At 30.3% G+C, this 141,638-nt stretch overlaps 7 protein-coding genes across 43 annotated transcripts in view; 3 read left to right on the top strand and 4 right to left on the bottom strand.

Moving 5' to 3' along the window:
- Positions 1–6,162, bottom strand: part of LOC100161410 (mucin-2) — a 43,865-nt gene extending 37,703 nt beyond the window's left edge. For 29 of the 32 annotated variants that reach the window (XR_003839855.1, XR_003839854.1, XR_003839850.1 and 26 more), the window contains exons 1-2: positions 5,975–6,161; positions 379–447 (exon numbers count right to left, since the gene is read on the bottom strand). Coding sequence is in view for 23 of the 32 variants with exons in the window: in XM_029491663.1 (XP_029347523.1) it covers positions 379–426 (48 nt within the window). In the remaining 9 variants the exon portion in view is untranslated. Of the gene's footprint in view, positions 1–378; positions 448–5,974 lie in introns of all 32 variants that reach the window. The other 3 variants (XR_003839857.1, XR_003839851.1, XM_029491680.1) reach the window with 1 other exon arrangement.
- Positions 6,163–44,092: 37,930 nt separating this feature from the next.
- On the bottom strand, positions 44,093–53,349 carry LOC100574449. The gene is made up of 8 exons (XM_029491341.1): positions 52,132–53,349; positions 50,824–51,044; positions 50,096–50,332; positions 49,683–49,813; positions 49,434–49,586; positions 49,175–49,334; positions 45,026–45,241; positions 44,093–44,719 (listed from the first exon to the last, which is right to left on the bottom strand). Exons 1-8 carry the CDS (start codon positions 52,904–52,906, stop codon positions 44,606–44,608), a joined length of 2,007 nt encoding a protein of 668 aa, XP_029347201.1. The 5' UTR covers positions 52,907–53,349; the 3' UTR covers positions 44,093–44,605.
- A 21,557-nt stretch (positions 53,350–74,906) lies between these two features.
- LOC100164531 (dual specificity mitogen-activated protein kinase kinase 6) lies at positions 74,907–77,869 on the bottom strand. Its single transcript, XM_001952135.5, has 7 exons — positions 77,446–77,869; positions 77,306–77,366; positions 77,009–77,174; positions 76,688–76,924; positions 75,918–76,097; positions 75,630–75,847; positions 74,907–75,545 (listed from the first exon to the last, which is right to left on the bottom strand). Exons 1-7 carry the CDS (start codon positions 77,450–77,452, stop codon positions 75,398–75,400), a joined length of 1,017 nt encoding a protein of 338 aa, XP_001952170.1. The 5' UTR covers positions 77,453–77,869; the 3' UTR covers positions 74,907–75,397.
- A 364-nt stretch (positions 77,870–78,233) lies between these two features.
- Positions 78,234–89,147, bottom strand: LOC100167151 (cleavage and polyadenylation specificity factor subunit CG7185). 4 transcript variants are annotated; one of them, XM_016803007.2, is made up of 12 exons: positions 88,995–89,147; positions 86,748–86,966; positions 86,424–86,651; positions 86,009–86,345; positions 85,868–85,935; positions 85,623–85,812; positions 85,104–85,514; positions 84,917–85,043; positions 84,579–84,674; positions 84,392–84,487; positions 84,050–84,243; positions 78,234–79,356 (listed from the first exon to the last, which is right to left on the bottom strand). In XM_016803007.2, exons 1-11 carry the CDS (start codon positions 89,061–89,063, stop codon positions 84,060–84,062), a joined length of 2,025 nt encoding a protein of 674 aa, XP_016658496.1. In that variant the 5' UTR covers positions 89,064–89,147; the 3' UTR covers positions 78,234–79,356; positions 84,050–84,059. The 4 variants fall into 4 exon arrangements, with proteins under 4 accessions (XP_016658496.1, XP_001951351.2, XP_008181288.1 ...); XM_001951316.5 differs by having other exon boundaries at positions 84,392–84,472; positions 88,995–89,109; XM_008183066.3 differs by lacking the exon at positions 84,392–84,487 and having other exon boundaries at positions 88,995–89,109.
- Positions 89,148–92,918: 3,771 nt separating this feature from the next.
- LOC100165119 lies at positions 92,919–97,813 on the top strand. 3 transcript variants are annotated; one of them, XM_008183069.3, is made up of 6 exons: positions 93,850–94,085; positions 94,527–94,618; positions 95,449–95,538; positions 95,784–95,924; positions 96,357–96,638; positions 96,783–97,813. In XM_008183069.3, the coding sequence occupies exons 4-6, from the start codon at positions 95,829–95,831 to the stop codon at positions 97,494–97,496; spliced, it is 1,092 nt and encodes a 363-aa protein (XP_008181291.1). In that variant the 5' UTR covers positions 93,850–94,085; positions 94,527–94,618; positions 95,449–95,538; positions 95,784–95,828; the 3' UTR covers positions 97,497–97,813. The 3 variants fall into 3 exon arrangements, with proteins under 3 accessions (XP_001951362.2, XP_008181291.1, XP_016658515.1); XM_001951327.5 differs by lacking the exons at positions 93,850–94,085; positions 95,449–95,538 and adding an exon at positions 92,919–93,486; XM_016803026.2 differs by lacking the exon at positions 95,449–95,538 and having other exon boundaries at positions 93,852–94,085.
- Positions 97,814–105,344: 7,531 nt separating this feature from the next.
- Positions 105,345–108,379, top strand: LOC100160919 (uncharacterized protein). The gene is given in 3 exon segments (NM_001161995.1): positions 105,345–105,550; positions 106,358–106,832; positions 107,890–108,379. Coding segments are annotated over 3 exon segments (600 nt in total). The 5' UTR covers positions 105,345–105,441; the 3' UTR covers positions 107,906–108,379.
- Positions 108,380–111,737: 3,358 nt separating this feature from the next.
- LOC100165729 (translocon-associated protein subunit alpha) lies at positions 111,738–114,452 on the top strand. The gene is given in 5 exon segments (NM_001293415.1): positions 111,738–111,887; positions 111,966–112,139; positions 112,807–113,066; positions 113,126–113,402; positions 113,961–114,452. Coding segments are annotated over 5 exon segments (816 nt in total). The 5' UTR covers positions 111,738–111,835; the 3' UTR covers positions 114,014–114,452.
- The last annotated feature ends 27,186 nt before the right edge of the window (positions 114,453–141,638 follow it).

A 141,638-nucleotide genomic window follows, 5' to 3' on the forward strand; every position in this document is an offset into this window, starting at 1 on the left:
AGTTGTCTGCTTAATATTACAATTATGATTGTCAGTTATCCATAGGTAAGCGTAATTCAAATGTGTCTATGATTTATTAATAATTTATGAAAATCAAAATAATTATATTATAGCTGTAATAAAACATTTTCAATTTGTGATTAAGAGCACGTATTAAACTTAAATACGGATGTTTTTAAACTGTTATACATCCTTGAAAAATCAAATTGATTAAATAATATTATTATAAACCACTTTTCACGATATAAATCGACTTCACCCCGATCCTCCTGAACAATATACCGAAAATGATCTTGATCTCCGACCCCGAAATTTACATAGACAAGCGGTCACCCTGTTTTCACAGAATGGCTTATTTTCGGTCCACAAACTACTCACCTTAATTAGGGCTGCCAGAAAGCACACGGCCAAAAACTTCCACAGCATTTTGGGCGTCTCTGGAATTCACTGCAAGACAAAAATTAAAAAAAATAATCGTTAAAAATCTTCGAAAATATTGTCTTAACCAATCATTACAGAAGCCAGAATCGATCGGTGGCATCTAATATATTATTACAACCGATTTTTCAGCTGCATCATTATAATATATATTATACACATGATAGCAATAACAATAAATTATGCTATCTATAATAGGCACCGCTTAATATACATAATATCACATAGGTCCATGACTTGCTCGCTCGCGACCTCGAAAAGACGTCCGTTTAATGACGGACATATTAGTAACTATATGAGCCATATGTCAGCCACAGTGTTGTAAAACATATTTGATTAAGTATTTGATGAATTAAAAATAAAAAACTTAACATCCTATTCACATACCCACTTTTTACTGAGATATTAGTTAACACTATCTTTACACACTTCAACTACTGTAAATCATTAAACAAGTAATTTTTTTCTATACATTGTCATGTCAAATTCATCTATTTCGGGGTAATTTATGTATAGATATTTAAAGGCTACGCAAAGCGTTGTAAAATAACTTATTAGTTGGTTTTTATATAATCAGGTGTCCTATACAATTTTTAAAAATTAGTTTAATTTATCCTGACACAACGTGAAACTCACAATCATAGATTGCAGTACTAGACAAAGAAAATATTTGGGAAGTGATCTCATACTGTTTTTTTTTAATATTGAAAAGGCATTTTTTAGTTTTTACCCGCCACATAAACATCAAAGAGAAATTTAAATTTTAAGTATTATACCAACTTACGAGCGGGTGATTTAGAAACTACATAAAATTGGTATTATAGTAATATCAATATTGATATTGCATAAGTGATTCGACATGAGGTCTTTCGCTATAATACAATAAAACCCATTGGATTAGTTCAAAGTAAAATTTATATTATTTTATATGATGTAGCTTGATTATTTAAATTATAAGTATATAATACAAACGCAATATTATAATATGCAATTATCTTTGACATGAATTCACCCGCTTTTCGATAACGCTATAAAATATTATATCGTATCTTATTCAAACTTCCAGGAAAACCTTAAAACATAATATCATAACGACGGCCACGTGTGAGTCAGATAATAAATTACTTTTAAAAAGCATGATAAAGTTGGATTTTTCAAAATTATTTAAATACTGCGTGAACTTAGTATACGTATAAACTATTATGTACGGCACGTGCAAACTATAAAAACTATTAATAAAAATACCTAACTAATATTTTAAACAATGTGCGTACTTAAATTATAAATTATATACATTATACATATATAATAACATATAAGTATATATAACACACACACACACACACACACACACCACCGACTACACATATATAGTCATATCGTACCTAACGCATCCGAACGGGTAGCGCTGCGTTTCGTATACGTTTCGGCTCGTAAATTTCACGACCGCGACCGTGTAATGAGTTTGGGCGTTTTATTGCACAAAACAATATACGAGATGCGTGGATTTGGTAGAGGTTACACACAAGATGCACAGAATTTTCAGCCAACCCACTTAATGTTTTCTGTGACCAATTTGCAATGGACACCTAGCCCAAAATAATATCTATAATTTAAAGGGCTTGCAAAAGACATTACCTGATTTTGAGTGTGCTTCCAAAACAATTTAAAATATGATACAGGCAATAAGAGTATGTGGAGAATGGTTCTAATATTTTTTTTTTGTATATAAATATGATATACAATCTACGAAATTATTTGTTAATTTGTCATTGGAATTTTCAACTTTTGTACAATATCGTGGGGCTAATATTTTGCTGTGACATGCGAAGTTATGGAACAAAATTGCTGATGAGAATAGCGTCACATGTCGACTTAACCTAACCTAACCTAACCTAACCACCAGTGAACACGAAAAATTTGTAATTTTACCGTCATCGGAATGGTTAGTCTTACATAATATTGTACAACGCATATTATGGTGCAGCATCGAAGAAGACGATATTTTGTCGTCTTCAACACCGTTGTTGAGCGTGAATCGTATTCATGGGCAGACGTTACAAAACTGTACACAAGTAATTATTATAATAATATATACCTAATGGTATCTTAGGTATTATGATAACGACATAATAATATCGCAATCGCGTCGCGTTTCTGCGTGGCAACCAGTCCTTTAAAGCAATTACAACAACCAACATAACAATTTACAAGTAGACGCCTGCTGCCTATATGTATACGAGTCGTATATTATGCACTCTGGTACAAAACGATGACGATAATGTACAAATAATGTAATTATACACACACAATGTGTCGTTATAATGATATAATATATTATTTTTTATGCACACGAATACCTTACGGAGGTGATGTTGGTGTGTTGGAGGCGGTGGCGTCAACAATTAATGTCGGTCATCCGACTTCGACTGCTGCGGGATGTTGTTGTTCACACGATAGCGACGTTTTTATTATTGTTATCATTTTTTTTTTATTATTATTATTATTATTATTATTATTATTGTTCGTCCGTCGATTATTAATTTTTATTATTATTATTATTATTATTCTGTTGTCGAAAATCACCCGTGTGAATTTAAAAACAAAACGAGCGAGTTTACGCGGTCCGAGTCCGTCCAACGTATCGTGCGTATCGACTTCGAAATCCCCCCCCCCCCCCCATCCCATTGATCATTGCCCATTGTCAATTAACTGATATATTATTATAGTCAGTGGTCTGGATAAAAACAATAAAACAACAGCTATCGAGTCACACTTCCGCTCCCGACAACACACGATCCGCTTGTATTTTTTTCAAATATCACGAAAAACCGCAGGTGGTCGTTAAAGTCAAATATTTCGAAAAATAAATGAAATAAATAATATTATTCTGTGTTGTCTACCTTTGAAAAAAAATAACGATTTCGGTGCCACATTTTTTTATTCAAATGTGGTCGTAGAAAAGATCTTTACTGACATAACTGTAGTACTATAATATGCATAAAAAAAAATTGTTTATTATGCGTGCGTTTACACTACACGTCTTCTCATACAAGCGTTTTACGATATTTGCCAATAAATTATTGTTTTCGATAGTTGTTGCATATTTAACGCAAAAATAACTACTTACTAACGAGTGAAATTATTTCTGATGGTTACGAAACCCGTAGCTACATAGACGTCCATTCGCGTTTTAATTCGATAATTTTCAGTTTCAGCGATAGTATAAAAGATAAAAATAAATGCTAATTTAGTTGTAAAAGCTTATTGCGTACCTATAAAGTACCTAAAGTTGACATTCCTAACCTAACCTAACCTGCAGTGATGAGATGAGATAATTTTTCGACATCACGTCAACGGAATCTCGAAAGAAATAACCAATACGCACATATTATTCAGTGTTTTTACTTTTAATAGCCATTGGTTTTGGCGTCGATAATATTGGAATGTTTGAAATAAATAATTAACGGACCGGCGAGATGGGGTGTATAATATTAATTGTGTGGATGAGCAAAAAAAAATAACTGTACGATTTAGCCCGGAAGTATGGCGGTTTTTTTTACGTACCAGCTGCCCGACTTTTTTTTTAGGGCAATAATGATATGTTTTGTAAACAGTCGCAGTGCAGTGTGTATAATGCATAGACTGTATAGTGTATTTCTCTTTTACGCACGTTTGACTAGAATATGATTTGTCCTATGTATGCAATGCGTTTTATTTTCCACGTCTGCAGTCTGCGATAAACTATAGGGAATAATCGTGATGTTATTATTGTATTACGATGAGGAGTTTGAAGTGTTCGGATTACGCGAGGTGCTCGTTTGTTTAGTGTGTTGGTGGGAAACACCCGCAGAGTCAACCGACCGACGACTAATTAGATGGTTAACCGATTTTGAATGCGAGATTACTAATTAATCATTTTCTGGACGTTATACGCGTTCCATGAGAGAACCACACGTAACGCCGTTCAATTAAACGCGATTCGTGACCTGTGTGAAATTCTAAAACCACGCAAAAATACACAAACTGGGAAGTTAAATAATAATAATAATGAAATACCTATGTACAGTCTTCGTTTGCATAAGTTTACTGAACACTTTTTTGTATAATATCATTATTTTCTTCTTTTATTAAAAAAAAAAAATCATAAAATCTACTATCTACCTATGTTATTTACACAATAGATAATTTCGTTGAATTATATTATAAAAAGGACAATAATATTAGGAGGGAATGACCCGGTTTGTTTTTTCTAAAATAAATGACACGATTCATGTTAATATCACAGAAATGGTTAAGTGTATGAGAGTGAAACAAGTCTCTGGACCAATTCCTTATCAAGCAATCATTTTTTTCATATTAACCGACTGCAGTGGAGGATTTTTGTGACCATTTATACTCCACAAAAAAACGATTTGATTTTCAGGTATTGATAGAACGAATATATTACGTATTTTGTATCAAAAGGCTTGGGTGGCTTTGAAGTAAGTTTTGTAATATTTTGTACTGCGCTCAATCGAAGTCATTAAAAGTAGGTAAGCAAAGATTTTTATTTGGATATTATAATATTATGTTTGTTATGTACATATTACAGCAACAGTATTTTTTTTCTTACTGAAAAAATTTCAGAAGCATTACGATGGTGGTTAGAGATGTGTTTTTTCCAATATTTCAAGTATTGGCAGTATTTTTACGCTATTATTTCCGCTGCAATATATAATACAACAGAAAAATAAATCTGAAATTATTATTATGGACTAACCTTAGTAGGTACTTGAAGTTTAATAACATAGAAAATACTCGTTCAAATTTCGATTAATAAACATTTTCAAAAAAAATCATCTCCTTAACAATTTGCAATAAAAAGCGTGATTAACATTCACTCACATGACACTCCTAAAGTGCATAAAAAAAATCCAAATATTTGAAAATATAGTCCATAAAAAATTCCAAAGATATGAATTTAAGTAAAATATGCATTATTAAAAATAATATATTATGGGGGTGAGCATATGCTTGGCGAATAGCCATGTAAATCATATTTAATATTATGTGAAATAAATCGATCGTCTTCATCGTGTCTAACCGTAACGGTAACCGTCGTCTGCTCCGAATCGGAAGGAAAATTTATTACATTTCTACATAGACGTTTTATAATATTTTATTATAACATATTTGTTTGTGTGTGTGTGAGTTTGCGTCTTACAAGTATTTTCGTTCAATATTTAATAGAAAAACGACGACGGGGACACTCGTTATTATTAGTTTTCTGTTTGCCCACATCGGTTTTGTGTGAACGCGTATAAATGTACCTATAATATACTGTATATTATGTATATTTATTTTATCCCTAAACAGTCACCTTTTAGATAATTATATTATATGACTATATGAATGATCAATTTAATAAAACATAAAAAAAAATGCTTTTGTAAATGTACATATTATTATTTATCGAGAAAATGGCCGTTTAATGATAAATTATCATCTGTACCTCTTGTTCGTAATAAAATATACCATCGTAATTTAAACTAACCTTGTGTTATTATGTATCCGGACACTCGAAATGCAAAAATTCGATTCTTGGCTGTTGTTTTTTGAATTTTAAACTGTAAAACGTTAAAAAAAAAAAAAACACCGCAATCACATCACCGGAACAGAATCGCGATACTACGCGCGCAATGCATTTCTCGGACGATCGCGAGAATAAAGGAGACGATCCCAGTCGTGGAGAAAGTTTATATATATACCTCCTGGTCCCCGGCGCTGGCAGGTATTATAAACATACCTACACGATACGCCGCTTTTTTATTATTATTATTTTTTTTTTCTGGGAGATGGTGGCCGTGAAACTATCGCCGACGACCGATTCGTATACCTCGACAGTGTTATCATATTATCATACCAGTTTACGATAAACTATCGTTCCCCCGCCGCCTCCGCCAATATCGCATGGGGCGAGGGTTTTGTTTCCTAATCGTCTTATTCGTAGGTATTCGATTCGCTGATCTATGAAGATCGCAGACGAAAGGGGGTTCTGCGCCTCGCAGTCAGTCGAAGCTAGTAATATTATTATTATTGTTAGGTATGTCGAATTTGGACGAAAAACCAATCCAAAACGTAGGTTTTTTTCAAAAACCGTAAAACATGATATAGGTAGGCACCATGGTAATAAATTATACATTGATTAAATTGCAAAACATCAATTATGAGCACAATCGATTTTAATGTGCACTATAGCCTAATATGGGTTGAATCGTTTGTGCGACCCGTCCACAGCAGACGTTAACCATTTTCGTAATTTTAATGTGGGAAATTATCCGTTTTTTTCATAATCAAATTTTGAGTTATTATTTATAAATAGACATATCAGTAAAAAATGTTTATTTATAATATTATTAGAGACCGTGATTTTTTATTTTGATATTGTAACAATGATCATTGTTTTTCTCATGTTTGGCCGTAATGCAATATTTTGTTAAATACATTAATCAACGAACGTACAAACAATTTATAGCATAATTACAATTCTTGTCAAAAAATAAGATTTTTCATAATGTATAGCTTAAATGTTTTTTTTTTTTTTACTTGCTATTACATAACATTATTATTTAATTATTTTTAAGTAATTATCAAATAAAATATTATATTATAAGGTAACCCGAGAAACAACTTACGAACACCTTACGTTCAGTTATACAATTATAAACGTATTTATGTATAAGTACTCAAACGCCAAATACAATCAATTGTTTAATCAATCTATGGTCCGATGGTCGATTTAATCATGCATTTAATCGTCATATTTTAACTATAGCTTTCGTGCCAATCGATTACTATTATTAATACACCACACGTACGCTCGTGAGCTGTAGTACACACACATACATAGTAATAATATGTAATAGATAGGATATTATGAACATAAATCGTTTTGTCGATATAATAATATCTATTGTGCTGCGAACTGTATGTCGAACTTTATGCGTATAATTTCACCGTTTCAAAATTATTTTCAATTAAAAACCAATGTAATAAAATTAATGGTTTGGTATTTGGGATTACAATAAGAACTACACAACTCACACACGCACAAATAAACAAACGCACAATTTATGTTTACACTATACAAAACATACAATATGGTGTAGATTTGTATCATTAGGGTTTGACATTTAATCAATTGATTTTTTTTATTTTTGATCCTCATAAGTATTTAATTTTAATTACCAACTCAAATTGTCAAGGTTTTTTGTAATAAAACTGTATACTTTTTTTTAAACTTTTTCCTTGTTATTTGACTGGCATTTGACATTTTAAATGAATTTTACAACTCCTGTCGGTTCGATGTGGACTTTATAGGACGAAATGTTAACGACTATGCATACACTCAAATCATATACGCCTAACTTTGTGTTTAATTTACTATACATTTAGTAATATTTCCTCATAACATTACTATCGTTTGATATTTGTAATAAATTAATTGTACATAATATATTAAACATGCTGTGTAGGTCGAAGATAATAAAATACCTTTTTAATATTTCCAGTGGTTTTATACATCCCTAAAAACACCATGTATAATTTCACAACCAACATACGATAAAAATTGTAATATTTCAATAAACTAATGGCTTTTTAAAAATTCCTGAAAGAATTTTGAATATAAAATACAATAATTAATAAGCAAGGACGTGTTTACAGTTAATACTAAATAATTTAATATATCTACCCGAACTGCTGGATTTATAATCTATACGTTTAAAACAAACCCCAACTTTGAAAGTTGAAAACAAGTTTTTGACGAATTATTTTATACCTACGTAAAATTCAATTTTTGTCTTAGATAAAACTTCAACTCAATATAAATGTAGATTTTCCATAAGAAGTTTTTTTATTTGTTTATATACCCAGAAGAGGCAGCACTTACGATGAAAATGAATAGTAACCTATTGAAAAAGTTTTTGTTTGTCACAACACATAAAAATATTTAAAGTTGTTGCCTTTTATTTTTTATAAGCCAATTTCATTTTACGGATGTAAGAAAACAATCGATCATATTTGTCTATCCTCTCTATAAAATTACATCGTAATACAAAAATAAGTAGATTTTCGTAGTCTACAATATTCAAATGAATATCGATATATTTTATGTGTTTAATATTGCTATATCGTTATTATTAATTTTATTTAAATTTTAAAATGTATTGTATAATCGATTTGTTCGTTACTCTTGTGTGCATCTATAGATACAACGTGGAACAAATTGCACATTATATTATTCGTAATTATAGGTAATATTATTTACCAATAATAATAGCAATGCATAAAATAAATTGTGTACATTCTAATAATTACAGACGTTTTCAAAAGAACGTTTCTTTTTCCATTTTTTCCATATAATCATATATAAACGTACTACTCGTACTTATCTGATTTAACTAAGTAAAAACATCAGGTTACTTGGTATATACTCGGTAATGGGAATTGACATCAGCGCAAAATATTAGTTATATAATTTTAAACTATAGTAATATGTAATGCTTAAATCTTTGTTAAAGAAATACAATAATAAATATGTATATCTGACATTATCTACATTTAATTTAGTACCCACCTATAATTTTTAGAAAGTGTTTAAAATTACATTTGTCGTCGTTGTCATTAACAATATTATTTAAATTGTCATTATTTAATCACCCATATGCTTATTATCAATCGGTATAGTAATAAAATAAATAATCACAATAGATCTTTAATCATACGGATGAAAATGGGTTGTAGAAAAAAAACGAATTGAAATATCAATCTGTTGTAGATAGTAGTGATTGTATTATTGCAGATGTAATATAAATCAATTATACGGAATAACTAATAAAACCGAAATCACAGAATGCGTTTGATACGATGGAACACTAAACATAATTCTTTCGTCTATGTATGCCTATATATATTATGTCCTCTTTCTATTTTTTGTTACTTTATCCCGCAGGGCTCTGACACGACACCCACGGGAAATAGGTAGCGAAGTTCAAACTCGTTTCCCGAAACTCGTCCGTTCAACAGGAATGGATAATACATATAAAAATGATCATTGTGAGGAGAAAAAATAAATGCATTAAAAAGCGCTTTGTCTGTCGTGCTTCCTATTCGTTGTATAGATATAATACGCTCGTGCGTTCGTTCGAAAGAAAGTTATTTATGACAACGGCAATTAAACATCAGACACTTGACTTCTTCCCCCTCGTATATGATATAATAGAAGACAACTATCGTGGCCGAGAAGAGCACAACCGTTGTACACTCGGGTATGTCATTATATTATATTATGTACTTAATATATATTGATGTACCCACGACTAATAAAGCGATTTGCAATTCTTAAACGCCACGCATAAAATATGCGTTTCATATAACTCAATTCAACACATCTTTATTTATATTGCTTTCGTTTAAACGCTAATCGTCATGCACGAGAACAAAAATGGAGGCATAAATAATTATAAAATTATGTCACCGCCGGTTACCTATGATGATTGATACATTGATCGCGTATTCATCTCGAATACTATACATTTATCGAAAGTAAACGTGTCGAATTTCAAATTTGGTTTTACGACCGCTCCAAATACAAAACAATATGTGTAACGCAACTCCTATGTGCGGGAATCATGAATTAATATGCAAAATTAAAATGCTCGATAATTACCATTGTCTTACATACGACCATAATGGATGATCTAATGGCTGAGGCGTTTCCATTCAATGTAAATCCATTAATTTATTATTAATGTTCAGAAAGTTATACGAATATAGTGTCAGACGAATAGTTGTTAGTACATAAACAGATAAACTATTAAACTGTAGGTATATTTATTAGTCGTGTGATGACCTTGAATCGAGTAAAAGGATGTTTAAAGATTGTGTATATTTTGAAGACCGGAATTTCCAGACTTCAAGTTCAGAAATGATGATAAACATAGACGAATAAGATATACCACAGGAATAATAGATAAAACCAAATTAATTCAAAACAACATATATAGGCGGTTTATTATACAATGAACGATGTCGACCAAAATAATGATATACAACTTCAAAATAGCTATTAACTACGACTCTCAAACCGTTATGCAATGCTCGTTTCGAAATCCTGGACTTTCGGTTGTAACTAAGAATTTAATATTAAAGACATTGTTTTTTTATTTATAATCTTATCTTTTAGTAATTGATTGCCTACTTATTGTTTTATGTTATATTTCAGACTCCATATATATTCCAGTTGTTCTATATATATAACAGTAGTTTGAAAGATTCAAAGAACTGTAAATGTGCAGATAAAAAGTTGATCTTTAAAAACTTTTAAATTTTATCAATTCGTTTTAAATATATTTAAACTATAAAAGTAGGTACCTATATATAATATTAAAACGATCTCATCAAAATTCGTCATCAGACGACTACGTGTTGTTTAAAAGAATTTCACAGATTTAAATATATGAAAATAAATTAAAAGATTCAAACTAAACAAAAACTATTAAGGAGTAACAGTAAATACTAGTATTTAAATATAACTATAATTTATAAATCTATTAGAATATTTAGCAATCAAAATTGTTGACAGTTGACGGTTGTCAGGAAAATTAGAGTCACTAAACTATACTCGAAAATATTATATTTTTCTCTATACCTACATTATAATATATAAACGCATACCTACTGAATACCTAAAATGTTATTGTGTATTGTTGAAAATTAAAATAATTGCAAAACGAAATGAACACTGCAGAGTCTAAAATGTCAAAGGTGAATATGCAATTGTATAAATAAAAATTCTAAAAATATGCAAAAATGTGTACATTTCTAAAATGCAAACATTAATTTTTAATATCCGAAAAGTAAAAAAAGATTTTCATCTCACTCGTTATGACTCCAGAAAAATATTATGCAAAATATTTCAACATCTTCTTTCACGAGCGTAATTTAATATAAATATTATATGATAACGGATGCTCTAATCACTAGTCTAGACGATTGTATATATACACTCATCAAACAACACTATATGGAGTTAATCAGAATAAAAAATGTCTTACATTACAAATTTGGGTCGAAAATCTCAACCTATACTAGACCTCGTGTTATATTATTATAATAGGTGCATAATATTAAGTTTATTATAGTTTGTTGCCATCTTATTTCAATAACTAACCGAAACAATAACCATTATAATTTGTCAATTATTATCATCACTGAAAAATACCCTGAAAAATTATATCGTAATATACGTCACTCCAACCCGTCCACAACTAACTCCATCAACCACCACCACCACCTTCACTCTTCTTATTCTGACGCCATCCCCACACCTGCACTTAATAACTGCGAAACGAGTGATTTTGCACACACGCGCTACGTGCATCCAATAAGTCTCGTGGGTACCAGAGCCGTCACTCTCACGAAACGCGTACATATTATTATCAAGTCTCGCATTTATGGCGAAGTCATCTGAGGTAATTGACACGTTACGTACTAGCATAATAATATTATATAGCTGGGTCAGAAACCGAGGAAAATATAATAATAGTAACATAATATAATAACGCTGACATTACGAGATGGCATATTATTATTATGTCGAACGGGCAACGTGAAGAAAACAACAAATACCTACTCAATGTATACGGACACACAAACAAGACGCTTTTTTTAGCAATGGCCACACCGCGGTGGCTGATTTATGACCAACCGAGGCACGTCCAAACACCAAAATTTAGAAGGTATACTACGCGACTTGAACATCGTCCAAAGCAAAATTTTACAAATCTTTTTGAATTCTGAGTTGGGTCTTGGGTGATCGATACGTTGATCTCGACATAACGTGTGTTTTAGTTTTTATATATCTGACGTCACGTTTAATAGGAGTCAAAAGAAGGCTATATTATTTTGTTGGGAAATAATTGATTAAAACGTAAGACTTTGGCAGATATTTATTTTAATTGTGTGGTTTTGGTAATATGTTTCGTCACAAAAATATTATTGGTTGGAAACTTATTTCGTTAGGTCAAAAGTAAAAAAATTGAGAATTTTTTTAATTTACAAAAAAATAATAATAATACTTACGTAGAAAAAGTTCTACAAATTTGCTTTTTTGTGCATGGAATTAAAAATGATAGCTGTAAAAACTTGAAATTTCCAACAAATATTGAGATTAGTATCTTCTAGCAATTTTAAAAATATCTTTACTCTTTAAACTTTTTTAGTTTTACAATACTTTATTATATTTATGCTTATATTATTTTTTTTAAAGTTAAAATTCATAAAATTTAATACGAGTTTTTCTTACACCATTAAAAAAAACAAATATACCTACTCAAAGTTATTTTATTTGAGCGTTGGAAGATCTAAACTTTGACAAAATGAATCAACTCCACGAAAATTGGCTAATCATTCTGTAGTTAAAAATCCATATTAATTTCTGTTTTTTTAACTAACGCTTGTCATTTTTATACAATATTCTTCCTAAGTTATTTTCCCAGTAATTTAATAAAACCGTAAACACATTTTCACATTTATTTTTCTATAGACGTTTGAAGTTCAAATTTTGACAAAAATTAGATATTTAAACAACATTTTTATTTTGACGATTTTAGTTATATTAATGTAACAAAGATCCATAGAGCCAATTTTACAATTTTTAGCAATTATGAATAGTATTATTTTCTCTATGAAATGAAATTTTCCATAATATATCAAATCTAATTTTAAGGTATTCATACAATAGTTATACCACAAACTTATTTTACCAATTCTTCGGTACATAAATACTTATACCTATGTCAAAAGACGAACCTCCTAGCTGCAAAGCCTGTGGTCATCGTCAAACATATCCTGACAGAATGTCATATTTACGATCAGGAGCTAATGAACCTCAATTCGACCAAAACGCTCAACGCAACCCTCGGTCCAAACCCTGAGTAGTACAGAAAAATTCTCACATTTCTAAAACTAACTAATTTAATCGATAAAATGTAATTGTATTGTTAATTTAAGAACATGATGTATACAATTAAATAGTAATTAAGACATGTGAACTAATAGCCTATGCTGCCGAGTTGTATTGAAGATCAATAAAAAAAAAAAAAAATACTTATAATATGTTGAATCGACCCGTATACAAATATGATATATTATAATTTATTAATATTAATAATATTATAATATATAAATGTTGTTTTTAGCGAAAATTTGTTCGACCTTCCGTATTACCTACTATTAATATTAAGCTAGTGGAAAAATAAATTACTAATATTAATATAAACATATTATAAAATATATCTTTAGATTCAGAGGCTGACACACTTTTCCATCCAGAATCGTTTTACATAATATTATTATCGTACATGAAATATTGAATTCAAATTTAACACATCCATTACAGTGTCTCACTCAATGACGATGTGCATTCGATATACTACTTCACAACAAATTGAGTTTCTCGGTTATTTTTATTTTTTATTTTTGTGTCTGGGACACTGTCAGTTTACCCAGTTCACTGAGTACGTTTATTCCCAACGTCATATTACTATATTATAATAATTGTGTTCCGAAATTGAATTATTATTTTCTGAATATTTTTACGTACATGATAACAGTATAATAAAATGTTACGTAAACATCGAATAAGTAGCGGTAAACCAATACACATTTGTATACGAGTGAATAAGTAAAGTAGCTAGCAGATTGTCTCACTAAAGACTAAAGTATGTTACTCATCGCTACTATATACTAGTATATGTTCTTGCAATGATAATATAGATACTAAATTATTTTAAACTTAAGAAAGAAACGATACTTGTTTGTATTTCATCAAAACGGTTGAACGGTTATCGGTAGGTTTTATTCACATTAAGATAAACTACATGTAAAATTTAAAATTGTCATCCAGACTCAATTTCCTAATACTCGAGAGCAATAAGATATTTTTTTAAAACTCCTATTTGATAAAAGTAAGATACCCAAAAATGTACAATGAAAAAAAAAAAAATTTAACAGAAATTTAAGGAATAAAGTTTTAAAAATAAACTCTAAATTAACAGAAAAATAATAATAATAACAAGTATATCTTACGTATACGTTAAAAAATAAATTAACTTGCTGTACCATGTACATCATTCGTAATATTAAAGTTTTTCCTTTGTTTTTTTGTCTAATCCGGACAATTCGAAATTGTTCACCACCGTCAATATTTGTCATTCGTTAACGTCGCTCGTAAAGTAATAACGTATAATAATAAAAATAGTCTTGAGATTTCGAGAAGTATTATTTTTTTTTAAATTTCTCCATCGTAACGTTAACATCGTGTACTTGTTAGGTTCAAAAAATTCTTACTGCAATATGATATATATATATATAAAATCAATAATTATATTTTAACAATTATTGTGTTTCGCTGACAATTCTCAATTCAATGACTAATTAAAATATTCTTTTTTATTAATTGCACCTCCGGTTAAACTCATTCTAATAAATTTCAGAATTTTTACTGTAAATTTCTGATTATGTTTTTCGAAAATGTTGATATCATGATAATTTTAACGAGTAATTCCTGAGATATTTAAATGTATAATTAATATCTTAATATAGTTTTACAAAAATAGGTAATAGCTGTAATATTGGATTCAGTTTATAATACTTTATAGTTTATACTATAAATATTATAATTTTTACCCATTGTAAAATATTGATGGATTTATAATTATTAAATACTATCATTTTCAAATTACTATTATAGTCCCCATATTATCTAACAAGCCTATTATCTTGGACCCATTTATTATCCTTAGTATTATCTTTAGTTATGATATTAAAAAACTAATCTGTTGAGTTTTATACATTATAAACAATTAACAAATTACTATTTTATATTTAATTTTATTATTATGTTTTAATAATGATTATTACAAGATATCATAAGACATTATAATATAACAGAAAATCTACTCAATTAAATTTCATAAATTTTACATCAAAGTTTTCAAAATATCAACTAATTAACAATTTACAAGAAAAAAGATGATTCTTTTTGAAAATGATAGTTAGTACAGCCACTGGACATTTCAAATTTTATAAAATTCGAATTATTTAAAAATTCCAGACAGCATGCCAGTGAGCATGCTTGGTGAATCATTCTGAATATTATAATTTGGTTTAGGATTACAATAATATTGTATTATTACGTTACTCTTGTATAAACACACACACACATCCACACAGTGCCGCAAAAACCGGGTGTGCAGAGCGTGCCGCGCACACGGGCCCCAAGGCTTACATACATTTGGGGGGGCCCAACATGGAGCAGACACTAAAATTGTCAAAAAACGCAAAACTTAATAGTTACTCAAAATCATTTTTTTTTTTTAAGTTAGAACATTAGTGTAGTTGTAGGTATACTAATATAACTTATTAGATTAAGTATGTTAAAAATTAAAATAGAATGGTAAGTTTTAGTACCTATATTATAAAATCAAATGGTAATAGATAGAATCACGTATGTGGTGTGTACTATGTTAGAAAAAGGTGGGTACCTGTCAAGATGTATTCAAGTGTCAACGTTTCATACTTTCTTAGTAGGTACTATTAATTTTTCCATGAGATCTATTTTTATCGCGTCTATGGGTTATTGTTTGTCGAATTTTCAGGAGAACAACTGACTGATACTCGAAAACGACGAGGGTTGTCGAGTGACGACGTGCCATAAAATTAATGTTATTACTTATTAGTGTTTATTTATAAGCTATTAAAATTTGGTGTTATACCAAGAATAATATCGAAACAATATTATATAATACATAGAATAAAAATTAATTTAGGAACGGGCCCAAAAAGAATATCGCACACGGGCCACTTATTATGTAGTTGCAGCACTGCATACACACCGTGTGCATAACAACCATCGTTAGAATCTGCTGAGTCGTCGTAGATAATTTTTACCGCCCAATTTTGGCGTTTCTAAGCTTTGATTTTTAAACACTCGAGTGCATGTGGGACGTTAACTCTTTACATTACGACAACAATGGTACGATTGTTGCCCACCCGGGCGTGGTGGTTTTGGCGATGGTAACGTGAATAATATTTTATTTAATTCGACATTTAAAAATTTTGACGAAAAACAGAAAAGTAGTTTTTCATTTGAACTGCTAACTATTTTCACAATACAAGTGTGCATTTTTCAAATATCTTTCATCAATTCTTTAGGATTTTTGAAACATAGTTTTATTTATTTAGTAATAAACGGGTTGAACCCATAAACATTTTAAATTAAAAAAACAAATTTGCTCGATATATTAGAACGATAAATTATTTTTGATCTCGAGAACACTACGCCCTATCATTATTGTGTTCTAGACACTAGTCTGTAAGATTGTACGACGAAGAATGTACGTTTTATTTTCATTTTGATTTGGGAATTGCACCAAACTATATCTGAAGCTCGAGTATGCAGTAAACTTGACTATGGCCGTGGAAAACTAATGAAACAAAATATATAAATCACAGACTTCTTTCTCCGATCCAAACACACACACACACACACACACACACACACACAATATGGTGACCAAATTTGGTCCATTAATAATTATTACGAAAAAATGTCAATATTGATGGCGGGCCATTGACACTCGGGGACGTGTACAATAGGAGGGTTATTGTGTGAAAATGCACAGTATCTCTTTCTGCCCCTTTCAAGCTTATCTCTCATCCTATTCATCTTTCTATCTATCACTCTGACATACTATCTCTATATATTTATATATATTTGTCAGTTTCACTTAGGCCGATTGTAATCGAAAGCCCCTAGATGCGATTCCTATTGTGGATGTGCATTTGCATTTATGTATGGGTATGCAAATTATTGTCTCGTACCATAGTACCGCACCGTATATTTAATGCATATGCTGTCACGCTGCACACAATGACTAATTTCTTCTGCTAACCCTCCAGGCTGCAGCTGTCATGTCTTTATAACATGTACCTAGGTATAAACCACCCCAAACGATTCTGTCATAGTTTCCCCGCTGCTAGCGCTTTTGTTAGGATAGGTACTCGCGACACTTAGCGACAGGGGAAACACACCGCCTTCGGGAATAAATCTAAGCCAAAACCTTCTAGTGGCTATACGATGTCATTGTAAACATGTGCAACCTGTGCATAATTTATTTTTGCAATATATTTAAAACTGCGTATTGTCTTAGGTTTCCAAGCCAAAGCTTAGAACACCTTACATCTTCGCTGTGTCTGTCCATCCGCCGTGTTAATTACCAGTACATAGTTATGATTGTTGATCTTGTAATATTTATTTATTATCAGTATTGTAATTTATACAAATAACATGGAATTATAGTTTATTGCGTTTTATAAATACGTTTAGAAACTGGGACTTTAGTATAGTCACAGAGTGACCTTTTCTAACATATTTTTTTCTTATTAACTATTGAAACTTGTTGCTATACATTTTGTGGGTATTTTATAAAATATATTTTTATTGAAACATTTTTAATGTAAAATACCATAACAATGGTGTACCAATGGTTATTTATTCTGAATAATTCACTCTGCTTACCCTAATAATTATGTACCTTCAAGCAAAATCAATTAGGTGCCCTAATATCGTATACAATAACCTTTTATATTCAAATTAAGTAAACATGAAAAACAAACAAAAAAATTAAATTAAAAAAAGGTGGATAAGTGGGTACCGCTCTACTGTGCAGTAGTTTTCAAGCATGACGTTGTAATGGATGTGTTATATTTGAATTAAATGATAAATCTTTGCATACGGAAAACAATTCTGAGCCCGGAGTTTTTGTGTCACCCTAACATATACTTGTATAAATAATTAAATTTAATAGTTAAAAAAATAATCGAAAATATCTCATGACTATAAATAGCGAAACTTTCCGGTAAACTTTTTTTTTTATAAATGTAGAAAAACTTGTTGGGAATCTTCTATTAAAATGTCTAATTTTAGATATGAGAAAAACTATTATACATTTCTAACTAAAAAATAATGTACAAAATTTGAAAAAATGATCATGGCTATAAATATCTTAAAAATAATTAAAATAGTTTATACATTTTACCATGTTTGGAAAATTCTAATATAGATATTTTGTAAACATTTCAAGAGTCTACGGTTATTAATTTTTGAGTTAAGTACACCAAAAAAATAAAACGATTTTTCCTTAAATTGGTTTTGTGTGAAAATACCACTTATTTTTGTTTTTCCTGACGCTTTTACTACTGTGAATTTTTAAACGTTGACCTCTCAAAAGTACCAACTAGATTTATAACAGAAAAGTTGCTAATGTTGAAAATCGGAGCATCTTTACTAACCCCAAATGTTGGTGACTGACAGAAAAAAACACATATCATTGTAAATATGATATATTCATTCGCTCGGCTTAGAATATTACAATACGTACCTAAATAGTAAAAACACGTCGTTTGTAAGTATGCAATATACTTCGAATCAGTAGGTTTCTTAATTTCCCTTCTGCATCACTGTGACAAAAAACATAATTTTTCAAAACAGTACTTATATTTATTAATTACTCCTATATCAATAATTTATTATATCATTAGATTTGATTTGAGATTTATAAAAATTAATTCTGTCTTTTACTAAAAAAAACCAATTTTATGGAACATTTTCAAAATGTGTGATATCGTTCAAGCCTCATTAGACGTAGACCTCCAGAAATTATTCACATAAATCACATGTATCTATTAAAATAAATTGTTCAGGCGTTTAGTCTTACAAATTAGCTTGTCATATGGTACAAGTTGGAAAATTGGCATTGTTTTACGACCGTATATATTATGAAACAACGTGGGTTAGCGTAATAGAACTTAAAGGCAATTTTCTATACCCACTAAAATAAACTAACGTACTTAGTTCTTATGTACATTTCAAATGATACCGATTATTTTAATCCTTCTGTCTCGTTACATTTGTTTTCCATCTTTTTTTATATACAATCTTACGATGTAGAACTAAATCAAATATATAATTTACTGCAAACACATAGAACACTGATTTTATTTATTTACATTTAATCATAATCATATCCACTACTTATAAACTATTCCAAACATTTTTGAAAAGCTATACAATTTAAAAATTAAATATTTACAAAGAACCTTTTTAAAACTGTACGATATGCTTGAGTGAGTACCTAAATAATAATATTTTATACAAAAGAAATTTTTAAAAAATGAAATAAAGCCGTTGTAAAATATATATAATACCAACAAAATAGTTATTTTCGAGGATTATTTTACATTTTTTTAGATTCTGAATAAAACGATTCTATAATAGTTTATAATGATATTCTTCATAACACTTTTTCGGGTAAAAGGAGTGTTTGAAAAGTTTCATGTATAGTATCTCTATTCTTTAAAAATCAGAAATTGAATTTAGCGGTACATTGAGAATATCAACTTTCCATTTGTTTAATAGTTTCCCTATAAACAATCGTTGAAAAATGCCATCTCAAAACAAATAACCATTTATACTTAAAATTTTTATTTTTTAAATCTAAAATAGACAATTTAGGAGTAAATTAAAGTTACTTTTTAACTTATAATAAAGATGTTATAAATAATAATGTACTATGTTGAATTTAATTAAATAACACAGGTAATCGTATATAATGGTTTCAATCCGTAATTAACGGGAATGTCATGACACCCTATTATGTTTACGTATTTTATATTTTTCCCTTGTACGATCAATTTTATAATATGGATCAATAGTTTAGAGCTCATATCAAGACTAATTAAGCCGAAACGACTCCATAATCGATGTTTAAAGTTGAACTACTATTGAAAGACAGTTTAATATTAAAACTTTGGAATTCAAAGGGTAATTAAATGATTTACACTGGCTATATAATTTGCTAAATTTACTGTCCTGAAATATTATCCATAATCACTTTAAATGTACAAAGTTTTGCGTTAGGATCTAACATACAAATTAAATTATTGTAGTTTCGCGCCAGTAGACCGAATGTTAATCTTATAAAAAAAACTTCAGTATAAACATTTTGTTTGATTCTCTTTCCGAAAAAAAACATTATTTAAAAAATAGTTACAATTTATGTCTTGATTTGCGAATACTTATATCTTGCGTAATTATGTTCTTCAACTGTACTTTAATCATACTGTATTTTATTAATTACGATGTATATTTAATAAACATCATTCTGTACTATGTGCTTCCTGGAGTATTCATTATCCATAAATATTTACCTATAACCTACATAACAATTTTATTTTGTACCTATTAATAATATATTGATGTTTAATTATTATAATAGGAACGTAATTTTTAACTATAGCCAATGACTAAGCAATTAAAAGATATTCATAAAATTTAATACACAATACCATTGTATTAAATAGGAATTCATAAAGAGCAGGCTTAAAATAAACTACCAGTCTTAGCAATTAGAATCGTATATTAAATGAAATAGGTTCTGTTTTCTAACTTTTAAACATTGTTTTGCAACTTATAATTTACAATGCACTTTGCGCCAAAAGTGGCTGTAGATATAAAGAAAATCGAATTAGATGCACAACTGTTTTGTAATGGTTTTAGGAATCGTAAAATAAACAATTATTATAGTAATTTTTGGTTGTTTGTTTTGTTTTAAAACCATAATTCAACGCATTACTAGTTTGATACACGCAATACTTGTTTGGAATTGATAAAAAGTTTTACTATAACGATTACGGAAACTTAGCTGCTAGAAAAACCAACAAAACACCGAACGTGTAAAACGGCTGAAAATGGTAAAAATACGAATAAATCGGGTGGTAGTGGTGTCTTGTAATAGAAATGAATGAACGAGCCGATCGTAGAAAATTACTATTAAATAAAACGAAAACGATTCGCATTTACTAATATTAAAAAAACATAATATAATATATAATATACGTTAAACGTATTACGTTTATTATACTCCGTATTCACTACACAGAGTAATTCGTTTAACAGTGCACACTCGTTATTTCGAAAAGTATTAAATTTTATCGACATTTTCTATTTGGAAAACTGTATCAATACACTCGTCGTTGTATTTCCCTTATTTCTTCGTATTAAGTCCCTTAAGTATGTTGGTGATTCTATTCACGGGATGCAAACGGAACAGGGCCTGAGTAGGACTCGTCCGGAGACCGACGAACGTGCATCGTCAAGTCGTGATTTTTACAAACATTTCCTCCGGCGAGTGTACATAGTGTATATTATAACCTACGTGGTTAAAATACATATAGGTAGGATAGTTTGTCGATAAAATCCTAAGAGCATCCATCCGACGCGATCTCCAGCCCCCAAGTCCTTCGCATTCGGACTGGCATTGGATCGGGTAATTCGTGCCGCACGGACGCGTGCAGCGGTTCGACCAAAGTAACATGCCCACAGATAGGTACATAATATCGGATTATAATAAAACATCTGTATATAATACATCGCATAAATTGATAACGATTATACGAAAAACCATACTGTGGGCGTGTGCCATCCCGTCAATCATTTTTAACCATTTTAATTAACAAAAATTTTTGAAAATAATTTCCGTACGGACTGTTTATCATAATTGCTGCAAGTATTCGTTTGATTAATCTCGAATTCAAAATGTTCCTAACGATTTTCGTTTTCGAGATACTATATCAAACCTAACATATAGCCAATGTATATTTGTATTTTAAAAGTTGAACCATCAGATTCCGTTAAATATTCGAATAATTAATGAGTTAGTTGCCAAGTTTCAGAGTTTAGACAGGGGGCTGAAAGAGGAGTGTTTATATTGAGCAAGCGGTTATGTTCCGAATAGGATAAACACTGAGAGATACTCTGCACACAAGCGCATAATTTTACTTATTTTATTATAGGGAAGGTACCTATTAAGATAGGGCTGTATCATACTACTAACTTCCAATTATCTACAGTAACACCTTTACTAATTAAAAAAAAAAAATAATGTATTTGATTGCATGCATTATTTTAATATTAATTTATTGTATTTAAAATATTGTTAGCTACATTATTATAATAAAATATGCATAAAAAAATATTCTCATTAACATGGTAAAAATACGGTTTTGCCCCGCTTGAGATGCAAAATTGTATTAGCCAAAACTGAATAGTTATAACTTTTTAAAATATTAGATAGGTATACAACTTGCAAGGCATAAAATAAAAATGTTATTAATTATTTAATTAAACCATGTATTATATTGTTTATACAATTATTTTGTAACTTTAAGTTAGAATGAAAATTAATAAAAACAAAGCAATTATAAACATGTGATTTTTTTTCTATTTTAGTAACATAATATGTAACATAATGTTTGTAAAAGGAACCTTTTTAATTATTTTTAATTATATAAAAATAATATATGATAACATAATATAAATACTTCTAAAATAAATTTTGTAACTTATTATAGAGTGTATGTTATATATTATATTATTACTTATGTATTTATGCATATGAAATACGATTTCGCCTTAACGCGTTTTTTTTCAAAAAAGTTTTAACAATATTTCTTCAAATAATATAATTAAATAATCAAAATTTTATGTTTGGCAAATTTCCATTCATAATATCAAACGGATTTATATACGTTTAATATTTATATTTAACTTCAAAATAACAACAACAATTTGTGATTGTATTTATTAGTGGGTAATTTATATAGAGGGAATTTATTACAAACAGTGTTAATTTTTATCGATAATAAGTCGGTGAGACTTTCTCCTATAGATTTAAAAGTATTGCTATATTTTTCAAATTAATTACCAAATATTTTTTTCAAATCGATCGGTCAAAGTCGATGAGCTGTCAAAAAACTTGTGAAATCCGCCCCCAAAAAAATATAGGCTTTCAAATTCTAAAAACCAATTTACAATTGTTTGCAATTAAATTGCAAAACATTGGTTTATTTTTAGAATCAACCAGATAAAGTCGGGGGTCAACTTCATGGACATGAATAATCCATTATAATGGGTAATTATTACCTATTAAATGCGGCTACTATGCCACACTTGTAAGCTCTCGAATAATTGTATACTAGATTATCAAATTATATACCTGGTACTCCTTCCAAAAACATAAAAACATTGTATTAAAGCGCTATAATCACGTAAATAATAATAATAATTTATAACATAATATATTATTAAATTATATTATTGTAATATAATATACTGACGCATCGACATTTTTTTTCTTGTAAATTTAGCCGACAATCGGTTGATCTCCAATCGCGTTATTTCTACAGTGGACTGCTATTAGTTTGTGCTGTTTGGCGTTTTTCGCATCACCTTGGCCCTCTAATATTATGATAATATTACACCGTCGTCGTGAGGACGAGCACTGGCCCAATCGCGTGCAGATGATCATCGCAAAAGGTCGAACCTAATAGCCTGCCGGAAATATTGTGTACACGTCCGGTTAAGGGTGTGCACGGCGGCCAACCGATCAATCGCACACGTAGGTACCTACCTATATATCATAATATTATTATATTATGTTTATTATTGTGTTCTCGGGCTGCGTGTAACGTTTGTCATAACATTATTAATGATACGGCAGTAGTCGTGTTAATATATTATTATCGAAAAGCGTCAAACGGGTTGGATTTACGTCGTTCGTAGATATATAGGAAATAATATTATCACCGGTCAACAATACAATATTATACTGCAGCCACCACCGATCGGATCGGGTCTGCCGCAAGTCAACTACGTCGCATACGATCTGATTTTCGTTTTGAAGTTCGAAACAAAAGGGAAACGGACTTTGCCCATCGTGCACGCTTGGACGAATCAATCTATTGCAAGTCGCGAACGGTTCGTATCGCATCGTACCGTCTACCATAGTATAATAATTTGGGTCATACACACCAGGCCGGGTATAGGTATAAACATCAAAACTTTTGGCGCCCGAGAGCTCTGGTTTAAAATGCTGTGACTGAGGATATAAGGGTCACGGACAGGGAAATTAATTCCATTTATGGTCTACCACGCACTCCAACAATTTATCGTACTTGTTGAAGTCGTGAAGTTCTAATGGGCGCCAAACCTTTGGCCACTATAAAATTTGCTTGCGTAAAGCGTGAACAGATTCGATAGGCGTGGACAAACCAGCAGGTCTGTGGCGTATTATACATTATCTATTTATCTCCATTATAACGTTGAATAGTGAGTACAATATATTATAAAATAAATTCCTGTGCTGTTGTAAGTACCAAAGGGTAAAAGACATTTTTTTTACTGGAAGGAAACCAAAATATATAATCGATATCATATCCTAAGTTTAAAGTTATATTATGTATACAGTGTCCCGCGAGGATTTACCCATAAAGATTTCTCCTGAGATAATACATTTATCATAAATATGTTTTTTTATTAGGCTCACAGAGACAAGAACTACATATATTTTATTTTTTAATTTAGTTAATTTTTTTTTAAGTCAAAAATTTATTATTTTTATTTTTGAGACAATTGCAGAAGACAGTCATTTTATAGACCATTCAACATTTTATTTTCATTAATTTAATGATTTTCAATCATTTTTTCAGCTTACAGGTAGGTAACAGCAAAAAACCGGTTTTTGTCCGGGCAATGAGTATTTCTCTACAGCTAATGGATATATCCTCATAAGACACCCTGTATATGTATATAATCGTGCATACTCAAGTAATCACCGCCTTTCTGCAGAATAAAAATGTTATCAAATTGTCCCGTAAGTCGTGACTAGATCCACGCCTCCACGGATACGTCACAAAATTCGTTAAAAACTTAAAAAAAATTTATATCTTTCACTTCGGCGGTCAAGTACTATAATAGTTTTACAATAGGTTTATTTTATAGTAGGTATTGACGTCTTTTTGACTATTTTGTCTTTTGTATATAGTAACAGAAGTCGTAGGTGCAGAACATTTTTTTCCTCACTCTCATTTTATTTTAAAAATTTAGCGTGCATTGTCATCACATCGAAGCAGTCCATTTAATCCACAATAAATATTATATTAGGTATTATACTACTATAATGGAATTAGTTGCCTGTATAAAGATACCACGGCGCGATGTGAAGTTTTACAACAGAGATATTATGGTACATATACGCTTGCGTAAAAAAAACTACGTTGCCTAATGGCGTGTAAAGTAGACCCAAACTATTAAACTGCAAACCTTTGTTATAATAATAGTATCAGGTACATTAATTCTACCTACAGACATTTCGACTGAAATTGGAGACGGTACACATTTAGTAATAATAATTAATGTAATCGTAGGTAGGGTTTTTATGAAACAACGGGCTTTAAATATTGTTTGACGGTGACTTGTTAACAGTAACCCATGTATAGGTAACTAAAATATTTAATTTTTTTTTCGTTATAAAAGTATTTTCATTTGCCGTAGGTTAAGTTATACGTTGTCGTTGAACTTTTAATAACATAATTTATAAATAATAACTATTAAAATGATTTATTAAAACCGAACAACTTAAAGTTATAGAAACTCATTAAATCTATATACAATTATAAAGTATATAAATGACTGATTAATAAGTTATATAATATATACTTTTTTTTTAATTACCTAATACCTACACATAGTACGGATAGCTGTATAGGAAATAACTTGTCCAACGCGTAGGATATTCGAACAAGACTTTACCAAACAAAGTTTAGAGCTATAACTTCGGAGGTAGCTTATTCCTGCTTATAGTTAAATTACCCATTGTTCATCTTTCCTTTAAATCCTTTATAAAGCTACCCTATGCTTTCTTGGCCCGTGGTTTGTCAAATCACTATTTAACTATACCTATATGTTCATAGACGATAACTTTGAACCATCGCAACTCAATTTTATCATATTTCTAAATAAAATCAATACATTGTCTATTTTCTATTCTGGTAGCACCACAAAAAACGTGGTAATTTTTTTTTTTTCTTTAAAATTTATTATCTGTTTTATTTTTGTAATGGCCGTTGACTTATGATAGATTACTGAAAATGTTTAACGCAAATTATCCTATTAATCTTAAGATCAATATAAACCCTTGAAATATTCCCGTCAAAACATCCAAATAAGATACGGAAACCGGTTGATGGACTCTCCACACTCGTCTAGCTCAACAGAATAGTGACATTACGTGTATTATCATTCCATATTTTAAAATAAATAAAATAACTAATTTCGAAAGACATTTTTTAACGGTGCTGCTTAAACTGAGCTTTTAATAATTTTTTCAACACTTTTTTAGCTAGTAAGTTGTCTGTAAATTGTCTTCGTGCTAAGAAATAATTATCGTCGGAATTCATAATATAAATACCCATACAACCCTTTAAAAAAAATTAAGCAATATTCTTTATTTGAAAAAGAATGAAAGATGATAAATGAACACTTTGAAGTACATAATAAATGATAATACACCATATATATTATTACCACTCAGTCTCGTGTTTATAGTTACTTTATACAATACATAAGTATCGAAACAAAATTGTAAAACAAAGTAAATATGTACATAGGAATCGTACAAAATTATCTTAGATTTAATATTTAGTTTACTATTTAGTAAAAGAAATAATATAAAAACATAAAAATAATTTATTGTATAAACTTTTACACATTCATATTGTTCTTAATTACTATACACAGTACACACCTCATAAATTAAAAATTGTTATTTATAACCGCTATTATCTTAAACAGTTAAAAACTGTAATTCAAGTAATTTGAAGAACAGTAATGAATTGGTTTTAATCCGTATTAAAAGGGTTCATTTTAAGCAATATGCCAATATATATTATTGTGATCGTACGCACTATAACGATATTTTTCATCATATTAATTTTGTTGAAATGCAATAATTGATCATTGTATATTTTTATAGATAAATACATAAAACAAATATACGTTAAATAATACCACATTACCTAAACTAATAAAAATTTAATAGCAAAATCTATTATAAATGTCTTATTACATTAGACAAATTTATCGCTATAATAATAAATAAAATATAATATTATTTCTTATTTGATAAAATTTTTTTAATATGCCTTTTGCATTTCGCAATATAAAAATATAAAGATGTTATTGCCAAACGATTTTTATTTGATCGGAGCTCAACCGACGCACCCAAGTAAATAGTAATTCAATAATTATCACTCAATGAGCATAATATTATACAACTGTTTATAATACATTCTGCAGGCCTTTTAGAAGACGCATACATTTTTCATACATATAACAAAATCATAATATTTTAAACGTGGGCATTAATTATGTTTATGCTGAGTATAGACGGTACAAAAACAGTTATATAAATTAAAACCTTGAAGATCTACTTCTGTAGAATTTTAAATACTCGAAATAGGTAAATATTATTACTTACCGTCATCGTAGAGTAACTATAGAAAACGTGCACACTATATACCTATCTAATATCAATATATCATGTATTGTTAAAATAGGTATAGGTCCGCGCGCATTTGCGCAACTGCAAATTAAGAACACGTCCGCATTGTTGTTATACAGGATCTTGTGCAGTCGTAGGTAACAATAACGATATACCTATATTTCCTAGCAAATCCATGTGGTATGTACCATCCGCGTTTCGATTTCTTTTCCTTTATGCTCGTAGACGCGTTAATGTAATTCAAATCAACCTCTGACCCTTCTCTTCATTGTCGACGCGTGATTTATTACCCGCTATTTGCACATAATAAACGTACGTCTACGGATCAATTTCCAAATATTATTTCCATTCTGTAGATCATACTGTTAGATATTATAGTCAGTCTGTCACACGTGTAGGTACTATACAGGTCCAGCGGCGGCACAGCGTCGTTACGAAACAGACTTCACGTCCTAGAGTGTAGTGACCTCTCTCCCTTGAGCGTCTGTAAAAAAAAAAACCCGATGGTTTTCCTATTATTCGATATTTCGGTGACTATTAATCACATTTAAGGTATAGTACGTTGTACGTATATATAATATTGTCATCTTGTCAGCTTGCAAACACAACAATATGCAATAATCAAATCGAATGTAATATAATTATTGCAAATTGTTAAAACTTAAAAACCCGAATAATGAAGCAATTTTCTCTGAATGAAATTATAATACCAGTATAAAAGGTAGTTTTGTAATTTTGCTGTCGTACCTACGTACTAATAAAAATGTATTCTTCTAATTATTGAACAAAACTCCAAGTTACATATTTTATAGTATGAATAATATTCACACGTTCCATTTAACATTATATAATATTTGCTGTAACGTCAATACGATAGTAGTCAAGGACATTTTTATTTTTTTGATTCTTAGAATACCACATTTTTCTTGGATCAACTATAAATTTAAATGATCTTAACCACCAAAAACAAATAGTATTGCCCATTACTACATTGATTATCGAAAAATAGTTATTCAAAAGTTTTAATTAATTTTTTTTAAATTTCTGTTTTGAAGTGCCGTTATGGCTATGCGTTTATATTGAGGATAATAATATGATGAAAATATTATTTCCGTTCAAATATAAAGACAAGCGAATAGAAATACATTGGTTTTAAATAAAAATAAATTGGAACGATTCTTTAGGATGGGGAGAGAAACATTGACGTTTTAATCCAGTAGCTAGTTAGTTTTTTCGTTTTCGTTTTTAATTTGACAGGAAAAAAATCAGCCCTCCGTAAAACAAACAACAAAATGAGTTATGGGATTTATTGATTCTAATTGAAAAAAATAAAAAATAAAACCAATAAAATGTATTGGTAATTGCCAATATAGTAAAACTCGGTGTGAATTTTACAACTAAGTATTGTTATATTATAAATGTAACCAACCACGTTTTTAAATAATTAACAATATTCAGACACCAAATCAAAAAAAAATTACTACCATCACATCGGTGCTCATTAGGTAGCTTGGATAGGAATAACTCGAAAAAAAAATATAAAAGTTACTTATTTGGGTGTTACAACACAAAATATACAATTTCTCATGTCAGTGATTTAGGAGCGAAGTTTCACTGAACACATATTATTACATCATGACATCATTTTTAGTTAAGCTATACTCGGAACTTATGATTTTTGAAGAGAAATTGTAATAGATAGCTACTAATATTTAATTTATAGCTTAATAGTCTACAACTCAATTAATATTTATTTAGGTACCAATCTCACATTGTAGTATTGTACCTACATATTTGAATACCTACCTGAATATATATTATTATATTTTATTTATATAATTTCTGAAATATTGTTAATTTTACCTTGTAGGCGCATGCTGTAAGTCTATTGTCCTCTATTACTACTATCTGTACCACATTACCCTTTTAGGAGAGTGTTATCTTATTAATTATAATTAATTAATTTATATTGTAATCCCACCAACAAACAACACGCGAACGGAATCCATGTTCTCGATACAGCACACTAACAAATCTAATCAAATCAGTAGCTCCAGTTTTGCTCACAGTCAGCCGCAGTGGTATAAATGTTACATATGCATGTTAAATAATATATATCACATACAATATTGTGATTATGTAAGCCACGGTAGTCGTAGTTATCAGTATACAGTGTGTGGGCGTGTGGCTCACCGTGTTTGACCTCACACAACATAACCGGCCGTTTCCCAAAGGTGGGCAAGTTAATGAAAATAATTAACTCAAGTTAAGTTAAGCTAAGAGGACACAAGATCGATAAGTTAAAAGTTAACAGTTAACAAATTATAAATTTAACTCTATAAGTTAAAAGTTAATAGTGAACAAATTATAAATTTAACTCTATAAGTTAAAAGTTAATAGTGAACAAATTATAAATTTAACTCTATAAGTTAAAAGTTAATATAGAAAAAAATATTAACTTAACTCAGTTTAAAAAAAGTTAATCTATTTTTTTTTTAATTAGTATGTAAATCACATAAAGAGTGGATGACGTGTCTTTCTAGTTCCTAATTTATAAATTATAAGAAACAATTTTATTGAACTTTTATCATAATGTACAATGTTACCATTTTACATTTACTTTACTATTATTTACTAATTTAAACTATACTCATCTCAAATTACTAATTTTACAAATATATTTTTTTTATATCTTATAGAAATTGAATGTCATAGTACGTGAAGATGAGTACATGATAATTCAAATTACTTGAATGACATATATATTCTAAGTTATATAACATTAAAACATAACAATTGTCAATTTTTAATTTAAAATTATTAATTTTATTAAAAACATTTATAATTGCAACTTGCATAATATATAACTTACAACTTAATAAAATATATTAATAGGTAGGTATACACAAAATTATGTTATCAAGAAAATTTTTGTGTTTTTTTATTGGATTATTTTTATTTTATACTAATTATACTCAATATAGTAATATTTACGTATAAACGAACAATTTTAAAATGTTTTCAACTTGATGGATTTTTTTAAAATCAACTTAGAAAAGCTAAGTTATTTTAACTGTAAATTAAACTAGTTAAGTTCATAAGTTGATTAGAACATAAACTAACTATAGTTAAGTTAAAAAGTTAAAAAAAAATTAACTTTTTAACTTAACTTTAACTTTTTAACTAGTTAATGCCCACCTTTGCCGTTTCCTATGCCTAAACTTTGAAACGTACCTACCTAACTATATTTAAATACTCAAAGGATATTGAAAGTTAAACATTTAAAGTATTTACATAAATCAACTCTGTAATTTCACTGGTGTCAATAACATAGTTCATTTTATTAACATTAACATCGATATTTAAGTTATTATTTTTATTCTGAGCGAAAAACAAAAATATAAAAACCGTTGCATGGTAGATCGGCTGCTGAGCTCACGAAATTATAGGCTACTATATTGAATTGGGAGTGGTATATTATTTATTTGTATAGAATCATTAAAAAATAACCACGAGTTTAGATTTTAACATTTAAAAAAAAATGTCCGAGAAATCGTGGACGACACTTCTCATTTGGAGCGAGCACGACGTACTACTATATTTATGACTATCACGAGCATGGCCCATGTAAATCGTGTATAGATAATAGGATAGCAGTCAGGTTCAGTTTGGACTTTAACGATCTTACGTCCATATTTCCGTCAGTATAAATACATATTAACTCTATAATAAAGACAGCTAATATACAGAGAGGAGTAAGACTAGGATACCTACTGTCACCCTCTTTATCCAATTGAAATATTTGGATAGATTGACAGAAGATCAGAAAAGGAAATACAAAATAGAGTAAGACAAGCAAAAGAGGCATTCCTAGTTAATTATAAATTACTAAAATCACAAAATATAGATCTAAGAGTAAGAAAATGTTTAATTAAAACGTATGAAAGGAAGAAAAGATGGAAAAGGAACGATAGAAAGGAAGCGTGGAAGAGGCAGGCCAAGAACGTGTTATATAAGTTAGAGAATCATGGAGAGAACATTTATCTAAGAATTGATAAAAAAATATTCATATTATGTATATCTATATAATTTATAAATTATGTAAAAATATACGTACCTTATGGTACCATAAATGTCTGTGAGAATGAACAATAAACATTGATCAATAACTAAAAACCATAAATAATTTGTTTATTACTTTATTCTAATGAACGGATCATATTATCTGTAGTAAAATTACCTATTCAAAATAATCCGGAACAGTGTTAATCAAAAATGATTAGAATATAAGAATTCTAAATTTTATAATTTTTTCAAAATAAAAATATTGTAATATCAAAAATTCAAAAATAAGGTACCTTTAAGTCCAGATGTATTTGTCTGAATCGAAGTGAGTATACATTTTCCTTCAAATACTGAAGTCGGTTAAGCTCATTTCTATCTTTCAAAAAAAATTAAAAGACGCACAAAATATTATTATACTCATTTTCCAATCGATAGCGGCTCTCCCGGAAAGGTTATATCAAACATATCCGTCAATGTATTATAAAAAAAAAAAAACAAACGTGGATAAAGATAAGTCTCTGAGTAAATGAAAAAAAATAGTGGGCTTTTGTAAGTACATTAAATAATTTTACTGAATCTTTTATTCGATTTCTTATTTAATCTAGATATGGTCAGTTTAAATTACCTTTTATCTGTAATTGTGCCAACAAATATCAAAACATCTAAATCCCGAGCATGCAATTCAATTGAGATTACAGATTGGTCAAGCAATTACAGCTGATCTCAGGCCATTTTAACTTAAAAATTGGTTTACCCTAGAATTCGGCTATTTTCTATATCTAATTATTTCCCTAATCTCCCTTATATTTCACATATCTGTTAACATTTATTCACTATAAAAAAATTTGTAAGTACCTACTATTCTATTCGATAACTTAACTTGCACACCTTCATCCAGTGAATATTTCTGATTAAATTACCGAGTTCGTCCGATACTGAACTCAAAAATTTCACATGAACTAATCAATAAATTTTTTTTTATACCTGAAATGTATTGGGTGCAATTTACTATATGTAAATTTATACCTGAAATTTATTGGGCGTAATTTACAATTTTTTCCTTTGTCTTGCGCAATTTAAGTTTAATTATACTTATCGTACATATCGATTATATGAAGGCGAGTCGGTTATAATTGCCCAGAATGTATCTAATATTTACTGTACATATATACGTAATTAAAGTTAAACCTGCTCACACTATTTTTCAATGTTATCTTAATTGTTATTTTTCAATGCATTTAGTCAAAGATCGATTCATAGACAGCATATTACATACCGACTTACAATATTATAAAAATCCGATTTCGACCACACATGTGTTTTTAGACGAGTTTTTCGTTTGTACCATCGTACACAAACAGTATATACGCTCGCACACCTCAGTGTTGGAAACATTTTCTTCCACAATATTAATTATTATTTGCGATTACGCCAAAAACAGCTTTGCGCCATTTTATTTTGTCGGTTGATGGCCAACAGAATATTATTATATAGGTGGCTACACTAAAAAAAACGCCCGGGTTCGCACAGCTGTGTTTGCCCATAATCCGCTACGCTTAACCGGTTCAAAGGTCGTCTTCGTTTTTAACTTTTATCTCAGAACGATTTCCGTGTTTCGGACGAACGTGACGTCATTTCACCAAGGCGAAAAAAAAACTCGATTCCGCAACGTTTCGCATATATATGTCTTGTGTGCGGCATTATCGTAAAGAAAAAGAAAATTCAAAGTTCAAACGGCGTGACAGCTAAAAAAACGGTTCACACATACAGCAGCAGTCACACTTTTTCACCTTTTCCGAAACACCACCGGGGCGCGTCTTTTTTCTTCGCTTTGTTCCCTTGTGTGCTTGTGTCAGAAGTTATATATATTTCAGGAATTCGTCTTTTATCTACACGCAGTTAAGTGTATATGTATTATATGTATATAAATTATATATAGGTATGTAACATGCCCACGACGGTCGACGATTCTTTTCAAAAGATTTGCGCACGTCCCATTTGCTCGTCCCATTATCATGTATTTTTATGTTATATTACCTATACACTACGATTGTATATAAAACTTTTTTTCGCGATATCGTCTTTCATTCTTGTTTTTTTCATCCCTTCATAATTATATGAGTAAAAATAAATACATAAACAAATCAAACACGACCGAACGAATGAAGTATAAATCAATTCTTGGTACAGCGATTTTTTGACTGCTGCAGACCATTTGCAGAATTTATCGCATTGCAATAAATAATAATTCGTTAAACGTCCAATCTTAAGTGTAAACACCGCAGCGGTGGTTTGTTGACAAAGATTTGCTTTAACAATATTATTTCATTAATAAAACCACTACTGAGAGAAAATAATTGACACATTTTTAGCGGCGGATGCGGAGACCAAAGCTCGCCCTATTAATAATTCCATATTTCCCATTCATTCCAATTTACAACGGAAAAAAATCCTAATCTCATAATAAATAAAAGTTATTAAATGCTCTTATAGTTTATACTCGTCCTAAGTCAGCCAAACAGGAACTAAATCTTCCGGCATTTCAAGTATGTATTTAATAATAAAACGCCGTGTTCCAAAGCGTGGTTAATACAATGGAGGCTAGCTTTTATTTGAACGATTCAATTAGCCTGTAACAGAAAGAATAAATAAAAAAAAAAATACACAAGATAAAATTTCCACGAACACTGCAAACAAAACGGCATTTGTTCATAATATTTTGGTCCTCATTGCTTAGACACCTATACGTTTTTATTTCCATTCTAATACGTTAATACTTTATAATAATATATCGTTTATCTTCCGCGCACTTTCGATATTATAATGTCCCGCGATGATGATTAAAATAACTACTCGAGTACAATCCTCCCCCCCCCCCCCATCTAATTAATGCGTGAATAGACGGTAATTAAAATAAATAAAGGACTGGACGTCGAGTCCATTGAACTACGTGCCTATACGTTTTTTAAATATGTTTTTTAAAGTCGAGATCTGCAATGTTTTCCTGATAAATAAATTTCTTCGAGTAAACAACAAACCCAACCGTGAATTTATTTTCTTTAAAAAATATTTATTTTTTGTTTACAAATCATATTGTAATAAAATTATAACAATTTATACCCAAGTGGCTAATTATGTTAATCAGACATAAAATGTACCTAAACTAAACACGATGCCAGTGTTGTACAACCCGCTTTATCATATCTATACAGATATTGTAGTTGTTCACTAGCATTATCATTTTGTTATAGATTTCAATGTATGAATCAACGTTAGAACGTTGCATAATATTGTATTAGTATATTATAAGGTATGAGTTCAAAATCGTCCATTTAGGTAACCTACGTACGATAATATTCCAAAAAAACTTTCTGCGCTTCAGGTATTTAGTTTGTACAACGATACTACAATTTTTTTTTTTAATTCCTTCAGCCCTTTTTGGTGATATTTAGTGATATATTGCTAAACAGTCAAATTTAAAATAATTTATTCGCGTCATAGCTGAACGGTTTATCACGCGTGTCAGATTTACATACCTATATATACCTACATGGCTACATACTATATATAGTATAGCGTATGTCCGCAAAAACTGAGTACACTCTACAACTCAGTTACCTACATTACGCGGTACAATAAACTTGTTTTAGAATACTGTCTGTGGAAGATTGATGATCCAATACCAATAGTCTAGTTTCATGTCCAGCAAACAGAATTCGAATATATTATTATGGTTAGGTCTTAGGGTACTGAGCAATATGGGTAATTTAATTATACAGTGTACCCTGTTTTCGCGGACACACGGTATACCATGTAACGCCTCGCCGATCTTTTGCATTCCCGAATTTTTTTGACAAAAAATGTCTAGAATACACCCTATTTTTCACGCTTATCCGTGGGATTTTAAACGGGTGGTGATTTGTTTAGTTTTCACAGACTTGCGTCCAAGCTGCAGGTTGCTCTCGACGACTGGTTAACCTGAACGGAAGGTACAAAGAATAATAATAATAATACAAAATAAATACAGTTAGAAAACTTTTACACCGGCGCGGTGACGACGTTTCTGGGTTAAGTGTAATTAGCGATAAGTTATATGCGTGCCGATTAATTAGGAAGAATAATAAGCCGCGTGTGCCCGCGGAAAATTACCCGACTGGAAATAACAACTTTTACTTTTCATTAATTTCACCGTTATAACAAAAGTTCGTGAATCGTCGTCACAGTTGACATTGATCCAACACACTGACAGACGTACATATTATTATTATATACCCAACTACAGTACTATACCAACCACACATTACGCTTATGACTTTAATGAGTTTAATGTCAAATTTACGACGATGGCGGGCGCAAGTCATAACAATAATATTTTTTTTATTATCATTATAATATGGGCGACAAAAGACGATCGGATCGCAAAAATTGATTTATTTTGTCGCCCTCGAGTCGCGTAAAAACGGTGGTCGCATTGGTCGTATAATTATATATAGTATTATATGTATGTGTATTATTGTGCATATACTACGGCATTAAATGACGACAGCGCAATCGCGTTTGAAAAAATATTTTCGGGGGTTCTTTATATCCCTCCGGCGATCCAAAAATGTACATACACAATATATTGTGTTGTAATGATTTCCCGCGTAAGTACAGCTGATATTAAACGGCGGAGGAGCGGTGCGGAAATTCCTCAGAGCACCGCCGTTACACACTATAATACTAAACAAACAACGGACGAGACGACATAATAATTTATCTGTCGTGAATCTAAACGAAAATCACACCGGTGGCACAATTAAATGCGGGGGCGATACGCCAAGTGCGGATCGATCGGCAGGAGAATAAATAAAACGGAATTCCTGTGCAAACAATTCGTGTATATATAGGTGCCAACTATTATACCAGGTATATATACACCCTCCAGCGGCGGTGCAGACGTCCTTATAAAATAAAAATAAAATACGTAGGCGGCGATCGTATATACCAAGGTCTGTGCGATAGACAGTATTACATAGGTAAATATAGGTACCACCGGCAAGGTCTGGCCGTGTGTAATACGGTTATAATAGTTATACTGCGCCAGCTCGGTTGGCCGCCCTCCCCCCCCCCCCCCCCCGAATCGAGACGGATCGGCGCGGGCGGGGCTTTGGAAAATCGTAGTAGTATTGTGATGGGTACTAAAGTGTATATAATATGTGTGTCCGTAGACGGTCCATAACGCAATAATACCTAATAGGTACAAAAATAATTTATAATCATATTATTATTTATCAATTCATAATAGCCGTCTGCTCGCAACAAAAACCAAAAAACGCGCGCTCGTGGTCCATACTCGGCAAAACTCCCGTCCGCTTACGATCAACGCTAACACAATATTATAAAGCCAGCAAACGCGGTTGTGTGTGTTTGGGTGGTTGTATAACGATATTATGATAATAATAACAACGACCGATGTTGTCCGTGGACCGCATTGCGTCATCAGCGGTGCAATTATGAATATAATTATTATCATCATCGTAATACCTACAGCAACTCGACCGAGTCACACAGCGACGGTTCCCACAACCCGACACACACACACACACACACACACACACACACACACACACACACATACACACACTATGTATCGTAACTTGCAGAAAAACGCATATTTTTACGCCGTTTCTCCTCGACGTGCATCGCGATGTGTCCGATAAAAAAAGACCGCCGGGCCGAACACCGCACGAGCTCGGCGATCTCGAGTGTGCAATATTATGCTTAGAGAGGATATAAGACCGGTCGATATTTACAATATATTATTATAATATTATATTATCCCATTAAATTGTAAAAACCACACTCGACGTTCGAATAACAATTATTATTATTATTATGAGCTGCAGTTCGAAGTTGGAGGTCGAGGACTGCAGCTGAGCTGAGAACATATTTTCCTCGGACGTTATATTAAAAAGCCGAATATAATAATAAATTTACGTGCAGAGACGGGCTCCGAACAGACAGAAAAACTGCGATCGAATTAAGAATACTATATTGTTTCGGCACAACTATATTGTGTTACTGGATGCATAATTTTCCATTCTCGTGCCGGATGAAGCCGGAAACTCGTCTAGAACGGAAGGGTTCTCTGAACCCATGCAATTCCGACCGCCTCTGATAGTTTTTAATGTAATGACTAATGATAATTAATTGTTTATTTTTAATTATAATAATACACTGTTCGATATTTAACACAAACGGAAAAACCACGAGTGTTGATCGATATAATAATATGCGGTCATTTTTTTCTTATGAGTAGATACAATTTTTAATAGTTGTAATCAGTGATATAGATAGTCCTAAAAAATGTAATGGATACACGCCTTAATCATTGTGAAAAATAAAGTGGGGAGTTACGCCTAACCTGCGTACCACGATTTTTGTTAAGGGTACACGCATAAATATAAAATTAGGAAGTGGGTTCACGCCATGTACCCTCCTCTAGACCACTAGTCGTAACGACTGATGTAGTAATGTGCGCAGAAGCGTGCTCAGAAATTTTGAACAGAAAATGATTTAAAAATAAAAAATATCAAAATTCCAGATATAAAATTTAGAAATACAATAATTATATATAAATGCATAATATGTAATTGTCAATTGTACACGGGGTGGGTTCGAACCCCTAACCCCCCTCGGATCCCCATTGAGCACGCCCCTAGTTAAAAGTCGAATATAGGTATTACTTATATACATAATAATACATAGGTAATCTAATTTTTATACAAATTTACAATTTACCGCATTTACATTATTAATAACACTTATAATAGAAACCGATATTGAATTGTTCAACATAAACATATATTACTAGCTGATTCCGTGCACTTCGTCACCCGTTAAATGTACAAGCCGTATATGGCTCAAACTTTGTTCAATGCGTTATTTAATATTCGGTGTATGATATTCTAGATTTATCTTAACTTTTCTGTTTCCCGGAATAAAAATTCTGTTTCACACCAGTATATTATTAGGTAGGCAATCTACCTGCAATAGATCGCGGATCCTGTGCTGTTTGTACGTAAGTGTATGATTTAACTCTAAAATATCAAAGTTATACCAAGTTTGTCGTTTTTACTTAATTCCACCTACGGTGGATTAATATAATCAATTAATACAAAATCCTAACCTAACCTAACCATACTAAAATCCGATGAATAAAAAAAACAAAATTTAACCCTTTTTAAATTAGCCTATCTTTTCCCAGAGGTCTAATATGCACACAAACATTCATTTATATATATAATTGGAAAAAATTATTAACACGTTATAACTTATAAGTAAAGTAACATCGTTACAGTAGGTGCCTATACCTAACCTATAGCTACCTAACTTGTTACACTTACTTTCATTGAACACTGAAAATATGTACCTGGTACATTTTGTTTAGCATATTCAGTAATAAGAAATTTAAGCTGTTTTGAACAATTGATATTATGTGTCTTACCTATTGTATAAAAAAAACCAAATTTAACCATTCCTAAATAAGTCAATCTTCTTCCCAGAGGTTTAATCTACACACAAACATTCATACCAAGCTGAACCCGTGCACTCCGTTGTCCGTAAAAAATTGCAACTTAAAAAATTATGATTATTCAACTGTTTTTGGGTGTAACTTGCTGCAATGTTCAATAATTTGATTTGGTGCTAACTTGTACCTGATCCGCCCAAATAACCAATGGAAACCAATAATAAATAAATATTAATTTATACTGTAGACTGTAACCAATGGCAACTATTTAAAAAATAAATAAAAATAAAATTTCCAATTTCCATCGTGAACTTCAAGATCCCTGTTTGAGCACCTCTTTAAAATGCGAATTTCGAAAAATCCTTTCTTAGTGCGCCTATACATAGTAATAACTAATAAGTACATTTACTGAAAATGTCATATCCATAGCTTCAGCAGTTCCGCCTAGGCGATGATGAATCACCCAGGACAAGTCTTTTTATATATACAGATTTGTAATTAATGCAATTTTGTGTAGGTATAATGCATAAACATAATACATAGGCAATCTAATTTGTATTAGAAATTTACAATTTACATTATTAATTATACATAAAATAGAAACCGTTATTGAATTATTCAACATAGACACATGTTATTTGTAATTAATGCAATTTTGTGCAGGTATAATGCATAAGCATAATACATACGTAATCAAATTTTTCTAGAAATTTACGATTTACATTTTCATACAATTTATAATAATTATCTAATCTGCAGTAGCTGTACTACAGCACAACATACGCGCAAAAAATGTTTTGGTGCGGGACCAAATTGTTCGCGTCTTTGTTTTATCTTTTTTTGACCTGCGCCGAATTCTTTATTTCCACACGAGCGACTGGTGGCACCTCCTCGTCGACTTCTTGGTGCTGCCGGATTCCGGACTCCATCATTCGACCACTCGAACCGGACGGCTCGTCCTTTTCAATTTCGATGAACGCCACCGGGTCCACTATTTTGACGGCCGAATTCTGACGCGGCAAGTCCTATACACAAGCGACCATCGCCAAGTCGCCAAGTCGCGCCCGAAGTATTCCGTGAGTCCTGCTCACGAGCGAAAAGCGGCAAGTCCTGCACACAAGCCGCGACAAGCTTCCGGAATATCGACGCCGTTATTTGGTCCACCAAATCGGACGACACTTTCTTCTCCGCTTCGATCGTCGCTGCAGCAATGTTGGCATGATACATAGTTTGTAATCGTTTCACGGCCATGGTACCAATTCAAATTTTGCAAGTAAATAAAACTATGCAAAATAATTATATACTGGAGTGTACAAAATGATTTACCAAGCATGCTCGCCTGCATATTTTTCTTTTTTAATGGGTATAAATTGACGTTTATATTTATGACACTGGCCTTTGGTTTTGGAAGCAAAAATATAATTTGCAAACATGTCGTTATCATATAATTATATTATTGAACATCTAGTTAATATGGAACAAAATTATATTTCATTTTCAATTAACTATTATTCAAACATAAATGTGTTTCGATACACAATTTAGTCTTTTTACATATTATTTTACCTGCCGTGTGCTATTTTAACTTGATTATTTTATTAATTAAAAGTATGTGCCCAACCTTTTTATTTTTATGAATTTATGATCCTAATGCAGTTATTCCTACTGTTACGAGTAGGTAAATATTATTGCTTGGCTTTTTATCGAAGTCCTTAAAATCGATGTGATAAAAACCTGCTGAGGCTGAATCTCGTAAGTGGTTTTACAATGCAATTTTTTTTACTTGGAACGTATGAGTATTACGTGTTTTCTTGTTTTGCATATTGGGTTATGTTTTTACCAAATAAACTAGTTTGTATGATTGAAGAAATTTTGTATTTTATACGTCTATAGCCGTATAATAAGTATTTTTGACACAGATGTTTAAAATAGTTGCAATAAATTACTATAAATATTTATAATAGTATAGGTCATCCCAATGAACATATTGTTTTAATATATAAAATAATGCTAAGGGTTGTCCCACTACTCACTAGTATTACGTGTACAGTGTATACTGTACAACTTTATATTATTGTATGAATGCTACAATAATGTCTGTTAAAATCGAATTAAATAAAAATTCTTCAACTGTGGCTAATTATTGTCTATTGATTATGAAAAAAAAAAACGAATCGAATATTGTATATTATTACATAATAAATTAAAATGAAATAAAACGTAAATTCTACATTTTTCCCCCTAGCGAGTCGTATAATTATCATCATCTCACTGTTAACGCATCATTCAGTGGCTCATAGCTGTTGTAAAAATTCAAACGATCATAAGTCATAACTCATAACTACTGTATGTACATGTGTGTGTGTGTGTGTGTGTGTGTAGAGTGTAGTGTAATGTGTGTTAGAGTGTGTTCGGTCGGTGAGGTCACGCGTAGATTCATTATTATTTTTATTTCCACGACACTTATTATATAACCGGTGCAGCGGTTAGACAAATGTTTGTAGAACTACTAGTTACAAATACGCATTGCTTTTTTCGTTTTTCTTTTTGAACTCGCCACCGCCGCTGAATACAAAACATAGACCTTAATGGTAAACTCGACGATCGCTATACCTATACAGCATTTAATAACGATGGCGACGTCTTAGGGTACGCTCATGTCGACGCATATTGTGTGTAAACGTCTTTAGTTATGTGATGTGTGTATCGTGTTTTCGGTGGTTGTGCCAAGAACACCGATAATTCAAACGAGTTACTGAACCCGCGAAGTAACAAATTGATTGAATATATTTGTTAAATCGGCAATATTTATACATTTATTATTTTTTTTTCTCTGTTTTGACTGATACCTTACGGTGCCCGCTTTGTTTGTCAACGGTATTGTTCATAAAATGAATAATAAAATAATATGTACAATTTATATATAAATTTGTTTGTATATATTATTGTACGATAGCGGTATAGGACATCGCTACACATATATTTTGTGATGTTGAACTCTAAATTCAACAAACCCTTCGTCCATAAATTCAACGCTTCAAAAATTAGATTATTCCGATCAACAATTACAACCGGCATGTATTATAATTTAGTACAGTCTATCCGACAACCGTATCGAAAGGGCTAGAAATGTTTTCAGCGAAGACCGACGATCCACCATATTGTATATCGTCGTCGAATCGTAATTGTTATTCCACTCGTGGCGCACGTGAAAGGTCTGACGTGAAAGACTTGTGACTATTACATTATACTCGCCTTCCATCAGCAAACCACGTAATGATATGTAGGAATGATGGGGGATTCACCTTTGAGAACGTTGTGCAATCCAATTTGAGCTCGGAACCCAGCTGAAAAAAATGCGCATATTGTGTCTGCGTCAGCAAAATATTGATCCATCTCATGGTTATCCTAAAAACATTTTCCAGAAATCTAAAACGATATTATATTCAAATTTACCGTATTTCAGTTATTATATAATATTATAATCGACGTTTCGTGGCCAAAACGGGTTCGTTTTCATCTCCTATGCAATTCGCATGTATAAACGAGTACCTATATATAAGTATTTATACAAACTGTAATGTAACAATATTCACTAAAATATATAAATATAACCGTATATATGGCGTTAGTGCGTTACATAGTTTCATAATTTATTATTAAGCGCTCGCGTATTGTCTATTATTTGCGTCATCTGCTTGTACGGAATTTGAAAATAATGGCGAAATGTTTAACTGCGTTGTATTTCTCAAAGCGATTGAATTCGCATATTTTGTGCTCCAGTGATGACTATTCATTTACCTATTTATTACTCATCAATCGAATTCCTGGACCGTCAATTAGCCACTCATTAATAAAACAGCCGAATTAAGCGATCAACCGTAAGTTATGCAGAACTTTCACAACTTTAATATAATGGTACCTAATTGAAATCTATCATCATTTAGGATTTCATGAATTGTTTTTTCTTTCAATGATTTGCAAGTCAAACATTTTAAGTATGCTATTAATTTCTTATCAAAATTACGTCACGTTTATGTTTGTGTATATTATATACATCCAATAACCGTAATTCCGAGTGTTATGCAACGGATTTCATTAGTAAATTTACTATATTAGTGACAACAATAAAGTATGATCAAGATTTAATATACAGTGGCATAACAGCTGCTTAGTCTAAAATAGACTTTCTCCTAAATTATTTCACATAAATTCTTTTATTTAATTTTGAATTTGAATCCACATGTAACGTTTTTTTTTTTTTTTTACTGCGTTTGACCTTTTTCCGAACCTCGGGGAAAACAGTATGCCCAAAGGACGTGCACGAATCCTTTTAAACTATACGTTTCGATCGTTACGTACATATCTTTATTTTGATTCCAATATCTCGTATTCTCGTATTAAATTTCTGCTTATTTTAAAAATAACCAGATCCGATATCGTCGTACGCATATTTATACAACTATATTGGTTTTCGAGATTTGCATCAAGTATAGGTATATATGATGACGACGTAAAAAAAATAACTTACTAAAGAACATATTATTATATTCAATTGAAACTCGATGACAATTCAATTTATAAAAGGAATATTTGAAATATTATAATACTAACCAACAGCAACAATATAACAATATAATGTTAATATCATCCGGACGCTTATTACTGTACACGCTTAATGTCACGACCGACAGCAGTTAATGTTTGGATCACGGTCGATGTAGTAACCGTGGTTATGTTCACGGAAACCGTCTGCAGGGCTTAACAAACGTCGTGGTCGACATTGCTGGGACTCAAACCCATGTATACACATTATGCACACGAGTGCGGTTGGATCAATATTTGCCCATAAATATGCCAATCATGGATCCGTACGTTTATTTATATACCGCACTGGTTCACCTAATTCGATTGTCTTCTCACCGTCATTCGATATAATGATAAATGGTAATAGGTATACGCTATAGAGTATATTGTATAGGAGTATATATTGTACCAATAAATCGTCGACGGACAAAAGTGAACCGAAACGCTGAAAACTGAAGTTGGACGTGGCTATTACATATATAGGTATAATACGTCTCTAATTCATATCGAATTCGGCAGCGAGTTTTTTCGATATGCACCGTTGGTGCTTTTTCGCCAATTCCTCTAGATAAATGGCATGGTCAGCCAGTCGGAAATCGCAGAAATCACTCTAGAAAATAAAAAAAAAGGTCGTGGTCGTTTAAATGTTAATTACCTATTATAAGGGAGCTATTTATTTTTATTTTTTTAGAGTCTAAATCATATTGTAATGAAATATAATATAATATTCATGTATACATTATGCAGTTACATTTAACTTGCTTTTCAGTAACATTTTGAAATTATATTACTGTCATAAATATTTGGTATTCTAATTAATGTAACTTTATTTAAAACTTGAATGTTGACCCTTGGTCTTGTCCCCCTCATTTAACTACACCACCGTACTTATATATATATATATATATTACAGTACCTGGAAAACGGTATCGTGAAACCGGCCCAAGTTGAACGCCTCTAACCAGCGGCGCTTTTGAGCCACGGCCAGACAGATGAAAAAAAAGGCCTGGTAGTCGACCGAGTGCACGACGACCAGGCACAGCCAGCGGCAAATTTCGGGCCACCTCAGACGGCCCCAAAAACAGTCGGACGCCCAACCGGAGCACAGAAGCCACCACGAGACACCCGACATCTGTAACGATATTAATTTGTCATTATTTATAAGTTATTACATGATATTATGCGATATGAGCGATGATGGCATTGACACACTCGGCCGATCGGGGACGGTCGTCGTAATTATTATATTATCATATATGTATATATACTATATTATAGTATGTACCTCTAAATACGAACAATGATGGTCGTGTCTCGCTTATTACGACGGTGAAACGCACAACAAGACCGCATAATTTCAGTTCGAAAAAAAATCATCATCAAAGGTTAAACGTTCCATTGTTTGATTCGACCTCCCCGAGTCACCATCATAATATTATGCTCTTTTTAATTTCTAGTCCCCTACGCGATATCATGACATAAAAAAAATGTAAAAAAAAAATCGCTAATTAAGTTCGTAAGACTACGTCGTTGTAGTATGCTTATCGAGCCAAATTAACTTTTAAATTATAATATTGTAACGCCCACGCAATAAATGTACGTAAAGTACCTATAATAATACTTACTATATAGATAATAATAATAATATAACACTCTTGGATTCTAATTATAGGTCACAACGCTGATAAAGGTATGTGTATCTACCTCTAATAATATAATAAATTATGTTATATTCCAAGAATTTCAAACATCAGTAACACGTGTGTTGCAAGACTTATATGTTTATAAATACTTAAATACAATAGTATTTCATCTATGAACGCGCTACTACATAAAACGTTTTAAATTAAAAAGTAATTACACCGATTCGATTAAGCACTTTTGACTTTTAACATCACAATATAAACGAATACTATTCAATATTTAAGGTATAGATATCATAATCGAAATCCAATGGACTTAAAGATGATTATTTTATATTATTTGTTATATTTGCACCAAAATATGTCGGAAATAAACTTAAGGCATGATTCCACTCTCTCGTATACACGAATTGCATGATGGAGGTTGTACGGAATTTTAAATGAAATACGATAATTGGTAAATTAATGAATAGTATGTACTTGGAGGAGTTCGAGCCTCGAGTAATTGCTCCAAATCGAATACTTGACTCTGCTTTAAAAAAAATATCATACATAAATAAATTATGATGATAATATTATAGTATATCAGTATATGTTTACTAAAAATGAGTAGGTATGTAAAGGCCTAAAGAATATGGATTTATATAATGTCTTTTGATCTTATATTAATGCAGTGAAGTTAGCCTTGTGTTCATAATAATAGTCATGTAAATAACCACAACATTACTATTATAATATCTCGGATGTAACGTTCCACTTTTACTAGTGTTTATGGTTTTATGTAGGTACTACCTAGTAAAAGAGTTTATACTTTAAAGAATAAATTAATAATAATATTTATGCACTTTGCACTGCTTTAATACTTCAGTTCAGTATTTTTATGCCCATCACTTCAAATGCATATGCAATATCTTAAATCACACTTGCCGCAGGTTCTTACTAACTAATAAATATGTTAATCTACGTGTATCTTCGTAACTATAACCTACGATTAGATCGTATATAATGCATGAGTATTATTATTACATTTTATTGAGTTGTAACATCAATCACGCAATAAATATTTCCAATAAATTTAAATTTTTAATGTTTTAAGTAATAACGTAATGTCAAACAAATATTATTTAATTTGTTATTAAATTAATAATTAAACGTTTTTAAATGTTCTACCCACTACAGGACCGACATATTATTATAACATTAAATGACATAAACCCATGGCCGAGAGGATCACTCATATAATTTATAATTATACTTATTAATATAAATATACTTCATTTAATTTTCAACAACTGCCTTAAGCAATGAGCGTTTATAATTGGAAACTGGAAACCACGAGAAGGTAGGTATAGGTACATGTACGCATAAATCACGACTTTGAACAGCCAACGGGTCAATATCACGAGATACCGAGCTACTGATGAGCCAATTGAAAAATACCACCTAGCACTTGTAATATTACCGATCTTATTTTTATTTATTTTTATCTCAATCTCCCGCTTACACGATACCGCTTATATTACCTTGTAGGTAACATACTGGGTCAGATGGTATGCTGGTATGAGGAGGGGTCGTAACTCTCGCTTCCAATAAAAACTTTGCAGTATTATCAAGGGACGAGGTTATTATAGTGTTCATTTTTATAATTAAAATTTTCAAAAATATTTTGTAAGTATAGGCATATTTTATATTATTACCAAATGGATGGAAATTTAATACTACCGAAATATTTAAACAAAAAATGTATATATATTTATTTGTTCCATATTTCAGATAAAATAATGAATATAAAACCTGAATAAATTGTACAAGCCAAGAGTTCACAAAAATATTTTTAGTAGACTAAACTATATACTAGAACACATTAGATTCTGAGAGGATTTATGAATTTAATGGTACTACAATAATTGTAGCCATAATTATTATGGCTTTTATTATCATTATTAGTTTTGTCTGTTATTACCTTTTACCTACAGCAATAAAAATTATTTGATATTCAACTTTGACAGTACTTTTAAAAGTAACCAAGGCAAACAAAAAACAATTATGGAAAAACGGGGATTCTTACGCACAATTTTGTGACACCAAGATTTTGTTATTTTGTTTTAACTCAAAAATAAATGACTTTAAACTTGAAATATATACCAAATATTCATATTAGGTACTTTATTAGCATTTACAAGACATACTCGGGTATGATTTTAAAAATATTGTATCTCTTTTTGAGCTATTTATAAATATATGACATTTTCAAATTATTTCTTAATCTTGAAAATTTAATAAAAGATCGCACATTAATTTACTTCAAAAATTTAAAAATATAAAATATAAATAGGTACATAGTTTTTTTATAAAAGTTTGAAGTTAAATTTGAAAAAAATTCTTCAAAGTCAACCTATATTTTAGCGACATTTTCAATTTTAATTAGCTGAGGCTTGACAATATTGAAAATATAAAAAATCTAAAAAATAAATTTGTTTATAGACGACATGTCGACATGTCGACATTTAAATTCAAATTTTAATGAAGTTGGGTATTTAAACGAAAAATAATAATTAGTTATTTGATTGTAATTAAAAAATATTTTTCGTGGTAACTTTAAACTATTATGTATGTTAATATACTTTAGTGAGTTTACTAAGAAAACACAATGGCATTTTAAAATATTTAGATTAATTTTTAGGTATTGCCTTTTGCCTCTATTTATATCCTAAACATATCCATACCGTTTTACGGTAAGCCTGTATTGACTCAAAAGATAATAACAATAATATAATATAATGATATACCTAGCTGTAACTATTATACAAGCAGTATAAACACTATTATAAAAATTAGTTATGGAATAAGTGCGATGTTTTCGGCAAAAATTAATTTAACATACCTGCCGAATTAATAATTATAAAATAAATTACCAATAGTTATGTAAATATATAATAGAATATTCTCGGTACTCGACACCTACAGCAGAGTGACTTCCGCGATTTTTTTTATTTACTCAAGTTTCATTTCGTTTTCTACAACAAAATTTTATGAGTTAATTGTATATGCATTTAAAAAAAGACTTATATTCATACAGTATATAGTATTGGGTATATATATATCTGTATATTACGTACCTATATTACACTAATAATAGTATTTATACTTAGTTGTTTAATCATAAATTATAACGTAATGAAAATAAATAAAACGAAAATGATTAATCTATCAAGTTGTTACTTCTTTTAACAAGACTTCCTTGACTTCCTTTCATAAAATGTATGTTCAATAAGACCGTAGAAATGTAAAAAAAAAATTGATATCGGTCGATCAATTTGAAACATACGTTCGGAAATCATTTTTTATCGGACTCCCGGTGCCACCCCCGCTATTCCCATACCCGACACAATCAATATTCATTCCACGAGACGTTTCCTAACCTTAAACGCGTTGTACACTTCGGGTTGCTCTTGTTGCAACAACCCTTCGATCAAATGACCAAAAGCAGCTCTCCTGTCGTCGTCCTCGTCAAATGCCGGAGGCCAAACGTATCGCGTTGTTTCATAGAGTCTGAGCAGTATAGCGCACGCCTCGATGCACCTTTATTATACACATGATATAAATTATAAGTATATAATACAATTGTATGCAAAAACCTATTCAGCCTGCACCGCCGCCACAGCGGTGTGCATCACAAACCCGTTTTCCGATCCTCGCGACGCTATAAACAACGTACAAGTCATGCAATCGAATAGCCACGGCGATCCTCGTCTTTCGACACGACTGTATAGTTGTTCGAGCTCCGAGGACGCCGCCGAATCTTCGGCCACCAACCCGACGCTCGACCCGTACCTGCAACAATAATAATAATAACTAACATGTCGAAGAAAAAAAAATTTCGTAATCGAATAGTATTTTAATATTATTATAACGTGTTTTTTTTTTTACCTCAGCGCCAATCGAATTCCGGTGACATCGAAATCGGTTAGGTTTAATTTACGATCGAAAGCGCCCAGGTCGAGTTGGCCATCAAAACGGCGACGGCCGACCGACGCTATTAAATCCATCGTCTCCGTTCCCTGCCGAAACGTCCCAGTTATTAATTTATTATAAATTCCCATATTGTTGAATCGTTTTTCTGACTGTTGTACGTTCATAACACCAATCATACTTATTCACGTTTTATATTATCCTTTAATTAAAAATTTATTTAATTTCCGATTTCTCAGAAACTTAAATACTATATTATTATTTAATTATTATGTTCCAATGCTTGAAGTATTTTACTGGTATAACATAAGGATATAATGGTGGTGACCATGCTTGGTAAATCACCATGTAATCATTATACAGGCACTCACGGTTATCTGGTCGGAACGGATTATTATAGAGCGAACCCTCTGTAACCAGGCACTGCCGTGATGTTGATTAGTATTTGCCAAAAACCCGGCCAGAGCGCCAGGGGTAGATTCGGTGGCGTACCCAGTGCCGTCCGACAGCAGAGGGCGTTGTAATTTTGTTAAAAGTTCGGTTGTTTCATCGACGAAAACTATTTCGTCTTCCGTACGGCTTTCGGCGGACAGTTTTAATAATGTTTCCTGTCAAAAACAAACAAAAAACCACCCAAAAATAAACATTTCATAATTACACACGCAGCACGAGCCACGAGCGACCCTTCCCCACGGTTGACGGTTGAAACGAAACTTTTAGGAGTTATGGTTACGCAACAAATTTAATATTGACTTTCTATTCGGTTTATAATACACATTATAATATAATTCATGGTATATGCACCGTGTGCTTCGCATATACAATCGCGTAACATTATTATTACGACTGGAGGGCAAAGATGATCATTATGATTAGTGATTGCCGAGCTGTCCAAACGGACCAAACTTTTAAACGATACATTACCATAAACGCGGTTGGGTCATGAGTTATACACACTGCATGAATAGCGTATCTATTGTGTAGGCGTACTGCTATAATATGTATGTTTATTTTTGTAATAATATTACTATCATCTACTGCGGCTGACAATAATGGTACGATAATTTATAAATATTACAGTATAAATGTAACTTTATACTTGATAGTTGAGTTTTAAGTCCGTGTAAACACGTGAGCTGAATGTGTGCGTGGCGGCTTGTACTAAACGCAGCCACAGCATCACGAGAACGTCTCTCGGAATGGGATGACCATCAAAATTTTGAAGCGAAGCGTAGTAAAGTTTCGTAAGTGTCATTATCTGGGTTATTGCAGCGTCCGAACCGTCGTCACAGCAATTATGATCAAGTACAACGTTTAACCCTGTAGAAAAACCAAAGGTGAAATAAAAATTCCCGCCAAAGCAGGTATACGAGCTATCAATACACTATGATGTGTAACAGTGGTTCCCAAAAAATTACCCAATGACGCCCACTTATTTGGACCAAATTCAGCTACGATATGAATACTTAGAGAATCATTGTTAAAAAAAGCAGGTAAGTGGATGTCACTCTGCTGTACAGTAGATTACAAGTGGGTAATTGTATATTGGTTGTATTAGACTTGAATCCAATGATAAATATCATTGTATAAGAAAAACGATTCTGAGCGGAGACGGTTTGACAGTCTAGATATTTTATATTTTGTTATTATTTATTTTATCATGTAAGTTGAATTAATATTAAAATATTATAATTTTTTATTCGTTTCTATGGTGATAAACAAAGTGTTAAAAATTAAAATTCCATTTTTAGCGTTTTTTCGTAATTTTCCGGTGGTTTTTCCCGTGGCATTAAATAACTGTTGAGAAAATCGAAAAATGACCTCTCTAAAGTACCATCTTGATCCAATTTGCTAAAAGATAAGGTATTATATGTTGAAATCGAAACACTCCTTCTGGAAGAAATTTTGTATACAGGATATAAAAAGAAAAACAAAAATAAGAAAAATAAACACCATTGTAAAAACAATAGCTTCCTCGCTCCGCTCAGAATCTAAAATGAAACATTAATTATCTAATTGATAACCAATTAAAAGCTCATTCATATTCGTAAAAATAATAGTCATGCAAGTATAGGAATGTTGACAAAACTATGACCACGCCGATCTTGCGTACCTATAATGTCATATTATGTATTTCTATTACTTTTGGACCCATTGACTCGGAATAGTACGCGGACTACGGAAGTATTTAGACAAAAATTCCAATCAAAATTTTTAAATAGTCCGTATAAACGTATACAATTATTTTAACTATTATTATTATAAAATTCAAATTGAAATTAACAGAAATAATAACATTAAATTATAAATAATATATTTATGTTCGTATGGGACGTAGTGTCCTTGAAATGGGAAACCGCTGATGTATAATAATAATAATTATAATAATAACAATGATAATGCTGACCTCCGATCGACGCGCAACAGGAATAGGCGACGCGGACGATCGAGTCGAGCGACTTCCGGTCACCGTCCGGGTCGAGAGAGACTTCCGTTCGACGCGAACGAGTCGCTACGAGTCCGTCAAGCGAACCGAACGCGTCCGTCTGTCCCAGCCAGCGTCTGCCAGCGGCCGTGGTGCAGGCGACGCTGACCATCAACAGGTGTCGCGGATCCGACCAATCGAAGTCGTCCCGTCGCGTCGTCGCGTCTCCCCGCTGCAGCATGTCGTACGTGTACGTGCCCAGCGGCGTCCCGCGCACGTTGGTCAAGAGCTGCCGACGACGGCCGAGGTTAGGGTCACCGGCGGCCGCGTTTTCCAGGAATGACATCCTCCTGGTGATCAACCGCCAGATCTCATCGTGACTTCTACCAGTCAACGTGGCCGCGACCGCCGTGAGGGAATCCACGTCCGCGCCGCCGGCATCCTTCCACCGCCTTTTCTCGAACAATGCATCCACCAACTGTTGGCACGCTGCTGGCAACGCGGCTGAACGCTCAGTGACCTTGGCCAGTATGCGCAAGCCGAAAGCGTTTTCCGCGACAGAGTCAAGCATCTCAGGCTGGAAAGCGGAAATCGCGGCCACCAGCAGACAGAGGCCGTTCGTCAACGTCGCAGGAACGCACCGGCGGTTGGCGGACAGGAATCCGAGACAGTGGTTCGATATACCGGCAGCGTGGATCCGCAGCGTTCTGGACACCTTGACCGGGAACATTGCCATCGTGGCGCGGTATCTGAACATCTTGGCCAACAGGTACGTGGCGTGCAGCGCGCGGGCGTACCGTACCACGGCCGCTATGTCCGCTATGTCCGACCGTCGAGGGATCTCGGGTTCGGCGATCCACTCGTGGAAACCGGATACGACGGCCCGAAGCAGTCTCCGATCGCCGTCAAGGCACTGAAAATAACGAGATTAGCTACCGCAGTACCACCAAGCACACATTTTACCGTAAAATTATCACAAAATCATCTACTGTATTATAGAATTACATGTTTTTTTAACTGTGGCGCTGTTCAAGCAACGTTACTGCCGTAACTAAATTTTGAAGATTTGGTCTTAATCACTACTTTCCACTATTTCAAAAAGTTCTACAAACAAAAGTTATTTCTCTACAATCTACCATTATTCTTGATAATTTATATAATTAATATCAAAAGAAAATTTCCTTATTTTCTCGTTTTTAAGACAGGGCACATAAGTTTTAAAAAAAAACTATAATAATAATAATAATTCTATTAAAATTGAAATTGTTATGGTTAAAATTAATATTGGATAATACACCACATATAATAAATAACCACATTAAAAAGATAGAATGGTATATGTACATATACAATATATTATTATAATATAGTCCAAAATATATCTAATGGCAAGATATTCTTAAGTTTATAAAATTTGTTAACAGTTGAATATACCTACTTACCTTTATTGTTTACATGTAGATTCCATTTTAAGTGACTACCAAAAAATATTAAACCTGAATAATATTATATACTTTGAAAGTTTGAACCCTTTAGTTTTTTATTATTACATTCGATATTATTATTATACAAAAATGTACAAAAAATGTACAGTCAGATCATCAAAGTGGATAGTGGTATTATATAAACTAAATGTAATAAAATAAAGTATTTCAAAAATGTTTAATAGGTATTTATAACGATATTTTTTTAGATTTAAATAAGCCAACTACTTTTTTAATTCTTTAAATCCTTAGTTAATTTATTGATTTTTGATAAACTAAATTCCGAGAATTTATTATCTGAAATAAGTGTTATTTGCATATATTTTTACGGAGTAATATATATTACTAGTAATATATTGTTATTACCTATAATCCATATGATCATCATACCACTTAAGTTGCATAATATATAGTATATACTGTTTATATATGTAATACAAAAATTATGAACTAACCATATTACTTTGTGGTACACCACAAACAATTTTTTTACCCAATTCTTTATTCATCTTAATTATATTTTGTTGTCATCTTTTAGTTAACTACTAATCCATTTAAGACTAACAACTTTGAGCTAAAATTATAAATTATTATGATTTTACTAAATTAATTAAAAATCGGTCCAATTGTTGTGCACAAATAAAACAGTATTTATCAATCAGATTTTTTTTTAAACATACGTGTCACAAAAAATAAATAACTGAAATGTGTTGCAAATCCATTTAGGAATTCAACTACAGACCTATACTCTAGAGTCTATAGAGCATAATGGACCATATAACATTCAAATATAGGTACAAATAAAGAGGACGCACTTTAGAATATTAATATGACAATAATTTTATTTTAGTTTTTGTAATTTTTTATAAAAATTTTTTTTAATTGAATAAAGGGTTCAACATCTGAGGTGATTAATCTAAAGGTTATTAATTTTTTTAGTCGGTTTTTTACTGTGGAGGGGGTTACGGATTAGAACACAGGTGGTCACCCATCTGGGAACTAAGAACATTGGCTGATGATTGACCTCAGAACACTTAAATGACTGAGGCCAACCACCGCACCCCACCAGAGCACTCCAATTAATTATTTTGCACTTTTGCGTAGGTATACAACAGCACATAAGCATTTCATAAAGTTAGGAGTTTTTTTCGCGCGTAAGATTTAATATCAAAGCATACCATTATAATATTTTAAATATAGTTTTATGTGGATTTAAAACGCACTACCGTATAATATTTCTAGGGAATCAATGTACTTCCAAACTAAAATTACTTTTTTTTTGTTCTGTATAACCTTTTCAAGTTTTTGTCCTAATTTAAATCTTTAAAGTTTGGCTACAAATTTACAATCGTGGCAGAGTAACGTTACCCCAGCACCGACATAAAGAAACTTAAACTTCTGCAGAATCGGTGATTGTATATAGAAAATTAATAAACAATAGTTATAAATAATATATTGTGCTATTTTTATAGTGCAAATGTGTAATAGGTGACGCTGAGGGTAATTACTTGCCTGGAAAAAGGCGGACCGGGACGAGTGGTACTTAGAAACGGTGTCGAACCACGTGGCAGTCGGATCGGCGCAGCACAGAACGGCGTACGGACCACGGCCACCGGGGTCGGCCGCAATGGTGGCCACGAACTCGACGACAGCTGGTTTGACGGCCCCGCGACAGCCGGCGGCCCGCCTGCAGACCACAGACAGGCACCGGGCCGTCAGTGACACGGCTGCCACCGTTTTGCCAAAGTCGCGGCGCTGACGTAACAGGCACCGCGCATGCGTGGCCTCGCACAGTGAACTGAAACTTTCGGCCGCGCTCTCCGGGTCAGGCGCCATGTCCACGAGCTTGGCGTACACGCGGATCGCAAGGCCGAAATGCACGTCCACCGACACGGCGCGGGACAATCCTTCGGTAAGGCGCCGGAAGTACGCGCCCATGTACGTGTCGTACGTGAACGGCAGCCGGACGAGTGCGTTTAGGCTACGGGTGGTATCGCGCGCCAGCCGGCCCGGCCCGATGTCCACCAGCCTCGGCCACCGGTGGTCCACCAGCCGGCCGGCAGACCCAGTGACCAGCAAGGCATCGCGCACCGCCGCGTCTAATGCCCGCTCGACGTCGTCGGCGTTCTGCTCCAGCAGCCGGTCGGCGATCCGCCGGGCAACGGAGTCGGCGTCAGTGTTGTCGTCGTCACCGCCGTCCACGTCAGACGACGACACGGACGAGCCGACGATCGACTCGGCCAACGTGTGCACGTCGTTCAGCACACCGCTGTCCAACAGGTACTCGTACAGCCGGCCATCCGGATCGTCCACGTCCTCTGCCTCCGTCGCCGAGTCTGGGCGCGTGTGGTCCATCGCGGCCACTCAAAATGCGTGATCACAGTATAAGCGTTTTGAAGAAAAAAAAATACGGCTAGATGGGTAGTTTTTATTTTCGGTCTGGTCGGTGGGTATAGGTTTCTCTCTACTGGTCGGCAGCAATACGTGTTGTGTGATGTGTATGGTGTATACCCGTTACTAAGGGGACGCTATACAGCAGGCTACCCACTATCGATCGGATCAAAACGGTGGCACGCTGCAGTGGGTACAGCTGCACGTTATTTTTTTCAGGCTTACCGAGTTATCTATCAAGGTCATAGTCAATTAACGATTTGAAATCTATTCATAATAATATGTCAACATTCGAAATGCACTGCACGGCGTGATTTCGGCTTATCGGTTTTCAGTGCGTTAAATTCACATTCCTGTTGGATTTATGCCCAGCAAGTATCTGATCAATAACGCTACTTCCAATCGTGTACAAGCAACCTGCACCGTTCGTCACGAAACGATATTTTTCTTTGCAATACTAACAAATCGACAGCCATCAATTACAAGTCTCAACATTTACATTTAAAATAATATCTACCAACGTCATTAATACAATATTATATGACTTTATGAAAGATATTATGATTTATACCATTATTAGGTACCTATTGCTTGTTTTAAATTTTCTTGGAACAGAGGAATATCGCGTGGCTATAATTAATGCCCGTTTGTACCCGCACGTTAAAAATAATAATTAAATTTACGTACCACAATTTATTTCTCGTATATAATTGGCATTTACATAATAATTTACGTACATGATGTTACTTGTTGGAGCTGTTTTATTTGACCCAATCTGACCTCTGCTGCCGTTAAATCGTGTTGGATTTATATTTTTAGCTAATTTACAGTGTCTATATATAATAGTCATGTACTGGCGATTGTGCTGCAGGTACACTCATCAAATACATTTCGTAACATTTAGCTGCGGTGATTGTACATTTTAACAGTCGTTTCAAACACTGAATCTTCAAATCTGTTTAAAAATTGTAGGTACGTAATAAGCCATAATAACAAATATTATATGTTACGAAATTTAATTGGCAAGTTAGTTCTCAAAAACTTGATAGGTATATTAATGTGTCAGTTTAGAATTACCAATACAATATTATACTATCATATATTTGACAAAAATTGTCTATCTTTTTGGGTGGAGCAAAGAAATTGCTTAGTCTAAATAAAATTAGAGCAATAATATCGTGAAAATGAATTGATTATATGGTTTAATCGTTCTTGATTTGCTTTGTGGCTATGGTTTTTTTTTGTTCATAAAGGAAAATATGTCCGTGAAGTTGCCTCCTCCACTTTATCCTTGAAACATAAAAACCACTCAAAATTAATTTTACGGGTTTAAAATTAATTTTAAAATATCTGTGCAGTTTTTAGGTGTACCTATATAGATTAAAGTGGGGGGGAAACTTGGGAAACTTCATGAACGTATGTTCCTTAACTTAACGAACGCGTTACCTATGTATTAAAAAAGCATATTATCCCAATTATCCAACAATAAACGAGTCAATATATTATCACTTAAATTAAACATAAAAGGTTATTAATACATTTATTGTATGATAATTATTACTTATGTAACTAGCATAGATAGCTTAAATTTTAATATTTTTAGTTACAGACTATAGATTTTTCCTCAAATATTTTTACTGTTTAAATTCAATTCAATTGACAGATCAAATTATATAAAATTACTAGAACTTTACCATAAATCCTAAGACTCGAATTTTTTGCTCATTGTCGATTCAAAATCAACTATACTGTATAATTTCGATTGAATATTCAAAAACATCAACAATTATTTCATAATAATCACTTCAACGTTAAAACGCAACTCGTGAAAAAATCCACAATATAGTGGACAATGGACATATAGTTACATATATTATATAATACACTGTAGCCCTGCCTTTACATCATGTTGTCATCCGATGTTTTAAATCATATGTATCTATACAAAGTACATTTTTATGTGTACGTTATAATGTCAAACAAAACAAACTTAATTAATAAATACAATTGTACATTAATACCTGATCGGTAAATTCATAAAACATAGAAAGAATATTTCATCAACTCTCTTGATTGTGGTATTTCGAAAAATATAATAGGTACCTACCTACCTACCTACCTACAATATAAATATAATATCATTCGATTGAAACGAGCATTGATAATAGCCATAATTTCCTATTGAATTGAATGCGCGTTACAATTTATACAAATAGGTAGAACATGAAAGGATACATTTTTCAAAACGCCTCTTCGACGTGCGTCATAATAAAATAATTATTTACAAATTATTTTTTATTTTAAATATAATTTTTTCATTACAGATTTTTATTATATAAAGATTTTTTTTTAAGAATATTACTTTATTACTATTTCTATTTGTTCTATTTTGTTTAGATTTTTTTTTTTCATTGAATATAGATTTTTTATCAAATATAAATTTGTTATTATATTTAAATTTATTATTAAACTTTCGAAAAATTATTGAAAAAATCTAAATTAAATAAAAAAAACTGTATATAATAAAAATCTGTTTGATGAAAAAATTATATTTAAAAAAAAAAAATAATTTGTAAAAAAAATCTAAATACAAATTTAAAAATTCTATATTTAATCGGATTTTTTATTAAGACTTTTTTTATTTATAATTAGATTTGTTTTATTCAATCAAGTTTTTTATGGAACAGGTTTTTTTATCAAATACAGATTTTTTATCAAGTATAATTTTTTTATTATATTTAATTTTTTTTTTCGCGAAATAGTCTAACGGTTTTTAATCGCGAACCAGACACGTCCGAATTTCGGGGTCTGTCGTGCAAATTCATGCTAATTACATGCTAAATATTGGCGTAGAAACGATTTTGAATTTCCAATTATTTCCCAAAGTGGGGGGGGGGGCTGAGGACACGTGCAAATCAGAAAAATGAGAATTGCAAACCAATGGATTACGATAGAGTTGCGGGGCCAAGCATGCAAATACATGCTAATTACATGCTAAATATTGGCGTAGAAAAAAATTTGAATTTCCAATTATTTCCCAAAGTGGGGGGGACACGTGCAAATCAGAAAAATGAGAATTGCAAACCAATGGATTACGATAGAGTTGCGGGGCCAAGCATGCAAATACATGCTAATTGCGTGCTAAATATTGGCGTAGAAAAAAAATGGAAAATAAGTTTTTGTGACGGGTGGGGGGGTCGGAGACACGTGTCTATAGCCCCCCACCTATTTTTCGATACCACGCCTAATTGAAACGCATGCAAATTAAAAAATTTAGCATGCAAAACATGCTAATTGCATGCCAATTATTTGCCAAAAAAAAAATGGAAAATTCTAATGTGGGGGGGCTGGAGACACGTACGTAATTTGATTACCATATTCCTATTACGATTTTGACTAATTACAATTTATTATTTAATGCACACAGCGCGGCGCTCGGTACCGGTTACAATGTCAATGTGAATAGCAGGGCAAGCGTTATTGAGTAGCTCTATACAAAATGTGCAGTTGTAAATTAAAATGTGCATTTGTTATTTAATTGTGTGCAGTTGAACATAAAAAATATTAAGAATTATGAATAATTTTAATTTTTTAAATATGTTTTCCAGAATATTAGTAATAAAAATTACCTATGATTGTTATTTGTTATGGATAATATTATTATCATTATTTAATGCATGGTTATGCGGATCTATAAGACAATGGTTTAAAATATTTTAAATCGTTTACAACCAATTATTATTGGTAAAATGATAATAATAAACTTATTACTAACTATCGAGTGGACATTTTCGCTGATAAATAAAGCTGCAACGTAATGATAATTTTTCTTACCAATATTATCACGATAAATGGACTACTATTTTTTTAATATCCCTTATTCACATCACACTTCTGGTGATAATAATATTTTAATTGTCTCGTTAAAGCTTAGAATTCATGCTTGAAAGTTCAAAAATCCAATGAAATTATAAAAAATATTTTTTGATATAATTTAAAATATTATTCTTTCTAGGTGTTTATTTTTATATTACTGAACTACATTAAACTTTATATTTTAACGTTTAGTCCGATAAAATCTGGAAAAATCCAAAATATTAATTATTTTATTATAAGAAAATGTGCAGTTATCGTATTTTGTGAAATGGCAATGGTACTGGTACGTTTTCATTTGCGCAAAATAAACAGGATGTAAGTTCTTTACCGCATGCTTTGGTGAATAGGTATATAAACATCATAATATGGAAATATAGGTACGTAAGTTATACGTACAACGAATATATTTACGATGTTTGAAATTATCAACATTTAACGTTCCAGTATTTATTTTTTTCTCGAAATAAACCACTCAAGAGTTTGATTTTACTCGAGTAAAATATTTATAATTTAAATAAGTACTACCGTTGTAAATGTAAAACAGTTTTTAATGATTACAATTACTTTTACATGGTTCTTTAGACTTTTTATATTACACAATATATAGGTTAGCATTTACTAATTTCAAGTTGAAGAAAATGTAAGCTTAATATTTCATAATATTTTAAAATCACAGCAGGGTACAAAGTTTTCCAATGTCTTTAATTGAAAGACTTCGTTCATTCCCATTCCAAGAACTTTTTGTCATTGCTAAAATGCACAACAAGTCAAGTATAACATAATTGAAAGTTTTAAAAAAAAAATGTTATGTAATTAATTCCAATTTGTAATACAATTTCAAATCAAAGAGAAAGTTCGACTTATTATAACATAGTATTACTATAATATTATACCAAAAAAAAAAAACGGAAATTAATTACATGAATAAAATAAAAGTTATTGAATAAAACAACATTAGTCCATCGATTATTCCATTCAAAAATACCTTCTTAACGATAGGTACTCTTTCAACAAATAATAATATTATTTTTATTTTTGTGAGAGTCCTAATTAAAAATAAACCAAAAGTATTTGAAATAGATTTAAATCATTAAATCAATTTTAAAAACTTGTTAAAATGTTAATATCAAATTGTAATTCAATAATATTTTACAAAACAATTTTTACCAACATTATAAAAACAACCAACATTTCGAATTTATAGCAGCACTACATTTTCAATATTCTTGCAATTATTTTTTAAAGTTTAAATTTAATAACATTGATATAATATGAGATAATGTCATATTGAAATTAATCTAGGAATGATTAAATGTCATAAAGACTATATTTTATTAGCTTGACAAAAAAAATTAAAATAGAGACATAGTTAAATAGATAAGTGATATTTTCCCTACGTAGATATCGATATTCCACTAGAGTCCAAAATTGTATGTGGCATCATTGGTAGGTTGTAACTTGGAAGGTTCAAAGTTTAAACTTGAAAGTAATAATATATCATTTCATTTATAGAGAAATGATTCTGAACGTTTTTTAAATGCTAAGTACTCATAAAAAATTGTATGGGTAAATATTTTTAATATTTTTATTTAATATGGTAATGAATAATATATTATGTCATATAAATAACCTTGTACTAAATTTAAAGTCATAATTATCATTTGTATTCCAAATTGAATTTAAATAATCCTTAAGAAGCTACTAAAATAATTTAGTCGTAATTTGAAAATTAATACATCTTTGCACCGCAGTTAAAAGTTCAAGCTATAAAATTAAATTGTTTTTAAATAAATTTTATAGCATTATGATTTTTTATCATGATTTCAGTAAATATACTTGTTAGAAGTCTGGTAATTTACATCTCAAGGCTTATTTTTCGTATTATTCTAAGAAATGTAATAACAATTTCCTCTCTCTAAAGTACCATCTGTGATATTCAATTTCTGATCTATAGACGAGTCTACCTTGTGGTGGTGCGAACTTTCTTGCTAGTTATAAGACGAGAAAATTTAAATTGCATTAACTTCATGTTTTACTCACACAATGAGCTGGAGGTTTTCCTCCCACATCATACGACATGATTTTATGCTAATATAATATTGCAAATTCTTATTATATTTCAATATAAATAATTTGTCATAACTGTATAATACTGTATTTATTTAAGTCATAAATATCATTAACAAATAAATTAAAATTATGAATATTTTGACAGCTTTTGACTTTTGAAAAAAATATAGATATTATATATAAGTGAAATTTAAAAAATAAATGTTAACATTAATTATATTTTCAATGTTTTTTTAATGATATAACTAGGATTTTTCAGACAAAGTTAGTTAGGTACCTTAGAAACTATTACATCAATATTTATTTTGGAACAAATGAACTTTAGAAAGTTTACCCATTCTAATTTAAATTTTTAAGTGTTTAAAGAATTGTTTTTCTTTTAGATTCTTAGTGAAGTGATAAATTTCTTGGTCTTACAATGATAACCGGACCTTACCAAAGGCCAAAAGAAAAGACTAATTATATAAGTAAAGAAAACAAAATTCAACTGTTACCTACAAACAAAACAAATGTCACGATTTTAATTTTAAAAAAAAACTATCGCTCACGTTTTTGAGCTGATACTCGACATTAAACGTACCTATTTATTTATTATTTTAAACAACATAATTATATAATATACGTATATTTATAAAATATTCAAATCAATAAAAAAGCACGCTACTCGATATTTTTCTTCTACAAGGAAAATCTATGAATCATAAATACATTTTTATTAATAAGTAGGGAACCCATGAGTTATGACAAGAAAAAATCTTACAAAAAACGGTCATATACAAAAAACGTGAATCCAGCCCAAAAACATATTTATGTTAAAAATACTTATTTAACCATAGGTCCGATACGTCTAAGTAGTCTGTACAAATGGGAAAGAAAATGTTTTTTTCAATGTTTGACAGGTCTAAGTTAGCTTTAATTATCAAAGCATTGGCTCAATTAGTATTATATTTTAAATCTTACTGGACTTTGACAGTCCTAAAAACAGGGACTCAATGCATTCCAACAGGTTTTATTTGGACTTGTGTGTTACCTACTTAATATGCAGCCATTCAATGGCTACCGCAAACTACAAATATTATTCGTACACCGTTCTGAATATTTTGATTTGTTTGGGCCATCGAGTTATAACATTAAATATTGGTGTGCTAAAATATTAAAATATTATACTGTAGTCCCGAGAAAAGGAAACTGGTCATGTTGCTTTGAGTATTCGAAACATGCGAAAACGTACTGTGGGTCTCATGCCACCATCACTTTACGCCAAAGTTGTGTATATATACATTTTCGCGCACACAGACGAACTCATTGAATAAAATATAAAATTAGTTAATGGAAGCTTTTCACTCCGAAGGGCTTTAGAAATTAAAAGCGCGGGTGTGTATTATATTCTTTTGTAACATGGAATTATTATTATTTTTTTTACGGATGATATAGAACAGAAACGAACGAGCCGCGTTGCTGCGATATACCTATATTATAAGTACCTACCTATACGCGCACACAATGCGCAAAGTGTGTGCTATATATTTCAACATACGAATAATGTATACCCTATGTATATGGTCGTATAATGATTTGAGTACACGATGTTTGAATAAGGAAATCCTTTAAACGCGCAAAAACCACAGAAAAAAATTATAAAATGTATAACAAACTGTGTATATACCTAGGTAAATCCACAGACGTAAGCGCAGATTATTGAGAAGTGCATAGAGGCTCGAGCCTGAATCAATATTCGGTATATTATGAAAATAGATGTGTATTTTGGATCTTTGTTACAACATAATTGTATTGTTCATACGATCAAATTTTGTATTTTAACTAAATTAATATAAAATATTATTATCAATTATTATAGCCTATAGGGATGAAAACCTTGTCAAAAAGGTGAAAATTAGAGCCAGCTGACCATATAGATAGTAGTCATAAACTACCCACTATACTCATATATGTCACTCTGACCAGGGACGTAATTTAAGTCTTTTAATGTTTGCAGGCTTTTTTTAAGTCATCACCAGGCCATATCAATGCAATTATATTTTTGCTATATTTCAGTAACTAATCAATTTCATAACAAACAATGTATTTATAAAATAAAACAATAACCATGTTATTGTCGATTTTAAGACTTTATTTACCTTTTTGATATTTTGATGGCAATTATAAAGTAACGTTTATAAAGTTGTATAAACTTACATATTATGACGTCTATCGGTACAAACTACAAGTTATGCCATTTACAAATCATAGGTAATAAACATAATAAATATTACTATTCTCAATTTTCACTTGGTATACTTGGTAGTATATGTTTATCGTTTACCATCGCCATTCGTCGTACCCTCATGATAGGTACCACAATAAAATTGAATTTCAAAAGTAAAAAAAAATAATACAAAATATTCATTATCAGATTCAAAACGCACATATTATAAGGGCTTTCATTTTATTTTTAGCAACCTAAAAAAGGTCCCTGCCTCCCTCTCCCCTCCCTAATGACGCCCCTGACGCTGATGAACATTGTTGTATACTGACAGGTACGGAGTGTCAATATGTTGTTATTATTACTACTGGTAATATAGATATATAGTGAAAACCACCATCGTCCAAACACACACAATTATACACACTTTACCGCCAAAATATATAGGTACATACTTTAATATAAAGTAAAGTATCGAATTCGAGCACTCAACAGACAATTGATGTGCGTCGTAATAGCAAATACCTACCCACTTCGACGAAGTCGGTAGAAAACTAACACACACGGTAATGCAACCACTGGGGGAATGGATAGCGTTGAATTGATGTACGTGTAATCAATGATGCCATGATGGACATTATCATTGTGTAATTTATATCCATAATATACAGCAGCTACAACTATAGCGCCACAACAATAGGAAACGCAAGATAGGTATGCATTGCATTCCCAAACCAACGTTTTATTTTTAAATGGGGGGCCAACGTCAAAAATAAAACAATTAAGTACCTATAGGTTGTTATATTTTTATTCACAAAAACAAATTGGAAAATAAATCTTGAAATTGTCACTATCCAAATATTCCGTAATAATTTATACATTTTGTTTCTATTATTAATTGATGCAAACAATAATTTAAATATCTGATTAATGAATGTACTTGAACAAATCTAAGTAACTTACTAACTTATAAGCCGTGTTCATAAGCACAATAATAATTTACACTGGAAAATTTAAAATGAATATGCTAATAATTCCCAACAATGTGCCCAAGTATACACCAGTAGCGGATTTGATTCGTCTTTTAGTTAGGGGAAGGGGGGGCAATATCCTTTTGGCCCAAAAATTCTACTTAGAAGACCAACAAGAAATTATTATTTATAGGTAGCTTATGATGTCTAGGGGGCACGGCCTCTATTCCCCCCCTAAACGCATTTCTGACACACACACACACACACACACACACACACACACACACACATACACACAAACTTGAAACTGAATTTAACATTCGTTAATCGTTATCGTTATTCGAAAGACACGACAACTAGATTAAAAGTATACATATAATGTAAGTATTACAAAATACAATATTATAAGGTTAGACCTTAAATTTTAGAACGACTCAGTTAAATCAATTTGATCATTTGTTCAAAATTTTTGAAATTAAAATTTAGTACCAAAATCCTTGTGTGAGGATCACTCCGGATTAGACCTACCGGATCCAATTGTGAATCCAAACCATCCACGGACCCATTTAAGCACATACAAAAAAATGTCATCATAATCGGTTCAGTCGTTTATAGAAGGAGTTCAGTGACATACAGTCGTATAGAAGAATTATATACTATAATATATTATAAAGAAGATTATTTAAATATTATTTTCATATAGTACCTATATAATATTAAATTCGAACTTTTACGACTTTCACCTCAGCACCTCGGTAAGTCGAAAACCTCGACAACTCGAATGATCTACGACTCTAATTTTTTGCTCAGTCTCCCTCGGGTCTCGTGGATAATCGTGTGAAATATATTTGTACAATTATACTTATCTATTGCTGATGCTGCTGTAGTATTACAATGATTTATTTTACAATGTTATATTGTCGTAAGCATCTCTGGATCATTACGACCACTGGTGCCAAAACAAATAAGCACTGCAGCAGCAGCTGCCGCACCACAACCACAGTGGAGGAGCCGTCGAAACGGATTGCCAGCCGATTAGTTTTCGTGTCCGGTGTCTTGCAATATTGCGCACACCCACGAGCAGGTACCTATTGATATTTCTGCAGTGTGACGCCGTATTTATGTCTACACATGTACATCGCGAATGTATGTACGTTCACCTATACAAACAGTCCAGGGATAAAAATGCAATAGTCGAGAACTCAATAGTTGTACGATTGTTTTTTATATATAATTGTGCTCATTAATACAATAATATCAGGGTGTTTATTTTATCGTTCTGATAAATATAACTATAATTCTAAAACCATTGTTTTCTAATCAAATTATTGTATCTACGCACGCGTATAGTTTTACTAGGTAGGTTAGATTAAAATATAACATGTCCTAAAATATGTAAATTTTTAAAAATATTAACCTTAAAAATGAAACAATCAATTTTGGACCTATTTGTTTTATGTTCTACTGACTAATAATAATATATTATGTTATGTATCTTTCTGGTCTCAATTTTTTTTTCTTTAAGTTATCGCAATTGTTTTGTTTTTGTTGTAGTAATTGTTAAAATCTAAAAGATGACTTGTTTTGTATATTATTCACCAGTATACACGTCTAATGTTTTAAAAAATATAACTACGCCTTACACTAAAGCAACAATTTGAATAATAACTGTGCAAAACGTGAATGATTACACGGTTTTATATTATTACCCACAGCTAGGCACGATAAGGTGACGGTGTTACATAATGTATATTGTGTGTACCATATTAAATTTTTTTTTTTGTCAATCTAAATGGTTGAAATTCGTTACATATTATATTAATATTATAATTATTAGAAGAAAATAATATGGTATATACATTTTGTACAAATATATATTTATTAAAAATACAAATCTTTTGCCTGGGCGACGATGTTGGGCGTGACATAGCTATTAATATTATTTAACTTACAATATGCGCCTATATCCAATATTCCTAGATATGCCTAACAATTTAATACTTGAACAGTATAACTAAAACTGCATAGGAATAAGATTTTAATAAATAATAATGTTATCGAATATAAATAAAAATAATCTAGATACGTTCCCGATTTACAAAATCTATAAAAAACAAATGGTTGCCACGGGTGTTGTAAGTGTTTGAAACATATATAATTCGTGTCTGTGCGTCACAGTATTCAGTACCAAATCAGTTATCAGTGCCTATTTGTTACAACGAACTTTACGGATTATTTATAATACAATATAAAAGTCTCAACGTACTTTTCGTTTAATTACTAACTGAACCGTATCAGATCAATATGTCAAATATTGCAGCACAGGAGACTTCACCAAAATTCAATATCCAGTCCGTCACCGAAGTAATGATTGAGGTTTTCGACGAGTTCCAGGCAAATCGAGCGAAAACGTTGGGATCTCGAGATACAAAGAGTTCACAGGCGCACAGGCGATATAAATCGACACCTAATGTGGCTGTGCAGAATAACACCGCAGGTGATGCACCCGAGATGGGGTGGCCGTCTACGAACAAAATTATGCGACCATATAAATCGATGCCTAATATGGCTGTGCGATCAAACTCCGCAAGCGATGTACCCGATATCGAGTTACCTTCCGTCGCACCTACGGTGGAGTTGCAAGTTACGACAGATTCGCCGTCCACCGAGTCGTCAGGAACGACACCTGCCACTGCAGAAGTTGGCGAGATCGAGGCGCCGTCAAACATCTCGTCATCGTTTTTCCGCATGATCGGCCGGTCGAAGACGACGTGCTGCAGTCAAGTCCGATGCACAACACGGCAGCACTGCAGTTTGACGGTGCCGAGTCTAAAAACTGTACGATGAAACCATCAGTCGACCAGGCAAATATTATCCAGGATATGGTGGTAACTCGCGGCTGCCGCAGTGACAAAGTCACGAACCCGACGGTAACCGCGGTAATTTCCAAACGCCGCTCTCTGTGTAGCCGGACGAAGAGATTCGTCCGGGGAATGGTTTGTTGCGGCGCTATGTCGGCCGCAACGTATAATAGTGTATGTGTGCGTGTTCATCCCAAGTTTGATCCGCACTTTTGTGTCCGGCCGTCCTGTTTGCCGGAAAATCCGTCAAAATCCGTTTACTTCCGTCATCGTACCGTACAATTTGTACGCGTTCGTTCCGAGTTCGCTTCCGACGTCTGAACGTTTCCCCAAGTCACACGCGCTGTACTGACTTTGGTTACCGTCGAAATGCGCCGTTTGTATCATAGAAATGGAAGAAATGGTCGGTAAATTATACCGATCAATTATTATAAATGATGGCTATTAATACTGCCGTAAATGTATAATCGGATAACCGTAACCTATATTATGTAAGTTTACACGAATAAACGTTTTTGCTTTGTAAATTATTTGATATCATTATAATTATTAATAAACGCGTCAACACGCTGGTGTAAAATTACCTTATGCGGCTTGTTGTCTATATTGTACAGGTATACTTTCGGTTTTTCTTTACTACCTAGTTTATAAATCTCACGAGGAACCTTGCATTGAATTCCCAAGCTTTTTGACCAAAAAAACAAAATAATATTATCAACGACTAACAAAGTACATCGGAAAAAACCATGAACCATCAAAATTTTCAAGGAAGAAATTTTAGTTCAAGAGCGTTCAAGAAGTTACATGTGCAATATACAAGCGATACGTATATCGGACCCGTATCGGACTCAGACTTTGATACGAGCCGGTACGTAACTATTCTATACCGATACGTACTATTCCATACCGATACGTATCAAATTTTTCTTCTTGAAAATCTTCCATGTTAAAATTAACAAACTCTTAGTTCATGGAAAAAACCAAAAACACTGCGATATCATGCAAAGAATGAATTACGTGTAATAAAGATCTCCGTGGATTTGGATTTCACCAAATTGCTTAATAATTTCATATTTTTCTATAATAGCTTTGACAATAATATTTTCATAACATATAAATTAAATCGTTTTATACTAATTCATATTTATGATTATACCATATTATTTTAAATGGTAAATTAAATGACTATAATAATTATTAACAGCAATACATTCATATGATAATAGGCGGCAGATGGACATAGGTACTACCTATAAAATATGCTACCTATTATCATTACCAGAGGGGGCTATGGGGGCTGAATATTTTATTTACAATAATAAAAACTTTAACTTAATGCCTATCCTTTTATAGAAGTATACATGTTGAAGTAAATTTTTTCGTCTAGCCCTCCCCCCAACGACTAGCCATTACCTATTGTTGATCTTGTTTAATAGTAGTTACCTATATTATCATTAATCTTGATACATCTTAGATACTAACTAGTTAATTAATTCATTTATTTATGATTTATGTATAGAATTATATTATACGTATTTGATTACCTGGTTACCTTCTATACAAATTTAGTATTTTTTTCATTGTAGGATTCTCCTCTAAGTGGCTCATTCAAAATGTTTAGAACCTATAAAAAAACAAAATTAATAAAATGGCCCTATAAATGCACCCAATGGATGCACAGTTATATTTTAAATAAATAAATATAAAATAACTATAATACCTATATTTAGTTAAAGAAGTATATTATTTTAGTTTATATTGTGTATAATAATATTTAGTACCTACCTAAATAATTTTATTTTCAGTAGTTTTACTAGAATACTATTTATATAGATTTTTGATTATTAAACTATATAATATAATACCTAAGCACGTGTAACATATTGTTTCATTTTTTTAAATTATAATTATATTATAATTTTATAGGTATTTTATTTTATTGTCTGCCGATCAACCGTGCATTCGAATTAAAATCGGATGTTCACGGACGCAGTACTAACATTACCTAATAATAATATACATAACTGATACATGAACCATCCAGCTCCAGAAGTGTTATTATAGTTTATAATTATGTTATATTGATATAAGCATTCGTGTACCTACCTATTATTTTTATACATCTCTTTATAGGATAGATGTTGTAAATATTTGTGAAAATTATTATTAAGTGTTTTAATAGTTAACTAATTGACGGTTTTAGTAAATTTGTGTATCGAAAACACTAAGAAGAAATAAGATTACACTTATCTCAACCCTTTTTAATAAAAAAAAAAAATTATTCAAACAGGTACTAGTGTTGAATGTACTTACTAAATTAGCATGTTACTAAAAGTATCATGTTTTATAATCAAAAATAATTTTAGGGATGAAAAAAAAATGTGAACATCTGAAAGTTGTAAATTATAATATTTTAATTATATTTATAATTTATGTATTAATATTAATTTAAATATATGTACTTTTGCGTCAATAAAAAACTAAAAATATGTAGTTAAATGTTCCCTAAAAAAAATTACCCGCCCATATTACACAAAAAATATTTTATTTATTTTAGGTACCTACTTAATTCAGTTTTCTATGTACTTATATGTATAAAAAAAACAATAATACAGCCAATACAGATCTCATTATTTATTCAAATTTAATATAATTGTTGACCTTGATTGGCTTGATTCATATAAAATATTTACCGAAGTGCTTGATTTTCGATAAACAATCAAAATATTCACTAAAAACAGTGAATATGCTCTTTTAATCAAAAATATTTCCTTTAAACTCAAAAATGTTAAAATATGCACTAAAACGTAGGTATTGATCACGTAGATCACAAACGTTGTGAAATGTATTGTATACTTACGATTTACGAAGCATATACGTTTAAGTTAAAAATTAAGTAAAAAATTATCCACATGCATGAAAGTCCTTGCTAGTGAGTTGCTCAACTAATAATATATAGTAATAATATAATACAAATATACGACTAGGTCGTAGATGGTAATGAATATTATTATTCAATGGATACATTTTTTTTAATATAACGATTAACCTTTGATATCTTGTTAAACATTATATTTGTATAATATTAATCGTATTACATAAGTATGAGGAAGTAACGTAACCTAAATTGTATGCTTACTTATATGTTAGTTTAAATACATTTTACGTTAAAATTAGATATGCATACAAAAGTGTGTTTTTGTTTATATAAAAACCCCATATGTAATTTACCAGTTTCAAAATATAGAGTTAATACTTAATAGTTCAATAATTACGTAATGGTTACTTAAAAATATATACTATTAATAATAATTTATGATAATTCAAATCCCGAAATGGCCAAAGTACCTACGTATCGAAAGGTATAAGTAATAGGACAAGTTGTTATGTTAATATTTCATTATTCTATGTACGATGATATTATAAAAAATAATAATGTGTAATGCACATTTAAAGAATCATTGATCAATAATCATACTAAACTGTTATTTTTTTCTATTAAACGTGAGTGATTGATGATTTTAAAACATAATACAGACAAGTACAGCCGTACAGGTATTAATGAATTCTATATGTTTATTCAAATTTAATATTTATTTTACTAAAATCATTAAAATGGCAAACTATCTTATAGGCAGTTAAACATAAAGATGAAAATTGTAATGAGAAATAAAAGTCACAACGCATAAGTACTTATAGGTACCTACTTAACATGGTCGTAAATATCTAAGTCAATAAAAATAAATGTTTATTTTAGATTCTGAGCGGAGCGAGGAAGCTATTGTTTTTACAATGGTGTTTATTTTTTTTTTTTTATATCCTGTATACAAAATTTCTTCCAGAAGGAGTGTTTCGATTTCAACCTATAGTACCTTATCTTTTAGCAAATTGGATCAAGATGGTACTTTAGAGAGGTCATTTTCCGATTTTCTCAATAGTTATTTAATTCCACGGGAAAAACCACCAGAAAATTACGAAAAAACGCTAAAAATAGGATTTTGATTTCCAACGTTTTGTTTATCACCATAGAAACGAATAAAAAATTATAAATTTTAATATTAATTCAACTTACATGATAAAATAAATAATAACAAAATATAAAATATCCAGACTGACAAACCGTCTCCGCTCAGAATCGTTTTTCTTATACAATGATATTATATCATTGAATTTAAGTCTAATACAACCATTATACAATGACCCACTTGTAATCTACTGTACAGCAGAGCGACATCCACTTACCTGCTTTTTTTATCCTTGTGTTTTTTTCATCTTTTCACTCCATAGAATAAAACAGTAGATATATCAATAATTATCACCAAAAACGAAATTGCTTAAAGTACGTAGTACCTACAACCGTACCCATTTCAAATAAAATTGAGGAAAATAATATGTAATTCGTTTTTGGCTCCGCACCATCGACTCCGAATTATCAGAAATTGCAATGCATATTATAATATATTATACATTATTACTCTTCCACTTTAACATCTATAGACTATAGCAGACAAAATGGATTTGGCACCGGTGCAACTGTACGAGTGTATAAAGATCATAAAATACATCGTACAATTACGAATTACAGAATTAATACCACTCGTACAAAGTCAAGATAAAATATATACAGTATACACTATATACAGATAGTCCTGGAAAACCTGGACCCAAGCCCGGATTAATAATATTCGTTCTGGACGTGCGGTTGGTTCCATATTATGAAAAAATAATAATAAGTAATAACAACTTTTAATTTTTAATCGATGTTTTGTGCATTATATAAATATAATATTCTCATACGATATTATAGATACGTCTTTTTAAACACTTAATTAGCGACCTGCCCGCGCCCTCTATAGTTACATTAGAAATAAAATACTATAAATACAACCATTAATTATTATTTATATACCTACACAAACCACAGCCGTTTATTATAAGGCCAAGCATAACTGTATGGGCAGCCGGGCAAGTATTGTACAGAACTATATGGAAGTCAAGAGACCGGAAACCCATAAAACGTCATGCACGCATGCCTTACAGGCTATCACGCTGCCTACGGTATTAGACGAGACCGCCGAAATAAAAAAGGTTTTTCTTCTGTCGCCGATGGCTACAACAGAGGTACCTACAATCAGAGCTGAATTATTACACGTCTTACTACTTACGAAAATATACGACCGAATAGTGCCAACGGATAAATTTGCAGAGACGTCCGGGCCTTGCTGTGCGCCACCGTATTGGCAAACGTTTCTACGCAATAATCACCATCGTGGATAAGCGATGTTGAAAAGGATTACGTGTAGTGGTGAAGGTGTTAAATAATATTGTGTATAAAGTCCGAACCAACCACTCATATATTATTATTTTTGTTACCTACCTATTTTTCGGTTCTACAAATATTTCTAGTTGTTATTTTTTTTCTCTAGTCTATTATTTGGTTTATTCCGTGTATTTTATAAGCCATTACTGTTTACCGTGGACTAAGATATCCGTGCTGTTAGGTATGGTAAGGTTAAAAGTGAAAAAATGCATTTCATGACGGTATATAATCTAAATATTAGGTACATGTATTTCATTGTGGTTTCAGACGCGAATCTACACAAATATTTTAATTTATGACTTTTACGTTTTTAACACATCGATACAAAAATACAAAATGGTTCTTAATCAAACAACCATGGTGTATGGCGGTATTATAATATTATAGATATGTACTAAATTGTATACATTTATATTTGATACCTAATACCTTTACGAATATTCTTTAATAATATAAAACGTTTCTACTTTTTTTAACATTCGAATTAGGTACCTACGAATTAATAATTAGTATATCTACATATCATATTATAATAAATAAATTTTAATTATAATGAGGTTTTTTATTTTAACAATATTCTTAAAATTCTATAACAACTTTAACTGTCGGTACTAAATTATTATTTAATCTAATTATTCTAATAAGTAAAAACTTAAAATGGAAAAGCCAAAATGTATATTAAAGTAAAATGTATAAGTAATTGTACTTTATTATATTAACAACAGTAAAAATTAAACATTAAAGGCGAATTTATGAAACAATACTTTGTAACGTAAACTTATTTGTTATGTAGTCGCATTAAAAAAATAATAAAATAGTAAAATTGACTTAAGTTCGCCCAAACTAGTTATTTTTTTTTTCAGAACCCACAATTTATAATTAGTGCTCGAAATTTATAGCGATTGCGTGTTTTTATAGATAATTTTGAAAATAGCTATTCAAGATACAAGTTTGTTTCATGATATCATAAATAAGAAATTATGCATATTTTAAAAATTTCATGGATAAATTTTAATTTTTACTTTTACTTTACTGTACAGACGTGTACACCCATATATTGTATTGTCTCAGTATTACAAATGCATAACATAGCAAATTGTATATTTTGAATAATCAATTTAATTCTGTTATGTTTAATATTACAGTGAATCTCATAGATTTGTTTTATATTTTAATTTTAAAGTGAGTTATAATTTAAAAATTGTTAGTACCTGCACTGTGAATCCCCCAAGACAAAACACCAAATATGCCACTGTTTGATGACCTTCATTTAAAAATTGATCATACATTTAACCAACACTTGAAAAAAAAGATTAAAAATTAGTTAGTGATTTTGTATGATTTAAATATAATAAGTTATTTTTTTTAAACTCTTTCATCTCTACTTGATACACATAATAACACATTGTTACTAGTATTATGACAGGTATCTCCTATGTATGGACTGCGAAACTCCACTCCCATTGAGGTGAGCTTTATCCTAATAGAAATAGAAGATGGGTGGTTGTAGACATAAGCTACCATTAGTTGGGAGAACTAATTACAGTAATAACTTTAATAGATAAAAAAACAATTCAAAAATAATTTATGCGAGAGGAGATATATTGCACTAATATGGTAGAATATAAACAGGTACAGATTTTTGATTCGCTTTTTTAACATTATCACATGAAAACACTATGGTACATAAAACAAAACTAACGGTTAGATAGCAATGTGCTAAGTACTAAAGTATTAGTCGGGTAACCCTTACATTTTAAGAATTGATGCAATTATATAAAAAGAAAACAAAAGAAAACACAAAAATCTATAAACCAAGATCTTCTAAAACACAAATCACTCGTTACAACTAATATCATACAAATAATATTAAAAATACTTTAATAAACTATCTTCGACATTATATTATTACTTATGACTTATTGGTAAATAACAAATTTACCAATATAAAAGTTGTTAATAATAATTTAAATATTATGTGAAATAAACTTCAATTGAATTATAGTTTATACACAATATTACAAATATTGTTATAAATATATTATTGTTAGTGGATTAATTGCCATAATAATTTAGCCTGACACAGGCAAATCAGGCAAGTCTAAAATTTCAGACACAAAAGATGCAACTAATGCTGTCTGCGGTTGTTGGTGAGCAAGACAAAATGGATGGGCAAGTAGTTGAGAGTAATTTGGTCTGCTACGAAAATCTTTTTTTAAACTGAAAATATTAAAATCCATGATAATATATTTCAAATTAATCAGACTAAAAAAAAATGATTAATAAACTATCAATCACACTTACCATTGACAAATAAAATCCTCAAAGTATGATGTGAACATACCGGTAGACAGCCTCGGTGGTTCGTCTTTGACCACTTGTTTGAGCTGCTCAAATGGAGTACCCCACGTATCATATGGAAACTTACCAGTAGCAAGTTCTACAAGAGATATTCCTAAACTCCATATATCACTACGTATATCGTAATTTGATGGATTTCCAGTGGGATCTATTCGTTCAGGCTATGTATAAAAAATTAATTTATAAATCAAGACTATGTTTATTTACAAATTTAAGAAAAAATATAATTACCGCCATATAAGGTTTACATCCTGCATCAATAGTCTTGGCCACAGAATCAACAAGATACCCGGATATACCAAAATCACACATTTTTACATTGCCATTACGATTAATTAAAATATTAGATGGCTTTACATCACGATGTATAACTTTCAATTGAGAATGCAGATAATGAAGGGCACTAACAACCTATAAAAATTAAAATATTTTATTTATTTATTTTTTCGTGCATGAATAATAAATTAATAACAAGACTAAGGATGTATCAAATTTGCAATAATTATTGCGTTAAGCTTGACATTATAAGACAGTGGCGCCAAAGTCCTAAAAATTTAGTCGGGCAAAAAACATTTGAAACGGCCCCAATGACATACCTGAAGGGGTGGAAGACCGAAGAGGTACTGGTTTTTACCCAAAAAATATTGATGTTCCGTTTTAAAAGAAAATTTAAATCACATTTTTTTGTACTCCCCACCAACCAAGACGGATTAGAGAAATATATTAAACATTTTAGTGCACAGTGCACACAATAAATTAACAAAACATTGTAGTTAGAAGACGTTAGAAGATTAGGCTTTAATTTTGTAATGGAGTTTTCATATAGTTTGGCAAACTTTGGCCCAATATGAAACGGCCCCATGCTAAATTTTCAAAAGATGTCGGGCAAAGGCCCGACCTCAATATAGGGTTTGGCGCCACTGTTATAAGACATAAACATACATTTAATACAATTTATCAGAAATCATAGTGAAAGTTAATAAAAACAAAAGTTTAAGTACCGCTACAGTGATAGGTCCAAGAATTTGTTCAGGAATCTTTCGTCCAAACTTGTACACTTTGGCATAGAACTTATCTAGTGAAGTATCCATTACTTCCATGCATATCCATACATCACCCTCCATGAATAGTGCCCCATAAAACTGCACTGTATGTGGACAAGCGGACGACCGCATAGATATATCCAGATCCATTAAAAGTCGTTTCTGCTCTTGGGTGTTTACTGTAGCAGCTATCCTCTGGAAAGATTTAAAAACTAGTGGTCATGTTGATCGTTGAATATGGTTCATAGCATCATATTATACAGTCATCAGTTCACTCACCTTGACAGCCATGATCGTGCCGGAAGGTATGTGCCTCATTTTTTCCACAATGCCATAGGCACCGCGTCCGAGATCACAAATTTTCTGCAGGTCGCTTGCCTCGACTGTAGTTTCCTGGTCTCCGATCGTAATCGTGGTGCGTTTATCCAGGTTTCGAGGCAGGTTACTATAGGGAAGAAAACAAAATGGTCAAATCGCATCTAATCAAATGAACCGCGAAACACGGCAAGTTTTTCGGATAGTAAAAGAATAATACAACAGGTAGAACATAATTATTTAAAATGTTTGTGTGCTTACACAACAGTCGGCTCGTCGCGGATCAGAACCCTCAGCCCCGACGGTCTCTTATTATTGCGGCCTAAAAAAATAGTTTCACTATACTGCATCAATCAATCGTTTAACTCGCAACAAGACAAATATAATAACGTTTCACTAACCAGACATTTTACAATATTATTTATAATATAATATATCAATAATACGTATTATGTGCACCGCAAACACCGGGGCGCCTGTTATTTCATGGTATCCACGAGACCACTAGTGCGCGGGTTAGCGAACAAGAAATTTAAAAAATTTTATCGATATTATAATCGTTTTTTTTTCAAATAGAAATGTTCACATTTTCGTCCTACGTTCGACCGCACGGCTCTCACGATGTTATACTGAACTTCAACATGCGACATGCGTAGCGCGTGGACACCGATCGTCGAACTTGTGTGCAATTACTAATTATTTATCAAAGCCGTGACAAATGACAATATTATTACAATAATAGTAATAATAATAATATTAGTCTAGCAGTACGCCACTATATAGTTAGTACTTACTACCACAGTACCGCGATTAAAGATATTATAATAAAGTATATTTGTGAACGTTTTGTTATCAGTGGATCGAATTTTATCAGCGGGTGGGCCAATTGGATCTGATGAATGCTATACATTATACAACATCTTTGGCCGCGGTGTTTGCACCGACATCTGCTCAGCATGCGACTATTTTAAGGACACCTAAAAAATGTATTTAATTTTTCCTACATAATATTCAATCAGCAAGACGGCGTGCACACTACACAATATTCATGACAAAATAGCTCTGACAATATTTAAACTAATCGTGCTATTTGGACGAAAGAATTCAAAAAATAACTGATCTTTTAGGAAATTAAATAATACACAAGCAACTCGCCTGGAATTGTTAGGGAAAAGAAAATCCAAGTATGTTAATAATTAACTCGTTAATTTTTATTTCATACAACAATAGTATTTACAATTACAACATAACCATATTTTAATGAAGGTGTTCCCAGTATCAAACACACGAGGATAGCAGCTATCCAATTGATATCCTCTTGATATAATTTTTCAAAGTAAAGAAAATTGTACTTGGAACCGAGCAGTTGTAAATCTACCTACAATAAATGTGATGCCACAACCAAATCTACTAGATTTACTTACACGACGTACAGTTGTAACCAATCATCATTCACTTTATCTCATTTTTTATTACTGTTTAAAATCAGAAATTATATTATAAAAAATAATAATTTAAACCTACATACACAATGATTACAATTATATTTCATCAAAACAAATAAAAGTAATAAAATGTTAAAACACGTTTTAGTATTTTTGTTTATATATATATAAATAAATATATATATATGAGTATAGGGTCTTGACAAAACAGTACAAGTCAAAAAAAAAAAAAATTAAAACAAAAATATATACAGATGAGACGATAATGACGCAAAGGGCAGAAAATGAAAAAATAAAAATTCACCTTAAATCTAATACATACGTTTTATTATTAGACTAATGTATTAAATAGATTTTGTATGATAAATATTGTTAAACATTATCATAATAAAATAAAATGCTTAAGAATGATTTAAGCATAAAAAAAAAAATAATATATAATTATGTAATAATGTGTAATACAAAAATTGGGTACCTAAATAATCTAGTCTAAATTGTGTTGAGTTCCAAGATCCAGATGTCATAAGCTGTCGCAATGCACTATTATTAAATATCAATCTTAACAATTATGGGTACAATTATTAAGGTGAGATACAGACAGAATAACGACACATTTTAAGTAAAAAATTTTTAAAACTGAAAACTAGGGAAAAAAAATTACATTAAAATGTTCATTATTATTGATAATAATATGTATTTTAAACCACCCGCACATAAATAAAAATAAAAGATTGATATCTTAAAAATACATTATTAAATATGTCCCATGATATTTGTAATAATCTACAAAATGGATACATAAATTTCAAAGATACAGTCTTGCGCAAACTTGTATTTATATAATATAAATGGATGGATCAGCGGCGCCTGTAAACAAATTAAAAACAATGCATTGATGAATTTTCACAGAAGTTATTGTTGATGATGGTCATTTTAATCGGCTGCTTAGTGATTGATGGACTTTTTCTAGGCAGACAGCAAACGCGCAGATGGTCTCACTCTTAACACTAACTTAAACTATCATTTAAAAATCTCACGAAATTCATTAAATTGTTATCTAATTATAAAATCACAGATGAGTTTTTATTTATTGACTCATTGAGTTGATTAATTGGTAAATGAATACCCCAATGTTAATTTAATTTTTGGAAAGGATTTATTATATTTAACGAGTGAATTATTCAATTATATTAAGAAAGTTCAATGATTTACTTAATATATTGTAACACAATTTAAATGTCAGATTTGTATTTATAATACAAAATATAGATTAATTTAATGTAATATAAAACTTAATTTAAAATTAATAAATACACATTTCAATCTATCAAATATCAATAAAATAAATTTACTATTTTATTGTTATATATTACAAAGTGCAGATGAGCTGATGTCATTTGAATCAATATAGTAGTAGTAAACCATACATATTATACACAGATAATAGTGTAGTAACTATTTTAATCATTGAGGTTTGCTTCCTTTCTGAAAGGATTATTTATTTCTAACTTTTATGCAAATATCACTAGAGTCGTAATTAGCCTTAGTAAAATGTTTTATTACTGGATAGTAATGTTAAAGAGATTTAGGTGCTACCACAACAATATCTTTTTACTTTTTAGCTAATCATTATTATCAATTCAAATGAGACCTAAATATAGAATATAACGGTTTATGGTAACTTATCTAAGTACTTAACTAAGTAACATTGTGTTGAGATTACAATTCAAGACATAACTAATTTAGTGAATTATATTAATTAATACAATTGTACAAATACAATTAGTTGTAAATACAAATACTACTTCTAAAGCTGTTTAAATAATATACTTAAAATTAAATTGTAAATAGTAAACTTAACAACTAAACTTAAAAACTAACCTTTTAAATAAAACCCAAATATATAATTTCAGAATTACTGTAAAATGCATTATTTGTTTGTATCTAAATCTTAAAAAATTACTATGAAAATTAAAATTTTTGAGTTTTTAAATAAATGATTAATCAATACTTGATCAATACTCTACATTGTTAGTGGCCAAACTTATTTTCTTCACATCACATCTTTATTAGCTACTAAAATTTGCACCACACTTCCAATAATCATTTTGTACTTTTCAAAAATAAATAATTTTAAGTTTGGAAAAGCAAATACCATAGACCAAACATTAAAATATCCATAATAAACTTTTATACAATGACTTATTTGTATTTGTATTTTTTTTTTTTTTTTTTAATATCTTGACAAACTTATATATTTGTATTGAAAACATTTATTTTGCTTTATTAAAATGTTTTAAGTGTAAATAAAAATGGACAAACTTATTTGCACAATACACTCTTTGGGAAATAAATGTGATGTAAATAATCAGAAAAACCCCATTAATGTCTGATGTCAGTCATGCGGTATTACAATAACAGTCACGCTATTGGATTTTAACTAAAAATAATAATTAATATTAGGAAGAATATTAAAAATATGATTACAATAATATATTCAATCCAATAGTCATAAGTATATGTTGAACTCACCATAAAAAATTGATTTAAAATATAAAAATAATATTTGTATATTGAAATAAATAATTTAATTTAAATTGGTTCAAAAATCAACTATGAGCAGCTATAAGTTATTAAATGTATAGGACTAATATATTATCTCTGGGAACATAAATAAATTATTAATTTATCGAAGAAATACATTAATAATTATACCTTTTTAATAATAATTTTAGCTCACTCTACCTTAATGTGAAATATTTTAAAAATATGTTTATGTCAACTAATAACTTATAAACTAGAAATTAGAATCTTATTTAATAATTATTGAATATGCTTTAAGCGATATACAACAATGCAAAATATTGTTTGAATATGAGGCGAATTAGCATATCGGGAAATTTAAAACTATGATGATGGCCCATACTTCATGTAAGCCACTTAGTTAATATTTTCTGGTAACAAATTGTTCTACATTTTATAAATACAACTACAATGTTATGTATCTACTTTAAAATTGACCAAATAAACCAAAAACGATTAATTTATAAAACTGATCCACTTAAACAATTAACAAAAAAACATTTAAGATAACCGATTATAAAATAATTGTAAAAAATATTTAAATGTTTGTCAAATTACTAATTTTGACTGTTTTTAAAACAGATTTCCCAAAAATTATTTATATGCACTAAGCATACAATTTTAAAAATTACAAAAGATTATATTAGGTACCATAGATAATTTGAAGTCAGAATTATTAAATGTTGGTTTAATCTTGAATAAAATTTAAAAACCATTACCTGATTCATAAATATTATGAAAATTACAGTAAACATTGATAGAAGGTAATTTTTAAAAACAGTCATTTATTTTTTTGTCCTAATAAGATTTGTGAAAAAATGTAATAATATAGAGTATTATTGCATTGCATTGCTGTATTAATCAATGATATTACAAGTTTTAAATATTTATATCTATATCTATATATTTATATTTATATCTTATACAACTCTGAGACTGCATTTGTTAGTTTATTATTTAATGCCAGAGGTGCAATAGAATAATTACTGGTACTGCTGTTGCATAAGTACCAAAGAACATTTTTAAGGTTATTCTGGGGTGCTTAGATTAATTTATTTGGGAAAATAATAACACCAATCCTTTTATGGTCGTGTACAATATACATGATAATAATTAATACACTTGTTCCTATTTGTTTTTTTTTATTGTTAACAAAATACATACATTATCAGTATTAATAAAAAATATTTTTTCTAATCAAGATTTTATAATAGCATCAAGTTAAAAAAAATTAATATTTCAAGATATAGAAGTAAATCACAATATTTTATATCTCAACACAAAATAAACATTATTATTATTTCTTACCTAAACACAATTGTCAACTTTAACTATTAAAGCAATAGATAACTAATAGCAGTTTATTTAGTAAATCATTTAGAACTATATAGATTAAACTATCCTAATTTAATAAAAATATAAAATATTTTATTTTTATAGAAATCCAACTTCTTAATCCGTATTACTTGCAATTTTTTTAGCTTGGCACTAGTTGGAAGATAAACCATAATGCCAATACCTCTAAGGATACACTAAAATATTAAATTTTAGTAATTTACTCTTTTATAAGTATCCCTAAATACATTTTCTAGTATAAAGTCTGAAAACTAATATGCGTAGGATATCTTTAAAATTCAAAATAATTCATTATCAATATATTATCAATTGTGTAAATAAGGGTAATCTGACAAAATAAAAAAAAAAATTAGTTTTCTTACACTTATATTTCGACTTGTAACAAAAATAATAGATATTATTCACATGAGATTATGTACATAAAGCAATTTTTATACATATTTATTAAATTATCGCACGAATGAAAATAGAAAACTTATTATGGACTGAACTTTCTTAAACATCGAAAAACGTTTGATGACAGAAATAATATTTTAAATGCCTAAAATGGTAATCAAATAAATGTTATTCTTAGAATTAACAATCAAAATATATTTTTAAATTTTGAAACATTCAATACAACATTAAATACTTCACTATGCACTTAACACTTGTAGAGAAATATAAATCATAAAAATTTTGATTTAATCATAGAAATATATAATACATAAAAAGCTTCGTTTACCATGTATTTTAAACATTCAGTTTTATAAATATATGCTAAGGGTGTTAACCGATTGTAACAAATACAATTTAAACTAGGCAATTACAATATAAACGAAGCTTTTAAAAACCTCAGGTGGGTAGGTAGCACATAATAGAAACTCGAAGAATAAAATTAGGTAGAAAATTATAAAACTAAATAAAAAAAATTATATAAATACCAAATTATACCCTTTGTGATATCCATCAGTTAATGATTAATTTAAAAATAATTGTTTGTAAAATAATGATAAAAAACATAATATAATTAATAATAAATGCACGCAAGCATTTTTAAATTAAAATGTTCATCATATTTGTACTATCATTTTTAAAAGTAAACACTTAAGTATGTATAAATCTTATTCTATGCTTGATTTAAATTTAACAAAAACGCATGCAAAAATTCTTAAAATATACCTAATTCACTTGTGTTTTATTTAAGATAACACATATTCCTAATACAAAAATGAGTTTTTCACAGATACACTATTATTAAATACAAAATTGTATTTAATGTTACATATTAGATATGTTATTTTTATCACAGCTCATTTATCACAGCAATTGGTTAAAAAGGCCAACTCTTCAATCATCATTGAAATGTATAAAAAAAAAATTTAATCAGCCTTTGCTTAATACTATGAAGGTTTCTCCTCTTTTTGTGAATTTATAAACATTAACTTAAATGTATAAATTAATTAAGGAAAGACCATCAAAAAAAAAAAAAAAATACTAAAATTATAAAATAAAAATAAATAACTAACGAAAATTTTAAAAAAAGGATTGAAAAATTTGTAATATATCTATGTTAAAATTTAACAGTCTAAATAAACATCAGTTCTCTAGTTTACAATACTTACAATAAAAAAATACTTACCACAGATGTATTAATGTCTAGAACTACGATGCGAAGATTCAGCTCGGTCTTCCCTACGATCCCGGTCACGTTCAATATCTCTGTCTGCATCTACTGCTCTCCTACTAGAGGTCGGCTCTCGTTCACGTTCACGTTCCCGATCACGTTCTCTGTCTCTATCACGTTCACGTTCTCGATAACGATCATCATAATACCTAAAATATTAAAAAGTTTAAAAAACATTCATAGTATAATTTATAAACAAACAAGTCTATAGAATATTTATTATTATCAATTTTTGAATTATTATTATTATTATTTTAGGAAACTTGATGAAAGGAATTGAAGATTGAGTGATATTACCTGGATTTAGAGGATACAGGAACAGACTCGGTTACGTCGGGCGGAGTGATTTTTCTATTTCGGCCGCTTGCTTTTACAGAACTGTTAAACAATAAACTTTACCCTCAACAAGTATGGACACTTTTAAAGCACAAATACTTCCAAGAAGAATTTTTCATGAATTTTAAAAATAACTCAAGAATCTTACCTGTCTTCTCGACTTCTCTCTCTGTATTCGCGATCCCTTTCTCTTTCCCTATCCCTGTCACCGTCTCGTTCTGTTGTATAATAACGGTCAACGTACCTGTTAACACATCTATGTTATGGCAACATATTATATTTTTTTTCATATAGCCTTTATTTATAGGACGATATAAGATATTCAATATTCATTATTATTGTATGAAAAATAATAATAATCTAGATATTCTTGAAGTTGTTATTTAACGAGGCTGAATCAAGAAGACCACGTATTAATAATTAATTTAAAATAATAAAAAGCTATAGACTTGCCGTAACTAAATAATATAAAAAACTACATCATACTTGTCACGATCTCTTTCCCTATCACGATCACGTTCACGACTTCTATCTCTATAGTCACGTTCACGGGATCTAGTGCGCTCACGCCTTGATCTTCTATGCAATCTGTCACGGGGTGATCTAGACCTCTCTAAAAAAATATATATGTACAGTACAGTCAACAAAAATGTTATATTAGTTTATAAGTTACCTCTTCTTGAACTATAACTCTTGCTTTCAATTCCATGTAATGTATCGTGCAAAGAACTCACTAATATTTTACAGCGCTCATCACTAGCGACTTTAGATTGTTTTATTAATGATATTGCAGTAACCAATGTTTCAATAGCACTAGAGAATTCACCAGCAGCAGCATCAGCAACAGCTCGAGCGATAGCAGAACTAGACACAGTTCTGTTCCTGCTCATAATTTCTTCCAATTCTTGTTCAGACATTCCCATATCATTATTCATGTAAGGTCGAGAAGAAGGTCCATTAGGGGGACCATATCCTGGATGACCTGGGGGTCCCTGAGGTGCACCACTAGGCTGTTGGAAGAATGCCGGATTGACATGTGGAGCTGGTGCTTGGCCAGGGCCACCTGGCATCATTTGAACTGGTCCTAAAAATGTTAGTTACATTCAATATTATAAAATGTTTATATTATATATATAATAGTAATAGGTATAATAATATAATACATTTAACACATAAGAATTGAAAAACTTACCTTGGCCAGGCGGAGGACCTTGCATTGGAGGGCCTTGTTGATGTGGTGGAAAACCTGAGCCCGGTGGAGCCATTTGATGTGGCGCCATTCCAGGAGGACGATTCCAATCACCACGTGGACCCCCAGGTCCTGGTGGACCCTGAGGACCTTGTGGTGGCCCCATTCGTGGTGGACCTTGACCCGGTGGAAACTACAAAAAAAAAAAAATTAATAAAAAATAAATAAAAAAAACATGTATAGATTACCATTCCTGGAGGTGGTCCTCTAGGCTGACCCACTGGTCCTTGAGGTTGCATCCCTGGTCTTGGGGGGCCTGAATAGTTTTAAACAGCAAAATGGTTAAAAAAAATAATAAATAAAACACAATTTTTTCATTAAATAATTACCCATTTGTTGGTTAAGTCCATTCCACTGGTTTTGGTAACCTGGAGGAGGTGGACCTTGTTGATGGGGACCCATAGGACCGCCTGATTGCAATGGCATTCTATGGCCATTAGTCATTCCCATTGGTGGCTGCATGCCTTGAGGGGGTTGTTGCATACCTTGCATTGGCATTCTATTTCTCATTCCTTGTTGTTGCATCATAGGTTGCTGTGGCATCATAGGACCCCCACGCATGGGTTGCTGCATAACTTGACCAGGTGTTCTAGACATACCACCCATAGATGGCATATTCTGATTATTTGGTGGAGGCAGTGGTCGAGTTTTTGATTGTGATTCAAACTAAATCAATAATAATAGATAAATATCATTTTCTTACATTACCTACCTAAACAGACTAATAATTAAGACATTTATTACCTGTAAAAGGGCTTGCTTAGTTGGAAAAGTGACAACAGGCGATTGTCCATGGAGCTCCTTTTTTGGTAATCTATCCATAACCATCCGTAAACTATGCTCCGAACCCAATGTAACGACACAAAAACCTTTAGATTGGCCATTTCCACGATTTTCAAAAAATTTAACCTCAATGAAATCTGAGACACCTATGCTTGTAACACTGTCTGTTATATCTTGATCAGTTGTCCACTATAAATTATATTTATACATTAATTACAAATTAATTATCGTAAAACAAAAACAAAAGTTAATTAAATGACAAATAAACACGCTTATTTCACTTACCCATGTTAAATTACCGATGTATAATTGGTACCGGCGTCCTGTAGTAGAATTGTTACTGGAGGAGCTGTTAGTAGATGAACCATTTGTGACTAATGGAGTACTATTTTGGTTATTAGCACTGGGAGGCCTATCAACTGGTTGTCTTGTCTGAGCACTATCATTTGTCCCAGATATGACATCATCATACAAATCTACATTGTCGTTACCAGCAAAATCCTCCTGAAATAATAAACAAGACACAATATATTACAATGACAATATTATGATATAAATATACCAAAATATTTTAACTATCAATATTATTTTATAAGAATAACTAATATAGATATCAATATATCATTAATGTATTCAACACTTAATAAAAATTACGTAATATATCAAAAATATATAAAAATATCATAAATAGCACCAAGTTATTCCACCAGACTTATAATTCATAAGCATAAATATTAGGTATACCTATAAGAAAAAACAAATTAACTTTTATTGAAACCGACATTAAATGGGTAGTAGGTAATTAGTTACATTTAAAATGTTTTTAAGTTACTATATTTTTCACACCTATTGTCAGTGGTCGGAAGTAGCGCGCTAATTGTAGCGACGCTACTTTATTTGTAGTGATTGACCTAGCATCACTACATTATGCATTAAATAGAGAAATACTATAGCGCGCTTAAATTTCCTGGTGGCGTAGAAAAAATTATCATTATCGTTACCTACAATCTAATTGGTGATTATTAAAATATCAATTATGATTATATTTGTTTATTTATATTATCATAATGATTAGTATATTAGTGAAGTTTTTGTCCTGGATCCCGTCCAGTGACCAAATGTGAAATCAGTGCAAACTACAAACAATAGTTTTCAATAAGAACATTTTTAAAAATGTAACAAAAAATTAGAGCGCTACATTTTGAAAATAGCGTTGGAAGCAGTACGCTACATTTGAAAAAAAAATAGTGATAGCGGTAGCAAGCTACTTTTTTGGGAAAAGTAGCTGTAGCATAGGAGTGCTACAAAAAACTAGTAGCGTCTCAACCACAGCCTATTGTACAACATGAAATTAAAAATTATTTGTTTTAGTATATTCAAATAAATTATAATATGTATTATGTGTCAACTCATATGTTACATAAATATGCATCTATGCAGATACAATTTATATAAATAGGCACCTTAATTTTACAGCACCTATGAATTAATTCAATTTTAATTCTGACAATTAGCCAATAACTATAAAAGATGAAATATAATAATTGAAAACATTTTTGTAACACTATTAGGGCCAGTTATGCCATCTCCGATTAAAGTTAACCGGAGTTTAATTGGCCGAATTGGCCCGGTTAAATATCTGTTATCTGCTGATTAAGTGTAAACATAGTTTAACTGTAGACGGGACAACTGGCCCTTAGTCATTAACTATAAAAAATTCAATATATATAATCAATATCTTCCATTTTTATTTTTTATCTAATAGGTATGACAGTAATTATAGTTTATAGTGTACCTAAAACAATATGAGAAGTATTCTGTTACATAATATGTACGAGATTAAAATAATTGAGGTTTGATGATTAATTTGAATAATAGTAAAACCTATAATAATTTATTTAAAAATAAAAACTTAATTGAATGATACTTATTATGATACTTGAGTAATAAAGTGAGGAGAACAAATTGATGATGAGAAAAACTTAGCATATTAAGAGTGAGCCAAAAAGATATGTAAAAGTTAATTTTCATCAACTATAAAAGACAGGAGGTTTGAGTTGTTAGAAATAAATAATAACTAGGTACCCAAAGTGAATCTGGTGGCACCATGATACGGATGCTGAGTAGTACTCAAACTACAGACTCGAGAGAAGTGATCATTATCAAACACGGTCGACGAGACCTAGAGTATCCGCGATCCACAAGCCTGGTTCGGTCGAACGCAATAGACATAATGGATGGGCTAGTGCCAAATGGGTGAGCAAATGATGAGTGGGCGTCGGGAATGACGGAAACCGCGGAATGATGGTGTGTATACATCTCGTGCAAAGGGAAGCGGACGGAAGTTTTCAAGTGGCAACGGACTGATATTAATTATAAGTAACCGCCGAATTCGGCAAAGGATCAGCTAGATCAGCCGATGCTACCGGGCTTCGGCGGCAGACGCGCGTTCGGCACGATCGGCCATGGAAGACGCGCACGCTAAAAATAAGAACAGCGTCGACGACGAGTTCAAGTGAGTCAATATCTTACCTGGGCGAAGTCTTGTTCCAAATCGTCGGCGTACAGATCGATGTCCACGCCGTCGGCCATTTTTGTCATGTTATCCGGTCCAGCGGACTATAGAGAACCTCGTCGACGACGGCGGCGACACTCACACACAGACGCGCGGCACATAGACTGCGCAAGCGCCGAACTTGAAAACTTCGGTGGTGGGGGCGTTGGACGCCGCGCAAAGAGATTTTCTGTTGTTTACGAGGGACGGCGCCGTGCCGCCGTTATTACTTGCAGGATGCAGCCCAGCCCGCAGCAAAATGTTTTGTTGTTAAATTGTGGTGGCGTGCGCACTGCGTCGTACCAGCGGGAAAAAACTATCGGTCGCCGACAAGAAATAAACGAAATGTTGGTAAGACTGTTTATCACGAATAACGCGGTTATTCAAAATTCAAACACTCCGAATCAGAGTCTCCGATAATTATTATCCGATAACTATTATAGTTAATTATTATTTACCTATTTAGTATTTACCACGGTCCACTATTAAAAATATGCCTCGGTCATACCGTTACCTGATAATTGTTTTACTGTTAATGTATACTATACGGAAATATTAATATAATAATACATATAATATAAATATAACGTCTCCCCGATAGATCTTTTATACGAATATACGATATGTTAATACTAGCCACTTGGTAGTTAATGAATTGGAAAATTGGTAGGCGGTAGGTCTAATTCAAAACATAATGCAGTTTTTAGCTGAATTAATGTTTCCCTAGGAATATCTGGCATTCTCGCTCATATTATACCTAATTACAGCTAAAATTTCGTTACAAAGAGCTGAATAAAACTAACTTATCTCTTAAGCATAGCAGTTCGTGATAGATAATATATTGAACAATATTATAAAACAAAATAAAAATTTTACATACATTTTACAAAAAAGGTTAATATGTTTATTATCACCTATTGCCTATTGTAATAGCATTACCAATTTTATAGTTTTCATTTATCAAAGTAACTAGAAAACTACAATTTTACTCAGTCGGAACATATCAACGAAGAGTTATCCATATAACATAAACAGGTTATGAAAGTATCTACCACGGGCATCAAGAGATAGGCGAGTTAATAAATTAACAGATTGCATGCAGTGCCGCAAAAATCACAGGGGCAACCGTGGAAATGCCCCTGAAAAGGGACCATTTGGTGTTAGTTCAGAGGCCCCCTCCCTATCGAGGTCACTCGTCACTGCATTATGCTCATCTCATCATATGCAAGACAAATTATATAACAGTTCGTAGTTACAACTTAAGAAAATGTTAGCGCACTATTTGTTTTTTCTTTCTTGTCCATACTCCATGCTCAATATATAGTCAATTCGCAATTACGCAAAATCAATTTTTTCTATATTTTTGAGTAATCTAAAAGGAAAATCACCAATTACAAAAATAATAGATAATAATTTTTTTGAGGGTGTAATATTCTGGTATAATATGACATATATTGATTTGCCTACATGTTGTTTTAAAACAATTTAAACATCATTTAAATATACAATTTTTTTTTTTTTTTTTTGAAAGTTGAATAAATTCAAAATCGAATAACCATAAAATTTAAAACCCTCAAAAATAACCATTATGTCAAGCCCTTAAAAATATTATATCTGTGATAACTCAAGTCATAAAAATTACCATTATTACCTTTAACTATAGTAATATAACTTATGAATTATTAGTTATGGGCCTATGAAAAAACATTAAGTGCAAAGCCTTAGCGCTTACCGCTCAGGGCCCAATAATAATTGATTGTGTCCCGAGCCTCAAACCTCGTGTATATTCTAACGCTATGATAAAATAAAATTACCCACATAAACTGAATCGTGTGCCCATATGATGATATTACGCGGTTCTATTTAACATTGTTAAATGTTAATATATACATTTGTATTGGGACCAGTTATGTTTGCCCACAATAAGCGGATGCCTTTATTAACCAGTGTCCGGTGGCCACATTAAGCGGAATCCACGGTATATTAATAATCAATCATAACTACTAATAAAAGACACTACGAGGTTCATAATCAAATTCACCTACATGGGGTGAGCGTGAGCCGTGGGCATAAACATTTCCGAGAAGATTGTGGGCGGACATCACATCGTTGGGAATGTAGATACTCTTATTGATAGGCTGGGGGAGAGAAGTAGGACTAATAGGAGACCCCGAAACGGCCTGTTTTCAGACGTGATCTGACCAACTGACCAAGCTAGGACAAGCACCTTCACGCCCGCACCAGTTAGTTTAAGAAAATTATATTTTGGACTTAGAATATTTCCGAACAGTAATAATTTGACTTAAAAAATATCCTATAGTGAAATTGAATATTTCCGACGCTTATAATTATTCTGTTCCGAACAGACTGTTTCTGGACATTGCATCAAACCTGCAGTTACGAGCGTTTAACTGAATAATAAAACTATAACATCTACAATTCGAATAAGACTAAGTATAGTTTATATTGCTCTGTACATCACCTGTCGGCTGTCATGTACGACAGGAGCATCATTTGAACTTTTTTTTTGTTGGTGCCAAAATGTTTGCAGGTCATTCAAATTATTACCAGTCCACATGGATAATTTTTTTTTTTGCGGGGGGGGGGGAGTCAACTGTGGATAGGATCTGTAGAATATTTTCATTTAATATGTCACTTATATTAGGATGAAAACATCACAATATTGCTACTATTTTCGAAGAACTATGTGTAGGTATACTTTTAATGTATTTGTTTTATATTGTGGATACCTGCAGTGTACAGTGGTATTTACACTTGGTAAATAAATGTATGGGTATAAAACTCCTTTATAATAAAATACCTAATCGAACCTAACCAACACATTTTTCCCTCTGCATAATCAAAATATATAATATAGCCAGCTTAATGAGACCAGACATTTATTTTATGGGTACCATTCTTCACAATGTTTGTGTTATAATTTTATCAATTACAATATTGTAGGACCCCTAAACCGCATCAAACATTCTTGAAAATTAAACATTAGTACAACACATTTTTTTTTAATACTAAAAAAATATAAGCTGTATAATATAAAACACTTAGGTATACCGGCACTTATATTTATTGAAGGCAGGCCAAAGAAGGCGTTTAAAAAAATGTTTGTGCAAATGTACACCCTGCACCCCTCCCCCCAAATGACGCCCCTGATGTACGAGTTGGCTTTCAACACGTATATGGTTTAAAGTAAAAAATCTTAATCATTGCAGGTAAATTATGTAAATGTTATAGAGACCAAAGTATATAGGTAGTAGGTACTTATTGACTATTGTCTATTACTCATTATTACAAATCAACTAGGTAATAAACGAGAAACATATCATTGAAATTTGAAATAGTATCTAAATTCCAAGAGAGGAGGCTTCAGCCCTCATGCCCAATATAACTGTATATAGTATAAGGGTAGATGTATAACACCTCAACACTCCTCCTCTTTTGGTCTTGTTAAAATATTTTTTGATTTGAAATTTGGAGTGAAGTCTGTAGCACCTTTTATCGGAAACAAACGGCAACGTTGCACCAACAGGCGGGAACAACGCCGGCGTTGTGTAAGTGTGCGACATGTACAGAATACCCAAAACTAGAATCTGATATTATTATCCTTTATTCATTTTTAGTTTCTAACATAGACAAAGAAAATAAGTTTTCTAACTTTTAGTTTTCTTTTCGATGTCACACTGACAGCTTTCAACGACTTTTTAGCTAATTAGTTTTTACGAACAAAAATACAAAATGGATTAGATAAATTTGGATTTGTTCATTGTTGACCTAATCAACAATCCTAAATCCTATTATCTTAATGCCTAATATTGTCCTGGACTAATGCACTACATACAATAATATAGTATGTACTATAATATTATATATACCTACATATTATCTGTTTTGACTATACAACTGGTTAGTGTAGTTCTATATAGTACTTTCGTCCACCACCGAAGACGTTGTGTTCGATCTCCGCAATTTAGGTCTATGGTTATAGTGTTAACAGTTTACACTGCTCACTGATTGGACTGGTTCGGTAATCGGCTAATCGAGTGTTCGGCTCTCATTTCATTGTCTGCCGTCAATGTGAATGCTGAATTGTTGTGCTCTAGGAATTGATTTTTTAAAATAGTCTTAGCTCGTGCTCTATAATACGTCTATACTTCGATTTTCCAATTAATTATTCGTATTTTCTCTCGACAGCGAATACTACAATAATTATTCATTATAACTTAATATATTTATATGCATTTTAAACGGTATCATCAAGCGATTCGAGAAGTACGGGAATGACAAATTGATACATTTAAACATATTAATATTTAATAGTGACAAATAACAATTTGTATTGATTGTGCAGCAGCTTCTAATAATATACTATAGACATATAAATATAGCTATATATTTTATATGTCCATATAATATACCAAATTTGAAATTAGTTTTCACCAATTATGATGGACGGTGAGTACTTATTTATACGTTAATATAACTAATAACTAATTAGGAATAAGCATTTTATAGAACGTCGGAAAATATAAAATCTATATTCGATCATGACATATCAATACGACGTATCAAATTTAAGCTTGTAAAGATGTTTATACGTCTTTATAGATCAATACACCTTGTAAACAACAATTAATAGTTTCCCTCCATTTTTGTAATTTCTTGCGGCTTATGTATTATGCATATATTTTAATACTATAGATACGTATATATTTTGATGTAGTTTTTAACATAGAGTGAATCTATTCAGTTATAAATTAGAATAATAGTATAATTTTGTTTTATACGTGAATTCAAATTTCAGAGGGTTTACGTTTGTTTATCTTAATATGAATATGATGCATTTATGCACTTCTATTTAATTTGTAAAAAGTGTGACTGTCACTTAATGAAATCTGAATAATCCTAATGATAGGAAATAGGAATCAAATTAAGTGTTCAGCACAATCCAAATTTTACATGAAGTTGTATGAATCTCATTAAAAAAAAAATTATTTGTTATCAACACAGGACATTACTTAAATGGTTTAAACAATTTAAGAATTGAAAACATGGTAAGTACTTAAAAATTCCAAGAATTTGAATAAATTCATTACTTAGGAAAAATGGGGGTGAACATGCATATATTAATGAATATATGTATGGGTACCTACATTATATAATATTATAATATCTTTAAAATTTGACTACAATGTAATTGGGTCGCATTGTAACAAAATAAAATAAATATATTTACAAAAAAAATTTATATCCCTGTTAATTGTACTTTTAAATATTTTTTTATAAAATAATAATAGTTGATGACCTATGGTCCATTTTTGTTCTGAACTTTAAAAAATAATATTTCTTCGTAGCGATCTTCAAGCTTAATTTAAATTTTAGACTGACTAGGTAATTATTTTTTCATATCTAATATGTTTTTGTTGTTTTTTTTATTTAAATGTGTTTGTTAATAAAATATATAGTAGGTATATTAATAATATATTATATTTCAGAAATTCAAACGTGGTGGGAGATACCGAGCATTGCACATTTTTGTAAAGTTTTCACTCTAATCACTAAAGATGTCAGTCGAATAGACATAAATGTAAGTACAAAATGTTATAAAAATTATACTCAAATAATGGTGGAAAGAAATTATAACAATATTTGAAAATATTTAATAAAATATGAATATAGGTAGGTATTAAATTAGATAATATTATATATTAAGGTGCCTGGTGCCATTGTAATTTTGTACACAAAAATATGCTCTATAGAAATCATGATCCTGTTCTGTAAAACGAACAAATTTGATAATTTTTTTTTTAACTAATAAAGGGTAAATTCTATAGGCGACTTTGAACTTCTGTTTTCACTATTTTAATCTCAAACTTCATAATATGTATTCAAAAAAAATACAATTTTAAGAGCTTTTTTTATAAATTATACTATCTATACCATTATTTAAAATAAAATAAAAAATCAGAGTTTAATGTTGGAAGGCTTCTTTTTTCAGATAAAAAAAATAGTTATCTGTCAAAATCTAAAAATTCTATAAGGCCTGAGAACTTTTCCAGTTACGTCATTTTTTTCGATATGATACACCCTACAACCCCCCTCCCCCTAAATAGGTGTTGGGCACTAAACTAGTGGAAAAGTATTATAATTAAGGTGACAGATAATATATAAAATTTAATTTTAAAATTGTATAGAATTGCAAAAAAATTTTTAAAAACTGGCACCGGGCTCCTTAATTAATTGTAGCTAGACACTATTTAGTGATTCACATAAAATATTTTTGTATTTTACTTCATTTTAAAAACAAATTCATCAATATAGTGAGTAATTGAAATATTTATATACCAATGATTTAAAAAACAATTTATTGCTCATTTGCACTTTTATTTAGTTACAAACTTACAAATGTCTTTATAGTTTATTTTATAGATGTACAGTGAATCCATATTTCTTATACAGTTATACATATGATACGTTTTTACTATTGTTGGCTTGGCTTTAGTGGTGGTTGGTAAAAAATAATATATATTTATTTATTATAAATTCACAGACATATTGTGTTTATTAATGATCAAATATACATGATAGATGTATAAATATTACTATTATTTGAAAAAACTCATCAAAATATTATCTTATAGAAGTTAACTTTGTAGTCTATTTAACATGACACAATGAGTCAATAATTAATATTTAATGAGTGTATAACAAAAAAAATGTATTTTACTATTTTTAACAAAAAAAATTTACAGGAACTTGAAAATGCAATTGATGAAAATTCATATTTGTTGACTGATATGGCTATTCGATTTACCAAAATTTGTGGTTTTTATGATCCAAACACAAATGAATGGTGGAATTTTATGAAAAAAAAATTTCAGAGTAAATGCAGTGTAAGTTAAATTTATATTAATATGTTATATAATAAAACACATGAGTATTAAGACATGGAACTAGGACAGAATACATTAATGAAGGCATTAAGAATTTAGTTAAGATCTATTTCCTTACATGTTTTGTGTTTTTTTTTATTTAAAAAACAAATGATTATGTAAAACACAGGCATTTTTCTCTAAATACACATATTATGAATGTAAACAGTAGTTATACATTTGTCATCATTAGATAACCACCAGTAAATTACAAGTTTCATCCACTTTTGGTATCTTATTAGTAAATTACATTATTTCAGTTACGTGTATTGTTTTAAATACAAACAAAATTTTAATGCCCAAAGATGAATAGTATAGTGTTTTAAGTTCTCCTTATTATAGGTCTGTAAAAGATTACAATATTAAAAATTGGGTATCTTATATATTTTTCAGATTTACAACTTTAAATATTCACTAGATTCAGCAACATATTTTGATGATTTAACACGTAAACAAAAAGTTGAAGCTCTTTACATCTTTTGTAATCTTATTCTTGATGTTAAACATATTCAAAATAAAATTTCCAATAATCCTAAAATATGGCACATGTTAAACGTGAAACCATTAGGTTCTGATCAAAATAAATCAGTGTATTGGTATTTTGGTGGCAGTAAATTATATAGAGAAGACTTTGAGAACGCATTTGATATATCTACTAACTTACCAGTAAATCATGTAAGTACAATGGGCTTTATAATATATTTTGTTTATTTATATCTGATTTTTAAATCGTTTAGAAAATCAATCGCTGAAAAAATTTGTATGCACTACTACATTTTTAGATTGACTAAATATTTTAATTTAGTTTTTGTTTTACAGAATTTCCATGGAAAAATTCCTTATGAACCTTATCCGTCGGGAGTTTTTGGCTCAGGAAAATGGAATACAATATGTAATAATATTGACAACTGGAATTCATTAGCTGATGTTACTGAATACAGTAAAAATATAAATGTTAGATATTTACATAAAGAAATATCTAATATTATAATAAATCTTCCTAAAGTAAAGAAAAAGAAATCCCTTTATGTATACATAAAGCCTAATAGGCCTTTAAGGAGTATTTGTTCAAGAACTCTTCGATCTATGGGTGTAATGGATGCTGAAAAAAAATTGATTCCAAATTCTAGTGTAATTCAGCACAAACAATACCCACAAAATGTTATAGAAAACCAAACCAAACATAGATATGATTCAGCAGTTTCTCAAAGAAATAAAATGTCTAATCTAAATATACATGACCAAAACCAAAATATTTCATACTCTACAAATGTGTTTAATAATGATATTATTCAAGTAGGAAAATTAAACAATCAAACATCATTAAAATTGCGGTTAAGAAGTGGTAATGAAAAAGTGCTAGGTGAATGTGTAAACAAAAATACAGAGTATGAGGATGTATTTCGTGTAAACACTGAACACTGCGATCAAGAAAATAATCACTATTTAAATAACTTTAAACGTAAATTACGATCCTCAACAAATGGAACTAACACTCCACCATTCAAAGATTTAAATTATTGCTCCCTTTAAAAATAATTTATTACTATTATATAGTTTTATATTTATCAAATTTAATAGTAAAATAGGAAATACTTTATTTTATGTGTTGTATTTATTAATGTAGTTAGTATTAATATTAATTTCTTTGAAACTGAATACTTGTTTTAAAATTTAAACTATTCTCAGTATGCATAGTCAATTTGTGTGTCACATAAATTGACTATGTGTATAAAGATATGATAAATAAGTTTCGCTTTATTTTTACATGTATGATATATTAAAATTAAGTTATATATTAATGTATTCTTTTTTTTTCTGATAAATAAATAAAATACTAAGCATTAGAACATTTACCTACTTTAGTCTCCCATACTCCTATACTCTATTCAACATACGAATGGTAGTCGGCGGTTTGTAACTTGTACGCAGGAATGTATCTTTGTTTCAAAGCACTGGTCTTGCACGTTGATTTGGTTGGGGAAGCGGATAAAAACTCGTCACCGCCATTTACCCATCGGCCATCTTGTGTTGAACAGAATATATTTATAATCTAAAATGGGGAGAGTTACCCTGTGTAGTATGTCTATATAAGAAGAAGAGTTTACTGATCCACTTGTGCAGGATGAAGGGGGAAAATAATATTTAAATACCCATTCTACATCTTGTCATTTTTACTTATTGCACCTAGCAAATAGCAATAAGAATTATAAAAAAAAAATCTAATTAAATACAATATTTTCAATTGCATTATGTAGTGACGCACTTCCGTGGAAAAACCGCCATCCACTGACATCTTTAATATTAAATAATTATTATTATTAGATAGATATAGTGCCTAATAATTTATTTTTAACTTAGAATGTGTCAAATACTCAAAATTCAAATTATGTATATAATACGAAATTAGTGGCAAAATAATATAAGAAAATAAGATAGCAGCTTTTTGGTAACAATATTATAACAATATTAGGTAGATGGATAATGATGGCAGATGATCCTCTGCCCTAGAATAAAAAAATTATATTAGCTGTACTACCTACGTATATTAAATTATTATTAATCTTTCTTTCATTTCAATAAATGTCAGTACTTGGTAGGTACCTATTTAGTTTGGTACCCACTTAAAGCTAATATCATTACGCTTACGCATTATGGAAACTTATTATTGATTAAATCTAAATCGGCTTCTAAGTCGTCGTTGAGAGTGTCAGTCATCGTCATTAGCCATCCCAGAGTTAATCTCATAGTGGTGTTATCGGTCGTGACTTGCAACGCCCGTTTCATGTTGTTGCTGAACGTGAACACATTGTCGTCATACTCACCGGGAAAACATTGATCCTTATACGCTCGTTCACCCCACTTGTACCTATTGACCAGATACTCAATTGATTTCATCCCAATCTCAGGCTGAACCTGAATCCGTCGAATCTCCTGTAACAACGGACCAAATTCCTCCACGAAGCCCAGGTCTGACGAATAATTCGATACGGTTTCGATCGCCTTGCCCACGGATCGAGCATTTCGATTCCAGTAGGCGGCGTAGGCGCTTCGGAAATATTTATCACTACCGTCTCGATCCGATAACTCATCAATCCCACCGACGTCGTCACCAATAGAACACTCTGCTGTCCAGAGTCCCTTAATTTTGTCATGTAGCAAGCTGTAAACTTTGTGCTGATCGATCGGCTCCAACGCCTGTGCCGACCATCGGACTTCCGACACGTTTTCCACCAATACGCGCATACTACAGTAGTATAATTTCATCAAAAGATTTAAGTACGTGTAACAACGGCACTTAACTTTTTCCGTTATTAACGTGGTAAGTCTTTCTGTGGTCCATTCGATATTTTTTGCTAGTTTCGACGCGACTTGGTCTATCGACGTCGCTGCCACTTTGCCGGGATCGGACGAATGGTCCACGATGGCCTCGTTGCCGATCAGTCTCCAAACTTCAGGATCGTGGTACTTGTTGAACGTGTGATAGAACACGATCGATACATCCGGACGCTGCCGCAACGGTCGCTTAGGGTCATATGCGGGAAGAAATTTCACAAACAACGATTGCAAATCTTTCTGTATTGCCACGAACAGCCTGTCGATTTCTCTGACAAGCAGAGGGATCGAATGGTACTTGCGCTCGAATTTCCAGCCTCCGTCCCTGTTCTTCAGTAGTGCTGCGGCATCGACGTCTGCGTAACACTCTTTCCTGTACATGATCTTTACTTCGTCAAAAATCAATAATAACAATGAGTTGCGATCAGACTTATTGGCAGTCGTTACTTTGTCTATTTTGTACAAATTATGGAAACAGTCAAGTTTTTCGATAAAAGGTAAAATTAACTGAACTATTGTTATAATATTTTCCATAAAACTGTTACTTTTTACTGAGAATTCTCCATCACTTTGTTCTGGGCTTTCGCCTAGTTTTTTGTCTGTTCCGCCATTTTTCATCGTTGATGCTTTTATTTGTTGAAATTTTTTTTCAATACTTGCATTTTCGTCGTTCAAAAATTCCGACTTCTTTTTAAATAATTCTTCAAACGTGTCTATTCCACTGTTTCCATTCCCCGTCGATCCATTTATTGTGTTATTTATAAATATTACATACATAATTATTGGCAATAAATGCCTCATACCTCTACATACAATTGCTTTATTTTCTAAATTAAAAAATGTAACCAAACTGGATCGAATCTCATTAATTTTGGTCTCTATAATATATTCTAACGGTAAATAGATACCGTTTTCTTTAATTAAATCTCGACAGTAATATTTAAGCTCGTCTATACCTTTTTTTGTTTCGTTTTTTTTACACATAAAATTCATAGCGTTCAATATGTCAATGGTATTTAACGTTTCCAAAATTGTTGACGAATTATTCAAATTATCCGAATGTGATAAGTCTACCAATGGAACACATCTTATTGCGCTCATAATCGCAAAAACAAATGCCAATACACAGTACATTGTAAATATTTTATCGGTCGAAATATTAAAGTATTCAATACTACAATTAAATTTACTTATACTTGGAAATCATAAAGTACCTACGTGTTAAATTTATATACCTTCACAGTTCAGGTACTGTGTGATATTTTACCACGTTTCCATCAGTCACGTAATAATAGGTACAAACAACAAACTTAAACTAGGCCTGTATGAGAATAACAGATATTTTTTTTTTTCGGACTGGTAAGGTAGAATTTATTAGTTTATTCAAGTGTTCAGTACAGCACGTATAAACATATTATATAGATACATTATTATACACTATCATTATATTATATTCTTAAACAGTTAAGTAAGTTCAATGACGTATTTATTGAGTGGGGAAGTTTAAAGCATTCGCTCAGCCATCACTCGTATTATTTTTTTTAATTTAATTTATTTAAAAATTGTAATGTATTGTATTAAATAAAATTATAAATATGACTTTAAATATGATTATGATTTCTATTAATGAAACTAATTCTATTTCTATTTTTACGTAACCAGTCACGTATTTAGGGTGGGTGGCAAGTGTACCCTGCTGCCCGGGGTGGCAAATTTATATTGACATATTATTGTAGTGTATTAATATTTAATTGTATCAAAAAATAAATACATTTTTATTTTTACTATAGCCTTCTGAAAATCAATTATTATAGCTCAAATATGTATATTGTTTTCATCAATTAGTCGGAAAATAATATTAATAATTACAAAAAATATTTATGGTAAAGTATGAACTAAGAAATGTGTTTTACGTTGGCTTTATTGACAGTTGAATTAGAATGAACAAGTAGGAAGGTAAAGCAGATTTTGAAGAAATTATCACTTTATTTTCGAATCTTTAGGAGAAAATTATAAATGTAGGTATCTAGAATATTATTATAAATACAATTAAGAACAGAAAAATGCAATCAAAATAAATAATAAATTGTTTTCAGTTTATATTTCATTTTTATAATTTGAGTATAAACCATGACTAGGTACTCTATGACTTCAAAAGTGTATAACATTGAAACTAAGTCACAAATTGTAGCTTGGTAATAAGTTTCTCACGACGCGCGACGCCCGCATGTGTTGTCTCCTACAAGTGCGTGTCTGTAAACAAGTGACTGTAAGAGAAACATTGTGATTGTATTGAATATTCAACTATATATAAATAGCTCAAGAAGAGTTAAAATATTTTAAAAATTATAAATAATACTTATTTAAATATTTGGTAAAAATGTCAAGTCTCTACGGTTATTTATTTTAGGAATACAACAAAAAATTAAACAGATTTTGTTAATAACGGATATGGTCAATTTTCATACTATACATTGAAAAGTACGGGTCATTTTGTACTTTTATCCAATTTTCAACCAGAAACCACTCTCAAATTTGGAGCTTGTAAAATGTTTATGGCCCAAAAAGGTGAAAGACACTAAAAAAATATATAATTGTAAAACCAATACATACATTACTCCGCAGTCCACTCAGAATCAAAAAACAACAATACACATACATACATTATATATTGTTCGTAATTTATTTATTAATATTTTTTTTGGATAATCTTAAGTAAGTACCTATATCCATAATTTACCATTTATTTTACTGGATAATGGACACGTATTAGATATAACTAAAATTTATCTTAACTGTGGGTGTCAACTGTACGTCAGTACTTAACTATGTGCCCATTTGGACAAGGAAAACCTCCTTAAAAAATGGATCTCACTAAGATTGGTGATTAGATCTAGTAGGTACATCACTAAACGTCCATCACTTCGACATTTAGTCGAATCAGCTTAGTATTAGCTAAGATAAATAGCTACATAATATAATAAATAGATAACCATAGTAGCCAGTAGGTAGATAGTACCCAAATAATATTTTAATTAAACATTAGTCAATCAACATAAAAATAATATAAAGATGTGTATACCTGGTGTACCAGCCATGGCTGGTAAATAGTGGTACCTACTCAAATACCTACTGTAATGATAATGAAAAAATTAGCAACTGTTTTTTTTTTTATTGTCATCTTATAATTATAAAATATTGTACATGTAATGCAGTATTCAATGAATGTGCATGTATAATATTATATCATTGTAAAAGTTATGTATTAACCATTTTTGTAACCGTGGGAGCTTGAAATACGCAACCCTAACTTCCAACGTGTTTATTATTTTATTGTTATAAACGAGGACAAATAGTAAGGGTCAAGGACTCGACTACAGTCAGAGATGCTGGTTAATTCTCATTCAAAATGTTATTTACCTATTCTTAATTGAATTTATATAAAACTTGTCCATAATGTTTTCATGCATAATCAAATAATTTATTAGCATTATGGAAATATACGTTGGATAATCTAGGAAGAAGAATACTCACAAATATGAAATAACTAATAAGTATAAACAATAAGGAAACGGGGTTACTAAACATAATAAAACAATCCAAGGCCAGTCCTCGCCCACATAAGTGTAGTCGGAATAATTAAATGGTATTTACTTTTAGTTTAATTGAATGATTCATTTGGGATTTTTCGTTTTTTCTCATATCGCACCATCCACGTAAATGACCATTAGGACATCAAGGACGTCGCATGTCGATTCTGTCTTCCTGGTTTATCAAAATATAAATTAAATTAATGATGTTCCAATGGGCTATGTGGGTAATTGTAATCTCGGTCCGACAATGTCGAGTGATAAAAAGGTAAATTTATTGTAAACTCGGCCCCGATTTGCAGGGTGTAAGCTACTATTTTTATACGTAAACGCGGTCCCAATATTTCAGGCATAAGTTTAATATCTTAAAGGTATTAAGCCTATATAGGCTATAGCCTATAATGATTGTTTAAACTTTAAACTAGGTTTTAACCATTTAAAATTATTACAACCAAAGGAGGCAATTTTACAGTGTGAGGGCTTGACAGTTAACGTACTCTTTATTAGTCCATTGTAAAGTCATAAATCTCCATATAAATAATATAAAATTCGAAATAGAATCAATAATCATGTCTGAGTCTGTATACGACAACATATTTTGTAGATATCTTAGTCATATTATGCTATATGCGGATATGCCATATAGTACATATATTTTTGCATGAATACGGTCGATTGAGGGTTTTTCAACACCCAAAACAGTAGGTAAATACTCCCCTGTTATATGATTGTATATCATATTGTACAAAACATGACGAACGTATTTATTATTTGTTTAATTTCGTTATCGACTATAGTAGCTTCATTAAATCACTTTATGCCTTAAATTTGTTATATTTTATTTATTATTTTAATGTAATTTGTTAAATTGTAATCATTACAAGTACCTACTAGTGTATTAGTGTCTAATTACTGGTAAGTTATTACCGTGTTCGGATCTCGCGTACAATAATATATTGGTATTATTTAATTATAAATATGCTAGGTTACTAAAGTAGTTAAGTGTCCAAACAAAGAATAAAAAAATAATAAAATGTACTTATTGATACTATAAATAAATGCCAAGTAAATTAAATTAAATTACACTTATTTTGTTTCAATAATGTATTTACTTGGCGAGAAATTATGTATTTCAAATGACACAGCACACGAAATAACGTGAACAAAATAAACATACGACATTATAAGTTCATTATAATTTAAAATATTATAATGGACATTTCTACTAAAATTATTTCTCGCCAAGTAAATAAATTATTGAAAGAAAATAAGTGTACTTTAATTCAATTTACTTAGCATTTATTTATGATATCACATCTTTATAGTGTTTAAAAAGATCTGTTTTGTTTTTTTTTTACTTAGCTGGAGTTCGACGAAATTTTTTTGTTGTGATACGCTATGTCATGAATAGATTTAACATTAAAAAAAATTTAAAAAACTTATGATTTCATCAAAAAAATAAATCATATATGAGGTCATCCACGGTAATGAACACAATAAATTATTATAATGATAATTTATCACTACATTTAACTCATTTAAGCAAACAAAAGATGACATTGGATACCAAGTATAAAATATAAATGCAGTTAATATTTAATCCAAATATATTTTCCTTCAGAATCATGTTAATTAAAAATGATAATTTATTTAAAATTGTCAACTATGTGAAAAGGATAGTTGGTTGGTTTTATTTTTATACCGTTGTCAAATAATTTTAAGCTTACCACTTGTTAGTAATTGAGTACATTCAAAATTATTATAAATATTAGGTAGGTAGGTGGTAGGTGGTAGGTCTATTGTCTTAATCTTAAACGAGTGTAATATTCTCCATAGTTTATAACAATTTTTACAAACTTCTGTCTTAATTATTATTATCATGAACAGGCGATGCTATTGACCTAAGAGGCTACGATTTTAAAATATAATAGATACTTGTTTAAATTTTTAATGTTTATGTATATTATAATATTATAGAGGATGAATAATAAGAAAAATAATGAGAAAAATACTACGGAATAACCCTGCATAAAACAATATGCACGTGGGTACCTATATATGTTTGAAAACTGAACTAATGTATATAATTATAAATAATTGTATTGCTTTTTTTTAATCGACGTATAAAATACATACCTACCTATTAATGGATAAATATATATATTATTATTACCCAACTATTTAGAGGTATTATACGGTTTTTATGCTATAAAATGTATCATTTATTTTAATACCATTGTGACGTCAATCCGAATATATACCTAATATAATATTTTCTATGTATTTTCAAATAATCACGACGACCGGTTAGCGAATCGTAAACAATATGCAACCAATAGTAAGTGTTGTAACGTACCTGTACCATCATCATCATCATTATCCTTGAGCATCGAAACAACCTTAATTGTAATTTGGTGGGAACATTATAAAACAGCGTGGTCTCTGTTGCCATGGTACAGTTAAGATTTTCATTCGGCGGCGGTACAACGTGCAAGTCTAGCTAGATCTAGGAGACTTCGACACGAGAATAAGATACCTATAGGAATTTAAACATGTCTCTAACACAGAAAATGTTTGCCTGCAGTGGCTTTATGCTCATCGTTGTACTAGCGGTGTTCGCACGAGCAATTCCTGTTCCGGTGCCCGAAGAAGCGCAACAAGGTAAAATATATTTTATATACAATGTACGGCTACGCGTTTCTAAATAGTATCATAAATCACTAAGTCTTATTTTAATAATGTGTGATAGAAAAAATATCAGAAAAATAGTATCAGTGATTTTCACTAATATATAACCGCAATATTCATACTTTTCACAAAAAAATATTACAAATTTATAAATAAAAATAATTTAACACAATTTATTTTTTTTAAATTACTTGATTATTCAAGTGTAGATAATATAAAGATTTTATATTATAACTATACATAAATGTATAAAATAATATGTTGTTACATAATATAACAGAAAATAAAAATTAGTAATGCATTTCTAAAACAGTTAAAGGTGCATGTTCCTATTATTCAAATGTTCACCACCATACTACTAAATAAAACAAATTAGTTTTCATATATTTAATGTAAAAAAGTAAATTTATTGTAACTAATGGGCAACGGCCAATAAATCCGAATTAAAGATCGATAAAAAAAAATGTAATTATACTGCAATATGAATATGAATAATGAATAGATTTATTTTCAAAATCAACGCTTCAAAAAATATGTAGTTGTTGTCGATTTTTTAAATATCAATAAAATTATGATAAGAAAGATAATTTACAATAAAAAAGAAAACCTTTTATTTACTGTTGCATTGATTAAATATTTAAATAATAAAATACAGTATAATATAATATACTGTAATATACCTCTTTAATATTTATTCATTTTTTTTATTTTTTAATTCTGTATATTAAGTATATTGTATTTAATCAATGATGGTAATTGTAAAATGTTAATGCATTTCAGCCGAGTTTGTGTCAGCCCAGGTTATGGAGTCCGTGGATGAACCGGCAGTGTTGTCCGTACATCGAGATGTGCAAGTCGATCCCGCGGTGGTCAGGCCCATTCGGTCGGCCAGTCCGTTCTTCAGCATCTTAACCAGTTACGAAAAGCCGTACAAATCCCAGAAACACCATCACAACTATCACCATGAAGAGCATGAGCATGAGCCAGAATACCATCATAGGCCCGAGCACCACCATAGGCCACAATACCATAAGCCACAACACCACCACCAGCAGCGGCCACAAGAACACCACGGTGGTGGCGGTAGCGGTGCAGGAAGTTACGCTTCGGCTGGAAGTTTTTCGGGCGGCCACGGTGGCGGTAACGGTCACAGCCAGAGCGGGGCCAACAGCCAGTCCGCCAGTTTCGGATTCGGTCCGTTCCAGGCCAGTTATTCGGCTAGTTCGGCGCAATCGGGCAGCCATTCCGGCGGAGGGTAAGTGCTGGTGGGGCAAACATTTAAGTACCTACCTATCAAAAAATATAAAAATAATATTATAAAAAAATTAATTATTTTGAATCACTGAGGAGGTATATAAGCAATAATAATATTCTTCTAAATTAAAAATCTAATTTTAGTATAAAATTGCAATTTTTGTAGATACCCACATTTATTAATTTAAATTGTAAAGTATCTATAAATATTTACCGCGTTTATACTTGCGACCTTGCAATACAGTTATAACTCGAGATCGAGAAATCATATAGATTTCAGATATAGTCTAATAAACTTTTATTTCTATAGATACTATATATAGTCATATACTCATATAGATATTTAAATCAGTGACTGCTGACTGAAACCGAACCGAAAAGAACTGATTCAGTAACTTAAAAACCCATAAAATATTGGAAACCAAAACCTTTAAATTTAAATATTTTAAAATAATTAGAACCAAAATAATTTTAAATAAAATGTAGGTATTGAGTCTTACAATGATAATTAATTTTGTGTTTACTTCCGTGATAATTTTTTTTTTTGTACTTATAAGGAATATTTTAATAAACTTTAATCAACGATAAAAAACGAAAAGCCAGGGATTATATTTTAATAATACACACTTGTTAGACTCATATAGGTGGAGATTGTGAGGAGGTTTGCTTATGGGGGATTTATTAAATCCTAATAATTCTATTTATTTAATAAAATATTTAATTATTTTGTGTTATTGATTGGCTCACTTCAAATAGAAAGATTTAGGACCCCCCTCCCCCCCAAATCGTATTTTTATTTTTATCCATTCATGTTTTTAGTACACGCGTATAGTACACAAACACACAAGGGGCTTCATAGATAATAGATAATACTGTAGTGTGTACTTATATAATACTATTTACTAAGTACACCGTACACATAATACAATTTTCGTATTTTACACAAAAAAAAATGGAGCTGTATTAAACTAGTTAACATTTCTAGGATTTTATTGTTAATTTGGATGTTCCTAAATTATTTTAACAATGATGATTGATAACATTTTATTATATTTCAGATATTCAGGCTATTGATTACCACTTCCAATCAAGATCATTTGAATTCTTAGCATTTATTTAATAATTGTGATTTTTAATTTATTTGTTTTTAATTTTTATTTTTATAGAACTATTATATATATATATATATATACTTACTATTTTAATGTACCTATATGCCAATAGTGCCACTGAAAACTATATTTAAATTGAATTTTAATATTAGCATTTTTAATACCTAATAATTGTACCTATTTTGTATTTTTTAATGATTTTTATTAAAATTCCTTTTTTTGCATTGAGATTGAATACATTTCTTTGAATTTTAATTAGCATATTTAAGCACAAAATAATGTTTATTAAAAAAAAATTGTTAGATTTTGATATAAAATTTTTAGTTTATTACACAAAATTAATTATAACATTGTGTTTACCTTCATTTGTATGGTAATGTATTAAGTAGGTAAAATATATAGTAATATAAATAGTGATATAAATGGCTTCAAACAAATAGGGGATTGATATATAATATTGAAATATCAAAAATTGTACTTAAAATTTGAAAAGTGAATAGTATCAATTTTTAATTGGTAGGCCCATCACTTTCTGCGCTGCAGTAAGACGTAAGTTGCAACATATAATACAGTCTGTCAGAGTGGCAGCGCCAGCGGCTGTCGCCTGTCGTTAACGGCTTTCCATTAATAATAGCATTCATTTATATTAATATTGAAATTTTTTTTTAAACATAATTGTTTATTTTTTGTAGGCAATCTATTAAACTGTTACAGCAATGGAACAATACGCTTGATTGTTATAATATTACAACAATAGTACACACTTGAAACACATAGTGAATAGTCAATAGACCTCCCAGTGGAGGTACTTCGTCAATATTGAAATTAAATGGACAATCCTAAACTTCAAAATTCAAATTATAATATACTATTACACTAACTAATACCATAACACTGTTGGACATTATAATATTATATCTACTTATACCGACATTTACTACACTTTTATAAGCTATACAGAGTGATTCATTCAGCGTAAAACATTCATTATCTCAAAAAGTATTAATGTTTTTGAAAATATTTTTTTACATAGTTTCAAGTTAAAAAACAACGTTTTTATTAAAAAATTATATTTTTTATCCTTATAATTTTTTTAAGTTTTTACTTTTTTGTATGACAGCATAGAGTATTAATTTCATATTCCAAAGCAGAATATTTTCTGTGTATTTTGATTCATAAAAATTGAATTTAGGACGAGTTGTTTATGAATTATAAGTATTTAAAGTTTGATGGGGTTACCTCGCAAAATGTTTGTCCACTACTCCGCTTGTCTAAACTTAATAAATACTTATTACTCATAAACTACTCGTTCTAAAGTCGATTTTTATGGATCAAAATACTTAGGAAAATTTCCTGCTTTGGAAAATGAAATAAAAATTCTATGTTGTCATTCAAAAAAGTAAAAACTTAAAAAAATTATGAGAATAAAAAATATTTAAAAATATGACTTTTTAATAAAAATGTTGTTTAACAACTTGAAACTATGTAAAAAAATATTTTCAAAAACATTAACATTTTTTGAGATAATGAGTGTTTTACGTTTAATGAATTACGCCCTGTATAACAGCCAACAGGCTCCCAAAACGAGCGGATTCCTGAAAGGCTAGATCGACTTTTTTTTATAAAAAAACGATGAACGAAACGAGTTTCCTTTTTTTAAGGAAAAATTACGAAATTTTACGTTCCTATCGACTTTCAATTTACACAGATATGCATTGGCGCAACTAGAGAGATGCAAAAAAGTCTTTAGCACCCCCTAGTAATTTTTTTCTTTTTTTTCAGAACAAATTCTTTGTAAACAAAGATACTTTATGTATTTATATAGTACCTAGCGCTGTAAAAAAATAAGTTATATAAAGCGATGTTAATTAAATAATTGAATTTTATGTTTAATATTAATGGTTATAAATAATTAATAATTTCATTAGGAAAATTAAATTTAAAACCAAAATCATATACGGCAGCGCCATCCATTGGCTAAAATGAACGACTAACTTCTTATGTGGGCCATAGATAAATATTCTTTTAAATTTCAATATTACATATTTATATGAATGGACATGCCACATGCCCCGACGACCGACATTTATACAAAAAATAAATAATCGGGGGCATAGGCGCATGGATAAGTAAACTTATTACTTTTCCTATTTATTTGTTATAGCGATCATTATATATATTTGGTATGAACTAATGAAATGAACATTTTATTGATATTTATAGAAAAAAAAACTAAAAAAATTGAAAACAGAGAATGTCCGTAAACAGCTCAAAAAGAGTCAAAATATTTTCAAAATTTGATGGTGTATAGAAAATGAAAATATCAACATTCAGTGAAATTTTCAAATATCTACAGTCATTCGTTTTTTAATTACAATAAAGTAAGAAAATCGTCTCATGAGAAATCGAGCGAATATCAATTATTGTAAAAATATGAATTTCAAACGCTCATAAAAATTTAATTTGACTTTCTTGAGGACATTTTTTTTTTGACAAAGGTAGACAATATTATGAGGAATCTTGTAATACATTTTCAAATCTTAGATTTAAAAAGAAAAATTTTTACGAATTCTTAACTCAAAATAATTTGCTAATTTTCGTGATTTTTCCACATTTTGTCAATTTTTGAACTTTAAATGCTAATAAAAAAAAACTGTGACTAAGGATTTTTAATATTTTTCAAATGGCATTGTAACAATATAGTAGGAGCCTTGTATTAAATTTTCAAGTATTTTTACTCAACAAATAAAGTTTTATTGATATAAATAGAAAAAAAAACTAATAAAATTGGAAACTGAAAATGTCCCTAAATACAGTACAGTTCAAAACAAATCAAAATGTTATCATGTAAGAAAATGGAAATATTAACGACTAGTGAAAATTTCACGTTCATTTGTTTTAAAGTTACACCAAAAACCAAGGTCAATTTTCTCGATAACAGATTTTGCGTAAAAATTCCCGTTTTTCCTTAATTTTTCTTTTGTTTTTCACTGTGCTTTTGAAAACTACTGGAAAAATTTTACCCAAAGTACCAACTAAATTCACTTAACTATCAGAAAAGATACTGTTGAAAAAAATTGAAGCACTTTTACTGTCCTAAAAGGTGATGACAGACATAAAAATATGTCTATAAATAATATAGTCATAATAATAATAATTAATTTTTATTTTAAACTTTTAAGTGCATTCATATTGCGCATTACTATTATAACTTAAAAGTTATAAGTTATAAGAATATAATATAAAAAAAAATATATATTATCAAAAACGTTATTTGGAAACAATAGGAAAATAACGTTTTTAAAAATGTTAATCAAAAACAATATGGAAAAATAACGCTTTTAAAAACGTTAATCAAAAACAATATAGAAAAAAAACGTTTTTAGAAACGTAAACCTAATCAAAAACGTTTAAAAACGTTTTCCATCCCATTATAAATGCATATTTTTTTACATTATAAGGCATATTTCAATGCATATTTTGCCAATTTTTAGTGCATAAATGGATGCTTATTTAGGCATTTTTTAGGGCTTGAACTTACGGGGATTCGATAATGTACCAACTTCTTATCAGATATCACTTTTACGGACAGGTCGTTATCATTTTTCAGACAATTTATCAAATTCTGACTTGCTCAAAAAATATGAAAATGGAAAAATTAGGTTTGCCAGCCTGACTTACCGACGGCTAATCGTCCCGTGTGCCGTGACGTTTTCCACGTCCGCAACTACAGCCGGCGACGTCATTGAGCCCATTGGCCACCGTGTGGACGCGTAACGATGAGGTACCGTGGTTGTTAGACGTGTCCGTTACTTTCATCACATCGTCTCTTAGTAGTTGCTCTCTCGAGGTTCGAATTTCGTTTGCGATAAGTACGCTTCCTAATTCGAAGATGGAGTTCAAATGGATGTTGCTGTGTTTGTCCCTGCTTGCCGTGTCCACAGGTATTGTAGTAGTACCGATGACTGGTATTCAGCTCGTTTTTAAAAATCCTGACCCAAATAATACGTGTGTTGTTGCAGGTGTAGCGCGAGCTGAAGACGAAATTGACGCAGACGAAGAGATGATTGTTAGCGAGGACCAAGGATTAGTCGAGACAGAGGGTGATGAGTCTACGATTGAAGACTTAGAGCCGACGGATGCTGACACGTACTTGCTGTTCACCAAACCTGTGTTCGAGGAAAAAGCCAGCATTGGTAAATTACAAGCCTTTGCGCTCCTCTTAAACAGTGTTTAAAGCTTAACAGTTTCATATAGTTATATAAAGGGATCCAATGTTTCTAGATCTATACACAGAATAGAATAATCTATAGCAGTGTGCTATTAGTTATCATTATATGGTAGTATTCATTAAAATACAAATATTGACATAATGTTCATGGATGTATGTTTTACTTTTACACTACGGTGTAATAATTTATTCTATATTAACTATCAATTCTTACTGATTTATAAAAACTATAAAGAAATAGTTGAGTTTCTACACATGTTATGAGTTGTAATAACAACTACTAGTCATTGATTATTATTGATAACACTTAACATTATTAAATACTTTGAATGTAAATATTGTACCAATTAATTGTTGATTAGACAAAAATAATATTATAGGTCTTATTTTGTAAATATTATGAATAGGCATGATTGTATGCAATTTAGTTTAGGTAGATAAATAATTAAACAAAGTGAATGTAATGAATTAAAAAATCAATTTGCATACAAAATAATATATATAGAATCATGAAAAATTAACCATAAATATAATTGATAATGACTACAAAAATAAATCATATATTTTCTTATTGTTTATTTGTACCTATTTCTCTACTATATCATTTATGATGTGTTTTATTTTTTTATTAGAATTGCCAGCTGGTCGTTTGTCTGAATTTCTCGTGGGATTTACCAATAAAGGATCTAATGATTTAGTTTTGGAAACTTTGGATGCTTCACTTCGTTACCCTATGGATTTCAATTTCCACATTCAAAATTTCACTACCGTCTTGTTAGAGAAAACCATTCCACCAGGATCCCAGGCTACTCTTGGCTATGCTTTTATCCCAGCTGACGCATTTGCCGGACGTCCATTTGGACTCAGCATCAATCTTGCTTATAGAGACTATGTAAGGTTTTTATTTTTATAATTTTTTAAGTTATACTTCATAATTGATAATTTGTTTAGGAAGGAAAACAAATGATCAGTAAATTATACAACGATACCGTAAACATCATTGAAGTTGAAGAAGGTTTGGATGGTGAAACTCTGTTTTTGTATGTCTTAATGGCTGCTGCGTGTGTTCTTCTTTTGGTTGGTGGACAACAGTTTCTATACTCTGTGGGCAAGAAACGTGTTGGTGGTGGTCTGCCAAGTCGCACAAGAGCAAACTTGGAAACTGGAACAAAAACTAGCAAACAAATTGATATGGACTGGGTTCCTAAGAATGTTCTCAATCACCTAAGTAAGTTTGGTTTTTAAGAATAACTTCAAAAGTGGTCAACGGAAAAATGTTGAATTATGGTTAGAATAGCAAAAATGTCCTCGATTTTTTTTTTATAGTAAGTAGTTCTCATAAGTTCATTGAAAGGAATCATTTATAGATTCAGTAGGTAAATTTTAGATTTTTGATTTCCTTAGTAGCTTACATAATATTAAAACTTAAATCTGCAAAATCTAAAAAGACATTTGACATCTAAAACCATTATTTCAATATGATATGCAGTTTCATGATTTACTTTTGAATATTGAGTTTTTATTCCAATTAATTGCATAAATTACTACCCTATGATATACCCCACAGGGTCTCTGTATCTGTTAAGCCTTTTCATAGTGAATAATTAATATATTAAAATATTATATTTTTCATTATTATTACTTTAAATAATTTGATACCAATAAATTCTTTTTAAAATTTGTGTTACCTATTGAGTTATGAATCTTGTAGAAGTTTCTATTTAATAAATATTAATTTATTATATAAAAGTATAAATATTTAAAGGTTTTTTTTTATATGTTATAGATAAACAAAAGGCACAAAGTCCAAAGCAAAAACGTGTGAAGAAAACAGATTAATCGAGCAAAGAAAGACTTAAACTCATTCATTTTTCATCAATGAATGTAATCACTATCAAATTCCTTCTTTAGAAGAAAATTAAATTCTATAAATGGTTGTTGTAATTCCATCTGACAACATCGTGAGAAATAAGAATGCATTTCTAACGTATTCTATTTTTGTTATATAAATAGATACTAATTTAATTGGTCTTCTATTGTAATTATTAAATATATAATTTTGTTTTATATCATAAATTAAACAAAATTATATTTGTATGTTTAATGTTTAATTATGTTTTTGTATAGATCATATTTTGAAATGACATTTTTATCATACAGATACATTAATAATTTTGTGTTTGTAGTTTATTAATTTTGTGAATACTATAATTCAATTTTATAAATTATTCATACTTGTATTATATACTTATTCTGAAAATAAATGTGTTTGGAAAAATTTAAATTAAACTTGTTATATTATTTTTAATTATTATAGTGGTTCACAAATTGTTCTTAAGTGTAACTCACAGTCTCGCGTTTTAAAATATTAAACTCAAACCCAAGTATAGTTATTTTTACTATTGTTGGTGAAATCCTTGTCCTAAACTTTAGTAATAAATTATCAAAACTAATCAATTTGTGAAATAGATTTATTCTAGAATCTGCATAATTGTTTTTTTTTAGTGCAACTCAAAAGCTGATAACCGTAGATACATTAAATTTTCACTAAATGTTAATATAACCATAATACCTATATAATACAGTTTTCAAAATAAATTAATATTCTTTAATTCTCTAACAAGTATTATTTAAGTGCTATATCATTCTCATCACAATGTAATTATTAATTTTGGATAATTACTGTCGTAATTTCAAATGTATGTTCATAATATGGAAATTCAAACCTATTAAGCCAGCTTTCCGCGACGCGTAACTCGTGAGCTGTGGCTAAAGTTGGCTTGGTATGGTATCATAATGTATCATAGGCGTGCCGTGGGTTTTTTAAAAAAAAAATTGCAATTTTCTCATCTAAAATTGAGAAATTCATATTACCTTGAGCACGCCCCTAGCCGTGGGAATGGGCAGGGTGATACATGGTACAACCACAGAATATAATAATGCGTTCCCACGGCGTTTTCCTCTACCTACTATAGAATAAGAATATTATAAGTACAATCAATTTGTATCGGTAGGTATAGTCGCGGGCTACGAGCTGCGAGCCAAGCTACGCGCTCTTTTATTAGGTTTATCGATATTATAATATAATATATTATAATATTACTATATATTTAGATTGGTGTGATCTACCCCAACGCCGTTAAACGATATTAGACCTATAATAATATAACTATATGTCTATGTAAGAAGGTTATAGACGGCATTGGCTGGTATTATAAAATATTATTTAGATTCAAATTAATTTGATAACTGCAGCGACATCTACTGCCGCCAAATAATTTTTAACTCTGACGAGTGTGTAAAGAACTGGCCCTCACAGCTGCTCAGATTCCTAGCTAGATGGCACTGTCATATACGATTTACAACGATGAAGAGGATGTGGGGAAACCTTTATCAGATTAACTTTTAGGAAAACTTAGAGGGGCTTCAGCCAGTCTGGGCCGGCGGCAATGGGGATATGGAGGGTCATCACACCCCCCCCCCCCCCAGTTGAATTTTTTGTAATTATCAATCGGCAATTTCAGGGAGCCGTTGTCCGTTAGAAATTATACTTTTTGAAAAAAAAAAATATTTAATATAGGAACGGGTCCCGGCAGTCGGCAGTTGAGAACTTACCGATTTAGAAATCTAAATACTGCCGACTGATATTGTAGGAGTAAGGACCCATTTGTTTTTATACGTTGTACAACGTTAAGTCCGTCGGCATATCATTGCCATCGCTAATCGGCATTCGGGAATCCCTATCTCAAGTACCCGTATATAATCTTTTGTTATTATTACAATGATTGTTGATTGGTGGTTTATATCACAAAAAGGCCGTGCAGGAAAATAAAAATCTAATTATAGAATTGCATACTATTTTATTAAATATTGTTATCTATTCGACGATTCGACTATTTGTTGACGATGTATTGATTTGATTAAAACCATCAAAATAAGTGTAATGTACTAATGTACTAATGTAGTAATGTGTAAACCTAATTGTAATTTTTGTACCTAAACGGGCTGAATTTTTTTATTTTTTTTAAAAATGTATTCTTCTAAACGGGAACAAATTAAACTCGAATGCATGGAATGTGGCATTGTGTGGAATGTGTAATTGTTATGAATATTTTTTATTTTGTTAGCTTTTACATTTTCAATTTATGATAAGTTAATTAATTAATAAGTAATTACACAATATGTAACATGGCAGTGTAAAAAAAATTTTTTATACAAAATATTAATTATTAAATTTGTTTATAACACATAATAAATAAATGTTAAATACAATATTCATATTTTATACCTACTTCAGGTAATCTGGTAATATTTTTGTTAATTATGATGTACTGCCATCTGCCGTCTGCTAAATTAAAAACAATTCTTATTATTTACTTAATTTTTTGAGTTATTGGCAAACACTGATTGATTTATTCATACACGACTTATTTTTTAGATCTTAAAATAGTTCCGACAGCCTTGTATCTTTACATCTGTATGAAATACAAGTAACAATAAACAAATATTTTAACTAGGTATGCATAAAATGGTTTAAAATGTTTTAGTTCCATATTTTGTTTTTGTTTTAACTATTTTACTTCACCTTAACACAGAAAAACCAGGAATTTTTATACTTCACGTAGTTTTTTTTTTAGAAAATATGAGTCGGCATAAATTAAATTTCAGTCGGCAATACTTGATCTCACACCCCCCCGACAAAATTGTATAACGCCGGCCCTGGAGCCAGTGTCGTAATTTGGTCATGTTTGTGGGGAGGGAGGGGGAAATTGAACGGGGGGCACCACCCACGAAAAAAATGAATTTGGTTTATATCATGAAAACCTCTCAGTCCCACCACTGTGATGTGTATAATGTAAGTAGGGTAAATGTATAAATGCATGCATAATATATGAAAATAAATATTACATACTGTATAGTAAAGTTTCAAATGTAATTTTACGAGTAGATTCGTGGAATAATCTACATAGATGTAAAATACTCTAAATTGTAATCTTCAAAAGGTTACATACCTTGGAACTAAGTCCGACCAACAAATTCTGATTGCACCATTGTACTTACCTCCTCGGAATATAACTATTATCCATAGGTTTCCGACAAAAATTCCCAAAATTCTAGTTAAAATGCATTACTTCAATATATTTGTGCAATATTAAATTTGTTATAGTGATAACTGACTGTTTATGACGAAGTAATATTATCTTAGTAGTTAGTTACAACATACAACTAACTACCTAGGTAGTTCGTAAATCCTAAGAACGGCCCTGTTGTAAATTATTCTTTTAAACGGGCGTGAAACAATCTAATCAATATCTTTTTTCATGCAAAAAGTCCTATAAAAAATAAATATCGAATTAATTCTGGTACCTGAAACTATAAGTACCTACTTACCCATACAATCTTAGTTTTTTTTTTTAAATTTTTACTCACTTAAGCTATATTATTTAAAATTACTTAAAAAGTAGTTACTAAAAATTAATAAAAACTTCCTCATTATTGAAAAGTAATAAATATTTCTCGACAAATATTAAAAAAATTGTTTAAAAGAAAAATTCAAAATTGATTTCAGAAGTCTCAATCGATAATTAGACCAAACGATATGACGGTGAAAAAATACATAGGTAGGTACTTTTTCATAGGCGTAGCGTAATGAATTTTTATAGGGGGGCTATAGCCTACTATATTTCTGGTACATAACATAATATATTCTAAAAATTTAACTAAAAAAAATTACGGAATGGGGCCGGGCTAAACAAAATTCCAGGGAGGCTATAGCCCCCTTAGACCCCCCATACTACGCCTAGAAGTACTTTTGTCTTTTAGTGAACAAAAACGCGTTCACTCGTGTGACCCGCAATGGTGAGATGTGCATGTGAGTGCGGAAGTTACACGTTATGAATTTTCAATTTAACATAGGTTTATGCACGCGGACTAATAATTATTTACTAGTTTTCTATATACACACACAAATACACAACCACACTTATACAGTCTTACCATTAGTATGATAATATCGGCCTAGGAGGCATAGGGCCTCTCAAAAATGTTTGTTCACAATGTTTTTTTTGCCAGCTTTTATACAAACAATAATAAATTATGAACTTTGAATCCCAACGACCTACGCTGCCGTGGGTTTTCATTTAATGAAAAAAAAAATATATTATTTTATTATGTATATTTAAGTATGATGAACATAGGCGTAGCGTGATGAATATGTGTAGAGGGGCTATAGCCTATTATATTTCTGGTACACAACATAAATTCTAAAAAAATGTAACTAAAAAAAATTACGGAATGGGGGGGCTAAACAAAATTCCAGGCAGGCTATATTCCCAAGCCCCTCTCATTCTACGCTTATGATAATGAATAATAGTATATACAATTTTATTATATTAATTATAATTCTAATTATTATAAGTTTTAACCATGCTTGTAAGCCCCTTTTAATATGTTGCGATGATAGTATGATACAATTACTTTTACACTGCAGTAGATATTGTTGTATCAATGTTTGAGTAGGAGTAAGTAATGAATTTTAAATAATGGAATTCTCTATACAATTATTTTTATCTTTAAACACTATCGAATTAAATTTTAATATGTACTGTTGTTGTGTAATATTTATAATTTTATAACTAATTATTTTTATTATTAAAACATTTTAAAACTGTAATGAATGTTTAGAGGCATATATTAACATTAGTAATACCTACATAATTAGGAACCCACTGAAATTATTGATAATACTATACCTACTTGCACATTAGTCATATAATGATATAACTATATAAGTTTATTCAATATGTAATAATAGTATACCAATATGTATATTTAATAATAACATATAATATGTTCCTAATCAGTAGAATGTTTATCTTTTGTACTTGAGCGGACGGCACTTAAAATAAATCAAATTTGTTTAAAGTGTCCATAAAATCATTTAAGCAAATCATAATTATTTATAACATACACATTCATGAAATTAATAACCTTAGGTATTTAGGCTTTTTCTTATCAAAATAAAATATTAACCAAATTCAATTATTATGCATTTATGGTATAAACAATGTATAGTAGTACAATACATAGGTAGCATCATACATTGTAAAATTAGGTATTTGTATCAATTTATTCTTACGTTATAACTTATAAATTATACATTATAAAATATAATAGAGTTTGTGAATAATCAAAAATAGATTTTAATTGAAACTTATATTTACAACGTGATATTATTTAATTAGTAAATTTATTATGTACCTGCCTTGAAATTATTGAGCTGCATAACAATATAAAAATGTCATTTTTATTTATACGTTTTTATTTGGACGAAGTTTTTAACATTCAGACAACGTATGACAAGGTAGGCGCGTTAAATTTTAAAATATTATCAATTATTCATCCAAAACGAGGAGTAGCCCAACCACCAGACATGGCAGTAAATAATTGTGTTTTTTTTACTAGGTATTTATTATACCTATGTATAATTATTAAATTATTAATGTTCGGTCCAATTTCTGAATTACAAAATATTAAGGTATCGCATTACATACATTATTTCTATAAATATATATATTTAATAAATAAACCTATGACAAATATAATGCAGTCGGTTTAGCTATATTACAATTTTGAAAACTAAAAAAAATGTCTGAGATTTTCAAATTAATATTTTTATTCAATAGGTAGTTTAAATGAACAAATCAATTAGGTAGGTATTTAAATAGTTTAATATCAAAAGTCGTAGGCCATAGCTATTGGTTAGGTGAACCTTGACAAAATTGAAATACTATATAAGAAACAAGCCGTAAAAAGTCATGTTATAAACTAATATACCTATTCAAAATACCTTGTTATAACTCATAAAGTTATAAGTTATAAGCGGGATAGGCGCAACAAGATGGGGATTTTGTGGAAGAGGCAGACATGTCTATGCAGCGACTATACTCCCCAATCACATATTGGATAGTGAGTCACGAAAAAATGTGACCAACAATTAGCTAAGAAATAAGAACGACTAGTACATTTTCAATTATAAAGGTATAATACTGCAAGACTGTTTCTCAAATTTGGCTATTCAAAATATTGTATATTTTGTTTTCAATGTAGAATAACGAATGGATAGTTTAAAAGACTAAATTAATGTTGTATTCAAATTAATCAAAATTATTTAGTTAATATACTGGATGTCCCGTGAGCATCAAAGGGACAAAAACATGTTTATTCCTGTTTTACCTATGACCTGAAAAAATGATTAAAAATCATGAGATTAATGAAAATAAAATGTTGAAAGATCAACATTTTCAGAAAATTAAACTCTTTAAAATGGCTATCTTCAAATGTTTCAAAAATAAAAAATTTACTAAAAAATGTAGATAATTAAAATATACGCAATCCTTGTCTCTGTGAGTCTAATAAAACTAACAGATTTATGATAATTGATAAATGAATTATCTCAGGAGATATCTTAATGGGTAAATCCTCGCGGGACACTTTATATTCCTACATAATATAATAGTACATAGGTATAATATATTGTATAAATAATTATGTAAATACTTACAGAAATCAGAATTTTAATAAATGTATACAGTTTAATTAGACTATGGTAGGCAGGTTACTAAATTATTTTATTTAATAATAAGGAATGCAAGATTTTGACGGTGGCGGCCAAAATTCTTACGGAATAAATTATAAAGCCAAAAAGAAGAAGAAGAATGCAAGATTTTAAATAATACGAAATTATAATTATTATATACTACAAACAGTCCAAACTTCATATTGTTATGGGAAAAAACATTAAATCTTCTTTAAAGTTTTGAAAATGTAAGAATAATTTTCATCAGTTCAAATTTACTTTTATCCCTATTATTCATACATTACAATTGCACTACCTATAACACACATATTATTATACACCAAATTATAGAAATATCGATAAATTATAATGGTATGGTTAAATAACATAGCTAAATGCCTAAATTAATTAATATTGTATTTATATAAGTTATAAGTACCTAGGTGGCAGGTAGGCACCTACAACTAAGGATGTTTAAAAACAAATATTTTTAACTGATTTTGTTACGATTTACGAATGATTTGTTATTTATTGTTTTTTTTGCATATTTATAGAGGCCGATTGAATGTGTGGTAATTGAACTGGTATTATGTTTATACAATTTAATTATGTATATAATTTCAATATCTGCACAATTTTAGTGAGAAATGTAATATAAAAAACAAATGCTGAATGCACCAATAAATAAAATATTTTATGAATAAAGAAACGTAAAGCTCGTAAAGGTAATATAGTTACATATATTTTTGGGTAGGTAACTGCCAGCTGATAGGTCATAGCCTCATAGTTTATTATTAATATTATTTCCTATCAGCTATTTTGGTTGCACTATTTGTTAATTTTTTATCTACTTATTGGTTGGAATATTTGTTCATTGCTGTCCATTATAATAGTTATCGTTCATTGTAATAAGTAGAAAATAATAACTATTATTTATTACAGTTTATAATTTATGAGTGAAACATGTAATATTTCTCACGTAGGCGGGTAATTAAATATTTCAATGAACTTGGGTATTATTATAGAACTGATAGGTACTGCATCATTAAATAAATAACCTTATAGTGATTGCGTGCGCAAATTAAAATAATATTTATTAATATAGTTTAGATAAATTATGAAAAAAATAAAATGTAACATGATTTAAATATTTGATGTGTGCGTGAACGCTGCGAATAGAATGTTTGCATAGCCTCATAGCTATAGTTATAATTTATACAATCTTTATTGAGTACCTTTAAATATATATATATAAGTTACTACCGTTACCGGAAATTTGGACAATTCCACACACGTTAGGAATTAATATAATAAAGTGTATTTGACTATTGTCAAAATGTTCATAATTTTTCTGACAATATTTTAGTAATATGATTATTATTGCCATATTCATAGCTATATCACGTACGTTAGGTATGTATTATTGTTTGTGTGTTTAATTGATAGTCCCTACTCCCTAGACTAAGTCTGGAGGTATATATTTGTTTAATTGGTAATTACCAGTATCTGGTATAGTAGAATACCGCCATACCGGTATACTGTATCTCAGTAATTACTGAATATACCATATTACTAGTTATACCGTTGATGCTGGTAGTAAACAAATACCGGACACTGATATCAAATTTGAAATACCACCAACCCTAGTCTTGAACAGTTGAACCTAATTATAGACAGTTGTTATAATAGTGTGCACTTCACAGGCGAATGTCCACCCATTTCTGATTTACCGACGAGTGAATAACATGCCTAAACTTATCCAAATTTCATTCGAACAGAGATACTTTTTAACAAAAATACACATGAGCTACGACGCTTAATCCGCTATAACATGAGTATTTCCAACCCCTAATACCAACTCCAATTTCCACCGGAGATGATATTAGACACAAAAAACCCTAAAAACCATGATATGCCCTGAAGCGCCAAGTAATTAGCAATACCAACATAATTAAACATATTTTGACTAATATTAATATTATTTAAAATTGATTATATTTTTTTTTATAGATTATATAGGTAGAAACAAATAACTAAACGTTAGCAAAACTTCTGTTGATAGAAACACTGATATTTTACTAAAACTAATTAATTATGCATTACAAAATATATTTTATAGTATAAATACCTATTTATTTATTACTTTTGAATATTATGATAAATTATAATTCATCATAACACGTCGCATGACGTGTTAATGTGTTATACGTGTACATCATAATAATATGTATGCACCTATGTGCTATGTACGAGTATTATAAATTTAATATTATCATTCAACAAACTTATACGACCCTAGTTGATTTAATTATTATTTTTAGTATAGGTAACTACGTATAGGTAACTACGTATATTATGTGGAATATGTATATATATTTAATATATAAGTATTTAACACGGAGACTATAGATAAATTGATATTTTTCAAGTTATGGAATTTAATAAAATACATACTTATACATAAGGTTATTCAAATTAAAAAAAAAAAAAATGGTGAATGCACATTATTAATGAATATTTTAAATTTCCACGTTTAATAATAAACTTATAAACTTAAATATGTATATAAATATATAATGATATCATAACTCATAAATTAGCGGTACCCGCATAAAATATTATATCTACTGCAAGTATTCCAGTAATAAATTGTATAAAATAAATTAATAATTTATTTTATACAATGACATGCATAATAATCATTTTTATTAAAAAAAAGTATCACTTTAACGTATAATTGAAGTTTAACTTCGATATTTCCAAATACATTTCGGTAAAATGTAAATATTATATAATTTATATATACAAATTTAAAAATTTAAGCCGTAATAATAAATAATAATAATTATCATATAATATTGGTAACAGCAATTATGAGGAAACTTGTATAATGATCATCATTGATCATATTATATTATATAATCTATATATCTATATAGGTACCTCCTATCTATATATAATATATTAGATATATGTTTTCATATTGTGAAAAAGCCGTGTTACTACTTACTTCTAATGTTAACATTTTGTATAATAGGTTTAACTAGTACATAATGACTATAATAGATTAATGACTATGACAGGCATGATCTTAATGAATCTTAAGTTTTGAGTTAATAAATCATTTTTACAAGGCTAATAAAAGTTCAAGAATCTTTGTACTTCGTATTTGTAAATCCTATTTGTATGGTTTTACTGATTCTGATTAATTAACACTAAATATATATAAAAAAAAAAAAGGGTGGGCAAGTGGGTACTGCGTTGCTGTACAGTAGGTTTGAGTGGATCACTCACTGTAGGTATAATGGATGTGTTAAATTTGAATTCTATATTTCTATATGATTTATAATATATTATGTCACTATGATATATCGATATATAAGATTGGTACGAAAATGATTCTGAGCGGAAAGTACATATTTATATTTTCATGACCACATTTTTTTTTCATTTATTATACTTAAAATATTTGAACAAATGAATGCTTTAAGAAGTTTATAACATAATTGAGCATGTGACATTTATGAATATAAAAAATATAATACGATGTAACGTTTACAAATCAATTATTAAAAATTATGCTTATTAGATAATAATATAATAAGCAGGGGAATTAAATAATATAGAAAATGATAATTTTTATGAGGTTTGTGGATAAGAAATTTGATATACAATGAATGGCAATTATGGGAAGTTTGTTGTGAGTTTGTTTAAAAGGACGGTAAGTAAAGAGATAAGAGAGTTTTGACTTCGTCTAAAATTCTTGACATTGAATTGGAAGTATTTGATATTGGTCGGGCACCTGTTTTTCTGGCGTATGATACAAGGTGACGACGTGTGGAGAGGTGTTAAGTTTGAGGTTTTAGCTTTTTTGGTTTATTTGTGGTAATTGTGGATTCTGTCAGTTTTTGTTTATTATACAACCTTTGTATGATACTGTACGTGCACCAGATCATAGATGCATAGTGCACATCTAGCCGATAGGCTACGGTCTTTGGTGCACTTATCAGTTATATGATCTTCGCCTTATTTAACGCACCTATAGGCGGTTGGCCGCAGTAGTTACGCGTATGACCGTATGTGGTTGACATAACTTAATTTTTTATATTGCTATAGGTTATAGCTATCAAAGTAATTAATTTTACTGTTAGTAGGTTGATTACATTTTTGGCGAAAACATTTAATTTATTATAATATTATTAATATTTAATTATTTTAATTTATAATAGTATAATACTTAAATCATATATTATTATTATTATTAACTTTCAATACCACCTTATCTTAGAACGGTGTGAATAGTTTCGTGCTATACATACGCAATAGCTTAAAATTAATCTAAATATTTTAAAAATGTTAATGTGTATAATAAAATATATAATACTAGATGAACACTGATCAGTGCACTTCGTTGCCCGTAAAAATAACAACTCTTAAAAAAATTATGATTGTTCAACTTTTTTTGGGTGTAACTTCCTGCAGCTGTAAATGCAACTAGGCCATGGGTGCCCTTAAGGGGGAAGGGCAAAGAGACTTGTCCCCCTGGAAATTTTTGTACCTGGAAAATGTTGTAAACAATTAAATAAAATTAATTCTATGTGTAGTTTGACCCCCCTGTAAAAATTGAATGGACACCCATTTACTCAGCCATCCTGGTAGGCAATCCGACTACATCTGATCACGGACAATGTGTCACAGCATATCAAGTAGGGAATTCACTTTCTATAAGAGCAATTCAGCCACCTTGGTAGGCAATGTGCGAAAAATCGATTTGATGCATGTTTGTACGAGATAGGGATCCTTCTACGACAAACATACATTTTTCAGATTAAGCACATACACAAACAATTTCGTCATAATCAGTGCAACCGTTAAGGAGGAGCTTGAATACTTACACACAGACAGAAGAAATATATTATATATTAAGATACGTAAGTCGTAAGTGGTTCAGTCCCCATGGATAATGTTTTTTAATTACAACAAAATAACTAATATACTGACATCTTTCTTATTCGGTTGAAATTTAAACATGTAATTTATTCAAATTTTAACTTCAAATGCTTATAAAAAATTTAATTTGACTTTCTTACAGACTTTTTTTTTAATAAAGCTAGAAAAACTAATAAGAAATCTTGTATTACATTTTAATATCTTAAATTTAAAAAGAAAAATATTTATGAATTTCCAACTTGAAATAATTTACACATTTTCGTGATTATTACGTAAGTATATGTTGTAAAAATCCGAACTTTAAATGCTTATGAAAAGAATTGTGACTATGTATTTTTAAACTGTCGTTGAATATATTGTAAAAATATATTAGAAGTCTTGTATTAGTTGTATTAAATATGTTCATGTTTTATGACCCAATAAAATTTTATTTGACAACGCTATAACATAATCATTCTGTGAAAATTGAATGTGTCTTTTGTTTTAGAGTTACACCAAAAACCAAAATCGATTTTGTCAAAAACCAATTTTGCGTAAAAATTCCCGGTTTTCCTTAATTTTTTTCTCATTTTTCCTGGTGCTTTTGAAAACCACTGGGAATTTTAAATGTTTCAGAATAAGATACTGAAGTTAAAAATCGAAGCATTATTTCGACTAACTTATCTTGGAACAAATAATAAAAAACACATATCATTACATTTTACATGTAAAATGAATACATTCGTCGCTCCACTCACTGCTCAGAATTTAAAATTCTTGTTTGAAGAAAATATTAATTAATTATTCTTTTTTAATATTATTTCCCAGTATGGAAATATTAGAAGTAGACACCTAGTACCTATGCAAATAATTTATGCGACGCCAACACGACGTCCCACGAGTAATTTGTTAGCTTATAATGTTATAATTCTAAAAAAGTGTTGCAAGGGCCAAAGCCATTAGGGAAAAAATTCTTATTTGCTGGTATATACATTTTGCCAGGGGAGGAGCCTTCAGAATTTTGATCCTAGCTGCGCACATCTACTTTCCTGACATCGTATTTTATATCCAAATGTCAAAAAAGAGTTTGGCACCCATATAATATATACCTGTATATATTACTCAGTTAGGTAAATATACAATACGCGAGCGTATGTAAACGGGTTTTCTCGAAATTCCAATGTCAGCTGGAACGCGTACGTACTACGTTTGGTCCTATGATAGTATGATGTAGACATGTAGTGATGTGCACGATAATTCGTAAACAACCAAAATGCAGATAAACTATATAGGTAGTGTTATTATAATTTATATTACATATTATGATATTATAGTATTTCGGATTTCCATATTACGCGATTGCATAAAAAAACAAACAAAATCTACGTTGTACTGCTGTCTGTACGGCGCGGTGACATTCGTTTGGAATAATAATTAAAATATATCCAAAACTGTCGGGAAAACGAAAAAAATAACCGATCGGATGCCAAAGATAAAATTAGAACGTGTATTTTAAAAAACGTGGGCATATATTTTATGGGCCGTGGAATTTCTTTGTTTTTTTCTTTATAAATTATTATTTCTCGTCGTTTCTCTGCAGTTCCTTTGCCGCCACTGGTCAGGCTCCGGCGCGGCGTGGCGTACGCACACACACATACACACAGCATCGGTGTGATCTGTTATTTTTAAACTTTCACCCCACACCGAGACTGAGAGAAAGAAAGACAGATCGAGAGAGAAAGAGAAACGCGCATTCGACGACGACGGCGTGTGAGAGCCTTTTGTCCATTGGTCTTTGTTGTTGTGTGTGTGCGTTGTAGATGAAAAAAAAAAACGATATGTTTATATATATATATAATATTATACAACCGACGTAAACTGCTATCGTTCCAAACGATCGCATTGGTCGTTTTTGTTTAGTTCGCGCCGAGGACCGAAGAGTAATAAAGTACACACGTACACACGTACACACACACACACAGAAACACACACAAACACTGGCGCGTGCATATATGTGTGTGTGTGTGTGTAATACTACTGCCCTAACCGCATTCTTTCGGGATAAAAAAATAATAATAATAATAAAACCGGACCCCTTCCCCCCGAAAAACGTATCTTCTTCTTTTTCGTTTATCGTTATCATTATGCGGTTCGTATAATCTTATTAAATTTCGTCGTGGTCGGTGCAGGTCGACGCAGACGTGGTACTGTGGTAGACGTATTACACAGCATTCACTACAGTCTCTAAGCATTTTCGTCGATATTATTTTGTAGATTATTATTCCGGCGCACAGATATCATGATCCATGGATACCTGCTTCATAACTCATAAGTGACGTCACCCCCCCCCCCCCCCCTCCCTAATCTTCGAAAAGAGTTTATTATTATTGTATATATTATAATATTATAAATTATAATAGTAATATTATTATTGTTCTCTAACCGCCAGCACGGTCGGCGTGTGATGACTCACCACTGGTGCCTTCTACTATCCTATTCGGATTTGAACGCGGGGAAACCGGTAGTCGTCGTAAACACTCGGCTCGGGTTATCATGCTTTCTCACTCACGCGCTTCCCTTCTCTCTCTCAGTCGTCTTTCTTATTTTTACTACGCCACGCGTAGTATTACATCCGTCTGCCGCAGAGCGGTCGAAGACGTCGTCGGTGATCGGTGGGGGGGAGCATACCGGAGAAGGCGCCGCCGCTGAGAGGTACGCGCGCAAAGTGTGCGTCGTCGTCGTCGTAGTAGAGTAGTAGTAATAGTAGTAGTAGTAGAAGTAGTAATAATAATATGGTATGTCGTACACCACCCCCCTACCCACCAACCACGACAACCGGACACCGACGTCGCCGCTTATATACAACATACGACATACTAGTTAGTAAATATTAGGTATACCGAAGCTTACTACTACGATACTATACCACAGTAACACTACTATACTACGACCATGATACTACAGCTACTACAATACTGGCGTACTGCATAGTGCATAATATACGACAGACAGTAATAAATAACAATACGTGTACGTATATACGTGTTTGGCCGACCGTATAGTTTCCGTAACGGCAACGCGAGTAACACGCTCAATTACGCGCAAGTATGGGTAATCTAGTTTTTTTCTATCCTCTCGGTTTTTTATTTTATTAATTATGTTTATCGTTTTCGTTTCATCCACTTCTACAGTTCTCGGAAATTATTATAAAATCGCGTTTTTTCTCAACTATTTCACTATGAATACCTATTTTTTCTAACACACCATCAGCAAACGTCTTTAAGATAAAAGCAAAAATTCAGTAGAACGCACTTACGCGATTCATCCCAACCTAAATAAAATGTTTACTTATAGCAGAGTAGGTATTGTTTAGCAGTGTTTATTTATTATAGGTAGCAGGTTGGTATAGGTACATTACAATTTATAATATATAGCTTTATGACCTATAATTTATGAATGTTTAATATATTTCATCTACAGGTATACGTAAATTTAACCTTGCTTTTGTGTAAATGTCATAAAAACATTATATCTACTATGATATTATGTAAATTATTATTGAGAAATGTTCTTATGTAAGACGGTGTATTGATCTGTACAATTTCGATTTATAGCGCACCTTCGAATAAGTGTACATAATATAATAATTGTATAAAAGATACATTATAAGGTACCTATGTACCTAGTAGGTATGTACAAGTACAACTGTAATAGCTTATAGATGTCGGAAGTGCAATAGCGTGGATATTTGAACTCGTTGAACTGTAAAAATTGTTCGTATATTCCATTATTATATAATATATTTTATATTAATTTAAAAAAAATATTAGTTGCTCGTGGCTCCGAGGCATGCTATAGTTCGAACTTAGGAGCATCCATCGCTATTACTTGTTACACGTCTTATTATTATATTATATCGTCATTCATCAATAAATACTTTGTAGTTTGTACATAATATTATATATTTACAAATTGTATAAATTAGCACTGTATAATATATTCGATATCAATATTAATGGAAAAAATAATATGTACCTATTGATACATATTATATTATATTTGTTATGACAAATGCTACTTAACACGGTACGTTGAACGCATACACTTTCAGCTTGGATTGAAACGTCGCGATTGCTTGCGTTGATCGTGCTATGAATGGCATATCAGATGTTATGCATACTTTTCATCATCACAGGAGCAACAAAAATAAAAATAATGATTAATATGATTATTGATACCTTTTATGGCAAGTAGTCTTAAAGACATTCATTAGATAATATAATAAGTATAATAACTGTTGGGAAGTAAATATTAGCATTTTATTTATGTTGGTTCGATTGCGGTAAGTGTTAATCCATTTATTTCCACGCATGACGGACTTTCGTCAATGAGAAACGCACAAATGCACAATTATAGTAATCAATAGGGATATTGACTTACGATTCACTCATATAGTATAGGTACAATTATTACTTGCAAATAATCATTTAATTATAATTATTGAAATACCTAAAAGTTTTTTAGTAATATATTTATAAAGGTTCAAATTCATACGCACCACCTAAATAAAATTGAATCTAATGAAATAAGTAAAAAATACAATTATTACTTATGTTGTTTTAATAACATTTCAATTTATCGCTAATAACTACCTGACCATAAATCGATAATAATTAATTTATATTTCAAAAAGCACACACTACCCTTTTTGACTTTTGTTATAAAACTTGAGCTTTAATTAAATTTTTAGAAACATTCGTGCGAACCAAATTATGAAATTAAATAAAAGTTACTATTGTATTATTTATTCATAAGATAAATTCGTTCTCAAGCCATGGAGTGTAATCAATAGATTGATTTCTCTGTTCACACTACCAGTCGTTATAAAAAGCAAGCTCCTAATGACTTAGGAAAGGTATAGTATATACTAGTACCTAGTACTATAAATTATAATAATAATTAATTTACAGATTGTATTTTATCGAATAAGAAAAAAAAATAAGATACATTTTAAAATAAATTGCTAAACAATTTCATTGCCAATTTTTACACTATACGCGTTTATCTACTAGTTTTCCTCTATTATTATACTTTAATTTTATATAATATTATATTAAGTACATCATATTTGATATAAAGTATACTATCATACGTTGCCGTGGTTCACTTATTAAACTCAACATTCAATAAATATTACGCTGGGTTCCATCACTGTAGGATGGCCTCCCTCCTTAGTCCTTATATCATATTAATATATCAATGTAAATAAAATGTTCTATATTATCATTATAATATTTTCTTATTATGCTCACGAACTATAGATTTTTAATTTTCTAGTAAAAAAACAATAAATATTAAACGTCATCTATTTGTAACATTCTCTATAATGTTCATTTTAATATTTTTGATAACTAATACAGATTTTAATTAAAATATTAAAATATTTAAAGTTTATCTTAAACCGAACTATACAGTTCATTACATACAAATCTAGTAGGTACTTGCATATCTTAAAAACATTAATCATTTTTTTTTTTTAAATAAAATAATTAATAATTAAGCACATAATACCTATTAGGAATAATGTTTTGAATAAAAATTAGTATATGGCAAAGGAAGAAAAACCAAGGTACAATAATTCTTGTGGAACTGAACTCACAGTCAACCATATCATTATAGAATGCTTCCAATGTGTAGATGAACCAACACCCTAGATGCAGCACTCAGACCTAACGCGGACACCATAGCATGAACCTACTCAAGTTTCACAAAAGATAATTTTAAATATATTATGCACACGTAATATACGGTATATTAATAATAATTTATTACACGGCTACTACAACATAAGTTCCCTTCATATTGACTATATTTAACTCCTTAAAAAATGACTGAAACCTCCTTAAAGATAATTGATTAACGTATACGTATTGTTGTGATTCATTTTTGACACTTAAATTTAAGTTCCCTCGGTAAACGGTCAAAGTGATAACCTGTTTTTGCTGTTGTCGAGAATTTAAGAGAATTAGTGATAACGGCTATACTATTCAACATTCGTGGGTTACGTGCTTACGATGAAAGTTTGAACCGATTTAACAATGCCACGATGGCTAGGCCACTTAACCTTATGCTTGGCTATGCAATTTTACCGATACGTGCAAAAATTATATATTTATGACTCGACCCAGATTCGAGGTTATGAATCAGAATTTGTTATTAAAAATATATACCTACCGAAGCAAATTTTATTTATCGTGGACAAAGTAGATGATTATTTAGGGTTGGCGCGAGTATATTGTGTAATGTGTAGTATGGTAATTTTAAATATTTTGTTTTTGTTAACATTAAAGTTGACTGTTGAGTAGTGCAAGTGCACGCATAATTAGAATGATATAATAACTATATAATAAAAAACTTAGTACTATGTATACAATACTCATTCTTGGCATCAGAATATTATCATAAAATGTAATAATAACATTTTAATTGACATAGAAAAATGAAAAAGAGTGAAATGTTAAAATTTATATAGGCATTTAATTATTTAAATACGACGCGTCCTGTACCTATAGGTACACTATTTAACTATTACATTATATTACGCATATCGACTTAAGTCATATGACTCGGAGATGAATACAAATATAAAATGCTACATATGCGAGTGTATCAAATTTCCAATAACGTGTATCTGTATGACTGTGTGTACTGATATAATAGTTTATGATTCTAAACTTTTAAATAAAAAAAATATGCAAACATAATAAATAATAATAGATATTATATTATGATTTAGAAGATTAAATTTACTTTTTTTGTATATTTTTATAACTAAAATAAAACTTGACTCCTATTAAATTGTTTATTTCATAGTATTGTTGAGACTAGTACCAAACCTTAACTTTCCATGTGAAATACTCAAATACCTACACATATATTTTTAAAAAAAATTAGTGATATCTTTCAATCGTTTTAAACGTGTTATAATTTAGTATTTACTATAAGAAAGTTATTTTATTGAAAATTGAAAATATAGAAGCTATGACAATTCAATAAAAATAAAATTTTTTCTTTTTTATAAACATTGAACGTTATGCTAGTGGTATGATATTTTCTGTAAGTCCTAAACATAGAGAGGAAACTTGGCTTAGTCAATTGTTATTATTAGATATTAAGATATATTATATAAATTCTTTCTGACCGCTTCGTTCATTATTCTTAATCTCTCACGGGGCTGATGTTTAGCATTTTACCGTGAAAATAATTTTTTAAAATTTAAAATTAAAAAATAATAGTGATGACATACTGAACTATTATAAACGATAATGTGTTTTAGTATTTACGTTCAATTTTATATACAGTCGAGTTATATGATAATGTATAATTATTGTTCTATACAAATACCTCTTGTTCCACAAACTGAATAGTTTCTAAATAATAGTATTGGAGTAAAATCATATGCGGATTGTAAATTTATAATGAATGCGATATCATTATTATCACTGAAAACCATTTCCTGGTTTCTATTTTATATAATAAACTGTTGCACTGTGTATATTGTAGTATTGACGTATTGTACTATATTAGTATATAATATCTACTATAAATTATAATAATAGTCATTGGTTAGGTATTTAATTATTATATATGCCAACACAATATACTGATAAATTAATAATGAATCATTTCATTTTGTATTTTGATGTAGGTATGTGAATGTAAAATTAATGCATTAAACATTTTAAATTTAAATGAGTTATAATTTGTATTAACGGACCCGTAAATTAATTTTCAGTATCTAAAATTATATTAAAAACAGGTTACCTATGAGATTAAGTGCTTTTGAAGTACCCAGGGACGGTTCTTGACAAGTCCTAAGAGGAAGGCGGGGTGGATATACTTTGCTATACATTATACATACACAAAAGACTTTATTCTGTATACACAAGTAGTAATTTTATGCACAATGTACTATATATACACTTCATACGTCATATTACATATGAAATTATTTTAGATTTTGAGTGGAACGATGAATTTATTGATTTTACAATGATGTGTTTTTTTGTTCTGTGTCTGTGGTGTACACGATAAGTAGTCGAAATAATGCTTCGATTTTTAACTTCAGTATCTTATTCTGAAACATTTAAAATTCACAAAAGCTTTCAAAAGCGTCAGGAAAAACAACATAAAAATTAAGGAAAAACGGTAATTTTTATGGAAAATTGGTTTTTCACAAAATCGATTTTGATTTTTGGTGTAACTCTAAAACAAATTAACGTATATACATGAAATTTTCACTGATTGTTTATATTTGCATTTCCTATACAAAATACAATTTTCAAAATTTTCAAAACTTGTTTTGAACTGTTTAGGCACATTTTCTGTTTCCAATTTTATTGGACTTTTTTCTATGAATGTCAGTAAAACTTAGGTAAAATAGCATGACAATTTAATACAAGACTCCTACTATATAGTTACAATGACATTTAAAAAATATTATAAATTCTTAGTCACAGTTTTTTTTATAAGCATTTAAAGTTTAAAAATTTACAAAATATGGAAAAACCACGAAAATTAGCAAATTATTTTGAGAGTTCATAAAAATTTTTCTTTTTAAATCTAATATTTTAAAATGTTAAACAAGATTCCTTATAAGGTTATCTAGCTATTAATCGAAAAAAAAAATGTCCATAAGAAAGTCAAATTAAATTTTTATGAGCGTTTGAAATTCAAATTTTTACAACATTGGATATTCTCTCGATTTCTCATTTAGCGATTTTCTTATTTTGTTGTAATTCAAAGACGAATAACACTGTATATACATGAAAAATTTCTGTTACCAAAAAATCTAAAAAAATACACAAATACAGTTTATTTTTATAGTCATTTTAAGTTCAAATTTGGAGGAAATTACATATTAAAAAACCTAGAATAATCATTTTAGTTATGTTGTTGTGATTGTATAATATTATTCAAGGGTACCTACTTGAAACTTCTAAAGTATATTATTATATATCTATGATGGTATCACGGTTTGTTGTTGATGTATAACGCGTTATAAATACCTAATGGATATTGTGATATGATTAATTTGGAATTTATTACAGGTACCTATTATAGGTCAATTTTTTTTTTAATACCATAGATAACCATATAATATGTCTTAAACCTAGACTAGGTACATACCGTCTCCGCTCAAAATCGTTCCTCTTATACAATGATATTATATCATTGAATTCAAATTTAATACCATCCATTATACAGTGACCCACTTGTAACCAGCTACTGTACAGCAGAGCGACACCCACATGCTCACCTACTGTACAGCAGAGCGACATCCACTTGCTCACCTTTTATATTTGTTATTTTATTATAATTTATATTTATATGTTTTGATGCTAATGACTATAGTCTAATAGAGTTACTTACTACGTATTTATGTATTTATATATTTACACAAGCCAACTAGTAGGAGACCAGTCTTTTTCCCCAAAAGCTGCTGCCACTGCAGAATTGCAGAAAGGACCTAATCTAACTGTGGTCTGTAACTTACTCTTATGCCTTATGCAGTTACATAACTATTATATCAGAAACTATTTAAATGTGTATTATTAATTATGTATAATATTATATTATTATTATAATCCATATTCGGATATTCTATCCACAAACAAGATAACTCATCAATTGGCAGCTATAATCAAAATTCATTATCGATGATTTAAATATTTTAAAATATTTAAAATATATTATAGATACCCATATTAAAATATTATTAATTACTTACTATTAAAATATTGGTACTACATCATTGTCAGGAATCAATTACAGTTACTCAGGACCAATATTTTTAAATACCTACCTAAATACAAAAAATATTTTATAACAAATAATATTATAAAAATACTTAAATTGTTTTTTATTTACAGACACATATCAATATTGTATAGGACAGTATGTGGTGATGATTGACTGTAGTTTTCCCTAATGATACACGTACCTATTTTAAATTCTGATTCAGCTAAAAATCTTAAACATTTAACACATAGTATCTTATAACCTTTTTATAAAATATATAATGACTTATAAGTAATAATATATACCAGGGTCAGGCGGTCAGCCAACTTTTTTGAATAAGATGTACTGAAAATACATATTTTCAGTGGCGCCAACCCTATTACTAGGTGTAGCAGTTGCTTTGGTGGGTATAATAACATAAAATAATAAACTTGAAATATGTTCATAACTAATCACAGATTACATTGGTTGATACTTTAATATTTACTAATATTATCAATACAAATATGATAAAATGTATAAAATAATATAATTTTGAGTTTGTGAGGGGGTGGGTGGGTGAGTGGGTAAAATTTTTTTTTGCTACACTTGAAAAATATATCTTGGGCGCCACTGCATATTTTTCTTTTGAGAATGAGCTTTTTATTCTTAAGTCTTTATAATTAATTTTAATAATAAACACATACCTACATATTATATATACAATTTAATTAGTTAAAATGTAAATTTATAAAATACGAGTGTTTCACATGTAAATAATTTCAAACTGGTCATTGCATACCGTTGCCAGTTGACTAACATGGCAAGTTGATTTTAATCTGGGAAAAAGTCACCGACTGTCAAACGAAGACGCTGCTGCTTTAAATGTTTATCAAAAAGTATAGCATACTGCATAATATACAGATTTTATAACTTTCATATGGAAAAATTCGCCATTTCATACAAACAGGTTAATTCGAAATATGTGTGTAACCTGTATCTAGGTACTAAATGTAGGTATAAAATATAAATGTATAATAATAAGTTCTAGCAGGAGTTCGACTTTAAAATTGTATGAAATCCACGGTTTGGCCGCCCTTGAAATACATACTGTAGGCAGGTACTTATAGATTTATAATATACTGTATAATGTTCCTAATTACATACTGAATTTATTCATATTATGGGTAAATTCCGTATATCCAAGTACCTATACATCATTATTTAATTAAGGAGTGGAATTTTCTTTTTTTAATTTTACAAATCAAATCATCTTACTCAATACTCATTATGGCAACGTTCGTATGATTTTGCATTTGCATTATATAATATTATATATAATGTATTAGCCATTAGGTATAGTAGGTATACATATTGTCAGCTTGGCACGGGGCCTAAGTTTGTGTTGGTGGGCCTATAATAGATCCAAAGATTTATAAAATATCGTCATGACGTTTATGACTTATATAATATTTTGCTAGTTGACTATGATTGCTGACTGGCAACTGCAGTAAAATAACTAAACAATACTATAATTTTTCGTGTGGGAGATTCAATTTATTCACAATATACTGAAATATGAAATGTGGATGTTATTTATAATACATTTAAAGGTAGGAAATAATTTTGTTACTGCTCCTGTGAATATGATATTACGTCGCCGCTAAGGCCTATTGTAATTTTTAAAAATAATATTTACCGGTGTTATAGTTATACTGACATGGTAAGGGTTCCAATAGGGACATACAATTAGTTATAACAAATAATGAGTATAAAGAAATTCTCTAGGGGCCTTTGTAAGTGAGCATAATATGATGTGGTACAGCCGTATATTAGGTAGGTATCCAAAAATATACAACACCGCGTGCGTTGGGAACCCGACTCGAAAATTCTATAATAATAATAATAATAATAATATCATATAGGCAGTACAGGCACATAAAATATCATATAATATAATATACACGCCCTTTAGCATGAATGTGCATTTTTTTCCGTATCTCGGACAACACACGCGGTTGCTTCACAACCACTGGTCGTCTCTTTCTGTTGTCGGTCCTGATCTCTTTTCTCTCTTGAAAACACGTTTTTACCTTCGTGAGGTGTCTGCGTAAAATAGTACACATATACGCAGTATATTGTAATATTGTATGCTGCCGCCACGACGGTGTTAAGATTTTCTTTGCCGTCATGCACATCGCGTTCCGGATGACGGGCCACAGATACTCCGGCACAATGTGCGTACGTATATAATATACTTTAATAATATTACTATCGTAGTAAATTATTAATAATAGTATGACGTATATATACATGTATTAGTCCATGACCCCGACAGCGACCGTCCAAGTTTTATATAAACACGAGAGTGAATCGAATTTCCATGTGTTCACCGTGTATATATATATATATTATATACATATAATATTATATTGTCAAACCGGAGCTAATCGAATAAACGGTCATTGATTAGTGATTACATGTAATCGTTGTTATTGCTGCTTGTGATAACATATGAATAATATTTTACACCATTAGCGTACATCGGCTTACTAGATATTATAACTATTTAGTATTTACTATATTCTAAACATCGTAGTTACATTACAATAATCTAGTTTTTAGAAATAAACATTAATCTCATTGTAGTCACAGATTGCTGCACTGGTGTAACAAAGCTGAAATGTGGCAAGAACAAAATATAATATAACTAAGGAATATCAATTTACGAATTCGTATATTTTGAGTCTTTTAATATTTAAAAGTAAACATACATACATACATGCACACGTACTAGTGTACTACATACATATACATACATACATACATACATACATACATACATACATACATACATACATACATATATACATACATACATACATACATACATATATAGGTACATCGACACATCATACATACAAACATCTTAGTGCAGATATTGTATATAATGATAATTATATTGAATAATAAGTAGTAGTAACATAAACAATTAAATATACTTGTATACTATAATAAACCTAATAATCATATAGAAGAAAAAAAACTATAAACCAATAGACCAGATAATTCAATCAATTTTTATTATAGATTTCACAAAATGATTTACGCCAATTGCGACTATAATTCACGTAAATCACTTACTACAGTCCACTCGTACAAAACAATCGCACGTGGAGTAAAGTCTATAAGGTTGTCTACATACATGCTTTAAGTTCATGCGTATAAATCCACGATAATATCGTCTGATCTTAAGAACAAATTAGGTATTAATCATAGGCGTAATTAGGGGGGGGGGGGTGACTTGGAGAGGCTTTGCCTCTCCAAAAATTTTTATTTTGATTGAATTATTAAATCCTTCATTAGTTATCTGATCTACATAATCCAGTAAACGATGTTTGAAGAAAATATTTTCTAAAGTTTAAACAACGGACCATTATTCGTGTGTTTTCCATAGTAGATATCTAATCCACCCACTGAACATAATATAGGTTTAATAATAGTAATATAGTATTACAAATTATTAATTACTAATTTTATTATACTACATTATTCATAACATTTAAATTTTTTTTAAATATAGTCGATACACGATAGTAGTTTTTTTATATATGTGTAACTTTTAATCGACCGCGCGGTTACAATTCTAATATATAATAATAATATTATGTACTATACACCTAGGTACTTAAATGTTGCAATTTGTTTTAATAAAAATACTCTGAATTTTACTAATAGGTAGAAGTATTATAATACTTACATTAAATATTTAAATATAGGAAAGTGAGTGAGAAAAAAATGATAGATATTTTATATTACATTAAGTATTAAGTAATATATTTTAAAGTATTCGTACCTGGTCCATTTCATTTAAATATGTAAAGCCTCTCCAAGTGAAAAACTCAAATTGCACCTATATGGTATTAAGTACCTACAGATAATTTAATGTTCGTATTAATTTTTATAACGCGTTTATGCATTTTCTTCATATAATAGAAACTTACAAAGATTATAGATAATAGCAAACCAGCATATATGAAAAGTTACATAAAGCTGATCAAAAACTTCTACTGGACCCCAAATCTTTAATATAAAAAAACAATTATTAATAAACTTTTTGTGTGATATTTAATTGTTTAAAGTAACGATGACCGGGGTGCAGAATATATTTTTTGATTTGTGCATATTTTTGACATCTGTTATTATCATATTGCTACAAATCTTGTGGCGTCTTAAGAATCCACCATCCAAAACAACAAGCAACGACTATACAAGAAGTTACTATATAGGTGGTTAAATAAAATTGTAATGGGCATCTGCTAAACATGTGTGGTCGTTTGTTTGCAGGGGCCATGTGCCTTGGTCCATTTTTTACGATCTTGTCGCCTATATTATAACTAAATATTCAACAATTCGACATTGAATACAATATGACAGACACAAAGGGAACAAGTCGTCTGGGAATTGTTAAGTATAATATTGAAATAAGTGTTAATAACAACTATATACCTACTGTTATAAAAACTATTAAAAAGAAACACGTATCTACGTCAGACAGTAATATAGAAACTTGGCGATGGTGCATAAACAAATGTAAAATTGCTCGTATACTTTCGAGGAAAAAATATACAAATGACCAACTGAATATTTAAGCGACCTATTTAATACACTTGCATCTATATTATTATTATTAAAGTACACATTAAGTATAGTAGATACACTGCAATAATGCATAATTTATCAAAACTACGTGAATAATTCAATACGATAAGAAAAATATTAAACAGTCTGAGTCTATATTAGGTATATACCTACATATTCTTATTCTACCTTATTGCCATCGATGTAATACATTAAATACGAGTTAATGTTTTCAATTTATATATGAATGTTTACTTATGATAATGTATAGTTTTTGACAAGCAAAAGTCAACACAAGAATAAAAATGATATTATTAGTATTATTGATTGAACGTTAATGTATTTTGCATGTCATTGATAATTTGCATGTATAATAAATAATTGATTCTGATTTTATTCCGATAGGTACATGTCATTTTTATTTAAACCTACAATAGCTATATATGAATTCAAAATGTTCAGATATATTTATTTAAGCAGTCTAAACAATATACGATGGCATAATGATTGAATAAAAAAACACTTGAGAACATAATATTTCTCTCGTGACAAATAAAACTCATAGGTAGGTAGGGTTTTTTTTTTAAACAGAAAACAACCCAGAATTATATCATTATGTTATACGTATGCGATATTACAGGTATTACATATTTTTTCTGAACTGACTTAATTCTAAATAACAAATTGAAAGATACTGAAAGAACTCTAACGTCTAAGGTCTAATTGTAATTGATTATTGCCTATAGGTATCTGCAGTGTAAACATTTATATAATACAATATTATGTAAATATTGCAAATATATTGTATATTATAATACCTACAAATGTTTTCCATAATGGAGCAAAAATAAATAGTTATAATAATAAATGTATAACTCAACCAATGTTTTATACTTAATATAGTCGATTGTTCTGTCATACATGTAGGTATAAACAATTTAAAAAAGTTATCACAAAATTGGACTTATCTTATTTTTATAACAGCTCAGCTGAATCTAATATCAAAGTGATTAAACTATTTATTTTATAAATTATAGATATACTTTAATATCATAAGTCAGAGTAGCATCTGGTATCGTTTTGAAACTTTAGTGTAGATAAACTATAGTAGATATAAGATGAAATAAACTTGCTAACCTAGAGAGATAATTTTCACCATCAAGATGGACGAAATTGACTTTGAACTTTGAATTTTGAAATAACAACCTAGGGGCTGAGATTAAGAATATAAACTATAATAAATTACTTGATCACTGTACATAATATCTAGGTACCTATACATTCATTAAATACTAATACAAATTCTAATGTAAAATAATAGAAAAAATATTTTAATAGATCTTAGAGCAAATAGAGCAAATTAATAGATTTACCCCCCCCCCTACACCACCAATGAATTGTTATTCGGGACAGCCCTGCCTATGAAAACATAATGTTTGCATGAATATAATGTAGTATGACGTATACGACTACGACGTAATGCCGTACAAAACAAAATTGTAGACAAAATCGATTCTCAGCTGACTCAACCGACCA

This window comes from Acyrthosiphon pisum, chromosome A3 (assembly GCF_005508785.2).
Source record: "Acyrthosiphon pisum isolate AL4f chromosome A3, pea_aphid_22Mar2018_4r6ur, whole genome shotgun sequence".
Lineage (NCBI taxonomy): Eukaryota > Metazoa > Arthropoda > Insecta > Hemiptera > Aphididae > Acyrthosiphon > Acyrthosiphon pisum.

Excerpts from the sequence above, each read along its gene's own strand:
- LOC100165119 (XM_001951327.5), top strand. Across the intron at positions 95,925-96,356 it reads AATTTCAGAGTAAATGCAGT|ATTTACAACTTTAAATATTC; the intron begins GTAAGTTAAATT and ends TATATTTTTCAG. Across the intron at positions 96,639-96,782 it reads CTAACTTACCAGTAAATCAT|AATTTCCATGGAAAAATTCC; the intron begins GTAAGTACAATG and ends TTTGTTTTACAG.
- LOC100167151 (XM_016803007.2), bottom strand. The coding sequence starts at position 89,063 with ATGACAAAAATGGCCGACGGCGTGGACATCGATCTGTACGCCGACGAT. Across the intron at positions 85,936-86,008 it reads TGGACTTAACCAACAAATGG|GCCCCCCAAGACCAGGGATG; the intron begins GTAATTATTTAA and ends AAAACTATTCAG. Across the intron at positions 84,488-84,578 it reads GAGAGAAGTCGAGAAGACAG|TTTATTGTTTAACAGTTCTG; the intron begins GTAAGATTCTTG and ends TTGAGGGTAAAG.
- LOC100574449 (XM_029491341.1), bottom strand. The coding sequence starts at position 52,906 with ATGTTCAGATACCGCGCCACGATGGCAATGTTCCCGGTCAAGGTGTCC. Across the intron at positions 49,587-49,682 it reads GGAATTCGATTGGCGCTGAG|GTACGGGTCGAGCGTCGGGT; the intron begins GTAAAAAAAAAA and ends TTATTGTTGCAG. Across the intron at positions 44,720-45,025 it reads TTCACGATACCGTTTTCCAG|AGTGATTTCTGCGATTTCCG; the intron begins GTACTGTAATAT and ends TTTATTTTCTAG.
- LOC100164531 (XM_001952135.5), bottom strand. Across the intron at positions 76,925-77,008 it reads GCACGATCATGGCTGTCAAG|AGGATAGCTGCTACAGTAAA; the intron begins GTGAGTGAACTG and ends AAATCTTTCCAG. Across the intron at positions 76,098-76,687 it reads TTGGACCTATCACTGTAGCG|GTTGTTAGTGCCCTTCATTA; the intron begins GTACTTAAACTT and ends TAATTTTTATAG.